This window comes from Myxine glutinosa, chromosome 1 (genome assembly GCF_964187855.1).
Source record: "Myxine glutinosa chromosome 1, kmMyxGlut1.1, whole genome shotgun sequence".
NCBI lineage: Eukaryota > Metazoa > Chordata > Myxini > Myxiniformes > Myxinidae > Myxine > Myxine glutinosa.
Window position 1 is genome coordinate 421,862,047 of NC_136261.1, and position 144,179 is coordinate 422,006,225.

Sequence of the window (144,179 nt, forward strand, 5' to 3'; positions counted from 1 at the left end):
ACCAACACATCTGGTAGATCGTGAGTAGCGAACATGACACATAAATTATCAATGGTAGCAGCAGAAGTGCTGGTAGACATGACAGAGCATTCAATCCACTTGTTAACAATCAAGTTAGGTCAGGAATTTATAATTTGTTCAGGATGCCGGCGATAGTTCGCCTTATCTTCCCGAAGGAAACCGTGGGATCTTTAAAGTCCACCAACTCATGTCTGCAGACGGTATTCCCGTTTAACGTCCATCCGAGGGACGGTGCGCACATTGATGAGTCACCCAACCTGTTGTGAAAAAACAAACAATCAGGTTCAGAGTAAAATTGATTCACTGCAGTGTTGAAACATCAAAGAGATTTTTTTAACCTGCACAGAGAAGTTCAACACGACAAGTTACATGAAGACCCTTAGTCCTGTGGCTGAGGGGGTTCTGTGTGCAAAAAAGGCCCCAAGGTTACCCACCTAATTTGGCGAGAGGACCATGTGGTACATCATATTAGCGAGGGTAGACTGTCTGAAACACGGCAATAAGGAAAAAATCATGGTTTCGTGTAAAATCCGAAAAGTCAAAAAGGCCCTGAAAATTAGGGGTAGGGCAAATTAATTATGATCTGGAGCCACATATAATCAGCATAGCATAGCAAGTTGTCCCTCAGAATGAAGCTTGTAATGTCGGTTGCAAGATGCAATATGAATGCATCTGATTGGTCGATTATTGAGGTCAACAGAGGTCAAAATATGACGTCAGGAGGGGGGGTGCCCAAGATTCACGACCTTGAGAACTAATGACCCGGTTTGGAATAGTTATAATTCAGGTTAAAAACGTTTTATTAATCATTTTTAGAAGGGTTTTATGAGCAAAGTTTTTTTTTAAAGAATTTCAGCAAAATCTTACAAATTGACCCTTTGGTGGCTGTTTGAAATTTGGACAAAAATCTCAAATATGCAAAAAATGGCATCCATGCCATGCAAAACAGAAGTTCATATCCAGTTTTTAAAAAGTGGTTTAAAATAATATGTTAAAGCACGGCGTTACGCGCGCTGCTTGCGAGCAAGGAGGAAGCGGACAAGCGGTAACTTATAAGCGTCTTTATTTCAGGAGCTCACTGTAACACTAGCGCGCTCCGGGCTGTGCGCCCCGTGTATCTCCTCAGGCCACGCCTACCCCTCGGGCGTGGCCACCGCCCACTTGGTGCGCGGAATGATGTCACCACGCCAGTGGGCTTTTGTGTCTGCCACAATGTAATGTTTTACATGAGAGAAAAATTGAATTTTAAAGGCTTTAAGCCGTTTATTAGACCTGGCTGACGGATGATAAGGTCAATTATATTACTCGGTGCAACTTGAAATGGAAGTCATGTTCTTGTTTAAATATAAAGTTTTGAGTCAAAAATAGCAATTTCCTAAACTTCTTTTCAGGCAAACCAAGTTTTTTTAGTACAACAACAGGATTTATTTTTTATTGGAATTGAAATGTATCAGGCACCGGTAATCCCCATTGGGTTTACTGATTTGGGAATCCCCCCAACAGAAGTTACATGAACAAAATTGAATGAGCCCTGTATACTGATCGATCATCATACATTTTCTCACATTTCCTGCATCAGAGAAAGAATATATCAGCTTCAGGTGAGGATATTGTACGCTAATTGTTGAAATGGTACCTATAATGGGCTACACAAAACGGAGTAGTATAAATCCATTGCATTGGCAAAGTTATTAGGAGCGTGTTGGTTTCCCAACAATACATGTATAGATCATACACACATGAGTATAGCACAATGTTTTCCTACAGTTACTACCAACCGTTACATACTTGTAGGGACCTCTCTCGCTACTCAGTCATAAACTGAAGGGCGGGGCGTGAGGAGCGGCTTTTCAGGATTGTACACAGTGCTACTACTTTAATCTAAATAAAGATAACGCTTTGACAAGATTCACATACCAGTATTATGTACATGGATGAAAGTTGTAACCAACTTAAGGCCATTCATCCTATTGTTTTTATTGCAGGGCTATGGATGCCGTCCCTTCAAAGCGTATGAGAACCTCAGTTTCATATGATACTGCAAAAGTTGTTCCTACGTTATGCATTATATGTCAGTCAACCACTGAACAGAACCCCTCCATCACTGAAAATGGGAGGAAAGGAGTTGTCGAAGCAGCCACTATAAGAAAGGACGATGTTTCTGAACGGCTAAAACTGGTAGATTATTCCTACCTGTTTGATGACGCTGATCTGATGAAAAAGCCCACCAAGAGTGACCTCTGCCATGAACTTGAGAAAAGCTTGAATGATGGGGAAAACTAGTCATTTGCCTCAATTAGTGGGAGGTAGGGAGGCAAGACAGCCTCTTTGGTTGATGTAATGGCGTGTTTGCAACGGATGAAGCTACCTCTGCAGGAACATTTGCTGACCTGTGCAGCAAATTTGTTGAGATGGTCCAACGTATGTGTCCAAATGATGAGCGGATCGACTACATATTTGATACTTACGTGCAAGGATCTTTTAAAGACAATGAAAGAGTCAGGAGATGTTGCTGTGCTCCAATTGATTGATATAAGTCATCTGAGGGAAGAGACAAAGTTACCTGTTTGTATGGATGCTTTCTGGGCGTCATCGGATAATAAAGTAGAGGTACAGAAGCTTCTAAAACAATTTATCCTGAAGAACATCGACACTGGTAGAGATATTATACTCAGTGGAACAGGTATTGAAGGCGAGACAGTTATTGAGCCCTGCATGGGTAGTTTCAACAGCAATGCTCCAGTTCCATTGCCTGATTTGGACATTGACATAGAGGAGGCTGATGTTGGACTTCTTCCACATGCTATGCATGCTGTAGGTTCTGGAGCAACCAGACTGGTTGTCCTTTCTAATGCCACTGACATTCTTGTGCTTGTATTACACTGCTGGAGAATTCTAAAATCACATGGATTACAGGAAATTTGGATGAGAGCTGGAGTATGTGACACTACTAGGTACATCCCAGTCCAAACACTTGGCAACAGGCTAGGAGCAAATCTGTGTAAAATTCTCCCAGCAGTTCATCAACTGACTGGTTGTGATAGCACGTCCAAGTTCGGAACCAAACCAGCTGGCCTGAAAGTAAATCCAGCAAAATACCTGAAGGATTTTTGGAATGACCCAGCCAACATTGACTTTGGCATGGTGGAAGAGTATCTGGTTTAGGTCTACAAACCAGGAGCGTCATTCAAAACCATGGACGATCTACGATATAATCTCGACCACCACAGCAAAAAGACCATCATCAATTTACCTCCAACAAGCCGAGCAACAAGGGGACACATTCTCAGGGCTTTCTATGGAACCTTCCTTCAACTTCATTGTCTGAATGGTCGTCAACTTGATGCAAGGAACTTTGGTTTCTATTATGAAGACGTTCTTATGAAACCATGCAAGAATCAAAAGATCCTTCCTGACGATATCCCCACTACCCGCAAATGTGCGTCCTGTGCAACAAAGCGCTGTCCTTGCCGACAAAGCGGTGACCCATGTTGTTCATACTGCAGTTGCCAGATTTATCAAAAGTGCAAAAATCCTTTTGTATGAGATGGACTAATAATTGTAAGATGTACATTGTACCCCACATAATGCTTCTATGTCTGGACTGAGAATGGAATTGGAAGACCTCGTCAGTAGTTTATCACACAAATTCTAATTAAAAACTGAACTGATAACGTGAAAACTATATTTTTACCAACTACCCAGTCTCGGAGTCTTCAACAGTTTTGAAATGCAAAAAAAACATGATTGCATTCAGCTGACCTATAACTGAGCGCTACAAGTGACTGCAAAGTCACATATCACAGCAAATCTGCAAACCTCTTCACATGTTGATGTTTTAATATGCCTTAAATAGTGTATTGGTTTAGTTTAGGCCATATCTGCAACCACGCTTTACATGTTTTAAGATGTTTAAGTATACACAAAGAATTAAGTTAAGCACCCCCCCGTTTTTTTACAACCTCGCACATTACAAGTTTGTTGTCGTCAAAACAGTGTAATATACCCATGATATTGCTATATTTTCTGGAGAAGTGATATTATGGTCACATAAAAACATAACAATCATGCCGTTTTCAATATTTTATTCTGAATAATTTAAGGTGAAATTTTTTGGGAATTTTAGGCATATTTTCACCTCAATTTAAGTATGGAGCTATAGGTCCATCACGGACAGTGTGGATGACGTTTATGTTTTCTAACGTACAGTCATTGTTCTGAGAAGACCTCGAGCGATCTTTGCGTCAATAACGTGTGTAGGACCCACGTGATCGGATCACTGACTCAACCCTACGTCTCATAGACCCTGTAAGCCGTCGTATGCGTTGCTGTGGCAGGTTGTTCCATTCCCGATGTAATGCACGTTCCAATTCATCCAGATTGGCTATTGGAGGGACCATCTTCGCAATTTGTCGTCCCAACATGTCCCAAACGCTTAACTTAATTGCTTAACTTAACTTAATTAAACAACATGCTTAACTTAATTCTTTGTGTAGGGGTGCTTAACTTAATTCTTTGTGTATATTTATGTGTAAGTGTCGTCATTTTTGCATATTTGAGATTTTTGTCCACATTTTTGCAATTTTGAAACGGAAACAGGTTTACATGATACGTCACGTGTAATACCAAAGGGTTTTGCAGTATACAACATCTTCCCTTCCCTTCAAACCGACGACGTATGGAGGAGGTTTTCAAGAAGTGACAGCACCCCCCCCCCCCCCAAATCGATCAACATGCATGAGTACATACTACCATGAATAAAATCAATCAGCATGAGTACATACTACCATCCCTGCCCATAACCATACGTGTGGTAACAAGAAGACAAAGCAATATAGAGCAACAGTTCATGCAAAACAATTTACAAATGGAGTCGTGTAGGTGCCCGGCGATCGCGTGGGCTGGGACGGAGTGGTAAGTCAAATCTCACTCGCTTCGGTGGGTCGGAAGCTGGTCTGTCCTTGCTTCCAACAGTAGATGGCTTTTGACCCTCATCATCCATATCGGAGCATTGAGGGACATACTGACGAAGGAAAAACTGGTTCCTCCAATAAACTCTGCCCGACGGCAGTTTCACATGATAGTCCCGGTGATGTCCAACACCGATGACCACACCGGTCTTATCCCAACGCCTCGTCTGTGGATTTTGTACCAACACCTCGGTGCCGACACGAAATGGCGTGAGAGGTTTGCACGATCGGTCGTAATGCGTGGTGGTTTTCGCCCGTATCTCGGCGGCTTCAGCATCACACTCAGCAGCAGCCATCTGCCACTCGGGTGCGAAAGTGCGCTGATGTCCAGGAACAGCAGTATGTGTTGGATGCCCAAAGAGAATTTGAGCTGGTGAACTTCCAAATGTGCGTGGTGTGTTTCGCCATTCGAGGAAAATGTATCATCGTCGAGATTGCCGTTGTGTGTCGTATTAGCGACCAGTGTCTTAATGGCTTTGACCGCTGCTTCTGCATGTCCATTCGAGCGTGGAAGGTGTGGTGTGAAGAAGCCATGGTTAACTCCCCAACGGTCCATTAATTTTCGGAATTCATAGTCTGCAAATTGTGGGCCGCCATCGGTTCGAAGACGAACTGGGACACCCAGATCCACAAAGAATAACCGCAGAGCTCGGATGAGGTCACGTGACGTGGGGTCACACGTGAAAAAATAGATGCATGGCCACCTAGAAGAGAATCGGTCGACAAAGACCAGATACGATTTTCCAAGCGTGGGAAAACAAATCGGCAGATACCTCCTCGAACACACACTGTGGTAGTGTATCGCTCATTAATGGTTCCTTCTGAAGGCCGGCCATTCGCTCCTAGCACACAGGACACGAGCGAGTCACGTTGGCAATATCTTTGTTGATATTTGGCCAATACACAGTCTGTGGAGCTCGGTGTTTTGTACGTTCCATGCCCTGATGTGAGTCGTGTAGTCGATTCAAAACCTCTGTACGTGCTGCATGAGGTATGACTGCGTTGACCGTAGAGTATGATGTCATCATCAATTGATGGCTGATCAAGTATCCCAAAGTAAGCCTTGAGGCAATGGTCTCACTCCCTACAGTTTGCTGAAAAGCCGGTATTTACTGCCTGAGCTAGTGAGCAGTATTCCTCATGGCGGCGTGCTTCCGCACGGTGTTTATCGAGTATAGGATCACGTAGATGATCTTGATTTCCATCATCGACGTTCGCTGCTGCCGCCAAGATGACTTGGAGTACGTGACGTTGTTGCTGATTAGGTTCATCGCCGAAATCCCCTGTACTGGAGTGTTACGGGGTCCTCCCATATCCTCTCGTCTCCGCAAACCTCCGAACCCCGAAGGAGTCCCCGGCAGAAAGATGTGTTGTCCTTGGTTGAAAACAAGCCAATCAATAACGAGTCCACACCAAGGGTTACGAACAAACCACCATATATTATAAATCCCACACAGGAATCACGACCCAATTAATACAGCACTTCACAATATAATTCCCATCTACAGGTGGTGCCAACTTACCGAGCCCCTTAACCCCAAAACTCATGGCCCTTGCCCCAATGTCTCTGTACGCCTCCAAGGCGACGTCGATTCGCTCCAGCGATCGTGGAATCAATTTCCGATTCCAATCTGGGGAAGTGGAGTCGATCGAACCAACCGCAGGCCACGTGGTCCAATCTCCAGCACGGTGGCGGTAGAATGGGAAACCTCCCCAAAGACGATTTCGGGTAGGTACCCGGTTGCGGTTCAATCCGTGAGTCTCCTCAATAACCCTCCCCCAGCCACTGACTTGTACTGCCGTCCCCGGCAGCCCGCCGGAGAGTAACGCCAGGTTGACGCGCCACAAAAACCCGGTCACTGCCGGTGATGCGCGTGGCGAAGATGGCCGTCGGCTTTCTCTTCCACCTGGGTTGGGAGGTGGGGATACTCGGCAACCTCCCCGAGGATACCCGACTACGCAGGTGCCGCAGCAATTCGGCGATCTCCTATCATGCGGACGTCTTTTCAAAGAGGCAAAGTTCCCTTGTCCTGCATGTTCGACTGCTCGGTCTGGAGCTGCAATCAGAACACGTCTCCTCACGATCTTCCCTGCTTCTCCTCCTCCCCTCCCCCTCTCTTCCGGGTCACGAACCGATTTCCGGCCACCTTTTACCCCGGAGCGCTTTTAACCCTTTTAACCACAATAAGCATTATCAACATCCGCATCATCAATCAGGAAGAAGCATCAACCCTGATATCAAGAACCACCATTATTAGGGCCGGTATCCGTAACACTTCCCCCCCCCTCAAGAAAGAAAGTTTGAACATAGGGAAAACTTTAGTTATCGGCAAAATTCTTTACACAAACAAAAGTAAGCTCACCCCCAAATCATCAAGTCCTGTGAGCAACAACAATCCATAGTTTCCAAAAATAAAGCAACAATATTCTAGACAACCGACAGAGATTTCCAAAGTTAATTCCCTCTGGACAAAGCATCAGCCACGACATTGTCACTGCCCTTTGCGTGCTCAATTTCCCAGTTGAACTCCTGCAAAGCCAACTCCATCTCATCAACCTCGGATTTTTGTTTTTCATTTTTTGAATGAAGGTTAAGGGGTTGATCAAACATCCCACATTAAGCAACTCGATAGCACTTTTTCCGGGAGGCCAAGCCGAGTATTCACTACATGGACGCCTTTAGGAATGTGGAGTTCACAGTTAGTCCAGGGAGGAAAGTTCACTACATGGATGCCTTCAGGAACGTGGCATTCACGGTTAGTCCGTGTAGGAATCTGGGCTCGGCGGCTCTGCCGTATTCAGTGCTTCAACTTCTCCGGACTCCTAATAATTACGGTGGGACCACTTGTCACAGTAGTCACCTGACTGGCGGTGTCCTTCTCGGCCAGTGCTCTGATAATCCTTCTTTCGGGAGATGCCGTAACTCTGGGAGCCTCCATAGTAATATCGGCTGTGGCCACCACCAAAACTACCACCAAGTTGTCCTCTCCTATAGACCTCTCGACGCCTACAAAATGCCTTCCCGACTGTTATGGTCCGACCCTCCAAATCCTTGCCATTCCAATTCTTCTCTGCCTCTCTGGCGTCTTTTGTGCTTGCAAACGTGACAAAGCCAAACCATCTTGACTGTTGTGTTTCCCTGTCTTTTACCAACCGCACTTCCACAAGTGGCCCATATCTTTTGAAGACAGAAGACAGAGGTCAGAACTTCTTCCTCTGTTTTGAAGTTCAGTCCCCCTACAAATAACTTGGTACTTTTGTCACCATCCCGAGCTGGTGTGGTGTTATTTTCCCTGTTGGGCTCTTTAGCTGGGCGGCTTAGCTAAAAAATTCGGATCGATTGTGCCTTTTCCCTTAAAAGCATGAAACTTGGCACATGGCTAGAATACCCCAAAAGAAAGATTTTTAGTCCAGGGGGCATCCCCAATTTCACCCCATATGGCGGCCATCTTGAAATCCAAGATGGCCGTCATACAAGATCTGTTTTGATGAATATCTCCATAATTAGAACAGATATCAAAATGGTTGAAGTGCCTATACCTACATTTTTAGGGTCTAGGAATCCAATGGCAACATAAAATATTCAATAGTATATGGCAGCCATCTTGAAATCCAAGATGGCCGCCATATCAGACCTGTTTTGACGAATATCTCCATAATTAGAACAGCTATCTAAATGGTTGCAGTGCCTACACCTACATTTTTAGGGTCTAGGAATCCAATGGTAACATAAAATATTGTTACGGATCGCGGTTTAGATGTTACTTTGGGCCGAGCGGATGGTCCAACCGCGACCGTTACAGGATCCCCAATTGGCCCGACTCCCCCAACGTTGACCAGATCGCACCACAGATATTCAATCGGGAAACCTATAAAGCGACCGAAAGAGAAGGAAAAGAGAAGAAGACAGAGTACGGAGGAAGAACAGATTTATTATACACACACAAGCAAAAAGAAGGAGCGACCAAAATTATTTACAAGCAATGGATGGAAGAAGCAGTCACACAGTGAATCGTTAACTTATACTATTCAATTTACTTAACCCCAGGACAACGATTAGGACAGACGACATTCACACTTACACGGGGGAAATTGCAGGCAGGATTGGCGGAGGTGGGTTGCTGGAGAGGGAGGCAGGGTCGGAGGTAGCAGCTCTCAATTCTTCGCGTTTTTGGCGGGAAAAACCCTCGGTCGCGTATCCGCTGCCGATGCTGTAGACGTCACGCGCTGGCTCGGTCACCCCTGCTCCTCTCCTTCTGGTGGAGCCGTCTCCCTCCTCTCAGCGCGTCTCTTCAAACCTTGTTTCCTCCCCAAGTATCTCTCCTTTGTGGTTTGGAGCGTCTCTCAGCTCACAGCTCACAGCTCACAGCTCATCTCTCAGGTCCTCTCTCATGTCATCTCCCGAAGCAGTCCCTTCCAGTCGCTTTTATTACTCTGGGCGGAATCAAGCCGCCGGTTGCGAGGGCACGCCTACCGGGTCGCTAACCGCGGTGCTGGTTGGCTGTTAGGGCTGTCCGATTGCTCCTCTGATCATGACGACGTGCCACGCCTGTGAGTTGGTGGCTCCTACCCCCCTCTTCTCCGAGATGAGCACATGGGCAATGGCGGCTTGCGGGATTGAACACCACTCGCACCGCTTTTGAAAGGAACTTTGGAGAGCGGAGATGATTGGGGAAATTGAAAGGGGCCTACACTTATTTCGTTTGATACAATGCAGTCAATCTAGTGGGAAACACATATTTAGCCTACAGAGAATAAGGAAATAAACTATTTAAAAAGATATATCGTGGCCTGTGTGTAAGTTTCATGGAATTAACTAGGAGGATGGCTGCGACCATTATTTACATTACGAGGGTGTTACACACAACAAAACCATACTTTTCACATTCGTTACACTTCCTCCAAAATTGTTACACTTCTCAAAAACCGTTACACTTCTCAAATTCGTTACACTTCTCAAAACCGTTACAATATTAAGCAGTATGTGGCGGCCATATGAAAATATTAATTTTGCATAGTATCATGCAAACTGGGAAAGCACATAAATACTCTTACCAGGTTGGCATTCTTCTGTGATTTAAAGCGTCTATGAAAGTAATTATTTTTTTAACGCTGATGCCAATTTTCTGGGTCAATGATCAAATGAAAACGTAGAATATTGGTTAATGTGTGGCATCACAAGATGGCCACCATCTAGGGACCATTTTTATTCACGTCGTATTATGTAATGCATCAGAGTATTGTAAGATATTCAGGCCTAGGTTTTGGTTCAGTGTTCAAGAAATCTCTGAAGCTGCACTTTCGTGACCAAATGCAATTTGTATTTATATTGTTAAGCTAATTTCAGATGCCCTTTGATGAACCTATTTTTGTTTTCTTTTTCTCTCATTTCAGGACAATCATCTGCTTCTGAGGTAACCGTTAGAAGTCATCACCGTGTCCGCCGTTGTGGATGTCAAAGCGGATGAAACTCGTAGACCCTTCACAGCCGCTTGCTGAACGGCATCGGGAGACTCAATGGGAACTGTGCATTTTGTGCCAGGAGTCAACAGCTGAGGATGTTCAGCATCCAAAAAAACGAAAAGGGGAAAAGGGTGAAACAGTGCTTGCTGGTTACAAAACAATGACTGCAAACCTCCGTGAGTTTAATAAAATCGGTCTACTACCAAGGACAATAAACATTCATGCGTTAGATGAAGGTGACGGTATTGAGGCAGCCCTTATTGCACATAATGGCTGTTGGCATAGGTCCTGCAGACTGAAGTATAACAATACGGAACTGGAACGTGCAAGGAAACGTTCTAAAGATAGACCTGCATTGGCTGATGATGCAGGCGAGGGTCCATCTGGTGTTTCTAAGCGCACTCGTCAGTCGACTTCTGCATTGTCAATTTGTGAAGATCTCTGCTTTTTCTGCCAGAAGTCATCTGGAAAAGACCAGCTTCATGATGTTTCCACATTCAAGACTGACAGACGTGTTCGGGAGTGTGCTGCACTTGTAGAAGACGATGACTTGCTAAGACATCTCAGCGGTGGAGATATGATTGCACTGGAATCAAAATACCATGCGAAGTGCCTAGCATCTCTATGTTATCGTGCATCCACCATTCAAACAGAGCAAGCACCAGCAGACTATCGCGATAACATGCGCCACAGCACTGCATTTGCAGAACTTGTGACATTCATTGAAGAGAGCCGCTTTGAGGACCCCGCCACTGCTCCAGTATTTAAACTAGCTGACCTTTCAACTCTATATTCTTCACGGCTGGAACAACTTGGTATCAAGCATGAAAGCCACGTAAATTCTACAAAGCTCAAGCAGAGAATTCTTTCCCGTTTTCCTGATATGAGAGCGACTAAAAAGGGCAGAGATGTTTTGTTAGTCTTTGATGAGGACATCGGGCATACCTCAGCGAAGGTGTGTAAACAGGACAGCGATAGTGATGCAATCCACCTTGCTTGGGTAGCTGAAATCGTCCGCCGACAGCCATTTGATGGTTCATTTAGTGAAACATGTCAGGAGGAATCTGTGCCTGATTTGCTGGTATCGCTAGTCAACATGATTCTAGAGGGTCCAAGTATCAAGGACCAGGCATTCCAACCTTCCAGTCCAGCTGCACTAAGCTTAGCACAGCTTCTTAAGTTCAATGCTGTAAAGCATGTCCGCAAGCAAAAGGATAAATCCACCTATGTAAGACACAGTCAGGAACGGGAAGCCCCAGTGCCAATTTATGTTGGGTTGAAGTTGCATGCAGAAACTAGGAAAAGAGAGTTGGTCGAAAAGCTATCCCAACTTGGTGTCAGCATTTCGTATGATAGGGTTCTTCAGATATCTACCGAAATGGGGAATAGTGTTTGCCGGCTATACAGATTGGAACAGGTCGTGTGTCCACCTAAACTTAAGGGGAACCTGTTCACTACATCTGCCGTTGACAACATAGATGTCAATAAGAGCTCGACAACAGCAAAAGACCATTTCCATGGAACTGGCATCTCATTATTCCAGCATCCAAAGGAACATGATGAGGGTACTGATCGTGGAAGAGCCATACTTGGTGGTGCTGTCGGCATGAAGAAACTTGAACCTTTGCCAAATTACTACACGAACGTACCACCTATTCAGACGAGTGTAAAAGGATCTGTAGTTCCAGACATAGGTCTGAAGACCCTTGCATGGGAGAAACCGGATGAGAATGAGGACAAATGGCTCCAGAACGTAAGAGAACACATTGAAAACGACACTTCAACCGCCCGTGCAGAGAACATTTCCTGGGCTGCATACCATGCTCACAACCTGTCTCAGTCAACTCGACCAACATCTGTAACGGCTCTAATGCCGCTGTTTCATGAAAGTGCACACACTGTGGCCATGATAAAACACTCCATGGATGTCATTGGGAGTGCCGTGCAACATCTAAATCCAGGACAGACTCCTGTCATTGCCCTTGATCAACCATTATTTGCAATTGCAAAACAGATTCAATGGAAATGGCATGAGCAATATGGAGAGGACAGATTTGTTCTGCTATTCGGAGGATTGCACTTTGAAATGACTGCACTGAAGACATCGGGTGACTGGTTATCTGGAAGCGGCTGGGTAGAAGCATTGGTGCAAGCCAATATTGCCTCAGCGGGAAGTGCAGATTCTTTCCTGCGAGCTGCACATGTTTCACGCTCGTGCAATGCCCATCAGGTGACAGCTGCAGCCTTGCACATACTGCAGCATCGGGCATACAATGACTATGCAATAGAAGCTGAGACGAAACTTTCATTTACTGATTGGTGTGGCAAAATGACTAAGGAACACCCACAGTTTCAATACTGGAGTCTCATGATGGCATTGGAGAACAGCATCCTGACCTTTGTGCGCTCATTGAGGGAGGCTGACTTTGAAATGTACTTAGATGCTTTATGGGAGCTTCTTCCATGGTTCTTTGCTCTTGACCATATGCACTATGCAAGATGGGTCACAGTCCATTTGCGTGATATGATGGACTTGCACAAGACACACCCTAAAGTTCTGGATAATTTCCGAGCTGGCATGTTCACGGTACAAACGACCCAACGCAAATTTTCTTCAATTGCTACAGATCATGCACATGAACAGAACAACGCACGTATCAAGGGAGATGGAGGAGCTGTGGGTCTGCTGGACAATGCCCATGCTCTGCAAAGATGGATGGTTGCAAGTCCAGAGGTCTCAAGGGTGATTGATGAGTTTGAGACTGCACAGGAGCAACATGAAAGCAAAGCGCCATCACTGCATCATGATCAGAATAAAAGCACCCAGATGACCTTTGACAAACATGTCAGATCACTTGTATCAGTTATCGAGGAGCTAGGTAATCCATTTCTTGAAGAAATCGCTGACCTTAAAAAGTCCGTGCAAAAAAGTTACCTCTGTTTGGCAGCTCATCAGTAACAGACCAGCTGACAGATAAACACAAGGTAGCCTCATTGAAGAGTGATGTTCAACTGTTTTCTCGCCTCTATATTGCCTGTCAAACCCGCGAGGGAGACCTGGATGAATTTTTCCGTCATGAAAATCAATCTTTCCCTCCATCTCTGTCCAAGGATGGGAAGCTTCGACCTGGTACAAAGAGCGACCTTTTTGGACTGCTTAGAGGAACTTTCACCATCAAGCACACAGATGCCAGAGGTGACATGTGTCATACTTGACGGGGCAGTAATTGTTCAAAAGCTAAAGCCAGATGTTGGCACAGTCAAAACATTTGGCGAATATGCCGAAAAGGTCTTCATCCCATTTGTTTTCTCACAGTATAAATCTGCAACCCGACTTGATCTGGTGTGGGACCGTTACCTACCCGACAGCCTTAAGAGCATGACCCGTGAAAAGCGTGGCAAGGGGGTTCGCCGACGAGTAGATACCTCATTTGCAATTCCTGGACAGTGGCAGAACTTTCTTCGAGTTGATGAAAACAAGCGTGAACTCTTCAGCTTCCTTTCCAATGAAACAATTAAATCGTTTGAAGACCAGCGCAAGGAGCTAGTTGTCACACTTGATACAGAGGTTCTTACTGCTCCACCACGCATTGATCTAGAATCACTCTCCCTGTGAACTCAGGAAGAGGCAGATGGTCGGATGTTCCTACATGCTGCTGATGCAACACAGAGAGGGCATAGTAAGGTCCTCATACAAACTGTGGACACAGATGTTGTCGTGCTTGCAGTTACAGCATCCCAGAAGCTTTCAGTGATGATATTGTTGCGGATATGGCATTTGGCCTCCATCCATATCCGCTTGTAAATATTCCCCTATTTCCCCAATACTCCCCAACTATCCCCAATCCCCCATTCCCTAGTCCCATTGTCTGTAAACAACACTCTGTAGCCCAGACCTTCCCCTTTTTCCCCCATTAAATGTCGTGCCCAGGTTCACCGCATCTCACGTAGACAACTATAGGACATCTTGCTAGTTATTCTTAGTCTATGTCAGTTAAGGACTCGTTTCCATTAATTCTGACTCTTCGTTGCACCAGAATGTGATTGTATGGCACCAGTAGTAAGTTTAGGACCTCCCAATACCTCCCCGCATCTCTTCCTCATGAAACAACAACACCAACAACAACAACAGCGGCGCGGGGAGTGCGCGTCCTCACTCCGGCTTGGTTAGCCGCCATTGACCATGTGCTCCGACGGGGTTACCACTCAGGGGCTCACTGTCAGCTCCTCGTCAAGGGCGGAGCCCGGTAACCCCCCGCACCCAATAAGAAGCCGAGGGCGTGTCACTCCGCGCTGGATATGCGCAGGAAGACGGAGGTGACGTCAGATGCGCCTCAGCTATGAAGAAGAAAGGACGCCACCTCCTAGCGCTGAGAGATACCTCCCGCATCTCTGGGTCGGACTGGGTCGATTCTGCCCCTGAGCCAAGGTGCACCTTGAGCCATCGATTCTGCCCTTCCTTGCCATCAATCCCTGTGTGAGTCAGTCTTGTCCCGTTTGTCTGTGGTCTGTCGGGACTAAGATAAGACCGTGTATAAGTGCCCACCTTTCTGTGCTGTACCTCTTGTGCCGTGTAATCTAAACGTTCTGCATATCCCATATTATATCCTCTTCCGGAGGTCTTGAGAACTGTACCCCTGGTGTCGTGTCATTTAACCCAGCCGTTGTGTCCTTTCCTTCATTGATCTAGCGTAGCGCGATTCGGCCAACGTTCGAGTATAATCGGGTAACTTGTGCGAACATGGCGGCCATTCCGCTCGGCCCAGCATAACATCTTAATAAGTCGTGTCCGTAACAATTGGTTGTCAGGAGTTGGATTCGGACCTGGGACTAAATTTGTTAGGCCCAAATTTTGGAACACCAATTGTACTATTAGAGTAACAATTGGTGTCGAGGAGTGAGATTGGACCCGGAGCGCGTTTCACGCGCTCGAAATTATAACGGCGAAATTTGATTGTGTTTTACAAAAATAAAAACCCGAATTTTGAAAGTCGCGCTATGGCAGATCAAGACGGCTGGGTTCCGGTAGAGGAGAGTGGGGTAGAATCGACGCAGGACCCCAGGGAAGAAGTGGGGAAAATGGTGGAGGAGAGTAAAGAAGGTGTGGTTGAGGAGGTATCAGGTGCACAAAATGGCGCTCTCGCGCACGTGGTTACAGCGGCACCAAATTTTGCCGCGCCCTTTGTACCAACGGTGGAAGACATGCAATTATTTATGGCTGAAATGGAAGCCCTTTTGAACCGGAACAGTGAGCGATTGTTAAACAAAATTGAAGCAACAACGAACGGAATGAGGGCCGATAGAGAGGCAAGGGAGCAGAGGGACAGAGACCGCAAGTTGGGCGAAAGGGTCCCAGGGGTGCACGAGGAGGTAAAGCGGGTCGAAAAGCGCTGGTTGAGCGAAGCGGAGGAAAGCACGGGTACAATGACGGGGGTAGAAATCGCGACACGGGGTTTGGAAAAGCCGGCGACCGATGAGGTAGAGGGTGTTTTATTAAAGCCAACGGTCGTCGAGGTGAACAAATAAATTATGGGTATAGTTGAAATTGGAGCCACCGGGGACTTAAAGTTAAAAGAGCAACAATCGGAGGAAGGAATGGAAATTGCTCAAAGTCTAAATGCACATCCTGATGCTGTACTCGCTAATCCAAATGGAAGTTTGCAGGTTTTGGTGCAGGGAGGAAGAAGAACCCCGAAGGTGAGACGTGCTGTTGTGTATTGTGCTGGGAGATTTTGTAAGAGGATGTTTGGCGACAAAAGAATTTTCGCGCGCTTGGGATCGAGGAGGCATCCGGGCGTTGGTGAAGGGTCCCGTGTGAGTGGAAATGGCACGCGTGGGAGGAAAAAGTGTGCGTCGGCGAGTGGGTGTGTTATAAAGTGTGGGAGTGAAACCGAGTGCGAGCGAGAATGCACGTCGGTGTGTATGGGGTGTGACACAGGGAGTGAGAGCAATACGGAGTGCACGCCCATGGTGAGTGTTACGGAGGACGTAACGGAGGAGAGGTGTGGACCGAAGTGTGCGCAAGAGTGTGCGCGAGAGGTGTGGTGTGTAACAGAGAGAGCGTTGGTGGAATGTATGGACGGCGTTGGAACGCCAGGTTTTGTGAGGGTGAAAGGGGTAGCGTATGCTTGTGAGCATGCAAGTAAAGCATCGACGGTAACCGGGGTAGTGGTTAGGGCGACGGATAGCCGATGCGAGCACTCGGGGCGCGGTGTGATTTGTTGGATGCAGGGCCCGGCGCGGATCGATGCTGCATCGCTTCTCTTCGAAGCGTCGTTGCCGATTCGGGCTTGGCCCCGCCCCGCACGGTCGAGTCCGGGCTTTGTCGGGCGAGGCGACCGGTCCGGTTCGAGGGCGAGTGGGAGGAAGCGGACCGGTGCCCCCTCATGGGGACGGGGTTCCGACCGAGGGAGATTGAGCCATCGGGCCCGGGACCGCAAGGTGCCGCGCCGAGATGGTGCGTGGAGCCTCGGTCCAACCAAACCACCTCCCTTGAACCGAAAGCCGGACGGATTCAACCTGCAGGCAACCAAACCACCCGAATTCATTGCTCGGCTTTACGAACCGAGTTTAATGATGTCACGGCGCACCGAGAGGATCTAATGAGTAGACGGGTGATGAGGATAGTGTTTTGGCCCCGAAATTAGAAAAAAACAAAATTTGATGATTGGCAAAGGATTGGCAGTAATGATTGGCAGATGATGAGTAGTGATTGGCAAATTTTTGATTTGTTGAAATTTGATGTGCAAAATTGGTAGTGGGAGATGCCCGATGTGGTGGGATGGCAACTCTGTCATCCCTCACAAAGGTGGGGGCAAAGGAGCTATAGATTATGGGGTTTATGGCAGTGAAAACTAGCCCGGGTGGGTTAGGATATTGATAGGGCCCTAGAAGATGACATTAGGTGACGTTAAGGTTAGTTAGTGATTGATACCTGTAGTTGGGACGCAGGTAGATTAGTGTGGATGATAATGACGAGGGAGCGCAATAGTTTAAAGGGACGACTGGGAAGCGCGAGTTTCAGAGGGGAGTAGTTAGATGAGATGATGCCGTGTGGTTGAGAATTGAACAGGTGTGATTGCACAGGTGTGCAACTGGACAGGTGTGTGGAGCAGTGTATGAGTAGTGAGTGTGTGGATCAGCACGAATGTGCTTGGGGAGAGAAGGGTGCAGGCGGCACCAAGTATGAGAGCACAGGTGTGCAAGTACAGGTGTGTGGAGAGAGTTGGAGTAAGTGGTATGGAGTGGTGTGCATGGTGCGAAGGTGTGAATGGGGGAAGAGTGGACCCCCATCACGGATACCCGGGGCAGGTAGTGTAAGTGTTAGGTAGAGGGTATAGGTAAATTGTGGTTGGATATTGGCATTTGTGGTGCGGTTGCAGAATGGTATTGCGGATGGGTGCATTAGTGTTGTGGAAATGGCTGGGCGTGTAGCCTGTTAGTGTGTGTAGTTGGTTTGGGCACTCCACCACTGTGAGGATGTCGGCCAGGTGAGGCCGCAGGTGGGCTCTGGGAGCCGTTAGTGTCAGTGGGTGTCTGAGGATCCCGGGTGTGGATCGGGCAGCCCAGTGCCAGAGAGGGCACCGAGTGGGGAGAGCGCCAGAGGGCCTTCCCCCAGGTAGTTAGGTTAGGGTAAGGAGCAGGTAAGCTCGGAGGCAACTGCAGTGGTGGAGGTGTGCAGGTGGGTAGACCTTCTGGGAGAGCTACACGTCACAGCCCAGAAATTGTGCGAAGGCACCGGGAGATGAATCGGGGGAGTGAGACCCCAAATTGAGAGGCACCACAGTTTGGTCAATGGGAATTGGTTTTTAGAACCCATAGAGTAAGTTGGCCAATGGATTGGCAGGGAAAGACCCCGGGTAGTGTAAAGTGTGTTAATGTCATTTAGAGGATAGTTAGGATTGAAGTCTCCTCGCACCATCTACATGCACTCACCTGAGATGACATACCTCCACACCATGCCATGTTTTGTTATTTTATTGTGCAGATGTTTGGAATGTGAGACGCATCATGACGTGGGTGTGACATTGTGTTTTGTTGTTCCATCTCTTCCTCCTTATGAGGATTGATGATGAATTTGGTGATGGCAAATTTTGGATAGAGGGATTGTGGAGACGAATTTGGTATAGGGGAAATATGGGGAAGACGTGACAGCAGTGACAAATTTGTAAATGTGTAGATTTTTGTACATATGGGGTAAGGGCAAGGGTAGGGTAGGTGACAGGGGGGTGACATACGGTAGGGACGAGCTTTCTCACTTCGCCCTCCGTACGCATTTCGCCTTGCATTGCCTTATTGATGTGTACCCTTGTGACCTTACCCCTCGCTCATTGTCTTTCCCCTTTTGTCTCCCACATGACCTGTGCGCCATTGGGTGCCGAGGGGAGCGTGCGTGAGTCGCCATTGTGCGCCCGGCACTCTCAGAACCAGGTGTCTGCATTGATGCACCACATTATGGACCACATGCCTATGGCCGAGCACCACTGATGGACCCCATGGGTTGGGGCATGGCCCCTCTGCTGGAACCGGCCATGAGGGCCCGAAATCTTGCTGGTGGACCTTGGCCACAGGGCACCGATGCCCCACAGGTGAACCACACGTAGTCGGCCCTGTGGGCCATAAATAAAGAAAATAAAAAGGACACATGGGGCACACTTTATTGCAAATAGTCCGCCAGTAAGAAAATGAAAGAAAGACAACAACTGGAAGACAATAATAATAACCAGCAGAGGGAGCCGAAGAGCAAGAGACACCTGCAGGGTTAGGGGTTGTTGTTTTTATTTTCATGAACAATGGTGACTGCACCGATTGGTGCTTGAGGGTGCTTTGGTGCGTTTTTGGGTGCTTTAATGGTGCATTGATGCAGAGCAGACTGTCTCCCCCCCAGAAAGAACAATCACAGGTCCTGGGTTAGTCTTGTAAATAAAGTAGCGTCAATTGTAAATAATGCTCCCTACCGGCTGTATGTTTAGTTTGAGGATTCTTTCCGCGATTCGGTTATCCTGTGGGTGTGTTTCTGTGAGGAGAAGGGTGCAACGTCGCAGGGGGACATATTTACTCATTTGTGAACATCTGTAAAACTGTCGCACTCAGGGTAGAGTTAATAGTAGAGGGAACTACATCTGAGTGCCACACTAAAGTAGGTAAAAATTTATCGGGTCGGGACGCCCCGAGGTAGAGAAGGGTGCAATGTTGCGGATATGGGATTTGGCCTCCATCCATATCCACTTGTAAATATTCCCCTATTTCCCCAATACTCCCCAACTATCCCCAATCCCCCATTCCCTAGTCCCATTGTCTGTAAACAACACTCTGTAGCCCCGACCTTCCCCTTTTTCCCCCATTAAATGTCGTGCCCAGGTTCACCGCATCTCACGTAGACAACTATAGGACATCTTGCTAGTTATTCTTAGTCTATGTCAGTTAAGGACTCGTTTCCATTAATTCTGACTCTTCGTTGCACCAGAATGTGATTGTATGGCACCAGTAGTAAGTTTAGGACCTCCCAATACCTCCCCGCATCTCTTCCTCATGAAACAACAACACCAACAACAACAACAGCGGCGCGGGGAGTGCGCGTCCTCACTCCGGCTTGGTTAGCCGCCATTGACCATGTGCTCCGACGGGGTTACCACTCAGGGGCTCACTGTCAGCTCCTCGTCAAGTGCGGAGCCCGGTAACCCCCCACACCCAATAAGAAGCGGCGGACCGATTCCATCTGGGGTGGAGCTAACGAGCCGAGGGCGTGTCACTCCCCGCTGGATATGTGCAGGAAGACGGAGGTGACGTCAGATGCGCCTCAGCTACGAAGAAGAAAGGACGCCACCTCCTAGCGCTGAGAGATACCTCCCGCATCTCTGGACCGGACCGGGTCGATTCTGCCCCTGAGCCAAGGTGCACCGTGAGCCATCGATTCTGCCCTTCCTTGCCATCAATCCCTGTGTGAGTCAGTCTTGTCCCGTTTGTCTGTGGTCTGTCGGGACTAAGATAAGACTGTGTATAAGTGCCCACCTTTCTGTGCTGTACCTCTTGTGCCGTTTAATCTAAACGTTCTGCATATCCCATATTATATCCTCCTCCGGAGGTCTTGAGAACTGTACCCCTGGTGTCGTGTCATTTAACCCAGCCGTTGTGTCCTTTCCTTCATTGATCTAGCGTAGCGCGATTCGGCCAACGTTCGAGTATAATCGGGTAACTTGTGCGAACATGGCGGCCATTCCGCTCGGCCCAGCATAACATCTTAATAAGTCGTGTCCGTAACAATATGGTTACAATTTGGGACAGGCAAGAACATGCGATTTATCTCTGCACATGATATAGCCACAGCTCTTGGCCCTGAGAAATCTAAAGCCCTCCCCATGTTTCATGCACTAACAGGGTGTGACACTTCTTCAGCATTTAATGGGCGTGGGAAGGTAACTGCATGGAATGTGTGGGAATCATTCCCTGAGCTCACAGAGGTACTAGCAGAAATTTGCCACCAGAGCACAGAGATAACTGAAACCTGCATGAACGTCATTGAGAGATTTGTTATTCTGTTGTATGATCGCACAAGTACTGCTACTGACATTAACATTGTACGAAAGAAACTGTTTGCAAAGAAGGGCAGACCTGTGGAATCAATTCCACCAACACATGATAGACCTGTGGAATCAATTCCACCAACACATGATGCCCTTGTGCAGCACGTAAAGTGGGCAGTATACCAAGGCGCACTATGCTGGGGACAAGCATTGCATGCTAAGCCTGATCTACCAAGCCCCACTGAATGGGTTTGGCAAAAAACGTCTGCTGGCCAGTTCAAACCAATATGGACAACACTTCCAGAGGCTGCAAAGATCTGCAATGAACTTGTTAAGTGTGGGTGCAAAAAAGGATGTACTGGTCGTTGCTGGTGTAAGAAAACTGCACTTCCCTGTACTTCTCTCTGCGCATGTGATGGAGAATGCAGCAAATACTAGAAAACCACAAGATGGCACAGTTACATTCTGCGATGTCATAGACACTTTTAATCACTGAAGAATGCCAACCTGTTAAGAGTATTTATATGCATTCCCAGTATGCATGATACTATGCAAAATTAATATTTTCATTTGACTGCTTAATATTTTATGTTACCATTGGATTCCTAGACCCTAAAAATGTAGGTGTAGGCACTGCAACCATTTAGATAGCTGTTCTAATTATGGAGATATTCATCAAAACAGGTCTTGTATGATGGCCATCTTGAATTTCAAGATGGCCGCCATATGGGGTGAAATTGGAGATGCCCCCTGGACTAAAAAAGTTTCTTTTGGGGTATTCTAGCCATGTGCCAAGTTTCATGCTTTTAAGGGAAAAGGCACAATTCATCAGTTAAGCAGCCCCACTATATACCAACCCTCGGGTTACCATAAACTTGACCCCCGGCCAAATCATTCCCGATAACCACAGATACTCCCTCTATAGGAAGCGTGGCTTGTAAACCGACCGTGACCGGTCCTGACACCAAATCGGACTCCAAATGGATGACATGAAGTGGAGCACTAACACAGCCACCAATCCCCTGTAAACGAACACTATCCCCCATTGCCGTCTCCTCGGACCATGGCAAGATGCCTTCAAGCATTAAAGATTGATGTGCTCCTGTGTCCCTCAATATCCTAACCGGTCTCTGGTTAGTCGAGGCTCCATCCAGTGACACAAACCCCTCGGAAATAAATGGTCGGTAACCCTTTTGAGGGCGATTTCTCACAATGGCCATCGCATTTGGAGTCGTACTAGTCAAACTCCGCTCCTGATTTTCCTCTCCCAGAGCATGACAGTTGGACCTCCAGTGTCCAGGTTTATGGCAAAAAGTGCAAGTCGGCCCGGAGGAGAACCTCGTGGTCTGCCAAGGCATGGGGGCGGCGGTCTGCCTCGAGTCCCCCGGACGATAGGTCTGTCTTGGAACCGCAGTCTTCTGATTTCTCGAAGTCGGGGTGTCAAAGTGGACCTTCTTTTCATCCCGAGGCCGCCCCCATGGATTCTCATTCTCCGCCCCTGGTGTACCATAGCTCCCGTGGCTAGGCCTTGGCGAGAAGTTCGGTTTGTGGAACCCCATCCTGTGTGTTAAGGCATAGTCATCTGCCATGGTGGCTGCCTCATACAACTTTGGCACTTTCCTTTCCTCCAGATGAACTTTAATGTCCTCATGGACACACTGTTGGAATTCCTCCACCAGGATCAATTGTCACAATAGTTCAAAGTCTTTCCCAACTCCTTTTGAATCACACCACCTGTCAAACATGGTTTCCTTCACTCTGGCTAATTCCACATGGGTCTCACTCTCCCTCCTCCTGGCATTCTGGAATTTTTGCCGGTAAGCTTCCGAGACCAATTCATAAGCTATGAGAATGTGTTTCTTCAATACCTCGTAATCTGCACATTGGGCAATCGGTAAAGCCGAATAAATCTCTTGAGCTTTACCCACCAGAACACTTTGCACTAGTATGGACCAGTACTCCTCAGGCCAGTTTAACTGTCGAGCCACTTCTCAAAGTGTGGAAAAAACTTGGCTACCTCCTTTTCATTGAAGGGTGGGACCAGCCTCATATGGCTGCCAACATCCCAGGTGTTCTGACTAGGTGTCGAACCAGTCAGCAGGGATGGTACCTCTCCCCGTTCTCTCATTAACTCCAGCTCCTTGACTTTAATTTCCTGCTGACATGCCAATTCACGGTCCTTTAACTCCCTTTCAGCTCTTCTCTCCTCTGCTTCGAGTTCTCTTGCCGCTCTCCTTTCCTCTGTTTTTTTTGTCTTCTAACCTTTCCTGGAGTTCTCTTTCCTGTACTTTTAACCTTTCCTGGAGTTCTCTTTCCACTCTCCTTTCCTCTGTTTTTTTCTCTTCTAACTTTTCCTGGAGTTCTCTTTCCACTCTCCTTTCCTCTGTTTTCTTCTCTTCTAACCTTTCCTGGAGTTCTCTTTCCACTCTCCTTTCCTCTGTTTTCTTCTCTTCTAACCTTTCCTGGAGTTCTCTCTCCACTCTCCTTTCCTCTGCTTGTTTCTCTTCTCTCCTCTCTTCTGCTTTCCTTTCCTCTGCTTTTAACCTCTCCTGGAGTTCTCTTTCCTGTTCTGCTCTTTCCTTTTCTGCTTTCCTTTCCTCTGCTTTTTCCCTTTCCTGGCTCTGTAATTGCATCTCCAGTTTCCGGAGCTCCACATTTTCTTGTTCTTCTGGTAACCAATCCCAGGCTGCCTCTTCCCATGTTCCTAATCCCACCATACATTGTATCACCACTGTCTGCAACTCTGCCTTCTTCATATTAGTTCGGACCTCTATGTTAAAACGTTTGGCCAATTTCAAGAGGTCCGATTTTACTAACGCTCTGAACTGTGCTTCACTAGGGGTCACTGTAAATTTCCCTGCGTCAAACTCCATGGTGACTACTGTTAACACCTGTTAACCTTCACAGGAAAATCAAAAAAAAATTATTAATAAATTAATTATTAAAATTAAATTATTAAAAATTAATACTTTTTTCTTTTTTTACTTGGGGAATTCTGGGAATGTTAGGGAATTATTTCCCGGACTAAATTTAGGAATTTTCAGATCCCGGACGCAGACCCAATTGCGAGCCCACGAATATCGTATCAATTGGACGAGCCCCCAATTTCTGTTACGGGGTCCTCCCCTATCCTCTGGTCTCCGCAAACCTCCGAACCCCGAGGGAGTCCACAGCAGAAAGATGTGTTGTCCTTGGTTGAAAACAAGCCAATCAATAACGAGTCCACACCAAGGGTTACGAACAAACCACCATCTCTATATATAAAGGAGGAGTGTCTGTGTGTCTGTCTGGATGTCCGCTTATAACTCAAGAACTACACATCGGAGAAAAGTTTTAGACACAGATTCGGAATCAGCATAAAATCCCGGTGGTTATAGGCTACTTTTTATTTTAATATCAATGGTTTAAAAAACCGGCCCAGCTGCAATACCATGGTGTAGTTTGTGGCGGCGCTATTGCCCCTTTCCGATCCCATGACGCATTGCGGTTCCGATTCGCGATAAGGTCTATGCGCTATCACAGACACTTTTCCACCTTTTCCATACCTTTTAATCAGATTTACCTTATCGTCCATCATAATCACATTACGCTTGGAAACACTAGCATTATCCTTCTTCGGACCCATGGCTAACACAGACACAGTAAAGGAATACTGTACGTTGCCTCTGTTTTGAATGAGAATCAGCGGTTGCGTGTACATACAGTATACTGTACGTACATACTCATATATTTTAATGTGCTTTTTATTGTATTTTAAATTGTTTTTTTAGCTTCTTTTATTGTTAATTTATAAAAAACCACCTTTAGAGGCCATTTTTCCCCGCAAGCGGGGGTTGGCCTTTTTCGGGAACTGTGGTTGTTGTTGTTTTTCGGTCCCCTTTTTGAAGCAATGTTTTACGGCCGGATGCCCTTCCTGACGCCAACCCTTTTTGCCGCCTTTAACGACAAGCAGGGAATTACCAGTGAACCGGTACTCAATTTGCCGACTTCGGAAGGATGAGCAGGCTGAGTCAACCCCCCTGGCGTTAATTCAGCGATTGACCGGGATTCAAACCCAGGATCCTAAGATCCTAAGCCGGCACCCTAGCCGCTAGCCCAACACCAGGGATCTGTTAATTTATGTACTATTTTATTTATTTTCAATATATTTTTAAGGAAAACAAATGTTTTCACGTCCGTAGGAGTGACGTAAAGTCACACATAATGACAAAATGCGCGCCATTTTTTCGCGCCAAGAACGAATAAACGTTTTTTTTTTTTAGTTGAGATTTTATTCGAATTCAAATTTCATTAAATTTCAACTGTTGGAAACAATAATTATTTCAACTGTTGGAAATATTTTTTTGGTTTGTTTTTGGAGTTGAGATTTAAAACAACAACGTTTTAAAAGAATGAAGTTAACAAAACGTCACGTGACGTATGAATGTGGATAAAACATAGGCGTGGATGAAATTACTGATCCACGTGATCAACGTGGATTGGATGATTTCAACTGTTGGAATATATTTTTCGCGCCATTTTTTCGCGCCAAGAACGAATAAACGGTTTCCAACGGGGCACAAGAGCAGATCAAGTCAAGGCCTGTATCAAGTCTTCTTATCTCCTCTGGCCATATGTGCAAAGACTTACCCTGAATACCAACATGAGAGTCCACCTTCTTGGTGACAACACTGCAGGGGCGTTCTCAAGCCAGCTTTTGAAAGTTGGCAATGGCCTACACCCTCAAGATGCATCAGAACAAATAATTCTACCATTTGGACAGTTTGTTGAAACAAAAGATGACTTGATCAAAAAGGTCTTTCCCAATTTGGAGACACAGTTCCAGGACTCATCATGGCTTGCCGAAAGAGCCATTTTGGCCCCCAAGAACAATGCTGTTCAAGAGATCAACAATTTGCTCCTCCACCAACTTCCCGGTCATGAAAGAAATTATGATTCTCTTGACAAAGTGACAGATGAAGATCAGGCAGTAAACTTCCCAACTGAGTTTCTCAACAGTCTTCAGCCTCAAGGACTCCCAACACACAGGTTGATTCTCAAGGTGGGAACACCAATCATGCTTCTTAGGAATCTTGATCCACCAAAGCTGTGTAATGGAACACGATTGACAATCCAGCAAATGATGCCACATGTCCTAGAGGCAACCATCCTCTCAGGACAATACAGAGGAGAGAAAGTATTCATTCCAAGGATACCACTTATTCCACCTGACCTTCCGTTCTCCTTCAAGAGGATTCCATTCCCCATCAGGCTATGTTTTGCTATGTCCATCAACAAGGCGCAGGGGCAATCAATGAAGGTTGTAGGCCTGAACTTCACAGAACAAGTGTTTGCCCATGGCCAGCTGTACGTGGGCTGCACGAGGGTTGGAAAACCAAGCAATATTTATGTCTTGGCACCAAGTAAGAAAACCAGAAATGTTGTATACCAAGAGGTTTTGAGAAATTGAAAATTGACAAAACGTCATGTAGGAAATGTACTGTGATATATATAAAAACATAACCACCTTTAGAGGCCATTTTCCCCGCAAAGCGGGGGTTGGCCTTTTTCGGGCACCGTTGGTTGTTGTTGTTTTTGTTGGTCCCTTTTGAAGCAATGTTTTACGGCCGGATGCCCTTCCTGCCGCCAACCCTGTTTGTCGCCTTTTACGACAAACAGGGATTTACCAGTGAACTGGTACTCAATTAGCCGACCTCGGAAGGATGACAGGCTGAGTCAACCCCCCTGGTTTACGTTAATTCAACGATCGACCGGGATTCGAATCCAGGATCCTAGGATCCTCAGCTGGATCCTAAGCTGGATCCTAACTGTGATTTTGCTCTAAAATATACATGTTCTTTTCACCATATATTTGTCTTATTCTTATTCAACCCGGGCGAAGCCGGGTACCTCAGCTAGTATATTATAAATCCCACACAGGAATCACGACCCAATTAATACAGCACTTCACAATATAATTCCCATCTACAGGTGGCGCCACCTTACCGAGCCCCTTAACCCCAAAACTCACGGCCCTTGCCCCAATGTCTCTGTATGCCTCCAAGGCGACGTCGATTCGCTCCAGCGATCGTGGAATCAATTGCCGATTCCAATCTGGGGAAGCGGAGTCGATCGATCCAACCCGCAGGCCACGTGGTCCAATCTCCAGCACGATGGCAGTAGAATGGGAAACCTCCCCAAAGACGATTTCGGGTACGTACCCGGTTGCGGTTCAATCCTCGAGTCTCCTCAATAACCCTCCCCCAGCCACTGACTTGTACAGCCGTCCCCGGCAGCCCGCCGGAGAGTAACGCCTGGTCGACACGCCACAAAAACCCGGTCACTGCCGGTGATGCGCGTGGCGAAGATGGCGGTCGGCTTTCTCTTCCACCTGGGCTGGGAGGTGAGGATACTCGGCAACCTCCCCGAGGATACCCGACTACGCACGTGCCGCAGCAATTCGGCGATCTCCTATCGTGCGGACGTCTTTTCAAAGAGGCAAAGTTCCCTTGTTCTGCACGTTCAACTGCTCGGTCTGGAGTTGCAATCAGAACACGTCTCCTCGCGATCTTCCCCGCTTCTCCTCCTCCTCTCCCCCTCTCTTCCGGGTCACGATCCGATTTCTGGCCACCTTTTACCCGGAGCGCTTTTAACCCTTTTAACCACAATAAGCATTATCAACATCCGCATCATCAATAAGCAAGAAGCATCAACCCTGATAACAAGAACCACCATTATTAGGGCCGGTATCCGTAACAATCTCCTGTACAGGAGTTTGTTGAAGACACAGAATGTGAGTCATCATCGGATCGACTGACCGTGTTATGTTGTACAGGCTGTGTTTTCCTGTTTGACTGTTCGAATGGTCTGCCACAATTGCACCACGTCAAGTCGTTCAACAAATAAAATACCAGACAAGGTGTTCGGACCACATCGCACACGTATACAGTCTCACAAACAGTTTTACCTCCATGACGGATACCAACGTGAAGAGTGCCCATGCACTTCATTGAAGCACCATCAACGTTCACCACTCGGAGGTCATCACCATCATCCACGTTATCTGGATGCATGCCAAGTTGCTGCAGGTGTCCAGGACCAAGGATAGTTGCCTCAGCTCCTGTGTCCAGGAGCGCCTCCAGGGTACCAATATAATCACCCTCGAAGTCGTCGACATCGACACGCATCCGTGTTGAATGTTGCTTCCACTGCAATGTGCGAAACACCTCAGCGACGCAGACAATCCGCCGAACAGCTGGGGGTTGATTGTTGTCATTGTGCTGTCTCGCTCTCCATACAGGCTTGTCTCCCCCTTCGATTTTCGACATACACTTGCAAAGTGGCCCATGGTGTCGCACTTCTGGCACTTCCTATCACGAGCCGGGCAGCTCTTCGAGTTATTGTGGGCATCGCCCCTGCAATTTCCACAATTGGTGGTCTCGGGTCGGGACTGACTGCGATGATAAAATGGTCGACGAGAGTTTTTAGCAATGACAGCCCGTGACTGACATCCGGCCATCATATCAGCAGCCCTCCTGCTGCCGTCCTCGCTACGGCACATGTCCAGAGTACGTTGTAGTGTGAGATCTATCTCAGCCATAAGCTTACAATGCACCTCTGAATCAGATATGCCAGTGATGATCCGAATAACAAACTGTTGTTCAACAGTCATGGTTGAGAGATCACAATTGGCAGAATCTCCTTCAGTGCACAATAAAATGAGTCGAAGGTCTCTCCATCCCCTTGGTGCCGCTCATGAAAATCGACCAGATCGTGGATGATGTGCCGCTGTCCTCGTAGATGTGCTTCGATGCTGGCAAGGACATCCCTGACAGAAAGTCTGTCCGATGTGAAATCGATATCGATGGCATTCTTGAGGACTAATCTCATGCCCAATGTCAGACAGTTCTGGAGAGTTGCTACCTGCTCACAAGCTTACATGCGATTGAGACGGGTGATGAGGTAGTAATCATTCCATTGTTCTCTCCATGCCTTGAAATCCAGCAAGGTCGTAGACTCGGATAACACTGGTGGTTGTTTAACCGAGAATTTCGGAGCAACAACGATCTCAGGGGTGTTTGATGATGCCTCAAGGGGTGTTTGATGATGCCTCGGGGGTGTTTGATAATGCCTCAGGGGTGTTTTGACGATCTGGAATACCATCGTCACCGACGTCACCAGAACCAGTGGGCGGGCGGCCTGCTATTGCCTCACATAGCAGTTTCATTTCCTGCATGTGTGCCTGCTGTTGATCGGCCACAGCCTGTTGTTGGTTCAACATAGCACGTTGATGCATAGCCATCATGTCCTTCATAATAACCACCAACGAGGTCACATCCTGAGAGTGCTCCGTAGGTTTTTCTTTGGGAGGTATGTCTGTGTGTTAAATGTACTATTATGAATTTGGGGTAGGGGGAATACCTAGATTTAGGTAGATCTGCATAGGTAGGTGTCCGGCTGTCGTGATAGAAAACCTCACCTGTAATAAGTTCTGTGTTTAGCCCGTTTTGTCAGATCAAGTGTGTACCTGTGGTCATTCAAGGGTGACTGTGTGATAAATAGTTGTTGGGACTAAGATAATTCCCCTGTGTGTCAGACCTGGTGATCATACCTGTGTCCCTTATGGCAACGCACTCTTGTAGACATTAGATAGGCCCATTAGTGCACTACATTGATTAAATCCCCCCCCTTAAAATGACTGGCCATAATAACTGACCGGAGAAACAGGCAGGAAGTGGCCGCATACGACACCATGGCTTTCGAACATCGTACAAGGCAGCCTGGGGCCATGCCCACTGCAGGATGGATGGACACTGAGGGTTTGGTCGGTGGGTCGCACGACTGGTGGGAGGTGATCGGAAGATTCGACAAGAGGCCCGGATGACATCAAAGCACGCCAGACAAGTGACTTGGAGCGGCGAACATTTTGTGACTTTGGTCTGGACTTTGCTGGTGAATGTTGGTGTGCCAACATTGTCCCCTCTCGTTCTTGGACTGTTCCTGCCCGGATGTCTCTCTTACTTTGGCCCTCTTGCTCTGGACTGTCTGATTGAGCCCTCCCCTTTGCTCTTCTCCTGTTGGCTGCCTTCCTGTTTGGACCTCTCATCTGCCCTTGCTTTTCAATCCCGTTTTGAAGTTTTGCTTCGAAAAACGTTGGAGCGCCGACGATGCTCTTCCCCAGGGTTCACGTACGAGCTGCAGCAGCTGGGAGAACATTACACACTCGCTCGCTTGGTGTGAGAGGCTTGGTGAACAGGGAGACTGGCGTCGGACGACGGTGCTCAAGCCCGACAATTGCTGATGGACGCTACACACCACAGATAAGCCATCACCATCGCAAACACAACGATTCTTTTATTTACTTATTTCCCTTGCCTTGTATGTGAAGTGAGGTGTGCGGGTTCCCGATTTAGGATATTTAGTTACCGGCGCATTCTTTTCCTGTTCCGATATTTATTAAATAAACTTTTGTATTATTTTCCCAACCAACTTTCATTCCGTATCATGTTAGTTTAATAATTTGCAGGGAGAAGACATCGTTGGGGCCGAAAAGGTAAGCATTTCCCCCGGCCCGTGTATCGAACCGCCATCAATTGGATTGCATAAACGCCTCCAAGTAAGCTCAAGTCCATCCGCGATCCCCTGGTCTTAACCGAGGGGCAATCGCGCGATAGTACTCACTGAGAAGTGAAACAGACATGAATGTGAGAAATCCCTTTCCCGCGAACGATGGCGACGGACGGAAATCGAAAGTCAATCCGCTGCCATCCACCATTATCAGCTTTGATTGGAACCGATGATCACACCCAGAGCTGCGCAGAATGTTCCTTTTGCCGACTACGCCATGATAAAAGTTCAAGGAGGCAGAGATAAACATCTGAGTTTATTCAAACAACACAGTGACGGAACACGCAAGCCTTCGGCTGCAGGGCATCATGGAGAAACTGACACCGCCTCCCCGGAAACGGAAACTGGTTTACATAATACGTCATGTGTAATACCAAAGGGTTTTGCAGTATCCAACACATCCCACGGGTAAATATGTCCCCCTCTTCAACACCCCTCCCCCCCCAAAAAAAAACTCGCCCCACCACCCCCATACCTTCCTATTAACGAGTGTTAATCGTGAAAATGAGAGTGGGTTTGCTTCGCATCACAGGTAGAATGTGGAACCATGGATTGAATTAACAGATCGTTTATCAGGTATCTCTATCCCCACTGTTGAAAACATGACCAGGTGACCTTTTGGATGTTACAAGCCGTTTTTCTCCAATGAAGGGTTCACACCCGGAAGCTCAGGTTCTCATTGTTTCACACGGCGGTTTTAATCTCTTAAACCTTCGTGGAAATCTCTTCCATCCAATCCAAACACAGCGATCCATGTGGAAAAAATCACTTTAAAGAGTCTTGTGACGAGGAACAAGCGGGCGATAAAATGAGCATTTAACAACCGGCGTGATGACGTCACTATAAGTTGACGTTGAGTTGGAACCTTATACTCTGATAATGATGTTTATGAAGTTCGTGTAACATTCACTTTTTAAATAAACAAGAAGAAAAAGACATAAAATGTCATAGCACCTGCCGTGGTTTCAGTACTTTGGCTGTATTTTGTTCAAGGCTGTCAGTGTCAGTCGGCCATCTTTGGTCAAATGACTAAACGAAATCTTCTGCAAATGTAAAACTCATGTATTGTCTTTGTGCCACGTTTGAACAAAATCGGTCCATTCATGGGCGAGGAAAGGATGGGGACACGTTCAAGTAACAGAATTGCTGCCAGTCGGCCATCTTGGATCTGATCTCTTTTTTAAATGATTTGCACATGTAAGTCATCATTCATTATCTGTCTGCCAAGTTTGAACAAGATCGGTAAATGCATGTCCGAGATATGGTTATGGACGGACGGACAAAAAAAAGAGACCCCAATCCCCAAAAAACCCGTTTCGGACTAAGCCCAAGTGCGGGATAAAGGGGGTAAAGGGGCAAGGGGGTGGACTAATGAATCACATGTAGTGAATCTGTCCCGGTGAAGCAAGACGGGACTCAAATTGAGAAAAGGGATCCTATGGGATGAACAAATCATACTTACTTGGTGGGTGACACGCAGTGATCAATTTGAGAGCGGTGTGTACCTGGTTAGGATAGGTGAGGTCGGGGATCATCTATGGTGAATGGTCCAGTTATATGACCACGTGTTCTGACCCTTTGGTCAGATTTGTGTGTGTGATTGACCATGTGATTTCAGCCTTTTGGTCGACGGGCATGTTTGTCCATGGGACAGTCCTGTTGGGTTGTGTACACGTGGCATCTCACCTGTACACGTGGCATTTCACCTGCACACGTTTCATCTCACCTACACACGTGGCATTTCACCTGCACGCGTCGCATTTCACCTGCACGTGTCGCATTTCACCTGCACCAATTACCTGTAAAAAGGGAACAATTAATGGTAATTACTTTATTTTCATTCTGAGTGCTTCGTCACACTAATTGGATCATTATTAACAGGAATTGATGGAATGTTGAAGCAAAACGGTCAAAAATCTAATTGAGGAATTCCAAACCCGTCATCTATTTATTACGTACACGCAGGAGATGTTTGGAAGGGTGTGGGATGTTGGTGTGTTGTAATGTGGAAATGATAGTTAATATTTCCTAAAGATATGTGGGAGGGAATGGGGAAGGTTAACGAAGGTGGGGAGGTCAGGAGAAGAAGGTAGATTGGGACGAGACAGGAGATGGAAGGAGAGGAATGGAAATCGACGGACGTCGTGGGATGGGTGTGGTCAATAAATGGAGTGGGCGTGATCATGTAATGGAGTGGGCGTGGTCATTAAATGTAGTGGGTGTGGTCAATAAATGCAGTGGGCCTCTTTAATTTATTGGAATCTTTGTGATGATGTCGAAGCACGATGTCTGCAGCTCTCACACCGCAGACCGGTCGGTGGTCATTCGGTTTTCTCCCGTCTATTCTCCAACATGGCTCCCTCTGCTCTCGTAATCCTCCGATTCTCCACATCAACTCCAGGATGCACGTGTTCTTCCAGCAAGCCCCTCTTGATTAATCTCCCAAAATCCTGGCTGGCTGCACACCTCACCTCTTTTTTCTTCACTTCTCCCATCTCTGGAAACTCCATCCAGAGGCTGTTCCATCTCTCTCACTCTCTTCCCCTCCAGGTGTTCAAGCTCGCAATGCACCTCCATCTATTATGATCACAAATTCTCACCCATGATATTTATTACTCCCATTAAACCTTTCCTGTGTCATTCAGATTTCACCTGATTTCCCAGTTACACCTGATTTCCTGTGTCACATAATGATCTCCCATTGATGAACACAATCTCCCTGTAAATGGTGTAAACAAACCCACCCTGAGTGCGTGAGAGTCCTGGTATCACAACCCAAACTGGAAATATCACAACACACCACAGGTTCTGTGTTCATCTCTTCATTATCCACCTCTTGTCTTTCTTCAACCTCAAAATTCACACCTGCACTTTCAGATTGATCAGCAAAGGGATCAGAAGGGTACTTTGTAAATCTTATTATATTTTTTTTTTTTATTGTAAAAGAGCAAATGGATATGGTTATGTCGTTATGTATGTCGATATGTTTGTTTGCCACGTTAACGTCTTCTTCTTCTTCAAATAAAATTAACACCCTCTTAATTAACCCTCTTAATTACGTGAAGACTGCTGAGACCCCTCACACCATTGACGACCCTTTAAATCCCCAAGACCCTTCAGACCACCAAGACCCCTGAAGACCCAAAACACCCCGAAGACCCAAAACACCCCGGAGACCCAAAACATCCCGCAGACCCAAAACACCCCGAAGACCCAAAACACCCCGAAGACCCAAACCACCCCTAAAGGCCCAGAGGATCTAAACGACCCTGAAGACCCAAATGGCGTTGAAGACCTAGAAGACCCCAAATACCCCAAAGACCGAATAGACCTCAAAGACCCAAAAATACCCAAAGACCCTTAAAGACTCAGAGGAAGCAAAATACCCTTAAGACCCAAAATCCCCTGATGACACCAAAGACACCAAAGACCCAAAAGACCCAAAAGACCACAAAGACCCAAAGACCCAAAGACCCAAAAGACCCGAAGACCCAAATATCCCGAAGGCCCCGAAGACCCAAAATACACCAAAGACCCAAAACACACCAAAGACCCAAAACACACAGAAGACACAAAACACCCCGAAGACCCAAAACACCCTGAAGACCCAAAAATACCCTGAAGCCCCAAAAATACGACGAAGACGCAAAACACCCCGAAGACCCAAAATACCCAAAAGACCCCGGAGACCCACTAGACCCAGAACACCCAAAATACCCCAAAGACCCAAATACCCTTAAAGGCCCAGAGGATCCAAAACACCATGAAGACACAAAAGACCCAAAAGGCACCGAAATGGTCAAAGATGGCTATCCCTCTGAAACGACGTGTGCTGAGGCGTAAGGAGCACGCCGAGTCACGCTAGTTTTAACAATAACAAAGTTGAAGTCCTGTGGTCTGAATGACTTTTCAGAGCGAGCTGAAGGTTAGATTTATAAAAGATAAAGAATGCTCACGTGATATTTTTGTAATGATAATAATTTATACATCATTGTTGCAATGTGAAGTGAAGAAGTTATAAAAGTGTTGCGGACTTTCCAGAAATGAGGTGGAACCAAAAGATGGTGATATTGTCACGAGATGTGAAATCAGTAACAAGGTCCATTTGGCACAGCAAGTCGATAACGTCATTACATTCCTGTGTGATGTGATGAAAGTGACACACCTGTATTATGCTTCCTTGAAGGATCTAACAATCGTTCAGTTTGAAATCAGCTTCATCAGGAGAGGTAACGTAAATGTGATTTTTACTGGGTTGTGGAATAACAGATTATTATATGATTTTATCACAAGGATTGTCATCTTTAGAATAACAAAGGTAATTATGAAATTCATGTGGTTGTTATATATAGTTCCCACTTGTTTTTGGTTCCGATGTGTTTGTGTACCTGTGTTTGATTTGTACCTTATTTTGCAATAAGTTTTACACTTACCTGTTTTATACCTGTTTTCCCAACTTCGTGACCTGTACATACACATGAGGGCGAGTCAAAAAGTTTTTCCTTTTACAACAAGTTTTAGAGCCACACCCGTGACTTCTATTCAAGGCTTTTTTTTTTTTTTTGTATACAATATCGAGGCTCGTGAAAGACCGAACATTAATCACACAGAAAGACAAACAGACACATAAAACAAATAACATCGGGAGCGGTAGACAAGATGGGGAGAGAGGGGGAAGGACACAAACACAACATTTGAGAGCAGGGACCGAGAGACATGGAGACATCGAGAGATATGTGGGAGGGAGAGGGCTTTGGGGGGGAGGCATGTGAAGGGGGGGAGGCATGTGAAGGGGGGGGGGGGTGGGAGAGGTATAAACATATGGACACTGACAGGATTTCCAGGAAAGAAGTTGGAATTTCAAACAAGGTGGATCTGGGGTGAATTAGTGGGGGTAGAAAAGATCAAGGTTATGGATGGGGGAAGATAAGAGATGGTGGTGAACAGCTGTTTTAAAGACCTGGAGGGAGGAGAGGGATTGAAGGGAGTGTGGGAGTTTGTTCCACAGGCGGGAGAAAAGAGGAATGAAAGAGTGAAGGTGAGCAGAGAGCCGAGATTTCAGCAGTTTAACCATCAGAGGGTTGCTGGCAGATCTTGTGCGACCTGTAGGAATATTTGGGGGACAGAGCACAGAGAGAGCTGGGGGAGCAAGGCCGGAGAGGAGTCGGTAGAAGACAGAAAGGCCACCTACCTGCCTGCGGTGAGTGAGTGAAAGGCCCTCAGAGATAGCTTCATCGCGGGAGATTCCAATGATTTTGAAAGCTTTGGATTCAACAGCATGAAGCCGAGCCAGGTTTGAGGCAGGAGCACCAGCCCATAGGGGAGAACAGTATTCCATTGAGCTGCGGATGAAAGCCTTGTATGTGGTGAGGAGCTCAGGTGTGCCGAGGAAGGACTTCGCACGACGGAGGATGCCCAGTCGGCGACTGGCTTTGGAGGCCAGCTTGGAAATGTGGTTTTCCCAAGAAAGATCATGGCAGATAGTGAGACCCAAAAGCTTGAGTGACAGAACTTCTTGGAGAGGATTGTTGAGAAAGTAGATGGGAGGGTTGTCCAGTCGATCTTTTCGGAGAGACATAGTAAGAGAGTGAGATTTGTCAGGATTGAAAGACATGTTCCACTTGTTTGACCAGTCTGTGATTTTGTCCAGGTCTTCAGAGAGTGAGGAGGCTGCAGACTGCCGATCTGAGATAAGAGGAATGGAGCGGCAGAGAGTGGAGTCATCAGCAAAGAGATAGAGAGGATTTTCCAGAGAGTCAGAGAGATCATTGATAAAGACCAGAAAAAGCACAGGGCCCAGCACACTTCCTTGGGGAACTCCAGCCTGAACAGGAAGGGGAGATGAGAGAAATCCATTCAGGGCCACACGTTGACTACGACCAGAGAGGAAGTCCTCAAGCCATGCATGGAGATTTCCATGGATACCATTGGAGGAGAGTTTGGTGAGCAGAGCTGGGTGCCAGACCGTATCAAAGGCCCTTGATATGTCAAGGGAGACAGCTCTGATTTCCTGTTTGGCATTGAGGACCTCCATCCATTGTTGAGACAGCAGAAGCAGCATGTCCAGAGTGGAGTGACCTGGTCTGAAACCAAATTGATGATCAGAGAGAATCTTTCAGAGAGAATCAGAGAGAAGAGAGAAGCTTCAAGAGAATCATCCAGTTCTGGGAATAACGTGACATGTTTAGAAACTGTACAGAAAATGATGAACATCCGTGTCGAGTTTCTTGGTGTTGGCTCGTTATTTATGGTTAAGGGGTTGCGGTGAGGGGGGTAAATGTATTGACTACGTTCGACGTACAATGTCGAATATCCTATAATGGCCATTCCAACTTTTCCCACCATTGGGCCAACATTAGTTAGTGTGCTTCCTGGAGAGTATTTTTTATTGTTAAAGAAACAAACTACAAGGAAGTACCTCAAGTGTAACAAATACCATAAGTTTCTTATTTTCATCAATCTGTTCATGTTGTCCTCCCTTTAAAGTTTAAACCAACGATGTGCGCGTAAGAAAGTAAAGTGAAACACCTGATTTATATGGTTTTCCTTGTTCTTGTTTATTTCTATCACCCATTTCATTCTGGTTCATGTTGAATGCAAATTCATTCCTTTCTACTTCACAGGTCATGGAAATATTTTTTCTATAAAAGAAAATGTTCAGTAAAATGTTTTTTCAAAACAGAGTTTTTTTTTTACAGCGTAATTTGCACAGTTATGAAATACAAAACCAAAATTGACCTCACTTGGCCCCAAAAACATATTTCACTCAATTATGTAATACTGATACAAGATTGACCCCACTTGGCCCCAAAAACATATTTCACTCAATTATGAAATACTGATCCAAAATTGACCCCACTTCGCTCCAAAAACATCTTTCACTCAATTATGTGATACAGACCCAAGATTGACCCCACTTGGCCCCAAAAACATATTTCACTCAATTATGTAATACAGATCCAAGATTGTCCCCACTTCGCTCCAAAAACATCTTTCACTCAATTATGTGATACAGACCCAAGATTGACCCCACTTGGCCCCAAAAACATATTTCACTCAATTATGTGATACAGATCCAAGATTGACCCCACTTGGCCCCAAAAACATCTTTCACTCAATTATGTGATACAGATCCAAGATTGACCCCACTTGGCCCCAAAAACATCTTTCACTCAATTATGTGATACAGACCCAGGATTGACCCCACTTGGCCCCAAAAACATCTTTCACTCAATTATGTGATACAGATCCAAGATTGACCCCACATGCATGACAGGGGCTTGAAACTATAGGGGCATGATAGGACCTTGCAATCTTAAGCCAGCCACCTTAACCGTTTAGCCAACATCTGGTTTTACTCTTCCATGAACCTCAATCTTATATACAAAAACAATTAGTTAACCCAGAGCTAGAGAACACTAGAGTTCGGGGAATTTAAAAATAGCTGCCATGTTGCTACTCAAGTGTTGACGTGCGGTGTGGCGTTTATTTTTTTAATTTTTTTTGTATACTGAATCGAGGCTTGTGAAAGAGCTGACATTTATTTCACAAACAAATCAACCAGACAAACAAAATATACAAAAAGACGGAGCGGAAGACAAGACGGGGAGAGAAGGGGAAGCACACAACCACAACATTTGAGAGCAGGGAGAAGTGTGGGAGGGAGAGGGCTTGGGAGGAGGAGGCGTGGGAAGGGGGGTGGGGGGGGGGGAGAGGTATAAACCACAAGGGGACCGAAATTAGCAGGGGTAGAAAAGATTAAGGTTTTGGATGGGGGAGGATAAGAGATGGTGGTGAACAGCTGTTTTAAAGACCTGGAGGGTGGAGTGGGATTGAAGAGAGTGAGGGAGTTTGTTCCAGAGGTGGGAGAAAAGAGGAATGAAGGAGTGAAGGTGAGCAGAAAGTCTTGATTTTGGCAGTTTAACCATAAGAGGGTTGCAGGCAGATCTTGTGCGACCTGTAGGAATATTTGGGGGACAGAGCCCAGAGAGAGCTGGGGGGGGGGGGGGCAAGGCCAGAGAGGAGTCGGTAGAAGATGGAAAGACCACCAATCTGCCTGCGGTGAGTGAGTGAAAGGCCCTTGGAGTTAGCTTCATCACGGGAGATTCCAACGATTCTGAATGCTTTGGTTTCAACAGCGTGAAGCCAAGCTAGGTGTGAGGCAGGAGCACCAGACCAGAGGGGAGAGCAGTATTCCATAGAGCTGCAGATGAAAGCCTTGTATGTGGTGAGGTGCTCAGGTGTGCCAAGGAAGGACTTCGCACGACGGAGGATGCCCAGTCGGCGACTGGCTTTGGAGGCCAGATATGAAATGTGGTTTTCCCAGGAAAGATCATGGCAAATATTGAGACCCAAAAGCTTGAGTGACAGAACTTCTTGGAGAGGATTATTCAGAATGTGGATGGGAGGGTTGTCCAGTCGGTCTTTTCGGAGAGACATCGTAAGAGTGTGAGATTTATCAGGATTGAAAGACATGTTCCATTTGTTTGCCCAGTCTGTGATTTTGTCCAGGTCTGCATAGAGTGAGGAGGCTGCAGACTGACGATCTGAGGGATGAGGAATGGAGCGACAGAGAGTAGAGTCGTCAGCAAAGAGATAGAGAGGATTTTCAAGAGAGTCAGAGAGATCATTGATGAAGACCAGAAAAAGCACAGGGCCCAGAACACTACCTTGGGGAAATCCAGCCTGAACAGGAAGAGGAGATGAGAGAAACCCATTCAGGGCCACAAGTTGACTACGACCAGAGAGGAAGTCCGCCAGCCATGCGTGGAGATTTCCATGGATACCAAAGGAGGAGAGTTTGGTGAGCAGAGCAGGGTGCCAGACAGTATCGAAGGCATGTGAAATGTCATGGGAGACAGCTTTAATTTCCTGTTTGGCATTGAGGACCTCCATCCATTGTTGAGAAAGCAGAAGCAGCATGTCCAGAGTAGAGTGACCAGGTCTGAAACCAAATTGATGATCAGAGATCAAGCCATTGGAGAAGAGGAAAGATTTCATATCTGAAGCAATGATGAATTCCATGACTTTGCTGATAATTGGGAGAAGGCTGATTGGTCTCTAGTTGCTAGGATCTGTTTTTGCACCTTTTTTGTGCAAAGCGGTGATGTTGGCTGATTTCCAAGCAGATGGCAGATGACCTTGAGCAAAAGAGATGGTGAAGATAACAGAAAGAGGGAGTGAAAGAGCGGAAGAACATGATTTTAGGACCCGTGGGCTGATGCCGTCAGTACCAGTTGCAGAATCAGAGTCAAGGGTTGACATAATCTTTTCCACCTTGTCAGGAGGAAAGGACACAGAGTCCAGGAGCAGCTGGGTACGACTGGATACGGTGGGTACAGAGAGGGATGGGTTTGGGACACAAGATTTAGAGGCAAACACAGAGTTGAGGCATTCAGCTTATATTGGAAATTGGACAAATTACCTTATATTGGAACGTACCTTTGAGACATTTTCACCTTTTAAATCCCGTATACCTTTCAGACCATTACAGACCTTTTACCTTCGACTCTTTAAACCCTCAGACCCCTTCAGCCCTTTAGACCTCAAAGACCTTAACAAACCTTTGGCTTTAGACCCTTCAGACCCTTCAAACCCTAAACATCTGAGAGCTTTAACTTTTGTTCCTGAAGTCTCTTTGGACAAATTAACCCCTCAAGACAGTTAAGACCCTCAAGACCCAATTAGACCCTCAAGATCATTTCGCCTTCAACTACTTTGGTTCTGCTGTTCGTGTTTCTACCCTCTCTCTGCTGTTCCTTTTGTCCTGTCACTTTCTGATCCATTCATTGTTCGAGTACGAGCTCCCGATCTCCCACGAGCCTCGACGATGTATACAAAAAAAACTGCATTTCTCACTGAACCCTGATCTTCATTACTCCATTTGACAATAATCTTCATCGAAATTTAATTACTGCCAGCATTTCAACTGTTACCCACAATCCCTCTGTTTTGTGATTCTCTCTTCCCATCAAAAGTAAGTGTTTCATGCTGAAAATCCAAAATGGCAACCAACACATTATATCCATATCAGTGATCCTCAAACCTTTTCAATCACATACTCCTTCGTTTTAACTGTTTAACTTACACGACAAACACACACACACACACACACACTTTAATACCCTGAATCTGAATGATAATTATTCCTCACATAATTGTCACCTCCATCACTTAAGGTAGACAGAGTATCGATATGTTTTCACCCCTGTCTGTCGGTCTGTCTGTTAGCAGGATATCTCAAACCGTTATGGACGGATCCAAACGACATTTGGTGGACTGGTTGGTTGTCTGACCAGGACAAGTTGATTCGATTTTGGTGAAGATCTGGATCCGGATATAAGAATTCTTCAAAGTAATTCTTCACCATTTAGATAGAGGGCCAAAAACAATATATAGCACGATATTTCAAAAAGTTTCAGAAAAAACATGGTGGATGAGTTGGGTCTGTGACAATGGAATAGTGATTAGATTTTGGAGAAGATCTGAATCCGGATCCGCATCCGGCTTCGAGAATATGGTTACCTTTTTTTTAGGTACTCTTCACCATTGAGAGAGGGGTCCAAAAACGATATATATCATTATATCTCAAAATGTTGTGGACGAGATATGAGAAAACTTGGTGGATGAGTTTGGTAGGTGACAACAACAAGCCAATTAGATTTTGGTTTAGGTCCGGAGACAATTCCAGCCTATCAGTGGACTACAAAACTTATAAACTTTTCAGCCTGGTGGAGGTATGCGTTCTAACGAGGTATGCGGAGGTATGTGTTCGAATGAAACCATGCTTCTAGTTATCTATCTATAATGCCAGTAATCTCTGTGTGTATGTTTGTATGTTTGTTTGTCTGTGACCGCTGTTTCTCGACAACCACGGGTCCGATATACTTGAAACTTGCCAGGTATATTGCTGGGGACCCGAGGATGTGCCTTTTCAAGGTTTCATATTAATCGGAGAAGTACTTACCGAGCTATGTCCAAAAAACGCTTCAACCAATCAGAGAGCAGCGAGCTATCGCGTGTGCCGAACGTGGCGAACACACTCTGCCTCGGACGGCACATTTGACAGCGTATTCATTTATTTCACGTTGGAAAACGATGTTGCCGCTATGTTGGCGTTAAACTATGTTTTAAAACTAATGAAAACCATTTCATGTAAATAGAGGGGGGGGGGGGGGGATTGTCACTGTACTCGCAAGCCGTTCGCCGTTCGCTTTGGCGTTGCGAATGAACCAAAACATTTCATGAACCAAACCATTTCATGTAAAGCGTTCGCCGTTCGCTTTGGCGTTGCGAATGGACCAAAACATTTCATGAACCAAACCATTTCATGTAAATAGAGGGGGGGGGGGGATTGTCACCGTACTCGCACCCACGTACCCACGTACCCACGTACGGGCATTGCACCCACGTACAGGCATGCCCTAGTTTATTTAAATGTAATTATAGTTTAAAAAGCTTAACTTTTTCTTCTTTTCAATCTCCATTTGCAGGTTTTAATTCAACTCTGCTTCACACTCTTCTCTGACCCCAAGGAGATGGCTTCTTCTTCCTCTGATATGGGAGATAATTTGGATGCACTCACCTGCTCAGTGTGCCTTGCGGTCTATGAGGAGCCTGTTGGTTTGCCATGCGGCCACTCGTTTTGTCGTGTGTGTATAGAGACATACTGGGAGAGGAAGGAAGAAGACACAGCCTGTGTTTGTCCAAATTGCCGTGAGGTTTTTGCACATAAACCAAAACTCAAGAAGAATGTGACCATTGCCTACTTAATGGAAAATATTGTGAATGTGAAGAAGGGAGGCACTGGCGGCACTGAGAGTCGTTGTGAGGTTTGTAATGGAGAGGCAGCGAGGAGGTGTGTACCTTGTGAGATCCTCTGCTGTGTGAAACACCTGAAGCCTCATCAACAGAAAGGGCACAAACTGGTGGATCCTGGAGTGAAGATTGAGGAACTAAGATGTACAAAACATGGAAAGCCAATCCTACTCTATTGTAAGGATGATGAGAGCTTGATGTGCGTCACGTGCATGGGTGGAGAACATGAGGACCACAAAGTTGTTTCTGTGGAGATTGCTCATTCTGAACTAAAGGTGAGTAAATCAATGAAAGTGGTTATTGTTTGTGTTATATCCAAAATGTTTTTTTAATGTATTGGGCTTGAGGTTACACCTGAATTTTTTTTTACTTTCGGATTATCAATTATCGATTTCTGATCATCTTGTTACATCATGTTAGTGGAATATTCCTAACAAATGTGACATTTCTGAGAATGAGTGTCTCATTAGAATTGTTTATCATGTGGTGTTGTTGATCATTCACCTGTACAAGCCGTAACGAGGAATGAATAAGCTTTTCATGTGACCAACTGATAAAAAGGTTAAATTGTTGATTTTACATTAACATGATGAAGTTTCAGAAGCCACCACAAGAAACTCAGTTTGTTTTGGAATAAGGAAGAATATTCATGGCCCAGAGCAACTTTCAATCTTCCAACTTAAACATTAAAAAAGGCAGTGACGTCATATAATCTCAGTTCAGCTACCTGCCACAAAATTAAATAATTAATTTAATGTAGAGTGATGTAATCATGAAAGTTTCAGTGCTTCACCAAACATCGACCTTGAATACAGTTGAGAAACAGTTTTTGTCGTTAATGTCGTTCTGCGACTTTTCCTTGTGCAGCTGTAGATTTAAAAAAAAGAGATTATTTAGAAAATTTAATGAAGGGCAATCGTCTTCACTGTGATTTTCTCACAAATGTATATAATGTGCAGTATTTATCTATTTATGTGCAGGATGTTCCTTTTTAATCCACCACAGAAGTTCACGATTCTTCACTTCTGTTGTTTCTTTATTCTGTTCAGGGTGTTTTGGCTGCAAAGTATCCTCACGTGTCACAGTCAATGGAGAGCGTTGCATCCCAACTACAGCAGGTTCAGGAAGAGAAAGAGCAAACAGAGGTGGGAATCACCAAGGAATGGGTGTTCTTGGAAACTTAGCAAAGGTCATGTCCACCACCCCGTTCCCCATTTAAAAACTGAATGCACTCGAGGGAGGTGTTCGGTCATTATGTTTCTCTTCTAATAAGTCGTGGTTGTTTTGTGATGTGATGTACGATAACAAAAGATTCAGAAGAGAAATACCGATGCAAACAGCATGAAGCAAACAACAATTAATCCAACAATTGTACGTATGTCTGCATGTTTGTATGTGTATGTGTGAGCTAACAACTTAGCCAATGTGTTACTGGCACATGTTTTTCAAACGTTCTCAGGTTACTCATGAGAGGTCAGGTGCGAGAAAATAATTCCCCCATTCTCCCAATCCATGCCCAACCTTACCCCCTCAACCCAACACCCCAAGGAGAGGATCAGCAGACAACACCAAAGCTCGGGGTTATATAATTATCATCAGTTTAGATTTGATTTAGATTTGTGGGAATCTTTGTCAATTTGATCACTCCTATGTAGAAACAAAATACATCCTGTAATAATGATAATTGTTCGTGATAAATCATGAGATTAAAATAAATAAAAATACACCAAACAATTACATATTGTGATGGAAGTCACTGGTTACCGATCCTGACACCAAGTGACTGCCAATGGCTCCCGAAGTGTGACGGATGTCGCCTCCAGATAACTCCAAGAGGATGGCGTTTCTCCAAGAAAACCCTTTAGTAGAACCCTTTGGAATTACCCTTTAGAATAACCCTTTTAAACCCGTTATAATTGCCGTTTAAATCCCTTTATAATTACCATTTAAAACCCATGAGAATTACCCTTTAGAATTACCGTTAAAATCCGTTTAGAATTACCCTTTGGAAGTACCGGTTAAAACCCATGATAATTACACTTTAGAATTACCGTTAAACACCCTTTATAATTAACGTTAAACACCCTTTATAATTACCGTTTAAAACCCATAAGAATTGCCCTTTAGAATACCGTTTAAAACCCATGACAATTACCCCTTAGAATTACCTTTTAAAACCCATGAGAATTGCCCTTTGGAATTACCGTTTAAAACCCATGAGAATTACCCTTTAGAATTACCGTTTAAAACCCATGAGAATTACCCGTTGGAATTACCGTTTAAAACCCATGAGAATTACCCTTTAGAATTACCGTTTAAAACCCATGAGAATTACCCTTTAGAAGTACCGTTAAACACCCTTTATAATTACCGTTTAAAACCCATGAGAATTGCCCTTTGGAATTACCGTTTAAAACCCATGAGAATTACCCTTTAGAATTACCGTTTAAAACCCATGAGAATTACCCTTTAGAATTACCGTTTAAAACCCATGAGAATTACCCTTTAGAATTACCGTTTAAAACCCATGAGAATTACCCTTTGGAATTACCGTTTAAAACCCATGAGAATTGCCCTTTGGAATTACCGTTTAAAACCCATGAGAATTACCCTTTAGAATTACCGTTTAAAACCCATGAGAATTACCCTTTAGAATTACCGTTTAAAACCCATGAGAATTACCCTTTAGAAGTACCGTTAAACACCCTTTATAATTACCGTTTAAAACCCATGAGAATTACCCTTTAGAATTACCTTTTAAAACCCGTGAGAATTACCCTTTTGAATTATCGTTTAAAACCCTTTAGAATTACCCTTTATAATTACCCTTTCGAACACATTAGCATTGAACACGGTGGATTAGAAAGGTTCGTCTTCTTCATTTTTTGATTGACGGACAAAACCAAATGTGGAAACGGCTTCACCGCTTAAAAATTGAAATAATTAAATGTTAATTTAGACTTATTAGAGGTTGAAATCTCCGATTGGTTCCTGGACTCAATCATCTTTGTAGATAAGAGTGCCCACTTCATTTTACCTTCAAAACCCACACATGGTACCAGTGATCTGATCCCATCAGCCATAATCCATTGTTCCTTTTGTTAGTTTCTACATTTTCTCTAAGAGTTTCTTCCTGATTTTTCAATAATTCAAACAATGATTCTTCCCAGAACTCCAGCAGAGATGCTGAGCACAGTTTGGAGGAGAAGCGGAGGTTGGTGTGCCAATTTGTGAATGAATCTGTGGATCCGATGAAGAGTGAAATCAACAAGAGGAAAATGGAGAAACTTTCTCTTCTTGGGAAGCAGAGGGAGAAACTGAAGCAGCAGATGGCATCTCTACGTCAAGGAAAATCCACAATGGACACAGCACTCCAGAAACTGGAGGCTGTTTCTTTTCTACAGGTGTGCTTTATCGTAAACTAGCAGGCGTTTACCCCCAGCGTTGCCTGGTGATGTTCTAATCCTGTTGGCATTTTGAAGAAATCAATTTGGTTTTTTCTCTATTTTTGTGAGTGTCTAAAACACTTGCCTGCACCCACTAAGGAAAATTGATATTTAATATTTATTTAACTAGTACACCCACTCACCATGTGAGCAGCAGAGAGTCATGTTATTATCCCTATTATTGTAACGTTTGTGGGGGTAGATGGGGGAATCCCATCATAAAGGCAGCACTGTATAGTTGTAGCATGGGCCATGGACGGGTAGGAGACATCTCAATGTGTTTAAGTCGAGAAAACTGTGAGCTTAAGATTGTGTACATCTCACCACACGGTGGGTGGTTTTGTGTTAACTAGGTAGGGTCTAAGGCTAGTTTCTCCCAGTATGTGATTACCCCCTGTGGCCTTTCCCCTACGTTTGTACATTTACAAGGCCAGCCATGCAACCACCCCCATTAAACAACGATGGCTGTCCACGGCATGCGGACAGAACCCGTACATTCCTGAGCGAATTAAACCCCGCCTCCAAGGAATCGTAACCGGTGGGCCATGCCCCCGAGGTTCTTCATTGGTGGACGACATGGGGTGTTTTGATGGAGCTCGACCATTGGTCGGGGTGACGTCATGCAGAAGGTGCGGGTAGAAACGACGGTTGGGAAAAGAGTCAGGCTCGAGGTCAGATAGTTTTGGCATGGAGGAAGATGAGCATGTCTCTCTTTTGGCTCTTGTGCTTGGTGAAGGAGCTGGTTTTTCTCTGTGTGCGCTTTGAAGAGGAAAACTGAGAAAGAGTGGTTTGGACAACTTTTATCGTGAGGAGGAGGGATTGGTGGTGGTGGTGCTCTTTGGGGGAGCTGGGGGCCGCTTTGTGCTTGCTGGCCTGGAATTGAGAGGACGTTTAGCTGCCTGCATCACAGCTCAGTGCGCTCACGTGGCTGACAGCGCAATTTTGGGGCACTTCGACACGCAGTCCTTTCGTCGACCAACCTTCCCAGTTCACGACCACAAAGCGTCTAAAAGTCCTGGTTGAGACAAGAGCTGAGTGCCGGCCGACTATAAGCAAACATTTATTTTATTTTCTATTCTCCTTGTGTGTTTTTGTGACTGAATGAAGACGTCTCAAATTCGGATTTAGTTTTACCTCACCTTTCATTTGCACCTCTTTTGTTTATTCTTATTAAATTAATCATGTGGCATTTTTCATTTATTGTGTTCGTTTGTTCGTCGTGGGTTCCGGAATAAACCCATATGTTTCGTGTAGATAAACGTCTCGCAGCCTTTCATCTCACACGTTCCAGAACCACCAATAATTTGGGAGTTCGCCTCGGGAGTAAACACGATCGGCCATTCGTCACCCAGTGGCCTAAACCACTGTCTTAAACATGACATTATTATTGCTAATTATTATTACTATTACTTATGTTAGATCAGGTCATTGAAAATATCAGACCGTGCCTCATCATTCTAAATTCTATAAAATAAAATTAACTTCCGTAAGGGTGTCGGGTGGGAGGGTTGGGGGTCAATATCGCAAGTCAAAAAACCCCTTGTGGAGTGGGGTTGTAACATCATTAATATGATGTCATTGCCGTAAGTGTTATTATTACTTTTGAATGAGAAGCGGCCTTGGAAAAATGCCACAAAAATCTCCTTGGCAGAACTCCATATTAGTGGCAAGAAGGGTCGTGTTATTAACCGTTGTGGGGTATATAAACTATAGTGGATCTACGATCAGATGTGTTCGGCTGCTTTTCGAATTATCACGTCATAATGGAGGCACCTATGACATCATCATTCACTTACTTTATTCTACATGGAGAGTTTTTTTTACAATGAGCCATGTCTCAATCTTTTCCACACAGCACTTTTGAAGATATCGAGGTGCAAAGATTTTCGTTTTTTCCAAGATCCCGCCCGTACCACATGATCTATGACGTCATAATTGCCATTTTAATATTTTACAGGCCGAGGCATTCCTATGGTAAAAATGTCCTGTCAATCCCTCCAACGACTGCAGAGAAAATGATTTTTAAAGGAAGTAAATCTGAAAAATGGCAGTGGCACAATCATTGACATGGCATGAGATGCAGAATTCTAGAGTTTCTTCTTCTTCCAATAATAACTTCTGGCTTCCAGACCATACAAGCAATCATGTTGAAGTTTTCAACACTTAATCCTCTTGATGTCAGCGTCATTACATTAATGTTTCAGGTCAATTAATGGAGCAGTTCAAGAGATAGAAGGTGTTAAAGATTTTCATTCAATTAAATATTGCTGTCAAACCATGTGACTTAACACAAATTTCAAAAGACCATTTGAGCTTCCCGACATGGGGAACATATGTGTAAAGTTTCCACTCGATATCTTCAAAAATTATGGAGGAGATAGGTTTTAAGGTTTATGCTTCAAAACGTCATAACCCCTAAACCTGCGTTGCGCAACCTTTTTAGCTCAGGACCCAATAAAAAACCCAGGCATCCAGTCGCGACCCATCGAACCCCCCCCCCCCCCCCAACACACACACACACACACACACACACACACACACACACACACACACACACACAAACCGTCACTGAAATATCGATTGCTTATGACGTTACTATCTTGGTAAGGGTTCGTTTCCTCATCTTTGTACAGTAGTACAATTCGTAGCTGAACAATAAAGCAAAGTGACGACAATCATACCAAACACTGTCCTTATTTTGTTGTTATTTTGTATGGATCTCCACGACCATGAGAGAGAGAGAGAGAGAGAGAGAGAGAGAGAGAGAGAGAGAGAGAGAGAGAGAGAGAGAGAGAGAGAGAGAGAGAGAGAGAGAGAGAGACTTTTTAGACTTTTTATTACAAAAATATAAAAATACAAGCCAGTCGGTGAAGATACTATTCAATACAGGCACAATAATCAAAAATACAGAAAAGAAAAAGAGATAATGACAGGAAATCAAAACAGTCCAATGAACTAGAAAAGAAAAACAACAACAGAAAAACCAACCACACACTGATTCAATCCCAACAAACCTACAAATATATCAATAATTCATTCTCCTGCACCATGCAGATCCCATCAAAACACCAGATGTTCATAAACTCATCAATACATTTCTTTCTTCCAGAATCACAAAATTCAAGCTTGAGTCTTGCAGATATCAAGGCATTAAAAAATAACAAGACATCACATTGCCCAATCGGCTTTCCTTTCAGTTTTTCCTTCCTCGATAAATAAATTGCCATTTTCGCCGTGGCCACTAAAAACAAAAACAACATATGTACATGTTCTTTCATATCATTGAAACCAAAAATAAATGATCGCAAAGAAAAAGTGATCTTCATTTTTCCGGCCATGTAATTCAGCCATTGAAATAAAGGCACAAGCCTTGCACAATCAACGTATGCATGGAACACATCCTCTGTGTAAACACAGAACGGGCAACACGTAGATATGGGCGCGAAATGACTCACCAATTTATTAGATGGAATGATCCAGTGTATCATTCGCCACTGGAGATCACCTGTCCTTTTGCTTACCAGCTTACTGTATACTGATTCCCATGCAGGCTCAGATGGGAGTCCTTCCGGCATTAGCCCTTTCCACCTGGCCACTCCATTTAACGGTGAGTTCCCAAGCAGAACTGCAGTGCATAACCGATACAGGTCTTTACTACTGCATTTCTGAAAAATGTTTTGTCCCTCACTAATTGGGGGCACGTCTCCGTGACTAGGCTGTACCAATAAACCAGGAAAATGCCAGTCATTGGATGTCACCCAAACTTCCTGGGTCCATCTTAGTCCAAGTTGGAAGCTTTTCTTTACTATTCCCTTTAGTATTCTTCCGATTATTCTGTTTGACCATATTCCAGTCATATCGGCTATCTCTTGCACCGTCTTCCACCCCCAACCAGAATCATGGTGGAGGTCCAACACTTTGATTATGCCCGCTGTAATAAAGTGTTGATAAAAGTCTCGGCTTCTTGGAATTGCAGGAAACAGTAGGTTGTAAAAAAGGGGTTCTTACACGAACATGCTTGTAGCATAGGTTTCTTGCTGGCGACTAATCGAAAGGCTTTGCCAGGCATTCAGAAGGCTCTGATAGAATGATGGTAGATGAGATGTGTCGACATGTTGGAGTTGGACTAAGAAAAGTTCAAGGCCATATCCGAGCCCGCTTGCTTTTCGCAGCACGTGATAGGCCAGAAGTCGGCTTGGCAGTCGTTCCTTGTACAGCAACTGCTGTATGGTACACAGCCGAAAAGCCATGATACGACTTTTTATGTCGATCAGTCCCTGGCCACCTTCAGACAAGGGGCTACATATGACATTTGGTAGTAACCAATGGTGACCACTCCAAAAAAAATCCACGAGTAGCCTCTGCACTGCCTTTAGCAGTGCCTCTGGCGGCTGAAGGCAGATAAACCTATGCCACAGGGAAGAAGCCACCAAATTATTCACCACTAGAACCCTGCCTTTGTAGGAAAGGTGGGGCAGAGCTCGTTTCCACAGTCCCAGTCTTTTTTTGACATGCTCAACAATCCCGTCCCAATTTTTGAGGACGTAATGTGGAGATCCCAGGAAAACCCCAAGGTATTTGACTCCGTCTTCCACCCATTTTAACTTTGTTGGTAGATGCACAGGTGGTACCAGCACTCTTCCAGGTGGAGTGTTCTTGAGACAGGGAATCCATAAGGCCTTACTCTTGTCCCAGTTACACTTCAAAGAAGAAGCGAGGCAAAAAAGATTTCAACATTCAACAAGTGCTGGGATATCACTCTCCTTCTTAACAACCACACAGACATCTGCATAAGCCGATACAACTACTGAAGGACTCCCAGTGGATACAGTCACTCCTGAAATATTTTTCCTAAATAAAATTAGGAGTGATTCCATTACCAAGGAAAATAATAACCCAGAAACCGGGCATCCTTGTCTCACCCCTCTTTGAACCTGTACCGGAGAGCTGAGTTCGTTATTTATTTTAAATAAACTAAATATATTGTTGTACAACAAAGTCACGTAGGCCCTAAAATTGACACCAAAGCCACATGCTTCTAGCACCCGATACAAAAAAACATGATCCACACTGTCAAAAGCCCTTTCCAGATCCAGGAATATTATCCCAAAATCTTTTTCCAAGCAATCACATTCCATTAAATCTCTAATCAAAAAAAATATTATCATAAATAGATCTGTTTGGGATGCAGTAACTCTGATCATGGTGGACTAGATCACCGATTACCGTCTTCAACCGACTGGCCAACACTTTTGACAATATTTTATAGTCTGTACATACTAACGAGACCGGCCGCCAATTCTTTATCTGTCGTAGATCCCCAGTCTTTGGAATCAGCGACACCACTGCTCTTCTGAAGCTTAGTGGGAGTTCTCCAAGCACCAAGGATGATTCCAGGACATTCAATAATTCAGGGCCCAAAAGGTCCCAAAAAGCCAAGAAAAATTCTGCCGGTAGGCCGTCAATCCCAGGAGCTTTCCCCGAGTCCATTTCACTTAGGGCCTGCATTAGCTCAGGCAAAGTAATTGTTGAATCCAGGCCCAGGCACTGAGGCTCAGTTAGGGATGAAAGGTGAGAAGTTAAAAATTCCATGGTTTGCTCACAAACATTTTGTTTTGCATAAACTTTTGAAAAAAACTCTCTAATGCACACCCTTACATCTCCAGGGTTGGCAACCATGTTTCCCCTAAAGTCTTGTACAGAGAAAAGGGTTTTGGGTGACTTGTTTACAAAATCCATTTGGAAGAAAGATTTACTCGGGGTGTCTGATACCTTTAAATTGTTTATTCTTAATCTAATTAACAGGCCTGCTGCTTTCTCCTGAATCAGCTCTCTCAGTTGAGCCTTCTTTTCAACCAATAACCTGTGGTCTCTTCTGATATTATCTTTAGCCAGTTTACACTCTAACCGTATAATATCAGCTTCTAAACAAGCCATTGTTATATTTTTTACGTCAGTATCATTTGAAACAAACTGCTGACAAAACACTCTAATCTGAGCTTTTGTGTTATCCCACCATAATGCTAAAGAAGAGAAAGAGGGCTTTCTTGAAAGTTGGATGACCCAAAAAGCACGGAAGGCGTCTTTAAACAAAGCATCTTCGAGAAGACTGGTATTGAATTTCCAGTATGCACTTTTGCGTAAGGGTTGAGGGAAAAAGAGGCCCATGGTAACTAGATGATGATCAGAAAACAAAGATGGAAAATGATTTGGAGAGATAACCGCATTCCTGAACTGTGAGTTTATGTACCAACGGTCAAGTCTAGCGAAAGTCATTCTCCCATTGGCACATCGTCCCCAAGTATACTCAGATTTGTTGGGGTAATGCAGTCTCCATGCATCTAGCACACCCACTGCCGAAAAATAATTTAACAAATCAGTACTACCTTCGGGATGAGGTTCTGCTGTATTTCGGTCTATACTGGGTTTAAAGGTGCAATTAAAGTCACCCCCCATGCAGATACAATTATTGAGATCTATCGACTGCATGTGTCGAAATAAAGATGAAAAGAAAGCTCTTCGGTCCACACTCTCACTTGGTGCATAAACGTTGAATAGTGTAAACCGAAAATTATTAATGACCAGTTCCAATGAAATAAACCGGCCTTTAATCACCTCCTGGAAGAGGCATGACTCAGGTACTAGGCCTGGTCTAAGTAAAAAGGCTACACCAGCAGAAGAAGAAGACATGTTACTAAAAAAACATTGTCCTTTAAAGAGGCGACACCAGTCGTACTCCCCATTTTGAATTATATGGGTTTCCTGGAGTAAGAGTACATCAATTTTCTTGCACTCAAATAAACTTTTCACCTGAACCTGGCGGTTTTGGCTTGCACCTCCGCCATTCATATTTAAGGTTCCAAAGGTGATTTTTTTCATGGATTATCAAAAGGCATGAGCGGTTGTTGGGAAATCTCACTCCCTGCTTTTGTAACAGCCTTTCTAAGCCGATGAAACAGCGACCTTGTTAAATGAAATTCCTCCGGCCTCCTAATTATGTCCTTTGCAGCCTGGATGAATGAAATTAAATCAGGAAAATGATCTTTTATAATCACATTTCGGTGTCGGTAGGTGTCATTCAGAAAAGAAATAACGAGTTGAGGGGCTATGGATGACTGATCTGATGAAGATTGAGACAACTCAGTCATCTCAACTTCATCCTCTGAATCTGACAAATCAGAAACAGCTCCACCCGGGTCACATATATCAGTCTGCCCAGTCCCCATTTTGATGCCAGCCAAGTCCGAAGGTTTGCTGGAATGTTCTATGGTAGAGTCATCCTCACTCTGGTACCCGGGACATTCAGCAGGAGCTGAAATCTCGGCTTCACCCTCCTGCAGGGAGATGTTCACTGGCTCAGTTGACGAGCCAGTGTCATGATTTAGATCTTTTTTTTTTTTTTTTTTTTTTTTTTTTGTATACTGAACCGAGGCTCGTGAAAGAGCTAACATTTATTTCACAAACAAATCAAACAGACAAACAAAATATATAAAAAGAGGGAGCGGAAGACAAGATGGGGAGAGAAGGGGAAGCACACAAACACAACATTTGAGAGCAGGGAGATGTGTGGAAGGGAGAGGGCTTCGGGGGAGGAGGCGTGGGAAGGGGGCGGGGGGGGGGAGGAGGCGTGGGAAGGGGGCGGGGGGTGGGAGAAGTATAAAACACAAGGACACCAAGGACCTCCAGGACAGAAGTTGGTATTTCAAAAAAGTGGATTTGGGGTGAAATTAGCGGGGGTAGAATAGATCAAGGTTTTGGATGGGGGAAGATAAGAGATGGTGGTGAACAGCTGTTTTAAAGACCTGGAGGGAGGAGTGGGATTGAAGAGAGTGAGGGACTTTGTTCCAGAGGCGGGAGAAAAGAGGAATGAAGGAGTGAAGGTGAGCAGAGAGTAATGATGTTACTCTCTGATGTGATGATGATTGATGATTTGAATGATGATGATTTGATGATTTAATGATGCTGTTTGGAATGAAAATAGAGATAGTGAAAGAAAATAGAGAAAATAGGTGGTGGTTTTTGACACTTGGTTCTACCGAAACATTTTGAGAAATGCAAAGTTGCTGGCATGGGGATGATTGCAGCAACTACACCAGCAACAGAGAATAATCAAGGTGTCCCAGGTGTTGCTTTAACAGCAGAAGAGATATCAGCAATTGGTACCATGAACATAGTGCCTTTCATGCCGACATTCAATGTGAGACAATCTCTTATGAAAGTCTTGTGAAAAGCTACGTAACGTCGAGAAGGAGGACGCAACATCAATCATTGATGATCTGTGTAAGCGGTTACCAAGGATAGCCTAATATAAGATGATGCAGATGATTCACACCAGAGACCAACCATGACAGTCGTCAGTGTGGTTCTTGCCAATGAACACATGGATCCTGGTAACATGACATGTACTAGGGCATTGCCCGTACGTGGGTGCCCGTTCCTTGCCAAAAAAAAAAAAAACGCTACCCGTACGCTCTACCCCGCCCGTACGCCCGTAAACAAAAAAAACAACGCTCTTCGCTTCCGCCCTTCGCTCTGACTGAATTGGGAGAAATAATGCGCATAAGAAATCGAGAAATTATTATTTTCTCCGGAAGAAATCGAATTACGAACCGTAATGGGCTAATGGCGCACACGCTAGGCTCGGCTCGCTCTCACATCGGCCACGCCTACGCAACAAAGCGTTCTGTGATTGGCTGCCGGAAGTGAAGTCTTCACTGTCCGGAAGTTCGCAAATCGCAGTTCCGATGAATCGTTTTAATTTAATCGCAGTTTGAATTCGTTTTAAAACATAGTTTAACGGCAACATAGTTTTCCAACGTGAAATAAATGAACACGCCCTCAAATGTGCCGTCCGAGGCAGAGTCCCATCGCCACGCTCGGCACACGTGACAGCTCGCCGCTCTCCGACTGGTCGAAGCGTTTCTTGGACATAGCTCGGCAAGCACTTCTCGGACCAATACGAAACCTTGAAAAGGCACATCCCCGGGCCCCCAGCAATACACCTGGCAAGTTCAAAGCATATCGGACCCGGTCTTGCAGCGGTAAAGAGGAGCTTAGGGCTGAGACATTCCCAATCCACTCGGTCTCAGCAGGTAGTGAAGGTGGCGGCTCACTAATGGGCTCACCATCATCTTTAGTCTCACCATCTACTTTTTCTCCCAGGTTTTCGGTGCTGCCCGATAATGTTTCAGAATTAATTAATTCCTGTTCCTTCTCCCTGGTGTCAACACAGCTTGTGGACACCTGAGAAAGACGTTCCAGGGCGTCTGCACCCACACTGTCTTTATCCAACACTACCTTTTTCAAAGTAATGTTGGAGTTACAAGCACCAGGTGCTCTTCGTTTCTTTGTCACCACAATGGGATTTTCTTCCATCTCCTCACTGCACGTAGCATCTGCCACCACAGGTGGGTTATCTGGGGTTATTTCATTATTTACCGAATCAGCGGTGTTGTCGTTTTCACTAAGACGAACAGGAGTATTATCCCTACTCCTCGAGTGCGACGGAGCATCGGTAGGAACCGTTCGGGTATTTCGGTTTACGTTGTTTCGCATGTTAGAGACCGGGGTGTTATCTCTTTTACAATCAGCGTCACTATGACCTGCTTCACCACACCTTACACACGATACCTTCGGACAAAATTTTTTCACATGGCCAAAAGCTCCGCACTGAAAACATGTTAATGAGGCCGATGACGCATACATCTGGTACTCATGGTTGTTCACCTTTACCTTGAACGTGATGTTTAACCCCGTGTCATCGCCTCGATCCGGAAGCACCATATGCACCTGCCATCTGAAGCTCATCACATGTTTAACACGTTCATCCTGAGACCGGAGCGGAATCATTGTGATTTTAGACACAACTGTTCCGTATCGGGACAAAACGGACATCAGCTGGTTGCAGATTATAAATGGGGGTACGTTAGATATGACGACCCTCATCGACGGAGTGTCCATAGGCGACGCCAAGACAAAGAGACCTGTCTCTGTGGTTAAACCCGCACTTACAACATCGTGAACGAATTTCTCATCGGACACAAATACAACAACTTTTTGATTCATTCTCGACGCTGCTCGTACATTTTCACAACCGATTATTTTCCCCACCGACAAAACAATGTCCTCAGTGGAAGTTCCTTCGGGTGGAACACACACAAATGCATGCTTCCTTGTTAAGTTGTCGAACGCCTCTAACCGAGAGCGTGCATTCGCCATCCCAGCGAATTAACACCCCCCCACTTGTCCGAACCGGACAAGTAGGTACCAAAACGAAATAAATCAAACTAGAATAAATAATAAACGTGCAGTATAAGCACAAACAGGCTTACAAAGCGTCGTCGAAGCCGGTAGGCCGCACCCAAAATGGGTCCGCTCTCAAACCTCTCTCTCTTGAAGACAAAGGTATAGGAAGGATGAAAACAAAATGCCAAAGTACACAGGATGGAAAGGAGAGGGAGGGGGGGGGGGCAGGGGAGGGCAGGAGAGGAGGAAAACTCACAAAGAACTCACTACAACACAGAGCAGTTGCTCACAGCCGCCATGACGCCACACCCACCACAAATGGCCTGCAGGGGGCGCGAGAGAGAGAGAGAGAGAGGGAGAGAGAGAGAGAGAGAGAGAGAGAGACTTTTGAAGTCCTTTTATTATCAAAATAGTACAAAAATGTATTTATATCTTCACACCAATCAAAATTGCAAGAAAAAGCAATGAAATGAAAAGAAAAGGTAACAGAGGCATCACGGCACACAATTTGCCAAAATAAACCATTAACTTTAAGCAACCTACAAAAACATTACCAGTTGGTTCTCACGAACCTCGCACAACCCTTCATGACACCAAGTATTGGCGAATTCATCAAGATCGTTTGCATCTTTATAGAAAAAAAAACTCTAGTTTAAGTCTTGCTGACACAAGGGCATTGAAAAACAACATTACATTGCATTCCCCGGCAGGTTTTCCATTCAATTTCTCCCTTCTTGAGAGGTATATTGCCAGCTTGGCTGTTGCGACCAGAAACCTCATTAACATATTCTCCTTGCTTGGCTTGGCATCAAAGCCGAAAATAAAAGAACGCAACGAGAAACCAACCCTCATTCTATGTGCCACAAGACTAAGGCACCGAAACAAAGGAACCAATCTCACACAATTAATGAAGGCGTGGAACACGTCCTCCGTGCATATGCAGAATGGGCAACATGTGGATGTAGGAGAGAAATGGCTGATTAACTTATTAGAGGGGACTATCCAGTGGATCAGTCTCCATTGGAGATCACCAGATCTTTTACTTATGAGCTTGCTATACATGGAGTTCCATACAGGTTCAGAGGGGGGTCCCACAGGCAACAGTTTCTTCCACCGGATTACTCCATTTAGCGGCGTATCCCCCAGCAGTAACTTGACACACGATTTGTATAGCTCTTTACTGCTGGTTTCTTGAAAGGGGCTTATCCCCATGCTAACCGGGGGTAAGTCTTCCAACTTGAAGTGCACCAGTAACCCAGGAAAAATCCACTCGTCGTGCAATGGTTCGAGCTCGTGGGACCAGCATACTCTCAGCCGTACCCCTATTCGTATCACCTCTCTCACCACTTTTGCAGTCACTCTTTCAGACCGAATTCCTGCTAGCTCGGCTACTTCTCGAGCTGATTTCCACCCGCAACCTGAAACTTGCCGGAGGTGCCATACTTTTGTGATGCCGGCAGTTATGAAATGCTGGCAGAGGTCCCTACTTTTGGGTATGTTTGGGAAAAGCCGATTGCAGAACAAAGGCTCTTGTGCAAACATATGAATATCGTAGATGTCTTCTTGACGGCACACAGTGAGGTTCTGCCAAGCATTCAACACACTCTGATAAAAAACAGGAAGAGGAGATGTGTCGACTTGTTGAAGCAGGACCAAGAAACATTCGCGGCCATATCCCAGCCCACCAGCTTGCCGCAAAATGTGGGTGGCCAAAACATGGTTTGGTAGTTGTTCTTTCACCAAAAGTTTTTGCACAGTGCATAGCCGAAAGGCCATTATGCGGCTCCTGATGTCGACCATACTCTGGCCACCCTCGGCCAATGGACGGCATACAACGTTTGGCCGTAACCAGTGATGCCCTCCCCAAAAGAACTCCAACAGTTGTCTTTGCACTTCCTTCACCAAGCCTTCTGGTGGTTGCAGGCAGATGAATCTGTGCCACAGGAAGGAGGCGACGAGGTTCTTGACTACCAAAACTCGGCCCTTATACGAAAGGTGAGGCAGGGCTCTCCTCCATCTACTCAATCTCTTCTTTACGCGTTCAGCGACACCTTCCCAGTTTTTCTGGCTATACTGTGGGGATCCAAGGAACACTCCAAGATAGCGAACACCTCCATCCACCCACTTTAAACTTGCAGGAAGGTGTATTGGCGGGTCTTGCGCCATTCCAGATGCGCTGTCCCTGACAGAGGGAACCCATAGCGCTTTGCTCTTTTCCCAGTTGCACTTCAACGAGGAAGCTAAACCAAACAAATGTAGGCACTTAGCCAGAGCTGCAATGTCGTTATTGTTTTTAACAATGATTGCAACATCATCAGCATACGCCGATACAACAACTGGAGGATGATCAGGAGATATACTCATTCCAGAAACGTTATTCCTTAGTGACACGAGAAGTGATTCCATTACAAGGGTGAACAGTAAGCCGGAGACGGGGCAACCTTGCCTTACCCCCCTTTGAACCTGTATGGGAGAACAAAGCTCATTGTTCACCTTAACTAAACTGAATATATTGTTGTACAATAAAGCAATATAAGTTCTGAAATTATCTCCAAATCCACAGGCTTCAAGCACATGATTTAAAAAGACATGATCGATGCTATCAAAAGCCTTTTCTAAATCAAGAAAAATTATACCAAAATCATTCTGCACACAGTTGCCATCTATGAGATCTCTAATGAAAAATATGTTATCATACATAGATCTACCTGGAATACAATAACTCTGATCAGGGTGAACCAAATCGCCAATTACCCTTTTAGCTCGATTCGCCAGAACTTTTGAAAGGATTTTATAATCAGTGCATAGTAGAGAAACAGGTCTCCAATTCTTCATTTGTCGCAGATCACCAGCCTTTGGAAGAAGGGACATCACCGCTCTTCTCATACTTAAAGGCAATTCTCCATGAGTCAGTGATGATTCAAGAACATGCATCAGTTCTGGACCTAATAGTTCCCAAAATTCCTCATAAAATTCAGCCGGCAGACCATCGATTCCAGGGGCTCTTCCCGAGTCCATTCCAGCCAGGGCTTGCGTTAGCTCCTTGAGCGTAATTGGCGAGTCCATATCCAGCCGCTGGGACTCCGTTAACGAGGATAGGTGAGCGGTTAAAAGTCTCATTGTTTCCTCACAAACGACCTGTTTTGAAAACAGTTTGGAAAAGAAGTCCTGAACACATAACCGTCTGTCTCTGGGATTAACAACGACAGTTCCGCCAGGATCAATTACCGAAAGGATGTTCTTGGGTGCTTTACTGACAGAGTCCAGACGAAAAAAAGCTTTGCTAGGGGTATCTAAAACCTTTAAGTTCTTAACCCTTAGTCTGAGCAACAACCCTGCTGCTTTCTCCTGGATTAACTCTCTCAACTGAGTCTTCTTTTCTAGTAATAATTGGAAGTTCCTTGCATTATTATTTTTAGCCAGTTTACCTTCGAGCTGTACAATGTCAGCCTCCAAACAAGTCATTGTTATATTCTTCACATTTGTAATGTTAGCTCTGAACTGTTGACAAAACACCCGAATCTGGGCTTTCGTATTGTCCCACCAAAGATTAACAGAAGAAAAAGAGGGCTTTCTTTGGATTTGATTAGCCCAGAAAACTTGGAAGGCTTCTTTAAATAGACCATCTTCTAGAAGACTAGTATTAAATTTCCAGTATGCACTTTTATTTATTGACTGAGGAAAAAGAAACCCCATGGTTACTAGATGATGGTCTGAAAATATTGACGGAAAATAATCTGGAGAGACTATAGCGTTTCTAAAGGGTGAGTTTATATACCATCGGTCGAGTCTCGCGAAGGACACTCTTCCTCTGGTGATGCGGCTCCAGGTGAACTGAGGTTCATTGGGGAAAAGTACCCTCCATACATCTAGCAAACCCACCCGAGAGAGGAAAAGGGATAAATCAATACATGATTCGGGATGAGGTTCTGCCGAGTTCCTGTCCATTACAGGTTCAAAGGTACAGTTAAAATCACCCCCGATACACGTACATTGGTTTAGGTCAACTGTCTGCAGGTGATTAATCACAGACGCAAAGAAAGCTTTCCGTTCTGTGCTCTCACTTGGTGCATACACATTGAATAATGTGAAATGGAAGTTATTAACCTCCAGTTCAAGAGAGCTGAATCGGCCTTTAATGATCTCCTGGAAGAGGATTGACTCAGGTACTAGCCCTGGTCGAAGTACGAACGCAACACCTGCCGAAAGGGAAGACAGATTGCTAAAAAAGCACTGTCCCCCAAAAACGCGACACCAATCATATTCTACATTTTGGGTGATGTGCGTTTCCTGCAGTAAAAGTACATCGACGTTTTTGCGCCGAAACAAACTTTGCACTTGCGCTTGGCGGTTTGGGTTTGCACCTCCACCATTAATGTTCAAGGTGCCAAAGGTAATTTGCTTCATTCCTTATCAAAGGGTTTGATTGGGTGTTGCGAAATCTCAAGACTGGCTTTTGTAATAAATTTCCTGAGTCGGTGAAATTGTGACCTTGTTAGTGGAAAATCCTTGCCCTTTCTTGTTATTTCCTTTGCTGATTGAATAAATGAACCTAAATCGGGAAATGTATCCCTGATAACTACATTTCGCTGTCTATAGGTTTCATTCAAAAAGGAGAGTACGAGTTGAGGAGATATCATTGGCTGACTCAACTGAGACTGAGACAACTCAGGCACCTCCTCATCCTCATCAGATTCCGACAAGTCTGACAAGGTCCCTCCAGGATCGAGGATGTCGGCCTCCGTGGTCACTATGGGAATTGTCAGTATCTCTGGGGATTCGCTGGAGAGCTCCACTGTGCAATCCACGATGCCCTGGTGATATTTGTGCTCGTCAGAAGTTGAAGCCTCAGTTTCATCCTCTTGTGGAGCACAATCTACCGAATCGATGAACGACTCGGTAACACAGTTTTGAATCTGCATCGGTAGAGCAGCACTGCAGAGGGATGAGTCAGTCACTGTCTGCTCGTTCACAGTGACTGATGTCAATGATCGTAATGGTTCGTTCGAGGGTTTATCAACGTGTTCAGCATTGAAACTTATTTCACCCCTATAGCAATTTGCATCCACAGAGTTTGTACACGAACCTTCAGACATATTATCCTCAGTTGCAGCACCGGATTCACCATCCCTTTTTTCAAACCCGATGGAAGCATTAGGAACACATTGAGGTGTGTGTTCAGCTACACTGGCCTTCTCCAATACCACCTTTTTAGGATTACTGGTAGAAAAATTATCAACCGACGCCCTTCGTTTTTTAGAACCAATAATAGGGTCCTCCTCCATTCCTTCACTACATGAGGGAATCGCAGCAAAGGTTGTGCGAGTTGGGGTCGCTTCGGTTTCCGTGACAGGAAGTGAAGTGCGATCGTTTTTTGGACTCGGGATATGCGCATCGATGCTGCTATTGTTCGTCTCACTGCAGGAGGGAACAGCAGGAACCGGCACACTCACAGGATTAACTCCAATCGGTTGAATAGAAACACGAGTATTATCCTTTTTACAATCGGTGTATGCGTGGCCATTTTCCCCACACTTTGAACACGAAACCTTGGGACAAAAGCGTTTAACGTGACCAAAGGCTCCACAGTGAAAACACGTTAGTGAGGCTGACGAGGCATACATTTGATACTCCCGATCGTCGGATTTTACTTTAAATGAAATATTTAACCCTGTATCATCACCACGATCGGGAAGTACCATGTAAACTTGGCGACGGAAACTCATTACGTGTTTTATCCTCTCGTCTCGGCTCTTCAGAGGGATCATGGACATTCTTGACACAGCTGTTCCATAGCGAGAAAGGACTGACATTAGTTTGTCGTTTGGTATAAAAGGTGGTACGTTTGATACAACGATTTTCATCGCTGGAGTATCCATGGGGGACGCTAACATAAACACACCACCTTCTGTGGCTAAACCTGCACTCACGACGTCATGAACAAAGTTTTCTTCGGACAGGAAGATAACAACTTTTTGATTCATTTGTGAGGCAGCTCGGACATGCTCGCACCCGATTATTTTCCCCACTGCGAGTACCACATCCTCAGTGAGGACTCCTTCTGGTGGAACACACACAAATGCATGCTTCCTCGTTAGGCTATCGAACGCCTCTAACCGAGAGCGTGCATTCGCCATACCAGCGAATTCAACACCCCCACTTGTCCGAACCGGACAAGAAGGTAACAAACCAAAATAATCAAACTAAAGTAAGTAATAAACGTGCATTATAAGCACAAAAAAGGCTTACAAAGCGTCGTCGAAGCCAGTAGGCCGCACCCAAAATGGGCTCGCTCTCAATCCTCTCTCTCTCGAAGACAAGGGTACAGAACGGATGAAAACACGATGCCGAAGCACACAGGATGGAAAAGGAGAGGGAGGGGGGGCAGGGGAGGGCAGGAGAGGAGAAAAACTCACAAAGAACTCACTACACCACAGAGCAGTTGCTCACAGCCGCCATGACGCCACACCCACCACAAACGGCCAGCAGGGGGCGCGAGAGAGAGAGAGAGAGAGAGAGAGAGAGAGAGAGACTTTGACTTTATATCCTTTTATTACAAAAATATCAAAAAGTATATTTTGTAAAACGTATAAATACAACCATTTCACAAAGCATTTCACAAATCAGAGGTAAAAAAAACAAGCAAAAACATTTTAAAGGGAACATTTACATGAAGACCATTAGTACATCAAGAAAGGCAACAGGAAAAAAAATAATAAAGTGTTTTGCTCCTCACAAAGAAATCATATCATGCTCGAGGAGTGATCAATCTGTGATCAGCGCACCATTTTGCACAGAGCAAAGCGCATTATTCAATGCCCATATACTTTTGAAGATCAATACTTTATCCATATATGTATAGAAACAAAATTCTGTTTTAATCCGGGCAAAAACAAGTCCTTTAAAACAGGCCGGGAGGTTATCTGTACATCTGTAGGATTTTCAATTTGCATTTTCCTCATGTGATATATTGCTTTCTTTGCCATGGCAACGAGAAAGTTCGCTAGGGCCACTTCTATTTGGTGTGTGTTTGAGGCAAAGCAAAAAATGAAAGAATTCAAAGTAAAGTTTAAAGAAAGCTTCATGCACATTTCATGCAGCAAACCAAATAAAGGAATCAAGCGTGCACATTCAACATAAGCATGTGACACGGTCTCAAGAGCACCACAGAAGGGACAATGGTCAGATATTTCAGAAGAAAAAACATGCAAGAGCTTATTGGTGGGTAATACCCAATGTGCCAACCTCCACGACAGGTCGGCAGTTTTCTTTGGAATAAGTATGTGATAATAGGCTTTCCAGTTAGGTTGGAAGGGGTATTCTGTAGGCAAGCAATTGTGCCACTTCCTTGACTGCCAAGTTCCTAAGGAGGGCCGGATTGCTTTGACGCAGGCCTGGTATATTGCACAATTTTCCAGACCTGCAGATCCAAAACGTATTTTTGGTAAATATTTTATTATTGTACCAGAATTCATTACAGTGGGGGTGACTTCTAAATTTGGGAAACAGAGGCTTGGCTCACAAACAATTGGGCCATCACCAGTGCGAGGAGATTGCTCCCAGTGCACCTTAACTTTGCGGTATACGCTAAGTATTTCGCATAGCACAGCAGATATTATGCGGTTTGACCGCATGCCAACTTTATTTGCAAGTGCTGCAGCACTTAACCATGTCCTTGTCTCAATCATTAGATCAGCAACGTGATGGACACCATTCTGGACAAAATAATCAATAAAAGAGCGTTCCGTTCTTATTCTTTTGAAGAGAGAGTTGTAGAAAAGAGGCTCTCTGAAAAACATCTCTTGGGTGTAGGAAACATAATCACGGTCGACCATGAAAACACGCCAAGCATTCAAAATTATATTGTAAAATGGTGGAAGCAAGGACAGATCAATACATTTCATGTTCATTAGGAATAGACCAAATGAATAGTCTAGCATGCCGGCTTGACAGAGGAGGAGGAGAGCAGTGGACCTCAAGGCTAGGTCTGATGGACCATAGAGAAGCCGCCAGATTGAGGCGATGCCAAATGCCATAGCCCTGCATACGATGTCCACAAGACCATGCCCGCCTTCCTCTAAGGGAAGATTCAAGATCTCTGGACGAAGCCAATGTTTTCCACTCCAGAAGAAGTTTATTATTGTCTTCTGTATATTCAGCAGAAAGCGTTCAGGAGGTGGAATGGCTTTGATTCTGTGCCACAGTATAGATGCTGCTTGGTTGTTTATGACCAGGACTCGTCCCCGGTATGAAAGCAAAGCCAGCAAACCTTTCCATTTCCGCAGCTTTTGTTCGAGAGAGTCAGCGAGACCCTCCCAATTTTTCGCTTGTGTTGCTTCATCACCGATGTAAACACCAAGGTACTTCATTCCATTGAGGGACCAGGTGAGGTGTTTCGGGAGGACAGGCATAGGGCGCTGGCATGGGCCCATCCACATCGCCTGGCACTTGTTCCAGTTTACCAAAGCTGAAGAAGCTGAACCATAATAGTCCAAGCAATCCACCAGTTTCTTTATCTCATCACTATTATGTACGATGGCGCAAATATCGTCAGCATATGCAGAGACTTTCACAGGCCTTGTGAGCAAATTTTTGCATCCGGTTAAGATGCTGCGGACTTTGATTAGAAGAGGCTCAATGGTTAAAGAGTACAGAATACCAGATAAAGGACATCCCTGACGGATACCCCTTCCAACCTTTACAGGTGAAGTTAGCTCAGAGTTTACTCTGAGTATTGAGGAAATGCCATTATAGAGCAGTTTTACCATGGAAAGAAAAACAGGAGCAAGTCCAAAACACTCTAGCACCTTGAAAAGATATACATGACTTACACGGTCAAAAGCCTTCTCTTGGTCAAGCACAATCAAACCAAGATTGTCATTTTTTATTTTACACACATCCCAAAGATCTCTTAATAAAAAAATGTTATCGTGTATCTGTCGGTTAGGGATACAGAAAGACTGATCACTTTGAATCAACGACTCTAGGAGTGGGGCGATGCGTCGAGCTAGAACTTTAGAAAATATTTTATAATCTGAAGTTAGAAGAGAAATTGGACGCCAATTATCAATGAGCTTAGGGTCTCCTTTCTTGGGTAATAGACTAATGACTGCTCTACGGCAGCTCATCGGCAAGTCACCACAACGTAATGAACTATTAAAGACTTCCAATAGTTCTGGGCCTAATAAGGGCCAAAAGGATTTATAAAACTCTATTGGGAGGCCGTCCAACCCAGGAGATTTACCCGTAGGTAAAGAAGCAAGGGAAAGTGTAAGCTCTTCCAAGGAAAGTAAGGAGCCAAGCTGATCCTTTTGAGCAGCACTTAGCATGGGTAAGTCAGATGTGAAGTAACTTATTGAGCCATCGTCAACATCATTTGCCATAAACAGGTCTGAAAAGAAGTTATAGACCTCCCTCTTTATATTATCTTGTGACGTCACAGTGTTACCAGTTGAGAGCTTTAAGGTTTCAATTTGCCTTTGATTGGTAGTCTTTTTATCAAAATGGAAAAAAAATTTGGTCGGTGCATCTAAATTATATAGCTGATCCATCCGTAGACGGACCATTGCACCTTTTGCTTGGTATTCGACTAGGCTGTTTAGTAGAGTCTTCTTTTCCATAAGCAAATGATTATTTGTTCTATTGGGGCTATTTGCCACATCAGTTTGCAACTTCATTATTTCCTTTTCTAGTGTGAACCTCTCCCTTTTTACACTGAAAGAAGAGAAGTAATTAAACTGTTGGCAAAAGACAGCGATCTGTGCCTTTGCGTAGTCCCACCACAATATCGGGTTATCAAAATTATTCTTTCTTTCTTTGAGGCTAATCCAAAACACTTTGAAAGCTTCACAAAAAGCAGCATTTTCCAGCAACATGACATTGAACTTCCAAAATGGGCTGCCATGTTGCTGCAGAGCAAGCATAAAGGACAAGGTTACAGCCAGGTGATCAGAAAAAAGAGAAGGCACGATATCAGATTTCAATATCTTGTCAAGCATTACAGTATTGACATAAATTCTGTCTAACCTGGCTAGTGTGTGCATCTGAGACGTACATCTAGACCAAGTAAACTGCCGTTGCATAGGGTGCTGAATACGCCAGACATCTATTAATCCCGTCGTCTTGATGATTTTCTCCAAAGGTTTGGCAGATCTAGGATGTGGCTCCGCACTGTTTCTATCTAACGCAGGGTCAAGAGTGCAGTTGAAGTCGCCACTCATTATAAAAGAGCAATTTAAGTCAATTGTACTCAGAAGATCCTCTAGCTTAAGAAAGAAGTTTTGCCTTTCAGCATTCTTACAGGGAGCATATATGTTTACAAAAACAAAGATTTGATTATTGGCAGTGAATTGAAGACAAGCCAGATGTCCAGGAATTATTTCATTATATTGAACTTGTGTGAGTGTTAATGAGGAGGAGACAAAGAAAGCAATTCCAGCAGTGAGACAATTGATATCACTGAAAAACCACTGGCCCTCCATTAGCCTTCTCCATTGGGCTTGGCCATTCAGATCTCCATGCGTTTCTTGCAGTAACAAGACATCCAGGTGCAAATGCCGGGTCAGATCTTTTACCTGAACTTTGCGTTCTAAACTAACACCACAGTTAATGTTTAGACTGCCAAAACTAACACTCATTCTTTCGGAAAAAGAAAGAAGATAAATAACTAAATAGATCAAAAAACCCATAGGGACCTCATTTACGAAGCTCCTGCCAAGCTTTCTGGATCATTTTTCTTAGCCGGTGCTTCTGAGCATCAGTGAAATTTGGAGTGTCAGGGTTATGCACAATTTCCTTCAATTTAAAAATCAACACCTGCAGATCAGGGAAATGATCTTTCAGTTCAATGTTCCTTTTCCGATAGGAATCTCTCAAAAAGTCCCGAAGCTCGTCATCCGAAGGGCTGTTTACAGCCTTTAGAATCTGAGAGGACTCCTCTTGACCCTCATCATCAGATTCCTCATATGGGGAATCAATTGGTGTTTCAGCTTCCTGGCGCGCATCACATGATTGCTCAGTTTCAATAAAGTAAACTTCTTCAGAAACGTTTTGTGCCGGAGTAACATTTGAAGCTTCTTCGGGATGCGAGGTGGGGGGCTCCAAGCATGTTTGTGACATGACCGCCATGCTCGATTCATGAATGTCACTCTCCTCCAGTGGATTTAAATTATCCTCTTTTATTCTCTCTGTGCCCTTATTTTCCTCATTTATTCCTTTTTTAGGGGGAGATTTTAAGTGCTTTTCCTCCTCTTGCGATTGACAGGAGGAAGCTGCACAACGAACGTCCTCGTGTGAGATGACACTGTCTGAAGGATCAGCGACACTCACTGGGATTGGAAAGTTAGAATCCACTTTTTCCTTGATGATGTTTGTACTAGTGGAGGTGTCCTTTTCCTCCAATAAGGCAAACCTGTTTTCACATTGAAATCCAGTGATGGAGTTTTCACCGATTTGCCTTTTCCCAGAAGGTGACGCACTTCTTACAGCCGATTTACGTTTTTTTACTTTGGAAACGGTGACAAACCCCTCATTTGCGCTGTCCATTGGTTCAACGGGAGGGGGCGTGTCCACTTGTTTACCTGGTTTATCCTGCACATTTGTCGAGCAGGAAACGTTAACATTAATCTGCGAGTCATTGTTTCCCGTTTCGACCATGTTAGGCTGTTCCTTCTGATTGCGGCAAAACCGTTTCATATGTCCCACTGCACCACAACCAAAGCACTTTAGGGTGTCGGTGGTGATGTATACTTGATAATCGCGGCCATTTGTGTGAATTTTAAAGCAACATTCAAGGAGGGATATTCCTTTTTGAGAACCATAAAGACCTGCCTACGGAAACTCATCACGTGACTGACACGTTCATCCTTACAGCCCAAAGGGAGCATTATTAATGGGGACACACATTGCCCATATCGCTGCAGCGCTGTAAGGATTGTATCGGTATCGAGAAATGGTGGTGCATTTGAAATAACCACTTTCTGAGCAGGAGTATCCAAGGGATAAACCATAACAAAGTGTCCGGAGTCGAGGGACAAACCTTGTTGTACGATGAGAGCAATGTGCTCTACATCGGACACGAACACGATAACCCGTTTGTTCATACGCGATGCGGCACGTACCTTATCAAACCCGATCATGTTCCCGATCGCGAGAACAATAGCTTCGACTGTAATACCCTCGGGTGGAGAACACGCAATGCCATGCTCACGTGATAATTGCTCAAACGCTGCATATCGCTCCGAATTAGCAGCCGCCATGTTTGAACACACGAGGCCCGACCTCGTCCTCCCAGCTCGGGAAGAAGAAGTTAGTAATGCACTCCGACTTTCCCAGCTTAGGGAAAGGGAGCGTTAAAAAAACAAACTAAGGAAATATAAGCAAGAAAAAAAGGTTTGAAGTGAAGAAAATAAGTCAGGTGAAAAAACAACAGGGAACCGCCCAAAAACGGCGATTTCCTTAACCTGCACGATAAGTGTGCTCTACGGCTCTCTCTCTCGTCTCAACATAGAAGGGGAAACACAGGGAAGCTTTATAAATAGAAACAAGCACACGAAGGAGCGAAATGGGGGGTGGGGTGGGGGTGGAACAAACAGCCAAGACAGAGCACTCACGACACGAAGCGAGCAGACGCCATGACACCGCACCCAGCGCACCGACAGCCGATAGGTGGAGAGAGAGAGAGAGAGAGAGAGAGAGAGAGACAGAGAGACAGAGAGACAGAGAGACAGAGAGAGAGAGAGAGAGAGAGAGAGAGAGAGAGACTTTTGTGCCCTTTTATTATAAAAATACAAGCAATTCCACAAAGCGGTTGTAAGCAAAGCAACCAGTTTAAAGAAACATTTCGTAAGGATCATGAATTCACCAAAAGGAGCAAAGGATATTTAAAGGAAACCAGCAAGTATAAAAATTTTACAAACCAAAGGTGAAGACACAAACAAAACCACAAACAATTTCAAAGGAAATGCTCATGCAAGAGCTATGACCACATCAAGAGCAAAATTAAGCGTTTAATTAAATTAAGCGAAACATTGAGAGAGGGAGAGAGAGGGAGAAAGGGAGAGAGAGAGAGGGAGAGAGAGAGAGAGAGAGACAGAGAGATTTCATTCCTTTTTTTGAAAGAAAAAACCTTTTCCACCAATGCAGACAGGCAAAACAAAAAATATTTACAGGTCATGAGAGCATTTCTACAAATACAGACAGTGAGAAAAAGAAAACCATGGTTACAAATCAAAACAGACAGCAAATAAAGTTGATATATACAGTCATAAAAAGGTACCATTTCGAAGCATTTCACATTACACCAAATAAGAGAGCAATGCTATATTACAAGTTTAATGTAAGGACTCCGTCAGTTAAACTGCACAAGGAACGCCGAACACACCATCGTTTCTGGAAGTCCCCACAGTTATCAAAAGACAATTCCAGGTTCAGCCGAGACGACACCAATGACCTAAGAAAGACTACAGCGTCATCCACTGGAACAACACTGTTCCGGATTTTCCTTTTCCTGGACACATATATAGCAAGTTTTGCCTCAGAAATTAAAAAGTTGGCTAAAAAACATTCGTGCCTACATCTGGGTTTAATAATAAAACCAAATATAAAAACACAGTGTGTAAAAACCAACCCCAACCCTTGAATGACATGCGATAAAACAGTAAAAAGTGGTGTCAATCTTGGGCATCCAACAAAGGCATGAAAAAGAGTTTCCTGGGCATCACAAAAAGGGCACTTTTCAAGGACATGTGGACACATTCGGTGTATCAAAACGTTTGAGGGTAAAATGTGATGTGCCAATCGCCACTGCAAGTCTCCGGAGCGTTTGGCAATGGGTACCTTGTACATAAAAAGCCAGTTTATCGAAGTAGAATGAGTAGTCTGGAGCATTCTCCTCCAGTGCGCTTGTGGCTCTGCAGGTCTATCAGAAACAAGGGCTTTGACACACATGCCATAAACAGAGGATTTTTCCATCAACTTAAAGGAGGTGAAACCTTGAAAAAGAAGCAAAAGCTCTGGAAAGGGGTGTTGGGATGAGAGAGGGCCAGCTTCCACCTGTGGAGCCCATTTTAGCTTGGTTTGCTTGAAAAAGTGCAGAATCACAGAGAATATCCTCCCAATGACCCGAATGGACCTAACTCCAGTGGCAACAGCGACGTCAGCAGCTGGTTTCCACTTGTAAGGAGGAGGGGTTCTAAAATCTTTAACCTTGGTGCATCCAGCATCAATAAACTTTTGCATAAAAGTACGATCACTGCAGACACCTTCAAAAATGGGGTTTAAAAAAATTGGCTCGTTTAAGAACATTTCAAGAGAATAATTACTGTTATCACGGCGAACGGTAACCGCCTGCCATGCCTCCAGCACACTCCTGTAGAACAGGGGGACTGATGCCATATCGACTTTCTTGCTGCCAATAAGGAACAGCTCCTGATCGTAGCCGAGTCTCCCTGCCTGCCGAAGCAGGCAGTGAGCCAATGCCTTCCACGGGACGTCTGTGTACAGCAGTCGACGAAGCGACAGGAGGCGAAAAGCCATAACTTTACTGGTAATGGCAATCAGACCCTGTCCTCCTTCAGCAACGGGTAGGTTTAACACACCAGGTTTGAGCCAGTGCTTCCCCCCCCAAAAGAAGTCAATAAAAATAGATTGCAGTTTTTTAAGAATAAATTCCGGGGGCTGCAGTGCCATAAAAACGTGCCAAAGCATTGATGCTGCAAGGTTATTTATAATGAGGGTTCGGCCCCGATAGGAGAGTTGGCAGAGTAAGCCCTTCCATTTTAGCAGCCGCCTCTCAGTTTTAATTATGAGAGATTCCCAGTTTCTCAAAATGAAGTTTTCGGTACCAAGAAAGACACCAAGGTAAAGAACGCCATCCCATGCCCATTCGAGTTGCTCCGGCAGAGTCGGAGGAGTGGCGCCATTTTGCGGACCAAGGTAGAGAGCTCTGCTCTTTTTCCAATTCACTTTTGCCGAACTTGCCAAACTGAATTCATGGACGCATTGGACCAAGGCCAAGACGTCCTCATCCGAGTGAACGATTGCACAAAGATCGTCTGCATAAGCAATCACCTTGAACGGGTTCGCAGTTGGTTGAGGAACGAAACCGGGAAGACGTGCGCGCAAACGAACGAGCAAAGGCTCAATCGCGAGGGAGTACAGGAGGCCGGAAAGAGGGCAACCTTGACGAATGCCTCTACTAGCCGGGAAAGGCTGACATAAAATGTTGTTAACTTTTGCTAAACTAAAAATGTTATTATACAGTAGCTGTACGTGAGAGATAAAAAATTCACCAAAACCAAACCCCCGTAAAACAGAGAAAAGATAAAAGTGATCGATGGCATCGAAGGCCTTTTCTTGATCGAGGAACACCAGACCAACATTTCTTTGTTCGAGAGAGCAGATATCAATCATGTCACGTACAATAAAGATACTGTCGTGAATTGACCTTTTAGGGACACAGTAAGATTGATCTGGGTGTATGATCTCCCCAATCACGACTCTGAGCCGGTTGGTGAGAGCCTTGGAAAAGATTTTATAATCCACGCATAGCAAGGATATCGGACGCCAATTTTCCACCCGATGCAGATCTCCCTTCTTGGGTATTAGGGCAAGCACCGCTCTACGGCAGCTGAGTGGCAGTTGGTTGAGTCGTAAACTGTCAGAAAATATTTCCAACAGTTCCGTCCCAAAGAGATCCCAGAAAGCTTTGTAGAACTCTACGGGGAGTCCATCCAAGCCAGAGGCTTTTCCATTTGGCAAGGCTTGTAGTGCAACAAACAGTTCCTCCATAGTTATCTTTCTGTCCAGCTCTTGACGTGCAGTAGCTGACAAGGTGGGCAAGGACGCGGTTAAAGAATGCACCATTTCGTCATCAATGTCTTTCCTACAATACAGATCAGAGAAGTAATCTTTAACCAGGGTTCTAATGCCCTTGTGATCCTTTATCATATTGCCCTGCACAGTCCGTAACAAGGTGAGCTGCTCGCTACCCTTTGAAGTGTGTTCAAGTCGAAAGAAGAAACTAGAAGGCACGTCCAGATGACGCAAATTCTCCACACGGAGACGAACCATGGCACCTCTAGCTTGTTTTACACATAGCCTGTTGAGAATAGCTTTCTTTTTGGCCAATGAAAGATTCGTTTCCATTGTGTTGGAAGGTGACAGATGGCTTTGCAAAGCTAAAATTTCTTTTTCAATAACACTTTTAAAGAGAGACTCATCTTTTGTACAAAAGAATCTATACTGCTGACAAAAGGTTTTAATTTGCACCTTGGCATTATCCCACCATTGATTGAGGGAAGAAAAAGAAGGTTTCCGCAAAAGCAGTGTACCCCAGAAAACCCGGAAGGCTTTAAGGAAAGCTTGATCCTCTAAAAGGTCCACATTAAAAATCCAATGTGCAGCTCCATAGTTCCGTATCGGAGAGAGAAGAGAAAAGGTGACCATGTGATGATCGGAGAAACCGATTGGTAAAATTTGCACATTGCCCATCATGTTAAGAAAGTTACTATTTATGTAAACACGATCTAGCCGGGCGAAGGAAAGCTGACCGTCAAGACAGCGACACCATGTATACTGGCGTATGAGGGGGTTGTGAAGTCTCCACACATCAACGAAAGAGAATTTAGATAAAACCCTTGCCAGTGGGATGGTACTAGCTAGATGAGGTTCTTTACCGTTCCGGTCCATGGCAGAGTCTAGAGTACAATTAAAATCCCCACTCAAGCAAACAAGATTATTAAAATCTGCATGAGTGAGTGATGTTTCTAACTGTGTGTAGAAGGTGACCCTGTCAGTGCTGTCACTGGGTGAGTAGACATTAAAAAGTGTGTGCCTGTAACCATTGAAGGTGAAAGACACAGAAATTAGATACCCCTTAATTATGTCTTCAAAAACAATGTCAGTTTGGAGGAAAAAAGAAGATGAGAAGAATATAGCTACCCCGGCTCTAGGGCAAGCCAAGCTACTGAAAAACCATTGGCCGTTCATCAACCTTCGCCATTGGCTTTCGCACGAAGGACGGCATCTCGTCTCCTGTAAAAGCATGACATCAATATGCTTTTCCTCACTGAGTAATTTCACCTGGGTCTTGCGCAATGGGGACCGCCCCCCATTGATATTCAAGGTAGCTACAGAAAAGGTCATGTGAAGAAGAAGGGGAAGGGGTTATATAGCGGAAGGTTGGTCTACTTGTAGCTCTTCCTTCGCTTTGACGATGTACTTCTTGAGGCGGAATACTTCTCGTTCCCCAACTCCGAACTGGCTGGACTTCAGGACGAGATATTTCGCGGATGTTATGAAGATTTTTAGGTCTGGAAAGAAATCTTTCACCTTTACTCGCCTCTTCCGAAAAGTGTCTTTCAGGAATTTTAGAATTTCTGCAGGTGTGATGCCCGGGTCACCCTCCGGCCCATGAGACAACAACACTTCGTTCCAAGCCTCGATGCTGATGCCAGACGTGAGGGATGAGGCTCCATCGGAGTCATAGTCCAATTGATCAGCGTGAGTCTCACACTCTAACGATAAAGCAGGTGCCGGTGCAGCAGATGCTGTGTGTGCCATCCCCTGAATGTCTGCAGGTTTTGGACACGTCTGCAAATCAGACAATGATGCAACAGGTGTTGCGAGATTCACCTCTTCATGACCCGCTATGGTCATGCCACGCTCCGGAATTATATGAGGCGTTTCAACGACAGAACTTGTATATGTCTTGAGGGCACAGCCTGGGACATCCTGAGGCACAACCTCCTCAGGTGCGTCATGCCCAGCTGATACAGAAACTGCGCATTCCATGTCTGCGCAGCCCGGGACATTCTGAGGCACGACCTCCTCAGGTGCCTCACGCCCCGCACGGACAGAAACTGTACATTCCGCACAGCCCTGGACATTCTGAGGCACGACCTCCTCAGGTGCCTCACGCCCCGCACAGACAGAGACTGTACATTCTATGTCAGCACAGCCCGGGGCATTCTGAGGCACGACCTCTGCAGGTGCCTCATGCCCCGCACAGACAGAAACTGTGCATTCCATGTCCGCACAGCCCAGGCCATTCTGAGGCACGACCTCCTCAGGTTCCTCACGCCCCGCAGAGGCGGAGGCTAAAATGGGCTCTGTAGGTCCATTATTGTCATCACAAGCAGCTCTTTCACTCTGATTCATTAATTCTTTATCATCATCAGGAGTTAGAGATGCAAATCTATTGTGTAAGGCTATGCCGGTAACACAAGGAGCCACCTCAGTGAGGGGTCCATTGTCGCTTCCAGTCAACACAATCTTTTTTGAATCCCTCGTTGCTGCTTCGTCATTAACGTTCGGTCGTTTGTGCTTCTTCCGAGCAGTAACAACAGTAAAACCTTCATCATTCACGGAGGAATCCCTCACTGCTGCTGTCGATGTCGACGGCTGATTGTCCACAGCATTACCAGGTGCCGCCTGTTTAGGCGTGCCCACGGGGACAGTTACCTTCGTACAGGTATCTCTCGCTGCTGCCGCCGATGTGGACGGCTGATCGTCCACAGCATTACCAGGTGCCGCCTGTTTAGGCGTGCCCACGGGGACAGTTACCTTCGTGCAGGCACCTTTAACATGTCCGTGTTGCCCGCAAATGAAACAGGTCGTCGTTTCGGTCGACACATATATTTGATAGTTATGACCATTGAGCGACAACGTCATGGTCGCATTAAGCGTCTGAGCGTTGTCTTTGAGGATAATATAACAATGACGCCGGAAGGTCATGACGTGTCGGAGCGAGGCGTCTGCTCGAAGTCGCAGGGGGATCATGGATATCCGGGACACGACGGTGCCGAAACGATTAAGCGAAGAGACAATGTGCTCGCTCTTTATAAACGGCGGTAAGTTCGACAAAATGATTCGGACCGCCGGTGTGTCCATCGGACTAACACTTAAATAAATGCCCTGGGATAAGGACAAACCGTGTTCCACCACCTCATTAACGAGGTGTTCCTTTGATACAAAAACCACAATTCTGTGGTTCATCCTGGAGGCAGCGAGGACATTATCCAGGCCGACAATGTTACCAATACTGGTTACCACGTCCTCGACGCTCACTCCGTCAGGCGGGCAAGCAATAAGCCCGTGTTTGCGAGTCAATGACTCGTACCTGCTATTGTGCAAACGAACGTTCGCCATAGCTATAAATAAATGAAACTAAAGAAACGGTTTCGAAATAAAATAAAGAGAACCTGTCGCGAGCAAAACCTGCAGGCGAAGGTAAAATGAAAAGAAATAGAATAAGGGAGCCGATAAACGACGATGATGAAGAACACGGCAAACAGAGCACAGGCCCGAAGAACACAAGGTTCTTTAGGACTCGCACCAAACTCACCGTGTGCGCTCTCTTTCTCTCTCTTGTCTCAACAAAGAAGGAAAACACGGGGAAAACTTCACAAGCACGTACAAGGACACAGAGGGAGTGAAATGGGGGATGGGAAAGGCAAACAACACAACACAGTACTCACAGCTCCTCACACACAGCAGCCATGATTGTCACACCCACGCACGACTCACCAACGACCAGCAGGGGGCGCGAGAGAGAGAGAGAGAGAGAGAGAGAGAGAGAGAGACTTTTATTACAAAAATATAAAATACAAGCCAGTCGGTGAAGATACTATTCAATACAGGCACAATAATCAAAAATACAGAAAAGAAAAAGAGATAATGACAGGAAATCAAAACAGTCCAATGAACTAGAAAAGAAAAACAACAACAGAAAAACCGACCACACACTGATTCAATCCCAACAAACCTACAAATATATCAATAATTCATTCTCCTGCACCATGCAGATCCCATCAAAACACCAGATGTTCATAAACTCATCAATACATTTCTTTCTTCCAGAATCACAAAATTCAAGTTTGAGTCTTGCAGATATCAAGGCATTAAAAAAGAACAAGACATCACATTGCCCAATCGGCTTTCCTTTCAGTTTTTCCTTCCTCGATAAATAAATTGCCATTTTCGCCGTGGCCACTAAAAACAAAAACAACATATGTACATGTTCTTTCATATCATTGAAACCAAAAATAAATGATCGCAGAGAAAAAGTGATCTTCATTTTTCCAGCCATGTAGTTCAGCCATTGAAATAAAGGCACAAGCCTTGCACAATCAACGTATGCATGGAACACATCCTCTGTGTAAACACAGAACGGGCAACACGTAGATATGGGCGCGAAATGACTCACTAATTTATTAGATGGAATGATCCAGTGTATCATTCGCCACTGGAGATCACCTGTCCTTTTGCTTACCAGCTTACTGTATACTGATTCCCATGCAGGCTCAGATGGGAGTCCTTCCGGCATTAGCCCTTTCCACCTGGCCACTCCATTTAACGGTGAGTTCCCAAGCAGAACTGCAGTGCATAACCGATACAGGTCTTTACTACTGCATTTCTGAAAAATGTTTTGTCCCTCACTAATTGGGGGCAAGTCTCCGTGACTAGGCTGTACCAATAAACCAGGAAAATGCCAGTCATTGGATGTCACCAAAACTTCCTGGGTCCATCTTAGTCCAAGTTGGAAGCTTTTCTTTACTATTCCCTTTAGTATTCTTCCGATTATTCTGTTTGACCATATTCCAGTCATATCGGCTATCTCTTGCACCGACTTCCACCCCCAACCAGAATCATGGCGGAGGTCCAACACTTTGATTATGCCCGCTGTAATAAAGTGTTGATAAAAGTCTCGGCTTCTTGGAATTGCAGGAAACAGTAGGTTGTAAAAAAGGGGTTCTTCCACAAACATGCTTGTCGCATAGGTTTCTTGCTGGCGACTAGTCGAAAGGCTTTGCCAGGCATTCAGAAGGCTCTGATAGAATGATGGTAGATGAGATGTGTCGACATGTTGGAGTTGGACTAAGAAAAGTTCAAGGCCATATCCGAGCCCGCTTGCTTTTCGCAGCACGTGATAGGCCAGAAGTCGGCTTGGCAGTCGTTCCTTGTACAGCAACTGCTGTATGGTACACAGCCGAAAAGCCATGATACGACTTTTTATGTCGATCAGTCCCTGGCCACCTTCAGACAAGGGGCTACATATGACATTTGGTAGTAACCAATGGTGACCACTCCAAAAAAAATCCACGAGTAGCCTCTGCACTGCCTTTAGTAGTGCCTCTGGCGGCTGAAGGCAGATAAACCTATGCCACAGGGAAGAAGCCACCAAATTATTCACCACTAGAACCCTGCCTTTGTAGGAAAGGTGGGGCAGAGCTCGTTTCCACAGTCCCAGTCTTTTTTTGACATGCTCAACAATCCCGTCCCAATTTTTGAGGACGTAATGTGGAGATCCCAGGAAAACCCCAAGGTATTTGACTCCGTCTTCCACCCATTTTAACTTTGTTGGTAGATGCACAGGTGGTACCAGCACTCTTCCAGGTGGAATGTTCTTGAGACAGGGAATCCATAAGGCCTTACTCTTGTCCCAGTTACACTTCAAAGAAGAAGCGAGGCAAAAAAGATTTAAACATTCAACAAGTGCTGGGATATCACTCTCCTTCTTAACAACCACACAGACATCATCTGCATAAGCCGATACAACTACTGAAGGACTCCCAGGGGATACAGTCACTCCTGAAATATTTTTCCTAAATAAAATTAGGAGTGATTCCATTACCAAGGAAAATAATAACCCAGAAACCGGGCATCCTTGTCTCACCCCTCTTTGAACCTGTACCGGAGAGCTGAGTTCGTTATTTATTTTAAATAAACTAAATATATTGTTGTACAACAAAGTCACGTAGGCCCTAAAATTGACACCAAAGCCACATGCTTCTAGCACCCGATACAAAAAAACATGATCCACACTGTCAAAAGCCCTTTCCAAATCCAGGAATATTATCCCAAAATCTTTTTCCAAGCAATCACATTCCATTAAGTCTCTAATCAAAAAAATATTATCATAAATAGATCTGTTTGGGATGCAGTAACTCTGATCATGGTGGAATAGATCACCGATTACCGTCTTCAACCGACTGGCCAACACTTTTGACAATATTTTATAGTCCGTACATAATAACGAGACCGGCCGCCAATTCTTTATCTGTCGTAGATCCCCAGTCTTTGGAATCAGCGACACCACTGCTCTTCTGAAGCTTAGTGGGAGTTCTCCAAGCACCAAGGATGATTCCAGGACATTCAATAATTCAGGGCCCAAAAGGTCCCAAAAAGCCAAGAAAAATTCTGCCGGTAGGCCGTCAATCCCAGGAGCTTTCCCCGAGTCCATTTCACTTAGGGCCTGCGTTAGCTCAGGCAAAGTAATTGTTGAATCCAGGCCCAGGCACTGAGGCTCAGTTAGGGATGAAAGGTGAGAAGTTAAAAATTCCATGGTTTGCTCACAAACATTTTGTTTTGCATAGACTTTTGAAAAAAACTCTCTAATGCACAACCTTACATCTCCAGGGTTGGCAACCATGTTTCCCCTAAAGTCTTGTACAGAGAAAAGGGTTTTGGGTGACTTATTGACAAAATCCATTTGGAAAAAAGATTTACTCGGGGTGTCTGATACCTTTAAATTGTTTATTCTTAATCTAATTAACAGGCCTGCTGCTTTCTCCTGAATCAGCTCTCTCAGTTGAGCCTTCTTTTCAACCAATAACCTGTGGTCTCTTCTGATATTATCTTTAGCCAGTTTACACTCTAACCGTATAATATCAGCTTCTAAACACGCCATTGTTATATTTTTTATGTCAGTTCCATTTGAAACAAACTGCTGACAAAACACTCTAATCTGAGCTTTTGTATTATCCCACCATAATGCTAAAGAAGAGAAAGAGGGCTTTCTTGAAAGTTGGATGACCCAAAAAGCACGGAAGGCGTCTTTAAACAAAGCATCTTCGAGAAGACTGGTATTGAATTTCCAGTATGCACTTTTGCGTAAGGGTTGAGGGAAAAAGAGGCCCATGGTAACTAAATGATGATCAGAAAACAAAGATGGAAAATGATTTGGAGAGATAACCGCATTCCTGAACTGTGAGTTTATGTACCAATGGTCAAGTCTAGCGAAGGTCATTCTCCCATTGGCACATCGTCCCCAAGTATACTCAGATTTGTTGGGGTAATGCAGTCTCCATGCATCTAGCACACCCACTGCCGAAAAATAATTTAACAAATCAGTACTACCTTCGGGATGAGGTTCTGCTGTATTTCGGTCTATACTGGGTTTAAAGGTGCAATTAAAGTCACCCCCCATGCAAATACAATTATTGAGATCTATCGACTGCATGTGTCGAATTAAAGATGAAAAGAAAGCTCTTCGTTCCACACTCTCACTTGGTGCATAAACGTTGAATAGTGTAAACCGAAAATTATTAATGACCAGTTCCAATGAAATAAACCGGCCTTTAATCACCTCCTGGAAGAGGCATGACTCAGGTACCAGGCCTGGTCTGAGTAAAAAGGCTACACCAGCAGAAGAAGAAGACATGTTACTAAAAAAGCATTGTCCTTTAAAGAGGCGACACCAGTCGTACTCCCCATTTTGAATTATATGGGTTTCCTGGAGTAAGAGCACATCAATTTTCTTGCGCTCAAATAAACTTTTCACCTGAACCTGGCGGTTTTGGCTTGCACCTCCGCCATTCATATTTAAGGTTCCAAAGGTGATTTTTTTCATGGATTATCAAAAGGCGTGAGCGGTTGCTGGGAAATCTCGCTCCCTGCTTTTGTAACAGCCTTTCTAAGCCGATGAAACAGCGACCTTGTTAAATGAAATTCATCCGGCCTCCTAATTATGTCCTTTGCAGTCTGGATGAATGAAATTAAATCAGGAAAATGATCTTTTACAATCACATTTCGGTGTCGGTAGGTGTCATTCAGAAAAGAAATAACGAGTTGAGGGGCTATGGATGACTGATCAGATGAAGATTGAGACAACTCAGTCATCTCAACTTCATCCTCTGAATCTGACAAATCAGAAACAGCTCCACCCGGGTCACATATATCAGTCTGCCCAGTCCCCATTTTGATTCCAGCCAAGTCCGAAGATTTGCTGGAATGTTCTATGGTAGAGTCATCCTCACTCTGGTACCCGGGACATTCAGCAGGAGCTGAAATCTCGGCTTCACCCTCCTGCAGGGAGATGTTCACTTGCTCAGTTGACGAACCAGTGTCATGATTTAGATCTTGCAGGGGTAAAGAGGAGCTTGGGGCTGAGACATTCCCAATCCGCTCGGTCTCAGCAGGTAGTAAAGGTGGCGGCTCACTAATGGGCTCACCATCATCTTTAGTCTCACCATCTACTTTTTCTCCCAGGTTTTCGGTGCTGCCCGATAATGTTTCAGAATTAATTAATTCATGTTCCTTCTCCCTGGTGTCAACACAGCTTGTGGACACCTGAGAAAGACGTTCCAGGGCGTCTGCACCCACACTGTCTTTATCCAACACTACCTTTTTCAAAGTAATGTTGGAGTTACAAGCACCAGGTGCTCTTCGTTTCTTTGTCACCACAATGGGATTTTCTTCCATCTCCTCACTGCACGTAACATCTGCCACCACAGGTGGGTTATCTGGGGTTATTTCATTATTTACCGAATCAGCGGTGTTGTCGTTTACACTAAGACGAACAGGAGTATTATCCCTACTCCTCGAGTGCGAGGGAGCGTCGGTAGGAACCGTTCGGGTATTTCGGTTTACGTTGTTTCGTACGTTAGAGACCGGGGTGTTATCTCTTTTACAATCAGCGTCACTATGACCTGCTTCATCGCACCTGACACACGATACCTTCGGACAAAACCTTTTCACATGGCCAAAAGCTCCGCACTGAAAACATGTTAATGAGGCCGATGACGCATACATCTGATACTCATGGTTGTTCACCTTTACCTTGAACGTGATGTTTAACCCCGTGTCATCGCCTCGATCCGGAAGCACCATATACACCTGCCGTCTGAAGCTCATCACGTGTTTAACACGTTCATCCTGAGACCGGAGCGGAATCATTGTGATTTTTGACACAGCTGTTCCGTATCGGGACAAAACGGACATCAGCTGGTTGCAGGTTATAAATGGGGGTACGTTAGATATGACGACCCTCATCGACGGAGTGTCCATAGGCGACGCCAAGACAAAGAGACCTGTCTCTGTGGTTAAACCCGCACTTACAACATCGTGAACGAATTTTTCATCGGACAAAAATACAACAACTTTTCGATTCATTCTCGACGCTGCTCGTACATTTTCACAACCGATTCTTTTCCCCACCGACAAAACAATGTCCTCAGTGGAAGTTCCTTCGGGTGGAACACACACAAATGCATGCTTCCTTGTTAAGTTGTCGAACGCCTCTAACCGAGAGCGTGCATTCGCCATCCCAGCGAATTAACACCCCCCCCACTTGTCCGAACCGGACAAGTAGGTACCAAAACGAAATAAATCAAACTAGAATAAATAATAAACGTGCAGTATAAGCACAAAAAGGCTTACAAAGCGTCGTCGAAGCCAGTAGGCCGCACCCAAAATGGGTCCGCTCTCAAACCTCTCTCTCTTGAAGACAAAGCTATAGGAAGGATGAAAAACAAAATGCCAAAGTACACAGGATGGAAAGGAGAGGGAGGGGGGGGGCAGGGGAGGGCAGGAGAGGAGGAAAACTCACAAAGAACTCGCTACACCACAGAGCAGTTGCTCACAGCCGCCATGACGCCACGCCCAACACACGAACGGCCAGCAGGGGGCGAGAGAGAGAGAGAGAGAGAGAGAGAGAGAGAGAGAGAGAGAGAGAGAGAGAGAGAGAGAGAGAGAGAGAGAGAGAGAGAGAGAGAGAGAGAGAGAGAGACTGTTTCTTCCTTTTATTACAAGAGTACAAAAAATCAGTTATGTTCAGTCACAAAGAAACAAAACACAATAAAATGGTCTCAAGGAAAGGTTATTTTCAAATCATCATCATCAAGTGTGCATATGACATCATTAAAAACCCACTTTTCTTTAAAACATGTTAAATTCTTGTTCATTTTAAAAAACCGGTACTCTAGCTTTAGTCTTGCATTTACAAGAGCCTTAAGGGTGAGCAGTACATCACATGAGGAGTCAGAAGCGTTTCCCATTTTTTTCTTCCTGGATTTATAAATTGCAAACTTGGCCTGGCCAATTAAAAAATTCATTAAAACCACATTCCTAAGGGAAGACGGTCCTAAAACACCATAAATAAAAACATTGTGATTGAAGAGGGAACCAAGCTTCACAAAGCGTTCCTGAAGGAATGTAAAAAGAGGTTACAATCGTTCACACTCCAGGTATATATGCGGTAGGGTTTCAATGGATGCACAGAAAGGGCATAGATTAGAGTTAGCAGTAGAAAACCGGTTCAGTAAAACATTATAAGGTAAAATCCAGTGTACAAGTTTCCATTGAATATCTCCAACATACTTTGGAGTAGGAAAGAGATAAAAACTTCGCCAATTGGGGCAATTGGGTGGTATTGGGGGTAAAACATCCCGCCATCGAAGCCTCGGGTGCTCAGAAAATGTTTTTGCATATAAAATTTTAACGTACGCGTTGTACAGAGTTTTCTTTGGAAAGGCGGGAAGGGATAATGCAGTATCATCAGGACTGTTCAGGCCAGGGGACAGATTAAGTGGCGGGCTGAAGACTAGGAGTTGGGGAAGTCACCCGCTGTTTCCTCGGGGGAAGGGCCACGTTCCTCGCAGGTATTACGATACGTTGTGGATATCCCTTGAAGGAACCGAGAGATGATCCTGACAGATTTTATTCCGGTTTTTTGTGCCACAGCGGCAGCACTCAGCCGGCAGCTCCCAGACTCTGTCATGAGGTCTTTCACTCGCAGCAGCTTGGCATCAACAAAACGTTGAACGAGTCCCCTATTATTCAAGCTGTTTTCCAGGAAGGGGTTGTAGCATAGGGGCTCGTTCAACAACATTTCCATGTTGTATGTTGCCATTTCACGGGAAAAGGACAGGGCTTGCCAGGCGTTCATCACCCCTTGGTAAAAGGTGGGCAGCAAGGATGAATCGATTTGATGAGGGTTCATCAAGAAAAGTTCTCGGTCATAACCCAGCTTGCATGTAAGCTGTAATATGCAGTTAGCCAGAGGCCTCCAGAGTAGGGCTTCATCTCCATATACAAGTTGGCGCACGATATGAAGCCGGAAGACCATAATCCGGCTGCGGATATCAATAAGACCTTGGCCACCTTCAGCGAGTGGCAAGTATGCCACGGGGGGTTGGAGCCAGTGTTTCCCGCTCCAGAAAAAGTCGACAATGCTCTTTTGCAGTGTAATAAGAAGGCTCCCGGGCGGTTGTAGGCATATCATCTTATGCCATAGCATAGAGGCGACAAGATTGTTAATGACGAGAGTTCTTCCGCGGTACGAAAGTTGAAAAAGAAGTCCTTTCCAGCGGGCCAGTTTTGCCATTACCTTGTCTGGTAATCCCACCCAGTTCTGCTGCTCAAAGGTGTTGTCTCCGAGGAAAATACCGAGGTATTTAATGCCACTTTTCTGCCAGTTCACTCCTCCTGGTAGGACAATTGGCGGGCAATCTCCAGGTCCTATCCAAAGGGCTTCACTCTTCTTCCAGTTTACCTGGCCTGAACAAGCCTGACAATATGTTTTTAGTGCCTGAGCCACCGCAGTGACGTCAGTACTATTTTTTATATAAATACAGACATCATCTGCATAGGCAGAGACTTTTAGCGGTGTGGTAAGAATTGATCCAGTGAAGCCAGAAATGTGCGTACGTAATTGGAGCAGAAGAGGTTCGATGGCAAGAGAGTATAAAAGTCCAGATAGCGGGCAACCTTGCCGTACTCCCCGTTGTACAGCAATGGGGCTACACAATACTTGATTAATTTTAAGAACACTGGATATATTACAATACAAAAGTTTAACGTACAAGATAAAAATAGGTCCAAACCCAAAATTCTCTAAAACTCTAAAAAGGTACATGTGGTCAATACAGTCAAAGGCTTTTCCTTGGTCAATAAAAAACAGACCAACATTCATATTAAAATTGTTACAAAACCGAATGGTATCACGGATAAGAAAGATATTATTAAAAATAGTACGTCCAGGAATACAAAAGGATTGATGTTCTCCTATTAGTACATTCATAAAAGGTTTCATTCGATTAGACAAGGCTTTGGCTAAAATTTTATAATCCGTACATAAAACAGAAATAGGACGCCAGTTCTCTATAAGTTGAGTGTCCGCTTTCTTAGGAATTAAGGTGGTGACTGCTCTCCGGCAACTCCACGGCAGTTGTCCATCCTCTAAACATTCATTCAATACCCGCAGTAGGTGAGGTCCAATGGTGTCCCAAAAAAACTGGAAAAATTCACTTGTCAGCCCATCCAGTCCAGGGGCTTTATCAGGTTCCAAGGCCTTCAAGGCAGCGGTGAGCTCAGGTAACCTAAGAGGATCCTCCAACTGCTGCTTCTGATCCTCCGCCAATGTTGGAAGGTTAGAAACAAGTTCCGATATTGCATCCTGGTTAATGTCATGCCGCATAAACCGTTGTTTAAAATGTTTCCGGGCACATTCCCTGATTCTGCCATCTTCATAAAGGAGTTCCCCATCATGGAGCAAGCGTGTAATCATTGACGAAGAGGCCCCCCTTTTAAGGCTGAAGAAGAATTTGGTTGGAGCATCAAGGTCGTGTATGTACCTCATCTTCAGGCGCAATAAAGCATTTTGTGCTCGCCTTTCGGATATGGAATTCAGTAAGGCCGTTTTTCCATGGATTTGTTGCCTCATTCCCTGGTAGCTCACACTTGCAGTTCCCTGAAGCTGTTCCTGTAATTCCAGGATTTCATCTTCAAGTAAGGTTGTGGTTTTTCTTTCCTCTTGAACACCATACGCACGATATTGTTGGCAGAACAGTCTGATGTGCGTTTTGGCATTATCCCACCATTGTCTGAGGTTTGAGAAATTCCCTTGGGAGGCAACCAGAATATTCCAAATTTCCGGAAAAATGTCCTTAAAGGTACTATCATCAAGTAAGTTGTTATTAAATTTCCAAAAAGCACTCTTGTGTTTCGGGCAGGGGGCAGAAATTTTGAGAAATGTTGCGCTGTGGTCCGAGAATCCTGATGGGTAAATTTTGGATGACAGAACGAGGCGTTCAAGTGGAGGATTAATATAAAACTTGTCCAAGCGAGCAAGTATAATATTACCCTGAATGCATCGACACCATGTGTAATGCCTGATTGATGGGTGCTGTACCCGCCATACATCTGTCAAATTCATTTGTTTTAAAAATTTGGTGAGAGGGATTGTGGAGGCAGGATGGGGCTCTGCACTGTTCCTGTCTAGTTGGGGTTGGAGGGTGCAGTTAAAATCTCCACCAATACAAACATGATTGTCTTGGTTTTTTAGGGCGTTTTGGCTGTCGAGGGACGTTAGGTGTGTCCCAAGGTCATTAAAAAAACCTCGCCGAGCTACAGGCATACTTGGGGCATAGATATTAAAAATAGTATAGAATTTTCCACAGTAGTGGAATTCTAGGGATGCTAGGGATCCCTTGTGTATTTCGTCGAATTTAAGCGACGAAGGCGAGAAGGAGGGGCTAAGAATTATTGCGACACCGCCTTTGCGGGAGTCACCGTTACTAAAGAGGGACAGGCCGGGGAAGAGCCTACACCACTCTGCGACACAGCAGTCGTTGGCATGGGTCTCTTGTAAGAGGGCAATGTCAACTTTCTTCTGTAATAAAAAATCCCTTACTTGAACTTTACGGACAGAGCTACATCCTCCGTTAATATTCAAGCTACAAATGGAAAAACTCATTACAGCTATAAGGAGGAGTGACCACCACTCAATTTTTTGATAGCAGTTCATTCTTAGCTTTTTGCAACCACTTCTTTAAACGGTGACGTTGGGAGGAATTGAAATTAAAAACGTGGGGCCGTTTTACCATCAGTCTAGCGGAATGTATAAAATCAGGTAGCTCCGGAAAAAAGGTTTCTATTACAACATTCCTTTTTCGGAATGTGTCCTTAAGAAACCTTTTTATCTCGGAGGGAGGGATTGGAGGGGTTTCTTCTTCCTTAAGGCTACCACATTCACTAACAGAGTCATCTATATCAGATGGCTCAGATGGTGTGTCACACTGGTTTTCATCATTTATCTCCTCACCGTCATCACATCCCTCTACGTTATCGGATGGGGCATAGTCCATAGAGGGAGGGGACGGGGAGGGAGAGAAATGAGCCATCTTCAGGGGAGGGGGGGGGGAGGTACTAATTTTTGCGGTTCAACCATATCAGTTTCTAGGTCAGTAGACAAGGGCGAGGATTCATCCACATCTATGTCCTCCAATACAGAGAAACGATTTTCTGTGACGAGGGACAAATCTAGGCCAGAGAGGAGGGGCTGTCGGTTTTCAGTTGTAGGTTTTTTAAAGAGATGACCGTTTTCATCTGTTGTTTGCAGATGTCTTTTTCCTTTTGGGCAGACTAATTGAAACTCGTCCTGGTTAGTGGGAAGAGATTGCAAGGGTTTGGGGGGAGGACGTGATCATCGGGAGGGGATTCCCATCGGCTACCACGGCGGGAGAGGTAGGATCAGTTATAGCAGGCAACAAGCTGTGATTGGACGATGTCGCCTGGGGGGTGAGATCTATCGTTAACAGGAGATGGCTGCAATTAGATCCTTCAGTAGAGGGAGGGGCCCCTGTTTCAAGGGGAGGGGAAGGGGGTACGGCGGGGGGGTTTGGATTGGTGGTAAGAGGGCTTGGGTCGGTGGTGGACAGATTGGGATCAGTGGTGGTAAGGCTTGGGTCGATGGTGGGAAGGTTCGGGTCGGTGGTGGGAGGGCTTGGTTCGGTGGCAGGAGGGCTTGGTTCGGTGGTGGGAAGGTTTGGTTTGGTGGTGGGAAGGCTTGGGTCAGTGGTGGAAGGGTTTGGACCGGTGGTGGGAAGGTGGGGGGGTTGCTTATTCCCGGTTCGGAGGGGAGGTTGCACTTGTGGAGAATTCTCTTTTCGGGGGCAGTCATGCTTAACATGCCCAAATTGTCCGCAGCCAAAACATTTTAGAACGTTGGTGGACACGTACACTGTATATTCGTTCTGTTGATGTTTTAATTTTATTATAAGGTTTAAATCCTTCTGGGAATTTTTTAAAATCATAAACACTTGCCGCCGGAATGAAACCACGTGCCTTAAATCGTTGTTTCGTGACCCGAAGGGAATCATGGAGATACGAGACACGATGGTACAGTATCGGGACAACTCTTTAATTAGTACATCGTCGGATACAAATGGGGGGCAATTTGATATCACGACTTTTATCGCTGGGCTATCTAGTGGGGAAATCATTACAAATAAATCTGGATCGATTGTCAAACCCTGTTCGACAATTTGTGGGACACAATCCACGTCGGACAAAAAAATAACGATCCGCTTGTTCATCCGCGAAGCGGCAACAACATTGTCGATCCCGACAACACGACCGGTTGCGAGGACAACGTCCTCGACACTAACCTCACGTTCCGGAGGTACACAAAAGAACCCGTGCTTACGGGTCAGGCTCTGAAAGGCCGTAAATCGAGATAGTGCAGCTGCCATGCTGGAACAGCTGCACTTACAACCCCTCCCCAACTCGGGGAGGGTGAATATATAATACAATCTTCCCTACCCGAACTCCGGGAATGGGAAGCAATCAGACCTCTCCGATTTCCCTAACTTCGGAAAAGGGAGGCAACAAAACAAACTGAAGGAAGGATAAACGAAAGGAAAAAAAAGGAAATAGAGGTTTAAGATGAAGGAGCAAACACCGATCGGGCGACGCCCAAAAACGGCGAACCCTTACCAGCGATCACCCTGTGCTCTCCGGCTCTCTCTCCCGTCTCAACGTATATGGGAATCACCAGGAAGACTCCACGAACAGGTACAAGGACACAGAGGGGGGAAAACAGGGGGGGGGGGGAATGGAGCAACAACACAGAGCACTCACAGGCCTCCACAAGCAGACGCCATGACAGTACAACCAGCATGCAAACGACCAGCAGGGGGCGCGAGAGAGAGAGAGAGAGAGAGAGAGAGAGAGAGAGAGAGAGAGAGAGAGAGAGACTTTTTTCTTTTTTTTCTTTTTTTAGACTTTTGACGTCCTTTTATTCCAAAAATTATAAAGTGCATGGATGTACAGTGTATAAAATCAACAAAGCCAAAAACAAGAGAAAACGATGAAGCGAGGAAACAATACAGATATATGCGTTGATCAGTTCAACTTTTACCGAAAACAAGTGCAATCTTCTGCAGCACTATTATGAATTGTAGAAATTATGAACAATCATGAGAAAAATAATACCAACTCGTTTTGGCGGACTTCACAGACACTTTTCAAACACCATTATTCCACAAATCCATCAATTTCGCCCATGCTCGTGGAAAATTCAAGCTCATGTTTTAGCCTTGCAGCACACAGTGCGTTGAAAAACGTCATGACCTTGCACTGATGAATGGGCTTACCATTCCGCTTCTCCTTTCTGGACAGGTAAGTGGCAAGCTTTGCTGTAGCTACAAAAAAGCACAACAGTTCATAGTCCTTGTTGTGTTGCCGTCTCTTTTTGAGCCCAAAAATAAAGGATCGAAAAGTAAATCTGAAATTCATTTTGAACGACACAAAGTCTAACCATTCAAATAAAGGAAAAAGTCTTTCACAGCCAATGAAAAAATGAAAAACATCCTCATTTACAGAACAAAAGGGGCAACATGCAGATATTGGGGCAAAATTCCATACATATGTATTACATGGGATGATCCCGTGGGCAAGGCGCCACTGAAGATCACCTGTTCTTTTGTTGATCAGCTTGCTATACATTGATTCCCATACAGGTTCATTGGGGGGCCCGGCAGGGAGTAGCCTCTTCCATCGTGCTACTCCATTTAGCGGAGGAATACCAAGAACTTGAGATAACCACCACCTATACAGGCTCTTGCTGCTCTCAGCATGCAATACACTTGTCCCTGTGCTTACAGGTGGAAGTTCGTTGGGAAAGCAGGCAAAAATCAGTTTCGGAAACGGGGACTCGTTGGGGTGTCCAAAAATATTCCAAGTCCAAAGTTTCTGTAGCTGATGACGTTTTTGAACAACTTTCCTCAAAATCGTTCCAATTGTCCTCTTGGACCGAATCGCCGTCAAGGTTGAAATTTCCTCCACATTCCTCCACCCGACACCGGAGTTTGGCCGAAGGTGCCATACTTTGTTTATGCCTGCCTCAATAAAGCGTTGGCACAAATGACGACTCTTGAGAACATCAGGGAAGAGAGGATTGAAGAACAGGGGTTCAACCTCGAACATCCCTGGGGAGTAGGTGTCTGCTTTACGGCTCACGGAAAGTCTTTCCCAGGCACTGAGAAGGCTGTGGTAAAATATGGGGAGCGTTGATGTATTCACGTACTTGAGGTGAGTCAGGAATACTTCGAGACCATAGCCGAGTCTACCCGCCTGCTGTAAAATATGGCAAGCCAAGGCATGGTTTGGCAGGTTTTCACCAAATAGGAGGCGTTGAATGGAGCACAGGCGAAAAGCCATGAGACGGGATCTCACGTGAACAAGGCTCTGACCACCTTCCGATGAAGTAAGGCATATTACACTTGGCCGCAGCCAATGATGGCCTCCCCAAAAAAAGTCCACAAGTTTGGCCTGTATCCTGTCCAGCAACACTTCTGGTGGTTGCAGGCAAATAAAGCGATGCCACAGCGTTGCAGCAACCAAGTTGTTTGCCACTAAGACTCGGCCCTTAAATGAGAGGTGCGGTAGGGCTCTTTTCCACAGGTTCAGCCTCCTGTCTATTTCTCCGGTCACACCTTCCCAATTCCTTTTCTCAAATTGTGTAGAGCCCAGGGACACACCAAGGTAATCAACACCATCTGTTTTCCACTCCAAGTTTTCTGGAAGAGCAGGCAGATGTGTTGAGACAGGTAGGCAGCTATTAAGGTATGGCACCCAAAGAGCTTTGCTTTTCGTCCAATTAACCTTCAGAGATGAAGCCATGAAAAAGGTTCTTAAGGACTTTACAAGAGCAACAATGTCTTGGTGGTTTTTTATAATGACGCAAACATCGTCTGCATAGGCCGATATAGTCATTGGTGGGCTTCCAGGAAAACAGGTCAGGCCAGAGATATTCTTTCTCAGTGTGCAAAGAAATGGCTCCATTGCTAGCGCAAAAAGCAAACCTGAGACTGGGCAACCCTGCCGTACCCCCCTCTGAACCTTTATGGGGGGAACCAGTTCATTGTTCACCTTAATTACACTGGAGATGTCAGTGTACAATAAAGTTATAAAGGCCCTGAAAATTACCCCAAACCCACATGATTCAAGAACATGGCACAAGAAAACATGGTCAATGCTGTCAAAGGCTTTTTCAAAGTCTAGAAAACATATTCCAAAATCATTTTGGTCATGGCAAGCATACATTAAATCCCGCACGAAAAAAATGTTGTCGTAAATCGAACGACTGGGGATGCAGAATGTCTGATCAGGTAAAACCAGATCACCAATGACTTTTTTTAAGCGATTTGCCATTGCTTTCGAAAACAGTTTATAGTCGGTACACATTATTGAAACCGGTCTCCAATTCTCCATCCGCCAGAGGTCTCCTGACTTTGGGAGAAGACTCACCACTGCTCTCCTTAGGCTTAGTGGCATTACATCTTTTCGCAAGGATTCTTGGATTACAATCAATAGTTCTGGGCCCAAGATGTCCCAAAATTCCATGTAAAGCTCAGCTGGCAGGCCATCAATTCCAGGAGCCTTTCCAGATTCCATTCCAACCAGGGCACGCTGTAATTCATCAAGGCTTAAGGGCACATCCAGCTCCAGGCGTTGAGTCTCAGTTAGGGTTGGGAGATGGGAGGTAAAACATTTTATTTTATCCTCATTTATATCTTTTTTAGCAAATAGTTCAGAATAATACTTTCTAATAGTGATTTTTACCCCCATCAGAACTTGTAATTTCATTCCCACTGGGGTCCTTAACTGATGAAATAAGCTGGGGAGGCTTCGTTTCAGCTTCTAAGTGAAAGAAGGCTTTGCTAGGACTATCCGATACTTTGATGCTTTTTACTCTCAGTCTAACTAGCAGTCCTGCAGCCTTCTCCTGTAATAGTTCCCGGAGTTGGGTCCTTTTTTCAAGGAGCAATTTATAATTTGCCTCATTTTCCTGCTCTGCCATTTTGTTTTGCAGTTTTAGAATTTCGGTTTCCAACCGTGCCAATGTGATTTGATTTTCATGGGTGATGTGGGAATTAAACTGTTGACAAAACAGTCGTATATGAGTTTTCATATTATCCCACCAAAGGTTAGTGGAAGCAAAGAGGGGCTTTTTTCCAAATATTGCTATCCATAGGATGCGAAAGGCTTCCTTAAACAGGGTATCATCCAAAAGGCTTGTATTGAATTTCCAATAGGCGCTCCTCCGTTTGAATTGTGGGAAAGATAGGCCCATCGTGACCATGTGGTGGTCAGAGAGGATGGAAGGGGTTATAGTTGAGGAGGTTGCTATATTCCTTAATCGTGGGGTGATGTACCAGCGGTCAAGCCTCGCTAAGGATACTTGGCCATTGGAGCATCGACACCATGTAAACTGCCGGTCATTTGGGTGCATCAATCGCCATACATCCAAAAAAACCCCACCTGAAAGGAACTGGGAGAGGTCACCGTGGGACTCAGGATGTGGTTCCGGTGAATTTCTGTCTATTTTGGGCTCTAGCGTACAATTGAAATCTCCCCCCATGCATATGCACTGATTTGGGTCAAACAAATTTAAATGGTTTATCACTTCAGTAAAGAAGGCTTTACGGTCAGTACTCTCGCTTGGTGCATATACATTAAAAATAATAAGCTTCAGGCTATTGATCACCAATTCTAGGGAGGCAAAACGTCCCCGAATCACCTCCTGAAAGAGGCAAGATTCAGGTACAAGTCCTGGTTTTAGCAAAAACCCCACTCCAGCAGATACAGATGACATATTACTGAAGAAACATTTATCTTTGAACATGCTGCTCCAGTCATGTTCAACCTTCTCAGTAATATGAGTTTCTTGCAGTAATATTACATCGACTTGTTTCCTTTTGAATAAACTATTCACTTGGATCTGGCGGATGTGACTGGCCCCACCGCCATTTATATTGAGTGTTGCAAGATTAAGCGTCTTCATCACTCATTAGTAAATTTTGTCTGACCCTGTGAGTACTCACTCTTTGCCTTTGTTATGATTTTCTTTAGTCGATGAAACTGCGATTTTGTTAGGTTTAGTTCCTCAGATTTTTTTATGACTAGTTTTGCAGCCTGAATAAAGGGAGCCAAATCAGGGAAATGATCCCCAATGATGACATTTCGCTGTCTATACGTTTCATTGAGGAATGAGAGAACAATATGGGGAGGGGTTGGGGGTTGATCTGGCATTACTTGTGATAATGCTGTTACCTCCACCTCCTCTTCCGATTCTGATAAATCAAAAAGTGGTCCAATGGGGTCTGGGTCAATACCGTTTTCTTCTCCTGCTATGCAACCTAGCCTTCCCTTGTCTGGGGGGTCCACGCAGTGCTGTGTTTGGGAAACATCAGCACATTGATTACTGATTTCCTCAATTGGCATGAAATTATTATTCCCACATTCCTGTGGATTTATGTTTCCGCCCTTTGCTGCTATATTGGCAGATTTATTATGGGTGTCAGCCTGTTCGGCGACATTCGCTTGGATCAATGATGCGCCATTCACGGTATCATGGCCTGAATTATTTACATCATTAACGTCGTCTGTGTGAGTAATGGAAGCGCGTTGTTTTAGCGGCTGAACCCTGATGCTCTTTTCTGGGTTTTCCTCTTTATTTATTTGGTCCGCGCTTTGCAGAGAGATTCCAGGTGCATCCTGAAGAGTTTTTTCACTAACAGCCTGAAAATCGAGCACAACCTTTTTACCTGCTCCAGATGAGTCACTATCATCCGGAGCCCTTCGTTTACTCGTCCCCACCTTGCTATCAGTGTCCATTTCAACATTTTGCTGAGGAAGAATAAATACGTTCACGCTTGGAACACTGGATTCACCCTCATTAGGAATTTTAGGCGGTGGCAATGCGATAGCCTCCCCCCCACTGGGAATCTCAATTAGTGGAGCAACGTTAACCTCCCTCCCACTGGGAGTATTCATTAGTGGAGCAGCGTTTACCTCCCTCCCCCTGGGCGTATTCATTAGCAGAGCAACCTCCTCCTTACAAACTATGGCAGTGTGACCCGTCTTGCCACACCTGACACACGAGGCTTTGGGACAAGAACGTTTTAAATGTCCATACGCTCCACACTGAAAGCATGTTAAGGTGGTGGACGATGCGTATAGCTGGAAATTTGCCTCTTCAAAATTAATTTTGAAAGTGATATTGAGGCCTGTGTCGTCCCCACGGTCTGGAAGGACCATATATACCTGTCTGCGGAAGCTCATTATGTGCTTAACACATTCATTCCGACACCCAAGAGGGATTGTTGAAATCCTCGATACCATTTTACCGTACCGTGATAGCACGGTCATTAACTTGTCATTTGGGATAAATGGAGGTACGTTGGAAATAACCACTCTCGTCGCGGGAGTTAATAGCGGCGATGCCATCATAAAGTGACCGCTTTCCGTGGTTATTCCCGCGCTTACCACGTCATGGACGAGTTCCTCGTCCGAAACGAACACACCACTTTCTGGTTCATACGCGAAGCTGCACGTATATTTTCATCCCCAACAATGCTGCCCACAGCGAGGATGATGTCCTCGACAGGGACTCCATCCGGAGGCACGCACACGAACGCGTGCTTCCTGGTTAAGCCTTCAAAGTCATCGCGACAAGAGCGTGCATTCGCCATTCCGGCGAAAATACACCCCCCCCCTCCCCCCGCTTGTCCGAGCCGGACAAGAGGGTATCAAACCTAAATAAACGAACTAAAGTAAAAAATAAACGTGCATTATAAGCACAGAAATGGCTTACAACGCGCCGTCAACGCCAGTAGGCCGCGCCCAAAATGGGCCCGCTCTCAATCCTCTCTCTCTCGAAGGCAAAGGTGTAGAACAGATGGAAACAAATGCCAAAGCACACAGGATGGAAAAGGAGAGGGAGGGGGGCAGGGGAGGGCAGGAGAGGGGGGAAACCTCACGACGGACTCACCAAAACACAGAGCAGTTGCTCACAGCCGCCATGACGCTACACCCAACGCACCGACGGCCGATAGGTGGCGCCAGAGAGAGAGAGAGAGAGAGAGACTACGCCCGCTTGAGAATGAGCAGCGACTTCGATCACAGACACCGCCCACTTGATATCATTGTCAGCAAATCAGGCGTAAACTCCCTGCCTTGTTAGCAGCTTCGGAAGAGATGAATCCGCCCCTACGATGAATCCAGATGAAGATTTAATGAAGAAGATGAAGATGAAGATGATGATGAAGATGATGAAGATGAAGATGAAGATGAAGATGAATCTCACAACATTCATTGGCGGTGTATCTATTGTGAAATAGAATAAAACTTTAATTATTAAAGTGTGTTACGGATACCGGCCCTAATAATGGTGGTTCTTGTTATCATGGTTGATGCTTGCTTAGTGATGATGCTGATGTTGATTATGCTTATTGTGGTTAAAAGGGTTAAAAGCGCTCCGGGTAAAATGTGGCCGGAAATCGGATCGTGACCCGGAAGATATAGGGAGAGGAAGAAGAGAAGCGGGGAAGATCGTGAGGAGACGTGTTCGGATTGCAGCTCCAGACCGAGGAGTCGAACGTGCAGGACAAGGGAACTTTGCCTCTTTGAAAAGAAGTCCGCACGATAGGAGACCGCCGAATTGCTGCGGTGCCCGCGTAGTCGGGTATCCTCGTTGAGGTTGCCGAGTATCCTCACCTCCCAATCCAGGTGCAAGAGAAAGCCGACCACCATCTTCACCACGCGCATCACCGGCAGTGACCAGGTTTTTTCGGCGTGTTGACCAGGCGTTAATCTACGGCGGGCTGCCGGGGACGGCTGTACAAGTCAGTGGCTGTGGGAGGGTTATTGAGGAGACTCGCAGATTGAACCGCAACCGGGTACATACCCGAAATCGTCTTTGGGGAGGTTTCCCATTCTACCACCATCATGCTGGAGATTGGACCACGTGGCCTGCGAGTTGGTTCGATTGACTCCGCTTCCCCAGATTGGAATCGGAAATTGAGTCCACGATCGCTGGAGCGAATCGACATCACCTTGGAGGCATACAGAGACATTGGGGCAAGGACCGTGAATTGGCGCGTCAGCAGGAAATTAAATTTAAGGAGCTGGAGTTAATGAGAGAACGGGGAGGGGTACCATCCCTGCTGACTGGTTCGACACCTAGTCAGAACACCTGGGATGTTGGCAGACATGTGAGGCTGGTCCCACCCTTCAATGAAAAGGAGGTAGCCAAGTTTTTTCCACACTTTCAGAAAGTGGCTCGACAGTTAAACTGGCCTGAGGAGTACTGGTCAATACTTGTGCAAAGTGTTCTGGTGGGTAAAGCTCAAGATATTTATTCGGCTTTACCAATTGTCCAATGTGCAGATTACGAGGTATTGAAGAAACACATTCTCAAAGCTTATGAATTGGTCACGGAAGCTTACCAGCAAAAATTCCGGAATGCCAGGAGGAGGGAGAGGGAGACCCATGTGGAATTTGCCAGAGTGAAGGAAACCATGTTTGATAGGTGGTGTGATTCAAAAGAAGTGGGGAAAGACTTCGAACTATTGCGACAATTGATCCTGGTGGAGGAATTCCAACAGTGTGTCCAGGAGGACATTAAAATACATCTGGAGGAAAGGAAAGTACCAAAGTTGTATGAGGCAGCCACCATGGCAGATGACTATGCCTTAACACACAGGATGGGGTTCCTCAACCCGAACTTCTCGCCCAGGCCTAGCCAGGGGAGCTATTGTATATCAGGGGCGGAGAGTGAGAATCCATGGGGGCGGCCCCGGGATAAAAATGAGGTCCACTTTGACACCCCGACTTCTAGAAATGAGAAGACTGTGGTTCCAAGACAGACCTGTCGTCCAGGGGACTCGAGGCGGACCGCCGCCCCCATGCCTTGTCAGACCTTGAGGTTCTCCTCCGGTCCGACTTGCACCTTTTGCCATAAACCTGGACACTGGAGGTCCAACTGTCATGCTCTGGGAGAGGAAAATCAGGAGCGGAGTTCGACTAGTATGACTCCAAATGCGATGGCCATTGTGAGAAATCGCCCTCAAAAGGGTTACCGACCATTTATTTCCGAGGGGTTTGTGTCACTGGATGGAGCCTCGACTAACCGGAGACCGGTTAGGATATTGAGGGACACAGGAGCACATCAGTCTTTAATGCTTGAAGGCATCTTGCCATGGTCCGAGGAGACGGCAACGGGGGGTAGTGTTCGTATACAGGGGATTGGTGGCTGTGTTAGTGCTCCACTTCATGTCATCCATTTGGAGTCCGATTTGGTGTCAGGACCGGTCACCGTCGGTTTACAAGCCACGCTTCCTGTAGAGGGAGTATCTGTGGTTATCGGGAATGATTTAGCCGGTGGTCAAGTTTATGGTAATGAGCCCAGCAGGGAAAATAACCACACCAGTTCGGGATGGTGACAAAAGTGCCAAGTTATTTGTAGGGGGACTGAACTTCAAAACAAGGAAGAAGTTCTGACCTCTGTCTTCAACAGATATGGGCCGCTTGTGGAAGTGCGGTTGGTAAAAGACAGGGAAACGCAACAGTCAAGAGGGTTCGGCTTTGTCAGGTTTGCAAGCACAAAAGACGACAGAGAGGCAGAGAAGAATTGGAATGGCAAGGATTTGGAGGGTCGGAACATAACAGTAGGGAAGGCATTTCGTAGGTGTCGAGAGGTCGACAGAAGAGGACAACTTGGTGGTAGTTTTGGGGGTGGCCGCAGCCGATATTACTATGGAGGCTCCCAGAGTTACGGCATCTCCCGAAAGAAGGATTATCAGAGCACTGGCCGAGAAGGACACCGCCAGTCAGGTGACTACTGTGACAAGTGGTCCCACCGTAATTATTAGGAGTCCGGAGAAGTTGAAGCACTGAATACGACGGAGCCGCCAAGCCCAGATTCCTACATGGACTAACCGTGAATGCCACGTTCCTGAAGGCGTCCATGTAGTGAACTTTCCTCCCCAGACTAACCGTGAAATCCACATTCCTAAAGGCGTCCATGTAGTGAATACTCGGCTTGGCCTCCCGGAAAAAGTGCTGTCGAGTTGCTTAACGTTGGATTTTTGATCAACCCCTTAACTTTCATTCAAAAAATGAAAAAACAAAAATCCGAGGTTGATGAGATGGAATTGGCTTTGCAGGAGTTCAACTGGGAAATTGAGCACGTAAAGGGCAGGGACAATGTCGTTGCTGATGCTTTGTCCAGAGGGAATTAACTTTGGAAATCTCTGTGGGTTGTGTAGAATATTATTGCTTTATTTTTGGGAACTATGGATTGTTGTTGCTCACAGGACTTGATGATCAGGGGGTGAGCTTACTTTTGTTTGTGTAAAGAATTTTGCCTACAATGAAAGTTTTCGCTATGTTCAAACTTTCTTTCTTGAGGGGGGGAAGTGTTATAGATACCGGCCCTAATAATGGTGGTTCTTGTTATCATGGTTGATGCTTCTTGCTTAGTGATGATGCTGATGTTGATAATGCTTATCTATCTATAATTCCAGTAATCTCTGTGTGTATGTATGTATGTATGTATGTATGTATGTATGTATGTTCCCCTTATTGAGCGCAGATTTTAATGTGATTAATTCACCTTCATTAGACATCAGATATGAAGCTTGTGGACCATCCACCGCCAGTGGCCCGACCCCCACGTCGGGGCCGCCCTCCTGCGGGCGGACCCCCGGCACCGCCCAGCCCCGCCGCCACGGCGCCCCCCGGTCCTGCACCCATCCCAGGGGCAGCCAGGGGCATCCCACCTGGTATCCCTGCACCCCGGACGCCGCCGATCGCCAGGGGGCGCTTCGGCCAGGTCATTCGTCTGCCCCGCAAACTGGCCCTCCAGGTGCGCGGGAATTCTGGGGGGGCGCGTGTGGCGGACACAAAAGCCCACTGGCGTGGTGACATCATTCCACGCACCAAGTGGGCGGTGGCCACGCCCGAGGGGTAGGCGTGGCCTCATGGATACACCGGGCGACCAGCCCGGAGGAGTTCAGTGTTACAGTGTAGTCTTACAATAAAGACGTTTATATGTTACCGCTTGTCCGCTTCCTCCTTGCTCACAAGCAGCGCGCGTAACGCCGCGCTTTAATACTATTAAAATTGAAGTAAACACTGCGTGGAATATCATGTTCTATGAACTCTGAAGTTTTTCAAGTAATGACTTTCAGTGATGGAGGATATACCGTCTGCAGCTTGATTTGGAGGCCATTTTGATTTGCTTTTGCTCTTTGGCCCACCCATAATCTCGTTTTAATTAAATCCTTTCCTTTCGGTTGGAATTCCAGCAACCAGCATGGATTCAGGAAATCAAAGTATTATGATTGGAAAAATCGGTGATGACGTGAATGAGGAAGTAAAATATTGTTGTGCGACTCCCTCTTGGTTAATACCGAGCAAATCACGGATAGCCAAAGCCAGATATGACTCCGAAGGCGATGCCCAGGCGCAAATGCGGATTTCACTGTATATGCGGGGGGGGGGGGGGGGGGGGGGAAGAAGAAGACGAAGCCTTTTACCTGACGTGATCTCGCCGGGCAGTCTTCTTCAAAGCCTGCAGGAAATGAACTCACACAAAAACGGATTTAGAATATACAGTAAAAATAATATTGTAGCGGCTACCGCTGGGTTTTCACAATCGCCTTGCACCTATCAAGGACACGGAGCGATCACCATGCCGGGCTCGTCCAGGACGCCCGGGCAGGCTCGCCCTCAACTTGCCAGGCCGCAGCCAGGATGCTGGGCCACGCCCCCTCTCGTTTTTCCTGGGCAAACGCTCCGGGATAATATGTATATATATATTGCTGCCCGATAAACGGGCTTTTCAGAGTGCCTGAGTGTTTGGTTTGATTAAAGCAACTCAGATGAATTCCAGCTTTTTGTCGCGTCCATTCTTCCGATAGACGTGGGAGCCCCAGCTCCTTCAATATAAGGATTTATTTACAACGGAATGCCAGGAATACAAAATAACATGCACGATAATAGATAATGTCCGAAGTTGGGATGTCCCCACAGCAGACTTAAACACAGACACAGGACAGATAAATAAAAATAACAGGGTGTGTGTGTGCTGGCTTAGCTCAACCAGTCGGGGTCTCGTCGGATTTCGTCGGCTCATCCGGTGCGTTGGCGGGAACCGCCCGGTCGTTGGCGGGAAGTAGGCCTCAGTCCGCCTTGTTCGCGCACTGCCAGGCCTCACTGGACGTCTCTCTCACCCCTGCCTCATCATGCTCCAGTGGCAAGCCGCCCGTGCACACGCATCACTCGCACAGAGAACCCAGCTCTTCATCCGTGCTCTTCCTCCTCACGTCCAAACAAACAGGGGAATGAGGAGACGATGCCGGCACACAACCGCTTGCTCCGAGGTCCAGAAAGTCAAGCAGGCACAAGCGTGAGAAGTCCGAAGCAAGAGAGGGTCCAACGCAAGAGAGGGTCCAACGCAAGAGAGGGTCCAACGCAAGAGAGAGCGGGGAGAGAGAAAAATGTCGGTTTCTCTTCACCTTTTGAAAATCTCCCCTTAGCCAATCAGCTGGCTCCTTCTTGCCTCTGGGCTTCAGCTGCATGCCGATTAGCCCTCCCTACATTGATGTAATCTCCCCATCAAACCTCTCGACCAATCCGTCGTGTGGTGGGCATGGCCTCAGCCGGCCTGAGCAATGTTTTATCGCCATGTTGGCGCAATGCGTGGGCGCTTACTGCCTGCACTTACGGTGAGTTTTATTGTGGGGGGAATTCAATCAGTATGTGTGGTGCTAATGGGCCTGCCTAGTGTCTATTGGTGTAGTGCCATAAGGGACAATGGATAAATCACATGGTCTCACACACAGGGGAATTAGCATAATCCCTACGATAAGTAGCACAAGGCCATCCTCGTATGACCACAAATATACAAGCTTAATCCGATATCCAGGCTAAACAGGTCCCTGACGTATGTACATCAAAATGGTTCTTCCTACCCTGATCATCAGAACATCTACCTGTACAGATCTACCTGAATCTATATATTACTACCCCAAAATTCATAACAATATGTTCTACTCCGGAAATATAAATTTCCAGGAAATAACTTTCTTACATTCCATGTATTCCCTCTGCTTATGAAGGTGGATGGAGGTTATATTTTCACCCTTGTCTATGTGTCTGTCTCTGTCTCTGTCTTGTATGTTTGACTGTTTGTTTGTCTGTGAGCAGGATATCTCAAAAAGTTGTGGATGGACTACGACGGAATCTTGTGGATAGGTTGGGTGTGTGACAAGGACGAATTCATATGATTTGGTGAAGATCCGAAACCAGATCTGGAACAGAGAATTTTTAACTGATTCCACATCATTGAGAGTTGGGGCCAAAAACGATATACTGTATACCACGATATTTAAAAATGTTGTGAATGAGTTATGACAAAACTTGGTGAATGAGTTGGTTGGGTGACAACAACAAGCCGATTCGACTTTGGTTCAGGTCTGGATCCAGATCCGGTCTTTCAGTGGATACAAAACATAAACTGTTCAGCCTGGTGGAGGTATGTGCTCTACCAGATGCCGTTCTAGTTAATTTTGTTATGACAAAGACACATTATGGACCAGAAATACAAGACTAACATAATTTAAATCATTTTTCATAAATTATAAAATTCATAACATGAAATCCACAAAGTTGTGACCTGGGATGGAGGGGGATCGGCCCATGAGGGAGAGAAATCTTCTTTTGTGCCGAAAACAAACATTTTACAGATGAATGAGGTCATGAGTTGAGATTGTGAGGAATCAGGACATGAACTTCGTGTTTGTGCAAAACTTAACATCCAAGTCGATGTTACTGATCATTCATTCATTGTTTTATTCTTCTCATGAACTGTAATTGTAAAGGTTTGTAAAAGTGGAGAATCTTTGTATAAAAGTTGTTAAAATGAATTTTGTACAGTGAAGGGTTCACGGAACATCACAAACGAAGCAGAAACTTTTGGTTAATATTTCCGGGTGTTGTACATAAAACACACACACACTGATTACACAGTGATGCGTCACGTGGAAACATGTCAGATGAATGAGTTGTTCTCACTTTCATCTTCAAATAATTTATTCATTGTTATGATAAAAACAACTGATCAATGAACATTATGAAAGGCTGGCCAAAATAATTCTGTCATTTCCATTTTGGATCGATCAACCATTGGGTCAATCCAGGGAAACTAAAAAAAAAAAAAAAAAAAAAGGACCGCGGGTCCTGAAGCTCACCTGGATCAGGAGCAACAGTAACTCAACCCCCCACGGACCCTCTCAGACCCTGATATTTTTAATGCTGTGAACAAACTTTGGTACATCATGGGTGATGAAGGTGTGATCAGGTTTTTCAAAATTGTGTGTGTAGTTTCGGAGAAGAGATCAAATACCTATTTTGTGGGGGTCAAAACCCCCATAGTTCCCCTTATTGAGCGCAGATTTTGATGTGATTAATTCACATTCATTAGACATCAGATATGAAGCTTATGTCCAAGTTTCATCAAAATCATGTGTTTGGTTTAAGCGATAATGACTGAAGTGTTTGCAGACCCAATCCCTCTCTCACTCCCTCACTCCTTCACTCCCTCACTCCCTCACTCACTTACCTATGGACAATGCTCGATCGCATAAGCTCACCGAACTAAAATCCAGGTGAGCTAAAAATACTGAGTTGGTAAAGGGAATTTTCAAATGTAATTTTTTCACAGTTGCAATGACCTATCACGGAGCGATCAACAGATTAATTTCACCAAGAACGATCTCACATCAACAAAAATCATTCACATGTTCCTAAAATCATTCACATGCATATTGAATTATATAAATGTACCTTGAATCATTCACATGCACCTTGAATTAATTCACATGTACCTTGAATCATTCACATGTACCTTGAAACAATTACATGCACATTGAATAATTCACATGTACCTTGAATAATTCACATGTACCTTGAATCATTCACATGCACCTTGAATAATTCACATGTTCCTTGAATCATTCACATGCACCTTGAATAATTCACATGTACCTTGAATCATTCACATGTACCTTGAATCAATTACATGCACATTGAATAATTCACATGTTCCTTGAATCAATTACATGCACATTCAATCATTCACATGTACCTTGAATCATTCACATGCACATTGAATCAATTACATGCACATTGAATAATTCACATGTACCTTGAATCATTTACATGCACATTGAATCAATTACATGCACATTCAATCATTCACATGTACCTTGAATCATTTACATGCACATTGAATCAATTACATGCACATTCAATCATTCACATGTACCTTGAATTATTCACATGTTCCTGGAATGATGTGATGTTCAATTCCAGTGAAGTACGAAAGACTCATTCTATCTTGTGGAGAAAACGAATTTGCGATCACTCATTTTAGAACATTACAGGGAAATGTAAGAACAATGAGGTCAAATTTCCTTCATGAATCGATGAAAATTATGTTTTATTTTCATACAAAATGGAGGTTCCATTTCTCTTCCCCCATGTTTGTTATATTTCGATTTTTGGTTCAAATATATATTTTTTAAATCTTAAAAAACATAAAAACAAGAAAATTTCACATCTTGTAATTTTTGTTAATCTTTAGTCAATTCCACAGAAGGACCGGTGGAGCATCCGGAGAAGGTTGATCTGGATCAGAACAACTTGAGAAGACTTTGTAAGTGAATGGAAATGGGAGGGGGTTCTTCTTCTTCCCTCCATATACAGATTATTTAAAATTCCATATTTTCCTCTTTTCATTCTTTCTTTTTTCTTGTTTTATTTCCCTATTTATATTTTCCTTCACTCTATTCCACTTAGTTATTTTCCAACTCGATTTTCCCTCTTGTCAAGTGTCACAAGACCCAAAGTTTGTTCCAACCAGGAGGAGGGGATAGTCCAAACTTGTGTTTGCTGCCTTTCTTAATCCCTATCTTCTCCTCCTTCCTCTCTCATCCCCCTCTCTCTCTCTTCCCCTCCCTCTCTCTTCCCCTCTCTCTCTCTCCCCCTCCCTCTCTTTTCCCCTCTCTCTCTCTCCCCATCCCTCTCGCCGAATATCCCATCCACCTCCCTCTCTCTCCACCCTCTCTCTCTCTGCCTCTCTCGCACCCTCCCTTCTCTTTCTCCCACACTACTCCATCCCCCTCTCTCTTCCCCACTACCCCATACCCTCTCTCTCTTCCCCACTACCCCATCCCCTCTCTCTCTCTCTCTCTTCCCCACTACCCCATCCTCCTCTCTGTGTCCCACTACCCCATCCTCCTCTCTCTCTCTCTTCCCCACTACCCCATCCACGTCTCTCTCTTCCCCACTACCCCATCCCTTCTCTCCCTTCTCCACTACCCCATCCCCCCTCTCTCCCCACCACTACCCCATCCTCCTCTCTCTCTTCCACACTACCCCATCCCCGTCTTTCTCTTTCCCACTACCCCATCCCCCTCTCTCTCTCCACCTCTCTCTTCCCCACTAGCCCATCCTCCTCTCTCTCTTTCCCACAACCCCATCCCCCCCTCTCTCTCTTCCCCACTACCCCATCCCCCCTCTCTCTATCTTCCCCACAACCCCATCCCCCCCTCTCTCTCTTTCCCACAACCCCATCCCCACCTCTCTCTCTTCCCCACTACCCCATCCCCCCTCTCTCTATCTTCCCCACAACCCCATCCCCCCCTCTCTCTCTTTCCCACAACCCCATCCCCCCCTCTCTCTCTTCCCCACTACCCCATCCCCCCTCTCTCTCTTCCCCACTACCCATCCCCCCTCTTTCTCTTCCCCACTACCCCATTCCCCTCTTTCTCTCGTCCTCCCCTCTCACCAACGATGGAATCAGAACAAGATCTTTCTTGACAAATCCTGGTTCGTTCTGTAACATAATCCGGTATAAATTGCTCGTTCATCCCAGATAAAATTTACAATCCTGAAGGAATTTGTAAGATATTTCCCAATGACTCACACAAACATCTTACATAAACAAACATTGTGGAATCATCTATCTATCATAATAAAAACGTGTGTGTGTGTGTGTGTGTGTGTGTGTGTGCGCGTGCATGCGTGTGTGTGTCCATCCGTCTCCTCCATAACTCCAAAACCATGAAACGTAGCACCCCCAAACTTTGCATACATACTTCTCCACCTCGAAGGGATTACATAAATGAAAACTGGGTGTTTGTGTGTTTAAGATAATTTACACTAACAGGCTTATCTTTGGTCAGCCTGCGTTCAGATCACTTAGCTTGGGGTCTTAATTTCCCCCATTTTTTCCACTCAACTCAAGTATGCCCTGCATCAGAACAGGTCGGTTTCTGTGCAATAAAGCTTGCTCGAGTGCTTGAGCTGCTTGGCGAGCGCTCTCCAAGCAGCTTGCTAATGGATGGAACACCCCTGCTCCCTCCTCAGATTGAGTCTATTTTATTTAGTTCCTTCATTTAAAGTGTGAAAATATGGGCAACACACCTGGTGCTCACCTGGTAGAATAACCAGTATACTGCACTGACTAAAGGTATTTAAAACCAATTTTAATTGTTTCCAGAAGACAGGGCAGCAGGGAGAATCAAACGAACATAATCATGAGACTTCAAACAAAGAATAACATACCTATTTTGGGGTCCACTCCCCCCCACCCAGTTTACCTTCTTTTGTAATGCCTTGAACAAACCTTTGTCCATCACGGGTGGTGAAGGCTGTGGGGAAGTTTCATCGAAATAGTGTGTGTAGTTTCAGAGGGGAAAAGCAAATACCTATTTTGGGGTCAAACGTGGCTCCACTTTGACCCTCTGAGACCTCAACTTATTTTTATTGCCCTGAACAAACTTTAGACAGAACACAACAAATACAATTTGTGCCAAATTTGGTCAAAATCTCATCAGCGGTTTCACAGAATAAGTTGCAAGCGTTTCAGGACAGACGACGCGCCATCGCAAAAGCTCACCTGAACTTTGTTCCAGGTGAGATAAAAAGTATGTATAATCAACGAACGAAGCAGCCCCCCTTCCCCCCGTGCCTCGCCTTTGTTGTGCTATTTTATTTTCCCCCTTTTGTCCGATCTGCTTTCATTATACGACGGGTCACTTCCACATAAATAGATACATCGATACAAATAAACACCATTGTCTATCCGCCATTGCTCCTTATCCACGGCGACATCTTATAAGTTACAAACTCCAGACTCAGGGTACAAACACACCTTTAGGAAGGGGGAGAGGGTAACATCGGGAATGTGCCCACAGCATCACGTGGGGGCATGGGGGACGGGGGGGGGAGAAGGTAACATCGGTAATGTGCCCACAGCATCACGTGGGGGCATGGGGGGACGGGGGGAGAAGGTAACATCGGTAATGTGCCCACAGCATCATGTGAGGGCATGGGGGGACGAGGGGAGAGGGTAACATCTGCAATGTGCACAAATAAATAAAACAATTGTTGTAATAAAAGATTTTTTGTGATAAAGTGATTAATGTTTGTTTTTGTCCGTTTGTCTAACAATGTCCGCGACCCCATGTCTTGTCCGCAGATGTACGGAGCCCTAGTCTGGACCCAAACTCTGCACATCGACGGATCAAGATCTCCCGGGATCTCAGGATGGCGACTCGAACCAGGACCGAGAATCAGTACCCGGAACATCCTGATCGGTTTGATGTTCATGAACAAGTTGTTTCCTGTGATTGTTTCTCCTCCGGTCGTCATTACTGGGAGGTCGATGTGGGGTCGGGTCTTTGGTGGGGAATCGGAATCTGTTTAAACTCCATGAGCAGAAAAGGGCTTGCGTGCGGGTTGGGAGGGAATCCCGAGTCTTGGTGTTTATGTAAATGTAATAACAAATTCTTCACGCTTCACAACAATCGATGTACCTCCCTGTCCATCCCGGGGTTCCTGAACGGTTTGGGTTCTTCTTGGATTGCGAGGCGGGAGAGTTGACGTGTTTCGGGGAATCGCGGGTCCTGCACTTGTTCAGGGGGAACTTCATGGACCCGTTAAACCCGCTATTAGGGATTGGGATGATGGTGGTTCCGTTCATTTTGTACATTTAGTGAAATAAACTTTCATCACGAACGAACTGATCCGGTTAATTTGGTTCAAATCAATCAAATAATTTACCTGTTCATGACGATGTGATTACTGATTAATGTTTATATTATAATAAGTTTATATAATTTAATAAGTTCATTGTTTATCTTTTTAATGTGAAATGAACTTTAACATGAACTCTTCACTCTCCTCACGATACAATACAGATTCTTCTTCTTCAAACGTGTGTTTAAATGGGATGTTTGAGTGAAGAAAGTCCATCCAGGTAGATGAAACCCTTTGTGTTTACCTGGAATGGAGCACCGGCGTTAATCGTGAAGGTGACAGTGGGTTTGGATTGGATCACAGGTAGAATGTGGATCCCTGGATGGAAATAACAGAACGTTCATCAGGTATCGCGAATCACACCGTAGGAAACATGGCCAGGTGACCTTTTGGGTGTTACTCTCTCTTTTGGTCCGATGAAAGGTTCACACCCGAAACGTCAGGTTCTCATTGTTTGCCACGGAGGTTTTAATCTTAATCTTTGTGGAAATCTCTTCCATCCAATCAAAACACAGCAATAAAATCATTTGATAACCAGTGTAGTGACGTCACAAAGGTAAGTTTGCGTCGTCACGCGAATATAAATTCAAGAGAAGGCGTCACATCATGTACTTTTTCTTTTCTTTTTTTTTTGTATACAGTCGATTTATCAAACAAACAAGCAAACAAAGTATATAAAAAGGGGAGCGGTCGACAGGATGGGGAGAGAAGGGGAGGAGGCACACAAACACAACATTTGAGAGCAGGGACATCGGGAGATGTGTGGGAGGGAGAGCGCCTGGGGGGAGGCAGGATAGGTATAAAACGCAAGGACACCAAGGACTTCCAGGAAAGAAGTCAAAAGTCACCTCAAAAAAGTGGTTTTGGGGTGAAATTAGCGGGAGTAGAAAAGATCAAGGTTTTGGATTGGGGAAGATAAGAGATGGTGGTGAACAGCCGTTTTAAAGACCTGGAGGGAGGAGTGGGATTGAAGAGAGTGAGGGAGTTTGTTCCAGAGGGGGGAGAAAAGAGGAATGAAGGAGTGAAGGTGAGCAGAGAGTCTTGATTTTGGCAGTTTAACCATGAGAGGGTTGCAGGCAGATCTTGTGCGACCTGCAGTAATATTTGGGGGACAGAGCCCAGAGAGAGCTGGGGGAGCAAGGCCGGAGAGGAGTCGGTAGAAGACGGAAAGACCACCAACCTGCCTGCGGTGATTAACTGAAAGGCCCTCGGAGATAGCGACATCGCGGGAGATTCCAATGATTCTGAACGCTTTGGTTTCAACAGCGTGAAGACGAGCTAGGTGTGAGGCAGGAGCACCAGCCCAGAGGGGAGAGCAGTACTCCATTGAGCTGCGGATGAAAGCCTTGTATGTGGTGAGGAGCTCAGGTGTGCCGAGGAAGGACTTCGCACGACGGAGGATGCGCAGTCGGCGACTGGCTTTGGAGGCCAGCTTGGAAATGTGTTTTCCCAGGAAAGATCATGGCAGATAGTGAGACCCAAAAGCTTGAGTGACAGAACTTCCTGGAGAGGATTATTCAGAAAGTGGATGGGAGGGTTGTCCAGTCGGTCTTTTCGGAGAGACATCGTAAGAGTGTGAGATTTGTCAGGATTGAAAGACATGTTCCACTTGTTTGCCCAGTCTTAATCACTGTGATTTACAATTCATATTCACCTGGCGGGAGGTAAACCGTGATCATACAGGTGCTGCCCTCAGGGCGATAATGCACTCTGGGAGGGGCAGGTTGGGGTTCACCCTCGAATTTCTCCAAAAGGGGAAACTCGACCCTCCAACTTTTGGTAGTGGGGACTTCGATCTCGCTATGCCTGGATATTTAAAAAAAGGACAGGTAAACACCTTCATGTTAAACATTCACTCATCATGGTGTTTCACAGGTAGGATGATCCATCAATGCGCGGTATGGGGCTCATCATGGCGTTTCACAGGTAGGATGATCCATCAATGCGCGGTATGGGGCTCATCATGGTGTTTCACAGGTAGGGTGATCCATCAATGCGCGGTAGGGGGCTCATCATGGTGTTTCACAGGTAGGATGATCCATCAATGCGCAGTATGGGGCTCATCACGGTGTTTCACAGGTAGGGTGATCCATCAATGCACGGTATGGGGCTCATCACGGTGTTTCACAGGTAGGGTGATCCATCAATGCGCGGTATGGGGCTCATCACGGTGTTTCACAGGTGGGATGATCCATCAATGCGCGGTATGGGGCTCATCACGGTGTTTCACAGGTAGGATGATCCCTCAATGCGCGGTATGGGGCTCATCATGGTGTTTCACAAGTAGGATGATCCATCAATGCACGGTATGGGGCTCATCATGGTGTTTCACAAGTAGGATGATCCATCAATGCACGGTATGGGGCTCATCCCGGTGTTTCACAGGTAGGATGATCCATCAATGCGCGGTATGGGGCTCATCATGATGTTTCACAGGTAGGGTGATCCATCAATGCGCGGTAGGGGGCTCATCATGGTGTTTCACAGGTAGGATGATCCATCAATGCGCAGTATGGGGCTCATCACGGTGTTTCACAGGTAGGGTGATCCATCAATGCGCGGTATGGGGCTCATCATGGTGTTTCACAAGTAGGATGATCCATCAATGCACGGTATGGGGCTCATCCCGGTGTTTCACAGGTGGGATGATCCATCAATGCGCGGTATGGGGCTCATCACGGTGTTTCACAGGTAGGATGATCCCTCAATGCGCGGTATGGGGCTCATCATGGTGTTTCATAAGTAGGATGATCCATCAATGCACGGTATGGGGCTCATCATGGTGTTTCACAAGTAGGATGATCCATCAATGCACGGTATGGGGCTCATCCCGGTGTTTCACAGGTAGGATGATCCATCAATGTGCGGTATGGGGATCATCATGGAGTTTCACAGGTGGGATGATCCATCAAAGCGAGTACCGCCCCTCGGATGAACGTTAAACGGGAATCCCGTCCACCGACATTAGTTGGTGAACGTTGAAGATCCCAAGGTGTCCTTCGTGAAGAGCAGGTGAGCTATCGCCGGCATCCTGATCAAATTACAGAACAAATCCACATTAACCTACACAGGGTATTGGTCATCAACGTCACCTCCTTGCACTCAGTCAATGACGCTACCCGGACACCTTGTGCCGCATTGAAAAGAAGAAGAAGAATCCATAATTAAACACCATACCTGGTTCTGTTCTGAAGCCTCGTCAGTCCAAACACCATTGAACTTACCGCTAGTTTCACTCAGTGAAATCTACCTGTGGAATTCTGTACCTGTATCTGGTGGTGGATGCTTCTTCATCACCATCAGGTATTGTGGGATACCTGCCACGTGTTTACTGTGTCCAGTAGATATCAGGTGTGGCAGCATGTTTATACCCCAACAAGGTGCTGTTCCCACCTGCCAGCTCTTTCAGCTTCAACACACCTTTTTAGCACGAGGACCATTTTTATGGACACAAGACACCTTGGTCGCTCTTGGTTCTTGTACAAGTTTCCGGCCGGACAAGGAACGACTTTGCTGGCGATCTCTCCAGGTTAGACCACTCACCTTAGACTGGAAGTGCTGAATTCCTGCCCATGGAGCTCTCCAGGTGTTTTAGTTAATGGTCCTGATGTAACAGCTTTCAACACCTCATCATCGTTACCTGAATATTGGTAGATGTTGTGGGTAGTGCCACGGGTTGTTGTACCTTCCAGTGTGTGTTCATGGAAGTCCAGGTTACCAATGGCACTTTGAGTGAATTTTCCACCTTTCAGGTGTGTGGGAATCAAGAGCTCACCTTGATCCTGGTCCTCCTCACTAGTCCCGAACATGGAAGCGATACATCTCTGGCTATTTGATACCTGATGATATTGATAAAACAGTTCAATATTTTAACTACTTCTTTACTCCTGGTTTGTTTAAGGTGTGAAATGCTAGTGGGGATACCTGCTACAGTTGCACAAATACCTTGATCCATATTACGGACTTTTTCCCGATTTCACTCACTCAGTTCCACATTTAAGTCTGACTCATTCATCTCTGGAGTTGCATCATTCACCATCCTGGTCACGTGATTGTAGAGTGACACAGGTACACATTCAGGTGCAGAATCACAGCGACGAATAAACAGCAATGGATCACCTTCTGGATTCTTCTTATTCTCAGTTTCTCACAGCTGTCCTTCACATCATTACGGAATGATTTAGCAGAATGGTGGAAGATAACGTTATTTTCAGGATCAGCACCTGTGGTTATGGATTCATCATCACTTTTCTCTGTACTTTTCTTCAAGCAGGTAACCTTTGAGACAAGATAACCTATTGACATATCTGATGAACAAATTATAGAAGATTTACCTTTTTGTGACGTCCCCGAACGAGGCACAGTTCCAGGCGTTAAAAAGATCGGAACTTAGGACGTTGGTCAAATACTGCAACTTGGAGGTTCGAGTTAATATGAAGAAGGCAGAGATTCAGACTTTGGTGGTGGAATATTTCGTGGGAGAGAGAAAATGGGAAGAGGTAGCATTGGATTGGGTACCAGAGGGAAAAGGAAATATGGAGCTCCGGAAAATGGAGATGCAACTGCAGAGCCAGGAACGATTAAAAGAGTTGGAATGGAAAGCAGAAAAGGAACAAGAGGAAAGGAAAGCTGAAAGGGACTTAAAGGAACGGGACATGGAGTATCAAAGGGACTTAAAGGAACGGGCCATGGAGTATCAAAGGGATTTAAAGGAACGGGACATGGAGTATCAAAGGGATTTAAAGGAACGGGACATGAAGTATCAAAGGGATTTAAAGGAATGGGACATGGAGTATCAAAGGGATTTAAAGGAACGGGACATGGAGTATCAAAGGGATTTAAAGGAATGGGACATGGAGTATCAAAGGGATTTAAAGGAACGGGACATGGAGTATCAAAGGGATTTAAAGGAACGGGACATGGAGTATCAAAGGGATTTAAAGGAACGGGACATGGAGTATCAAAGGGATTTAAAGGAACGGGACATGGAGTATCAAAGGGACTTAAAGGAACGGGACATGGAGTATCAAAGGGACTTAAAAGGAACGGGACATGGAGTATCAGAAGGAAATTGTACTCAAGGAGTTTGAAATTCCTGGAGGACGGAGAGAAATCTTATCCGTGCCGGATAGTTCGACAACAAGTCAGAACTCTTGGGATGTTGGTAGACATGTAAGACTGGTTCCACCCTTTATAGTCCTGGCCCTAGCATAGAAACCTGTATACATCTCAGAAGGCATAGACTTTGACAGTTGTTTTGAGAATGGGATACTCCGAGCTTCAATAATCTACTTGGTGGAATTCCTGAATTTGTAGCATAAGCTGGAAAATGGCCATTTTCCAAAATGGCCGCCACGGGGCCAGTGCCAAACAAGGATTGCCTACAAGTTTTGATAGGAACATAGTAGATGGATGATTTTGGTGTATAGTATGGGGTTTTCAGGTATGCCGGACACAGTGGTGCTGTTAAAAAATATTTTAGACATTGCCTAGTTCCCCAAATCCAAGATGGCCACCACCAGAAGTCTGTCAATCAAGAAAACGTGTATAAATTTTAATACAAATGTAGTAGAGTGATGATTTTGGTGTCTATTTTGGGGGTTTCAGGTATGCCTGACATAGTGGTGCTATCAATAAACATTTTAGATTTTGTCTAGTCATTAAAATCCAAGATGGCCTCCACATGAAGTCCGTCAATCATGAAAATATGTACAACTTTGATAGAAACGTTGATGGATTACGATTTAAGTGTCTATTGTGTAGGTTTATAGTATTTCATACCTATTAATATTGGCTATAGGGAAACTAGTGCCTGTCATTTTCTGTTTTAAGAAAGGGCATTTTCTATTTCATCAATTCTCAAACTGTTAATTTCACTTCAGCCTTGCAATTCAAAATGTATTAACATGTAAGATATAGAACATAAAGTACAAATTTCATTTCAGAATAGTACCAAATTCTGGTATTTTAACCGTTTTGCTGCTTTGAAATGGAAAATGACATTCCCTCGGTAAACAGTAACATTTAGATATTAGCTAGTTTTGGACAAAAAATTTTAATAACAAGAAATAGAGAAAAAAAAACATTGCAGAATAATATTACACAGCACAGAGGGAATGATCGCCAGTCATGGTATGAATATGATTTCAATCACAGAGAGTGGTAAGATATGATAATCCAATTAATTATCATGTTCCACCCCGACACTGTTTAAACAGCCATGATTTAATGCACTGTCTTATCTGCATTACTCAAGATGTCACTGGCTGACTACTTATTTTGACACACTGATTCTTGTTGCTTGTGGCAAAAGATCACACAATTTTGACCTGCCTTTTTGCTTGGGCGCCGCTTTGTGTCGCACTTTCCCATGCATTGACAGATGACAAGCTTCTCGTGGGGTAGTGGTTTGAGACATTTTGCAGGCAAGAGATTATCATTATCAATCGCCCAGCAATAGTTTGTTGGATCTGGAGTTGAGTGGGAGTCATCGAGAAGGCACAGGGCATTACGCACAGCAATAAAAGCTCTCTGTATATGGCCGCGAATGACACTTGATGTAGGGGGTCGGTATTGTAGGGGCTTTAGCGTCGTAGCTCGGATATGGCACTCCACTCGAAGCTGGTCGAAGGTCAGATTCTGACTTGGACTTTGCACCAGCCCACACATGAACGAGGTACTCCTCAGCTTTCGTCACATCCTCTTCCGTCAACTGATTTGACTCAGCAAAATCGGCCAGAAACTTCTGTGGCTCACATGAGAGAGATTTGTGTTTTGTGCCAATCTTGCTGAGTGTATCATCGCCAGTGAGGACATGAGCCTTCACTATGACTCTGCACAGTCCCACTCCCAACTTAACTGCGAGAACATGAAGTGGAAGATGACGCCTGCACTCACCAGAGCCAAACTCTTCCCACAACTCTTTAAGACCCCTCTTTCGCAATTGAGGGATAAAGCGAAGTAAACGCACTATTGTGACTGTGTCATTGGAGATCACAAGCAGCCGACAACTCCCACGATCCACCTCCCATGCACAGTGAAGAACTAGGCGATCATCAGCTTCCTCCAAATGACATGTCAACGCTTCGATATATATATTTTTTTAATACATAATCGAGGCTCATGAAAGAGCTAACATTTATCACACAAACAAATCAAACAGACAAACAAACAAAGTATAAAAAAAGGGGAGCGGTAGACAGGATGGGGAGAGAAGGGGAAGCACATAAACACAACATTGTGAGAGCAGGGACATCGGGAATGTGTTGGTGGGAGAGGGCTTGGGGGGAGGTGGCGTGGGAAAGGGGGGGGGGCAGGAGAAATATAAGCACAAGGCCACCAAGGACTTCCAGGAAAGAAGTTGGTATTTCAAAAAAAGTGGATTTGGGGTGAAATTCGTGGGGGTAGAAAAGATCAAGGTTTTGGATGGGGGAAGATAAGAGATGGTGGCGAACAGCTGTTATAAAGACCTGGAGGGAGGAGTGGGATTGAAGGGAGTGAGGGAGTTTGTTCCAGAGGCGGGAGAAAAGAGGAATGAAGGAGTGAAGGTGAGCAGAGAGTCTTGATTTTGGCAGTTTAACCATGAGAGGGTTGCAGGCAGATCTTGTGCGACCTGTAGGAATATTTGTGGGACAGAGCCCAGAGAGAGCTGGAGGAGCAAGGCTGGAGAGGAGTCGGTAGGAGACAGAAAGACCACCAACCTGCCTGTGGTGAGTAAGTAAAAGGCCCTCGGAGGTAGCTTCATCACGGGAGATTCCAATGATTCTGAACGCTTTGGTTTCAACAGCGTGAAGACGAGCTAGGTGTGAAGCAGGAGCACCAGCCCAGAGGGGAAAGCAGTATTCCATGGAGCTGCGGATGAAAGCCTTGTATGTGTTGAAGAGCTCAGGTTTGCCAAGGAAGGACTTCGTATGACGGAGGATGCTCATTCGGCGACTGGCTTTGGAGGCCAGATTTGAAATGTAGTTTTCCCAGGAAAGATCATGGCAGATAGTGAGACCCAAAAGCTTGAGTGACAGAACTTCTTGGAGAGGATTATTCAGAAAGTGGATGGGAGGGTTGTCCAGTCGGTCTTTTCGGAGAGACATCGTAAGAGTGTGAGATTTGTCAGGATTGAAAGACATGTTCCACATGTTTGCCCAGTCAGTGATTTTGTCCAGGTCTGCAGAGAGTGAGGAGGCTGCAGACTTCCGATTTGAAGGATGAGGAATGGAGCGGCAGGGAGTGGAGTCATCAGCAAAGAGATAGAGAGGATTTTCAAGAGAGTCGGAGAGATCATTGATGAAGACCAGAAAAAGCACAGGGCCCAGAACACTGCCTTGGGCAACTCCAGCCTGAACAGGAAGAGGAGATGAGAGAAACCCATTCAGGGCCACATGTTGACTATGACTAGAGAGTAAGTCTGCAATCCATGCATGCTGATTTCCATGGATATCAACAGAGGAGAGTTTGGTGAGCAGAGCTGGGTGCCAGACCGTATCGAAGGCACGTGATATGTCAAGGGAGACAGCTCTAATTTCTTGTTTGGCATTAAGGACCTCCATCCATTTTTGAGACAGCAGAAGCAGCATGTCCAGAGTAGAGTGACCTGGTCTAAAACCAAATTGATGATCTGAGACCAAGCCATTTGATAAGTGGAAAGATTTGATATCCAAAGCAATGATGGATTCCATGACTTTGCTGATAATTTGGAGATGGCTGATTAGTCTGTAGTTGCAAGGATCTGTTTTTGCACCTTTTTGTGTAAAGCAGTGATGTTGGCTGATTTCCAAGCTGATGGCAGATGACCTTGAGCAAAAGAGAGGGTGAAGAGAACAGAGAGAGGGAGTGAAAGAGCGGCAGAGCAGGATTTTAGGACCCGTGGGCTGATGCCATCAGGTCCAGTTGCAGAATCAGTCAAGGGTTGACAGAAACTTTTCTACCTTGTCAGGAGGAAAGGACACAGAGTCCAGGAGCAGCTGGGTATGACTGGGTACGGTGAGAGTGGGATGCTCTCAAGAGTGGGATGGGTTTGGGACACAAGATTTAGAGGCAAACACAGAGTTGAGGCATTCAGCTTTTTCACATGCAGAGTCAGCTGTGTAGCCGTTTGAGGTAAGGGAAGGGGATGTAGGGGCAACGAACACCAGAAACGGATTTGATCAGGATTACTTCCTGATCCATATCCATGAGGATATGGACAACTCCAAACTCTCCCCTCACTGATAAATTGATCAGAATGTGCCATTACATATTCACAATATTAACACAGACAGTGAGTGTTTTTGTGCTTTGAGGACCTCTCTTTATTGTGAAACTCTTCACAAATTCAATTTTCATGAAAACATAGGCAGCAGTCTTCTTCTGTTGTACAATTTTACAACAAGGGTGTTCTCTCCATCTCACACATGACAATGAAACATGGACTACAGCAAATATTGAGGAAAAATTGATGTTCAAACTGCCATGGAAAGATGCCATCTGAGCATAACCAAATAGGGACAAGAAAAACAACTGAATTAGATGGAAAACAAAATTCCTAAACACTGGTAACAATCAAAAAACTTAAATGGAACTTGGCTGGATACATGGCAAGGACAGAGACAAGAATTACAAACTGGCAAACGAAGGCAGACCCTGAAAGAAGCATGATGAGATCCAAGATCAAATTGAGAGATTACATTCTGTTACCATTTGAGTTTTTGGCAACAATTTTTCAACAGTTCTCCATTATGAGAATATAGAAAACCAAATTAATAAAATTTACATTAAAAAAAAGATGTTATTTTCTTTAAGCTTCGTTTTAGGCTTGGCAGATGGGGTTGGAATTTTGAGATTCTTGTTGTCTTCTGACACCAGTTAAAAGTCATTGTTGTGGACATTCTGGTGACAGCCAGCCATATGGCTTTCATCAAGGGGTTCAAGGGGTTCAGGGTGCTGGCTGGTTGTCAGGGGTTACAGATGGTACTCTGAGAAGTTGTGCTAACAAGGTATATGCTCAAAGGGATGTATTCTTTCATGATGGCTTTCTCCTTAGTGGTTAACTGAATACCTTGCCCACTGCGGAGGATCGCTGACAAGGAGGGTACGTACAACCCTGCATGGGTAAAGCCATGTGAATTTAACAAACCTTTATCAGCAATACTTTTCCCACAGTCAGAGCACCTTTTATGCGAGAACTCCAGCGTGGGTTGCACTATGGAAGTTCAAGCTCCATTTAGAAATAAAATCCTTGTGACAAATATAATATTTGTAAGGACGCTCTCGTTGGTTGTTATCTCCATAGGTGAGTATTACGAGGTGGGAGGAAAGTTCTCCCAGAACTCAAAATCTCCACCTCCTTTTTCATTAAAGGATCATTATTCATGAACCAGTTTGTGAAACTTCATTAGCATAGCTTTGTTCTGAGGGCTCATTTTAGAATCCTCACTGAACCTCTGACAGCCTCCACCTGTAGCTTGTTTGTCATAATAATTAATGGAATGCTTTTTAAGTTTACCTCTGCATGGTATCAAAGCTAAAGTATTTTCCAATTCGTGCCTTTGCCAAATTTCCACTCGTTATTTTATTGTGTATGTGTTAGTGTGTGTTTCTAGTTTGTGTTGGTTAGCAATTCGTGCAAACTTGTGAATAATTAATGATTTTATGTTCGGCACGGCCTGGTAACTTGAGGCTTCCCTCCCCCCCATCGGTGTTTTGTGAATTCAAGTTATTTCCTTCGCTGTATTGCTTATTTCTTAGATTTTCTCTTCTCCCCCTAACCTCCCTGAACATCTACCCTTTGTCTAACGTTTTAAATAAACACACCCAAAAATTTCCTTCCATCTTTGAGGGCACATGCGCTTGTTGTCTCGCCCCACCCGTTTATCTCCTTTTCTTCCACTTCTTCCTTCCATCTCCAGCTGAAACTCGCCTTTCCAATTCTAGTTTCCTCCATCTCCTTTAACCCTTTCTCCTTTCTCTGATCCACGCCCTCACTTCAGGGACTTTTCCCAGATCGTTTTTCACGGTTTTGTTTAAATATTGTCGTGCGATTCCCATTGGTTGATAACGGTGGAATCAAGGATATCCAATAGCGAGCCGAAGGCAATGCCCAAATGCAGATTTTATATATGCGGGGAAAGAAAGGGGAAGAGGAGGCTGAAACTTTTACATGAGCGATCCCGCCGGGCAGTCTTCAACCTGCGGAAAATAACTAACACGAAAACGGATTTAAAATGTACGGAAAATAACGAAAGGATTAATTAAATAAAATGGTGGTAACAAGAAAAACGCGATGGTAAAACTAAATTCCTACAGGATCCTTCACACCAGACTGATAACACGGACAAATGGGGAATAAAATAGCAGGAAAAATAAAGGTTGTGTGTTTATCGTGCACATAGCTCTGATCAGCTTGGGGAGGGGGGGGGCGTGTCCCGTCAGGAATCCAAGGTTCCGGAGGTACGGCCGGCTAGTGCGCGCAACACGCGCACATTGGCACGAAACAGGCCTCGCTGCGTACCCGTTTGCGTTGCAGCACTCGCATGTGGTCTTGTCATGCTTTACGCTGTCCAGCCCCGCGTTGTTTCCGCCGACAAAAATCACCATGTCTCCCGGGGGCGTCTGAACACGGCCGGTCCAAGCACAATTTCCCGAGGGAGAAGAACAAGGGAACTGGAGGAGAGCAAGAACAGCACAAGATCGGAGGGTCAGAGAGCAAGAGTCCAGGGTAAGAGTGGAGGGCAAGAAGACAGAAATATCTGTCCTCAGCACACCAATCAGCGTGCCGCTTCTTGTTCGACTCTGACGTCCTCGGTGGCCTTTGCCAATGGCCACTCGGCTTCCTCCTCGGCCTTTCTTCCCCTAATCAGCGGGTAGCTTCTTGCCCCGCCCTGGCCAATCACGAGTCCCCATGGCATGTCTTCGGCCTGTCCAAGGTATGTAAGGTGATGTAGATATTGGTGTCCATCGGCAGTGTTCAGAACTGGCTTCCAGTTGGTTTTATTGTTGTTATTTAGTGCAATTAATGGGCCTTTCTCACTAGTGTCTATGGTGCAGTGCCAAAAGAGCCAAAGGATAGATCACATAAGGGGTGTTGTAAAACATTTTACCTTTTTTTCGCCCGAGAACTCGTTACGGTTGTGCATCAAAGGAAGCATGCCTCGGGGGAAAAAAAGGTAAAATGTTTTGCAACACCCATTTGGGTAAGACTTACAAGGGACAATTTATTCTTACGCCCTAAGTGAGTTAACATTCCCCACCCCCTCGTGAAAGGGACGAAAATACACCTTACTCCGACATTCGTCTAAACAGAACTTATTACAGGTGATGGTTCTTACCCGACATCCGGAGCACCGACCTATACAAATCTAGCTGACTCAACATATCACTACCCCCACAAACATAACATGTTTAAACGTTCCCCTACAGTGTTTTATTCAGTGGTTTCTTATAACATGCTGTTTTTCTCTCCTATTTAAAAGGCTTTTCTCAATTTCCTCATCAAATCATTCCATTTCAAAAAAATATTCAATCTCTTACAGTCATTCCTTTCTACATTCTCTAAATTCACCTTCATTCCACTACTCTTCTTTCGTTTTCAAACGGATATCTGACTTGAAAATCACAATAAACCCTGTTTGTTACAAATGTTTGTTTTTCATTAATCATCCACGTTCTACACTCCCCCTCAGCCCTCCCTTTCAATTCTCCCCCCTCCCCCTTCCCCTCCTAAACTCCCCCCTCACATCTAAATCTCCCCCCTCACCGCTTCCCTTCAAATCACCCCCATCACCTCCCCTTCAAATCCCCCCTGATGATTTTTCTCCAATTCTCCCCCCTCCCCCTCCTCCTCCTCCTCCTCCTCAAAGCTGCTGCCTCCCCACTTCCTCTCCCTTCCATCACATACCCCCACCTCCTCCAACCATTCAATTTGCTCTGCCCCCCCCCCCCTCAAACAACACCTCACTGTGCCTCTTCCCATCAACATCAAACCATTTGTCCTCTCCCCACCTCCCACTCTCACCCCTCATCTTACCCTGCCCCTCCCCTCCCCTGTCCTGTACCCTATGCTCCCCCTCCCTCTTCCTTAATGGTATGGACCTCAAATATCCGGGGCCTTCGCTCAAACCTGATTGATCTCTCCATAAAGGTTGCTTCTGACAAACCAGATGTAATCTGCTTAACAGAAACTTTCCTCCTTCAAGATGTCTCTGATTCCTTAATATCTCTTCCTGGTTACTCCCTCCTCCGGTATGATAGACTTGAGCCTCGTACTGGTGGCTGGGTTGCTATCTTTATCAAAAACTCTCTTCCTCACTCTCCTTGCACTGCCCTCTCTCCACCCCACCCCAAGGGGTACCTCTGGCGAAGGCTTCCCCTCCACTCCCACCTTTTGTTCATACAGTATGTGCTCAGTGCCGTCCTCCAAACAGTGATGACTCCATTTACATCTCCCTGTCTGACAACATGGCCCAACTTCTATCCACTCATCCCAACTCTCTCTTCCTCATATGTGGCGACTTCAACTGTCATCATGCCAGCTGGCTGGCTGTGGGTTCCTCTCCCACCAGCCATGGCACCTCAGCAAAGGACTTCTGTGACTCACTGGGACTGACAAATTCTGTCAAATTCCCGAACCAGATCTTAGTCAATGGAGTATCTTCTCTTCTCGACTTGGTTATGACTAACTTCCCTGCAAATGTCTGCTGCTCTTCTTCTGTTCCAATTCGTTTCTTCTGATCATTTCATTGTTAAAGTGGACATCGCTCTGGCCATTCTCAAAGAGCCTCCTCGGCATAGACAAGTCTGGCATTTCACTCAGGCTGACTGGCACGGTCTTCATACAGCCACAAATCATGTGGACTGATCTCCAATCTCTACTGCCTATTACATCAATGCTTCCTGTGAATTCTTCCAAAGTAAACTGCTCTCTCTCTCTCATGCACAGATTTATCCCATCTCATCTTCAGTTGTCGTACCCTTCCTCCCATCCGTGGTACACTGAAGCTTGTGGTGAGGCAGTTGCCATGAAGCAACTTGCCTTCACCTCATGGAAGGCTAATTCAACTGAAGGTAATCTCAGTTCCTTTCACGAAGCTCGGAACAAATGTGTGTCTACTCTCAGGAGAGCCAGGAAACAATATCTCTCTACTCTCATTTGTGAACTCTCAAACCTGTCTCCCTCCTCCAAATCCTGGTGGCGTCTGGTCAAATCTGTTTCTGGTGTTTGTTCCCCTTCCATCCCCTCCCTTATCTCAAATGGCTACACAGCTGACACTGCACGGGAACAAGCCAAATGCCTCAAAATATTGTGTCCCGAACACATCTCTCTCTGTACCCACATTTCCCAGTCAAACCCAGCTGCTCCTGGACTATGTGTCTTTCTCTCCTGACAAGGTGGAGAAGTTTTTGTCAAACCTCGTTTGATTCTGCAACTGAACCAGATGGCATCAGCCCATGGGTCCTAAAATCCTGCCCTGCCGCTCTATCCCATCCTCTCTCTGTTCTCTTCACCCTTTCTTTTGCTCAAGGTCATCTGCCACCTGCTTGGAAATCAGCCAACATTACAGCTAAACACAAAAAGGTGCAAAAAATAGATACTTGCAATTACAGACCAATCAGCCTGCTCCCAATAATCAGCAAGGTCATGGAATCAATAATCGCTCCAATCAATCATCGCATGGGTCATGGGATTAAATCCTTCCTCTTCTCCAATGGTTTGATCTCGGATCATCAATTGGGATTCAGACCAGATCATTCTACTCTGGACATGCTGCTTCTGTTGTCACAACAATGGATGGAGGTCCTTATTGCCAAACAGGAAATCAGAGCTGTCTCACTTGACATATCACATGCCTTCGATACGGTCTAGCACCATGCTCTGCTCACCAAACTCTCCTCCTATGGTATCCATGGAAATCTCCACGCATGGCTTGCGGACTTCCTCTCTGGTCGTAGTCAAAGTGTGGCCCTGAATGGTTTTATCTCATCTCCCCTTCCGGTTAAGGCTGGAGTTCCCCAAGGAAGTGTTCTGGGACCTGTGCTTTTTCTGTTCTTCATCAATGATCTCTCTGACTCTCTGGAAAATCCTCTCTATCTTTTTGCTGACTCCACTCTCTACCACTCCACATCTCATCCCTCAGAACGGCAGTCTGCAGCCTCCTCCCTCTCTGCAGACCGGAACAACATCACAGACTGGTCAAACAAGTGGAACATGTCTTTCAATCCTGACAAATCTAACACTCTTAATGTGTCTCTCCGAAAAGATCGACGGATAAACCTTGCATCTACTTTTGCAACAATCCTCTCCAAGAAGATCTGTCACTCAAGCTTTTGGGTCTCACTATCTGCCATGACCTTTCCTGGGAAAACCACATTTCAAATCTGGCTTCCAAAGCCAGTCGCCAACTGGGCATCCTCCGTCGTGCGAAGTCCTTCCTTGGCACACCTGAGCTCCTCAACACATTCAAGGCTTTCATCCGCAGCTCAATGGAATACTGTTCTACCCTCTGGGCCGGTGCTCCTGCCTCACACCTAGCACAGCTTCACGCTGTTGAAACCAAAGCTTTCAGAATAATTGGAATCTCCTGCGATGAAGCTAACTCCGAGGGCCTTTCACTTACTCACCGCAGGCAGGTTGGTGGTCTTTCTGTCTTCTACCGACTCCTCTCCAGCCTTACTCCCCCAGCTTTCTCTGGGCTCTGTCCCCCAAATATTCCTACCGGTCGCACAAGATCAGCCTGCAACCCTCTTATGGTTAAACTGCCAAAATCAAGACTCTCTGCTCACCTTCACTCCTTCATTCTTCTTTTCTCCTGCCTCTGGAACAAACTCCCCCACTCTCTTCAATCTCACTCCTCCCTCCAGGTCTTTAAAACAGCTGTTCACCACCATCTCTTATCTTCCCCCATCCAAAACCTTGATATTTTCTACACCCGCTAATTTCACCCCAGATCCACTTTTTTGAAATACCAACTTCTTTCCTGGAAGTCCATGCAGTGTCCATGTGTTTTTTTTTTTTACCTCTCCTCCCCCCCTTCCCATGCCTGCTCCAGCCAAGCCCTCTCCCTCCCAGTGTCCCTGCTCTTTATCTTGTCTCCCGCTCCCTTTATCATGTTTTATGTGTCAGTTTATCTTTTTGTGATCAATGTTAATTCTTGCAGGAGCCTCGATCTTGGATACAAAAAAAAACAAAAAACAAAAAACCTACTCAGTTTGGGTTTTCTTGATCACCCGGATTCGCTGTTGCCCCGACTATCACTGGTACAATTTCATGTTTCTTCAATTTCGAAATCCTGTCAACCTCATTTGTCATAACCTGTTATTTAAGATTTCATTTCTCATGTATGGATCTTCATATGCTTTTGCAAATTGACTTTTTGAGAGAAACCTTTATCACATATCGAGCATTTGTGAGGGCGTTCTCCTGTATGGATCCTCATGTGTGATTTCAAATGGCCTTTTTGAGAGAAACCTTTGTCACATATCGAGCATTTGTGGGGTCGCTCTCCTGTGTGGATCCTCATGTGCAATTTCAAATTGCCTTTATGAGAAAATCCTTTGGCACATGTCGAGCATTTGTAAGGTTGCTCTCCTGTATGGAGCCTCTTATGTAATTTCAAATCGCCTTTTCGATAGAAACTCTTATCACATATCGAGCATTTGTATGGTCGCTCTCCTGTATGAATCCTCATATGCAAGTTCAAATGGCCTTTATGAGAGAAACCTTTCTCACATATCGAGCATTTGTGTGGTCGCTCTCCTGTATGGATCCTCATATGTAATTTCAAATTGCCTTTTCGAGAGAAACCTTTCTCACATATCGAGCATTTTTGGGGTCGCTCTCCTGTATGGATCCTCATATGTAATTTCAATCTGCTGTTGTGAGAGAAACCTTTATCACATATCGAGCATTTGTGAGGTCGCTCTCCTGTATGGACTCTCATATGCTTTTTCAAATCACCTTTGTGAGAGAAACCTTTATCACATATCGAGCATTTGTGAGGTCGTTCTCCTGTATGGATTCTAATATGCAAGTTCAAATGGCCTTTATGAGAGAAACCTTTATCACATATCGAGCATTTGAGAGGATGCTCTCCTGTGTGCATCCTCATATGTGATTTCCAATGGCCTTTTTGAGAGAAACCTTTATCACATATCGAGCATTTGTGCGGTCGCTCTCCTGTATGGATCCTCATATGTAATTTCAAACTGCCTTTTTGAGAGAAACCTTTATCACATATCGAGCATTTGAGAGGATGCTCTCCTGTGTGGATCCTCATATGTGATTTCCAATGGCCTTTTTGAGAGAAACGTTTATCGCATATCGAGCATTTGTGCGGTCGCTCTCCTGTATGGATCCTCATATGTAATTTCAAGCTGGCTTTTTGAGAGAAACATTTATCACATATAGAGCATTTGTGTAGACTCCCTCCTGTATGCATCTTCATATGTTTATTCAAATTGTTTTTTGTCAAGAAACCTTTATCACAGACAGAGCACTTGTGGGGGTGCTTTCCAGTGTGGATCCTCATGTGTATTTTGATGGTACTTGAAGAAGCAAAATCCATTCTGCACACATTACACTGATGATGTATTCCCCTTTTTAGAACCCTTTTGTATTTGTTTAATTTTATATTAATCTTGGTGTTGTGAAGCCCAGACATGCACTTGTATTTTATAGGAAGTGAGTCTTGATGTCGTGATTGTTTCTTCAAAAAAGGCTTCTTCCTCACTGTCCAGCTGCGACTGGACCTTATTTGTCCCACATTACTTCTGGATTGTTCTACAGAAACAAAGAACATATTTTTTTGTGTCTAAATCAAAATGCAAGATATTTAACACTTTTACGAAAATGTTATATTTTCTCAACACAAAAGATTGTATGTTATTTTGTTACATTTCCACTCACCAGTTGCAAAACAGGCAGCACTCCCATTATTCATGTGAATATCATCTGAACCTTCCTTTGCAGAAGCACATTTTGAATCTTCTGTGACAAATGAATCGTTGTTGTGTTGTCTGCTTTCCACATTTACAGGATAGACATCACCTGTGTACAAATCAGCATCAGTCTTTTGCAAGGAAATGAGACTGAGAACCATCTTAAGAGTTCATAGAACATGTTACCTCCTGGAATGTATACTTCATTTAGAATATAAAGATAGGGGCAATACCCCTGGGTGCTCACCTGGTAGAATAAAGCAGTATAATACACTGTCGAAAGGTATTTTAAACCGTATTGTTATGTCGGTGGGGTAGGGACATATATAGATTCAGGTAGATCTGTGGTGTCATACTCCAGTTGTCATGAAGAAGAAGAACCATCTCAATGTAAATAAGTAGAGGACCTGTCTAGCCCATATGTCAGATTAATATCTGTGGTCATACAAGGATGGCTTTGTGATAAGTAGAATAGGGATTAAGCTAACTCCCTGGTGTGTCAAATCAGTGATCATCCATGTGTCCCGTTTGGAAACGCACCATAGACATTAGTTAGGCCCATTAGTAACACCACACAAACACGACTTAAATTCCCCTCCACCACAATAACAATACGACTCACCAGAAGGCAGTTCGGGGCACTGCCGATGGAGCTGCAGCCAGCTACATCATGAACTTGCATGGCAACACTCATTGCTCAGGCAGGCTGAGGCCACGCCCACCTGGCGAAGGATTGGTCGAAGGTTTGATGGGGAGATCGAGGCAGGCCGAGTAAGAAGCAGGCCGCCGATTGGCAGAGTAGGGAAGAGCTCATGATTGGTCAAGGGAGGGGTAAGAAGCTTCCCTGGGATTTGTAGAAGGAAGACAACACAGGATGAGGGCCGCCAATTGGCGGAGTGGGAGAGGACTGGTGATTGGCCAGGGGAGGAGCAAGAGGCTTCCTTCAGATTGGGGGACGTGAGGGGCGAGCAAGAAGCGATGCTCTGATTGGTCGGGAGGGCCGGTGTCGTCAGACAATGAGCTATAAAGCAACTCGCTGGCCGAAATTTTGGCCCTTCTCCTTCCTCTCCCTTTGCTTCTCGTTTTTGGCTTCCTTCCTGCCGAACCTCTTCCCTCTGCTGCCTTGTGATTCCTCTCCCTTGACCGCTTACTACTTTCACCGCCCTCGACCCTCTCTCCCTTCTGATCCAAACATTGGGTGCATCGCAGTCCCGTGCCGAACCCAGGAGGACATTGCACGGCTGAGGAGGTGGGTTGCATGCCCGGCCGCTCCCTTCACGTGGGAGGCCTTGCCAAGGCCTAATGAACGAGGGCGCATCGAGGCCTACTTTCCGCCAACACCGGAGCTGCGTCGGACGTCTGCGCTCGGAGCTTGACGATCCCTGACACATTGCAGACAGAGATGAGCCACAGCAAACACAAACACAATGCTTATTTTCATTTACCCTCCCCATTTTGTCTGTTGTTGAAGTCTGTGTGTGGGAGCGCTCATTGGGGGTTTTAGGTGTCGTCACGTTCTTTGTTATCGGGGTCCGGCAATAAAGCCGTGTCATTTTTGTACATAAATCCACCTCGGTTTGAGTTACTTTCTGCAGGGTGAAGACACCTGCGCGGGGCCCATACAGGTGAGTCGGCATTCTTTATTCCTTCTCACATATCATCCGCCATCGATTGAAGTGAACGCCTTCATTAACGCTCGCTTCCATCTGTGGCTTACTCTCAGTGTTAACTGAGAGCCAGGCCACACGACAGTATCATGGCATTTTAAGAAATCTCAATGGATGCTAGAAGACAGGGCAGCATGTACAATCAGACTCACGTAATCATAAATCTTTAAACAAACAAACAAACATAAAAACCTATTTTGGGGTCCAAACTCCCTCTCAACATCAATTTCTCCATACATTTACACAAGATGGAGGTAAGGGCAACAGGTCTATAATCATTGAGCTGCCTAGGGTGAACCTTTTTTGGCATGGAAATAATGATGGACTTTTTCCAACAAATAGAAACAGTATGAGTAGCCAAAAGTAGCTGGAACAATCGAGTAAAAACAATGGTAGTAGGAAAATGGGGGTTCTGATGCACAAAAAAAGTTGACATTGAAGTCAATGGGGGAAAAGTAAAAAAACTTATTGACTCACTGGATTTTCAACCAGATTTTACCCTCTTTTGGGACAACCTATTTACAAATATTAAATCCTCAATAGACCTAACTACTACTCATACATTCTGAAGCACACTAAAATTTAACATTGAAGTCAATGGAGAAAATTAAGGATAATTGTTGACTCACTGGATTTTCAACTAGATTTTATCCTCAAGATTTCACGATGTTCAACAGTCGCAGTCCCGTGCCCTCTATCTCTCCCCTCTATCTCTTTGCTGATGACTCTACTCTCTGTCGCTCCATTCTTCAACCCTCAGATCGGCAGTCTGCAGCCTCCTCACTCTCTGCAGACCTGGACAAAATCACAGACTGGGCAAACAAGTGGAACATGTCTTTCAATCCTGACAAATCTCACACTCTTACGATGTCTCTCCGAAAAGCCCGACTGGACAACCCTCCCATCCACTTTCTGAATAATCCTCTCCAAGAAGTTCTGTCAGTCAAGCTTTTGGGTCTCACTATCTGCCATGATCTTTCCTGGGAAAACCACATTTCAGAACTGGCCTCCAAAGCCAGTCACCGACTGGGCATCCTCCGTCGTGCGAAGTCCTTCCTTGGCACACCTGAGCTCCTCACCACATACAAGGCTTTCATCCACAGCTCAATGGAATACTGCTCTCCCCTCTGGGCTGGTGCTCCTGCCTCACACCTAGCTCGTCTTCACGCTGTTGAAACCAAAGCATTCAGAAACATTGGAATCTCCCGCGATGACACTAACTCCAAGGGCCTCTCACTCACTCACCGCAGGCAGGTTGGTGGTCTTTCCGTCTTCTACCGACTCCTCTCTGGCCTTGCCCCCCCCCGCTCTCTCTGGGCTTTGTCCCGCAAATATTCCTACAGGTCGCACAAGATCTGCCTGCAACCCTCTTATGGTTAAACTGCCAAAATCAAGACTCTCTGCTCACCTTCACTCCTTCATGCCTCTTTTCTCCCGCCTCTGGAACAAACTCCCTCACTCTCTTCAATCCCACTCCACCCTCCAGGTCTTTAAAACAGCTGTTCACCACCATCTCTTATCTTCCCCCAACCAAAACCTTGATCTTTTTTACCCCCGCTAATTTCACCCCAATTCCACTTTTTTGAAATAACAACTTCTGTCCTGTAAGTCCATGGTGTCCTTGTGTTTTATACTTCTCCCACCCCTCCCCCTTCCCACGCCTCCTCCCCCCAAGCCCGCTCCCTCCCACACATCTCCCTGCTCTCAAATGTTGTGTTTGTGTGCTTCCCCTTCTCTCCCCATCTTGTCTTCCGCTCCCTCTTTTTATATATTTTTTTGGCTGGTTGATTTGTTTGTGAAGTAAATGTTAGCTCTTTCATGAGCGTCGATTCAGTATACAAAAAAAAGACATTCGCTGATACTCATTCTCCCTCACTATGTTAGTTCAAAACACCCCATTCTCCGACTAATTGTGGTGGAAGGGAAAATTGGGAAGGGGATTGCATTTGATTATATGCACTAAGTGGACCAATGAATATTTGTTTATGTTTTATTTTAGGGAATAATTTAATTTTCTTACAACACTCATCACCATCAAGTATATTAACAAACAATATGTTGGAACTTGGTTCTTGGTACAAGTATCTTTGTTGAGCAGAGATGAAATGACTAAATCAACAAGAAAATTTGATTTCAAGCAAAGAAGCATCTATAAATATTACCTTATAAATGGAGCACTGTTATGATATGGAGAAACCCCTAACAATTACGAAGCTAAAAAAGTTTGTGAATAAACCTAAATCTATCCAGTAGGCTGTAGACCAGGGGTCGGCAACCTTTTTGACATGAAGTGCCAGTTTGAAATGTTCTTGTTAATTAGTGTGCCATATCAACATTAAGTTTAACATTAAGTTTAATTATGACACCACATCAAAAAAATACTTCCAACAGACATGGAATTTTATTCCATCCATACAGGCTACATGCATAGCAACAACATCCATACAGGCTACATGCATAGCAACAACATCCATACAGGCTACATGCATAGCAAAAACATCCATACAGGCTACATGCATAGCAACAACATCCATACAGGCTACATGCATAGCAACAACATCCATACAGGCTACATGCATAGCAACAACATCCATACAGGCTACATGCATAGCAACAACATCCATACAGGCTACATGCATAGCAACAGCATCCATACAGGCTACATGCATAGCAACAACATCCATACAGGCTACATGCATAGCAACAACATCCATACAGGCTACATGCATAGCAACAACATCCATACAGGCTACATGCATAGCAACAACATCCATACAGGCTACATGCATAGCAACAACATCCATACAGGCTACATGCATAGCAACAACATTTTAAAGAAACATTTATCTCTCATAATTAGGACATTGTAATGATCATTTTATCATTGTAAAATTTGTCCCCAATGAGGTTACAAATTATATGCACGGACCCCATTTCAAAACACTGCTTTCAGTAACTCATTTACAAAGTATTGCATTGGAAACAAATGTCAAAAAGTGAGAATAAAGTGTATCAAACAGAAATACCAGGACTATACAAGAATGCTGCCATCCTCATGAAAACATCCACATCAGAGTTGGAAGAAAAGAGATGGACAAACAGCTACATATGCAAACCCATGTGTACTACAAATAAACAGATGCCTACCAGTCAGTGTGATCCCTGGCCCTGCTTTCCTTTGCTGAGCTCCATTATCTGGGGGTTGTCGTTAGTCACTTTAAGTTGCAAACATGCTTCGGAGTGGTCGGTTGTCAAACGACTGCGGGAGGCCATTTCTTCAATGCGTCGCTCAACACTTCTAGCTGACATGGGAATATCTTTTATTCTTGATTTCATTGTCTCTTTGATGGTAAGCCTTCAAACAGAACCTCTGAGCTACAGAGAAAAGCCTCCTTAATATATTCGCCATCAGTGAATGGCTTTCCACGTTTCGCAATGCAATGAGCAATGCGATAGCTTGCTTCAGTCGCTTGGTTTTTAGCAGTGGCAAAGATTTTGAGGGTGTTGGCTTGCTTCCCATAGCTGGACACGGCACGTTTGATGGATTCTGCCTTGTCTGCCTGATCTTTGAAAGTTTTCTCGTGCTTTGTCTCAAAATGGCGCTTAACACTCAACGTTCGACAAACAACATTTTCAAAACATAAAGTACACACAGCACGGTCCTTCTGAAAAACAAAACCCCACTCTTCTGTCCATGAGGGCTGGAATGCTCGAACCTTTACTTCAGCTTTCTTAGCTAGCGGGGTTGCCATCATCTACCGAACCTGAACCGCTTCACTGCACTGTGGGAAATGTGAGCGGGAGGCCATACCGTCAATCAAACTAAATAAGACAGGCCGCGCAACAGCCAAAGGCTGTTCAATAAGTGATTTGTCATGCAACTGAGAGGGCACTGCTTTCGCCAGTGTGCCAATGATTACGCTGCCGCGTGCCAATGGTGGCACGCGTGCCTAAGGTTGCCGACCCCTGCTGTAGACCAATGTGATAGATACTTTAAAACAGCTCTAAATAACTCATTCAAGAAATCAACACCACTAACTATTAGACTTGGGTGCTCAATATCAGGTGAAAAGAGGAAACCATTTTTAAGAGCAACTCTTAGACGACTAAATAATTATGAAGAGTTTCTTGAGAGCGATCTCAAAGAAGAGCTACTCAGGATTGAGGAGGATTATAGTCCAGGAATAAGGTATATTTCTATATTCCTAACCCCCAAACAACAACATTAATTCTCCCATCCCTGTATAGTAGTGGATTGTGAAGTGTCAACCTATTGCTTTCAAGGGTACAATCTGCTTACCTGTGTCTTTTGTAATTCCTGTGAATAAAATGAACCTAAAATCTCTTCTCCTTTTAAATCATATAATTTGCAAGTCCAAGGAATTGTATTCATTACATCAACAATTTTAAAGACTTCATTAGTCCATCTCTTTGTATAACCTTTCTCTAAATGACTTTTCCATCTATATATTCTTACCATATCACCAACATGAACTTTGGCTTTCTCAGATTAATCTCCTTTTCGTATTCTAATTTTGTAAATGTTTCTGATGGTTTTGATTTAGTTGATGAATGAACTGTATTATTGTAATTATCCACAATGTCCTGAATTATAGATACCCATTGTTGAGAACCAAGTTGAGTGAATTTTTTTAAAATAAAATCTCTTTCAAAGTGCGATTAAAACACTCAATAACAACTGCCTTTTCCTTCTTTAAAGGTGCCCAATGTAAAACCATTATCTTTAAGAAATTTTATAAATGTTTTGTTATAGAACTCTGTTTCCTCATCAGTCCATAACTTCTTTGGTTTCCTATTGCTTTTACTAAATATTCCACTGAAAGTTAACATCAAAGTATTACCCCTTTTGTTTTTTAAAGGAACAACCCATGCAAATCTACTCCTCAAATCAATAACGGTTAAAGCATACATGTATCCCTTGTCATTATTTTGTTCAATTAAATCAGCGGACCAGATGTAATCAACCCTTTTGGAATAAACCTTCCATCTTTTAAACCTTGTGGTTACTGGTCTATGTAATGAATTAGCCAAAAGCTCCTCAGTCTTGATGACATCATTAGAGCTTAATAGTTTTTTTGATAACCAAGCCCAAGTCTCAATTTACCACTCAACAATTTTTTCACAATAAAGCTATCAACTTTCTCTCTCAACGTTGGATTTCATATCAGAGATAAATTATACAACATTTCACTGTCGGCTTCGTGTTTTTCATCCAATGTAGTGGTATTCCCGTAATCAATATTGTGTTTCATACATACTTCATCAACCCTATTTTTAGGTTTAGACCAATGTTTAGGATTGTTCACCTCATCTAATCTATTATCCAAGTTTGTTCCTGGTGCAGAAGTTAAAAAAAACTTCTGCAACAGGGGTAGGTGAGTTATCGCATGGCATTCAAATTCAAACTTGTCCCTGATCCTCCAAATTAATAAAATGTATTGTAATGACAATGAAATAGATTTGATGAATCTCAACACGAGAGACAAGGCCAGCGAGCCTCACATGCAGAGACAGGCCTGTGAGGTTTCAGAGCTTCGCAGCTAAGATGGAGATTGGGAAACAAAAGCAGATGTCCTCAGTCGCGCTGAGGCATATTATCTGTAAGAAGCAGTAGGCTTTGTTTATTTTGTAAGATGTTAGAAATCTCTGTGTTTCTTTATGACTTGACATTTTGTGGCTGGGAGAGTTGGAGATGAAGAAAGGAAAAAGCTGTTATCTCTTTAAACCTTGTTTGACCTACCTTTTCCCTATGATTAAGATGGCCATCTTATATACGTGTGTCCCGGTGAGTACTCACGACCCCCTTTTGGTCTCGGTCCCGCACAATGTCTCTGGGCCCCTCCTGACCAAGATGATGGTCGGCGTCGCCGCACTCGGGCGGTTGAACGAACCCCGGGTGGACGTGTTTCCACCGGGCAGGTATCGTACCCGGCACCCCGGCTACAGCCCCTCGCGGCCACGCGAAGCGGGGACGGGAAAGCAAGCCAAAAGCCCCACGCCGCTTGCCAGGCGTGTTAGGCCCCAACGGGCGACCCATACGCGTCTTTTTAGACGGTGTCGCGCACGGCGCCAAACGCTGGGTCGGTGCACGGCCACACGACAGTTTGCCGTCCACCGGGCAGGTATCCGTCCCGGTAACTCCTCTCGCCAGACAGGCTCGGGAACGCCGCTTTTCCACACGGCTCAATCAATCCCACCTTTCGTCGGTGCGGGGCGAGGAAGAAGAATAATCGTCCTTTTTTCCTCGTGTCTTTTCCCTTCCGTTTCCAGTCACTTCCGTTTCCGGCCACTTTTTCAGAAGGGCTCCTGACCCTCCAACCACAACAACTACACAACAACTTAATATACTACACACGGATAAGCAAAGACCTGAATGGTAATTCACATACATTCACATAAATATGTAACAATACACACAAACGAATTCACACGGGGGAGAAACCGTACAAGTGTTCCGTGTGTTCTGAAGATTTTCGACATTTATCACATTTAAATACACACAAACTAATTCACACGGGAGAGAAACCGTACAAGTGTTCTGTGTGTTCTGAAGATTTTCGGCATTTATCACATTTAAATACACACAAACGAATTCACACGGGGGAGAAACCGTACAAGTGTTCTGTGTGTTCTGAAGATTTTCGTCATTTATCAACTTTAAATGCACACAAACGAATTCACACGGTGAAGAAACCGTACAAGTGTTCTGTGTGTTCTGAAGATTTTCGTCATTTATCAACTTTAAATGCACACAAACGAATTCACACGGTGAAGAAACCGTACAAGTGTTCTGTGTGTTCTGAAGATTTTCGACATTTATCACATTTAAATACACACAAACTAATTCACACGGGAGAGAAACCGTACAAGTGTTCCATGTGTTCTAAGGATTTTCGACAATTATCAAATTTAAATACACACAAACGAATTCACACGGGGGAGAAACCGTACAAGTGTTCTGTGTGTTCTGAAGATTTTCGACATTTATCACATTGAAATACACACAAACTAATTCACACGGGGGAGAAACCGTACAAGTGTTCTGTGTGTTCTGAAGATTTTCGACATTTATCACATTTAAATACACACAAACGAATTCACGGTGAAGAAACCGTACAAGTGTTCTGTGTGTTCTGAAGATTTTCGACATTTATCACATTTAAATACACACAAACTAATTCACATGGGAGAGAAACCGTACAAGTTTCACTTCCGCTTTCGGTCCAGTCTGGAGAGGACGCTGGCGTTACTTGTTCGCCGCTTCTCCGACTGGGCCATTGTACATAGTTTGCTTTTCTGGTGGTCGTGGCGGATTTTTGACCGTTGGGTCTGCCCTCTGCTCGGTCCCGGCTCTGCTCCTGGCTTCGCCTGCCCGGCTCCTCCACTGTTTCCTCAGGCCCGCTCCCGTTGTTTGCGGTGGTGGCTGTTTGCCGCTGTGGTCTTGATTAGCGGCTGCAGTCGTTTGCCGCTGCGTTTGCCGCTTTGCCTCCTCGACCTTGGCCTCATACTCGTCCCTTCGCTCCTGCCTGGCATGGCTCTGAGGTACTCCGCCGCAAGGCTTCTTCTGCTCAATACCCGCTCCACCCCATCATGCATCTCTGCCATCAAATCAAATGGACTCCTCTGACGACCCAGGTACATTCACCGTGGCTCCGGTCGTAAGTTTGTTTATTTGCAATCAGGTCACTCCATCCCCGTCCTCTGGTCGGCTCAGCGCACTCTCACTCTTCGTCCCAGCGCACCTGGTCACAGCAACGCACACGATCGCACCTCCTGTTTACGAACCCTGGCTAAATCACCTGAATTCATCCCTGCTGTTCAAAACAACATCAAGCTCACCCTGTTCAACACCCGGTCCCTCAACAACAAATGCCTCATCCTGAACGAATACATCCTGGATAACAAACTGGACTTTCTCTGTCTCACCGAAACCTGGCAACAACCTCTGGACTACTACACACTTAACCTCACCACACCCAATGGATATTCCTACGTCAATAAACCACGCTCGGAGGGCCGAGGTGGTGGAATTGCCGTTATCCACCGTCAAGACATCAAGACCAACCTCATCTCCATCTCATCTGCTCCATCATTTGAACACCTGGCTTTAAAACTCTCTGGTCGCACGCAGTCAGTCATGGCTGTCGTCTACCGCCCTCCCAAACCACACCCATCATTCCTGTCTGACTTCTCCTACTTTCTGACCCAGCTATGTTCCCTCTCCCCCTCAATCCTCCTCCTTGGTGATTTCAATATCCACATGGACTCCACTGACTCCACAATAACCACTGACTTCACTGATTTACTCACCTGCTTTAACCTCACTCAACATGTCGACTTTCCTACCCATATCCGTGGTCACATTTTGGACCTTGTCTGCTCCACTGGATTAAATTTGCACCATCTCTATGGCTCTGACCTCACCCTCTCTGACCACTTAGCCATCACTCTGACCATCAACATCCCCGCCCCAACACCAAGGCATTATCGCACAATCAACTTCCGTAAGCTAAACGCTCTTTCACCTACCTCATTCTCATCCACCCTCTCTGAAAAAATGTCCACTTCTCCCTTCATTGACCTCCACACCCCTTCTGACCTCACTGACTACTACAACCACACTCTCTCCTCCTGCCTTGACCAGCTTGCGCCTGTAAAAACCAAAACAGTTTCTTTCACCCATTCTGCTCCCTGGTTTACCCCTGAACTCCACCTGATGAAAACTCGTGCTCGCCAACTTGAAAGACTCCGCAATAAAACGGGTCTCACAGTTCACTCCCAAGCCTACAAGGACCACCTACAACACTACAAAGATGCCCTCTCCCGCGCCCGCTCTGCCTACTACTCTCAAATTATCCACTCTGGCTCCGGAAACCCAAAAGCACTCTTCTCGACAATAAACAAACTCCTCCGCCCCCTGAACACCACCACCCAGTCATTCACAGTAGACAACTGCATCTCCTTCCTCTCTTTCTTCCAACGCAAAATTGACAACATCTACAACAGCTTGACCACCGCCGCACCCGCTCCCCCTCCAACCACCTGCCCCCCCTTGTCCTGCCACCCCCTGTCTCGGTTCTCCCCAATCTCCCCTACTGACCTCTCTGAACTCCTCATAGGAATGAAAACTGCCACCTGCACTCTTGACCCCATCCCCTCCAGCTTTGTCAAAGCCTCCCTCCCTGCTCTCTCTCCACTTATCATTGCAACAATAAACTCCTCCCTGTCTACAGGCATCGTCCCACCTTCCCTCAAAATTGCTGCTGTTACCCCCATTCTAAAAAAACCTGGTCTAAACCCTGACACCCGAAACAACTTCAGACCCATCTCCAACCTACCCTTTCTGTCAAAAGTTTTGGAACGCGCTGTAGCCACTCAACTCAAACATCATCTCTCTGCCAATAACCTGTATGAAACATTCCAATCCGGATTCCGGTCCAACCACAGTACTGAAACTGCTCTCCTCAAAATCACCAACGACCTTCTCCTCTCCTCTGACGCTGGCAACCTCAACATTCTCGTCCTCCTCGACCTCAGCGCTGCCTTTGACACCATCGATCACACTATCCTCCTCACCCGACTTGAATCCACCTTTAACGTTACCGGCACTGCCCTCTCTTGGATTAAATCATACCTCTATGACAGATGCCAGTTCATCTCCATCAATAACTGCAAATCCCCCACTGCTCCCCTCCCCCAAGGTGTCCCCCAAGGTTCAGTTCTTGGCCCCCTCCTCTTCATCCTTTACCTGTCCCCGCTCGGTCACTTAATCCGCCGTCATGGTCTCCAATTCCACTGCTTCGCCGATGACATCCAGCTTTTCATCTCCACCAAGTTCGTCTCCACCGACACCCACTCTATCCTGACAAACTGCATCACTGAAATAAAATCCTGGCTTCAAATCAACTTCCTCAAGCTTAACTGTGATAAATCTGAAATAATCATCATTGGCCCAAAAACGCTCACAAAATCCACCCATAACTTTGCCCTCAACATCGACGGTATCCCAGTATCCACCTCCCCTCACATCCGGAATATTGGCGTCATCTTTGACCAAACCCTTTCCTTCGACAAATACACTAAACAGATCACAAAGTCAGCCTTCTTTCACCTGAAAAACATTGCCCGTCTCCGCTCATCCCTCTCCTCCACGGCTGCAGAAACCCTCATCCACGCCTTCATCACCTCCCGTCTGGACTACTGCAATAGCCTCCTCTATGGTTCACCCTCAAAAATCACCAATAAACTCCAATACATTCAGAACTCCGCTGCCCGTCAACTCACCCATTCCCGGACCCGTGACCACATCACCCCCGTCCTTTACAAGCTTCACTGGCTCCCCATCCCCCAGAGAATCCAGTACAAAATCCTCCTCTTGACATACAAAGCCCTCCATAACCTGGCCCCATCCTACCTGGCTGACCTCCTCTCCAGACACACTCCCACCCGCAACCTCCGCTCTGCTGGTACAAACCTCCTGACCCCCTCCATCCGGACCAAATTCAGATCCTGGGGGGACAGGGCCTTCTCCATCGCTGCGCCCACCCTCTGGAACTCACTACCTCACACCATCAGAGACTCCTCCTCACTCACCACATTCAAAACATCACTAAAGACCCACCTGTTCAACACTGCATTCAACATTCAACCCACAGCATTTAACCCCTGACTATCTCTTCTCCTTCTCCCTCCTTTTGCTTTAAATATTTCCCTATTGATTCTTGTCTTTTTTGAAATTGTTGTTTTCATGTATTGTTATGCATTATGTTTGCCACTCTGTCAAAGCGCCTTTGGGCTTCTGGAAAAGCGCTATACAAAATAAATGAATTATTATTATTATTATTATTCTTTGATCTCTGACCATAAATAGCCATGCCGCAGCTTATCTCTGTCTGTAGTCAGGACTCGTCAGGCCCAGAGCTCGTTGTCCGAACACAGCTCCGGTTGGCGTGAACACCTCAGTCGTTGGCGTGAACCAGGCCCCGACATGCCCCCATTCGCATGCTGCTGGTTCAGCATACGCTGCAGTCGCAAGCCGCGCTGGTACACCCGTCACTCGCACGGAGAACCCAACTCTTCGTGCTTGCTCAACCGTCTCTCCACCAACGTCCGAAGGCAGACAATTAAGCAAGGGTCCAAACGGGAAGAGGTCCAATGCAAGAGAAGGCAAGAAGGGAAGAGAGGTCCGGGCAGGCAGAAATCCAAAGACAAGAGAGGGAAATGTCAGCCAGCGAGTAGTTTTACCCGCCGTCTCGTGTCATCAGCTCTACTCCCCTCCAAACAGTGTGTCGCTTCTAGCCTTCCCGAATGTTCTTATCTGCCCGTTGCTTCCCATTGGATGAGCGCTTTGTGCCCATGGTGTCATCCCATCGGTCGGTGGCCAATCAGTATTTCGCTCCTTCCACCTTCCTTCCACCAATCACGGGGAAGCTTTCTGCCCCCCCCCCCCCCCCGACCAATCACAAGTCCTTCCCGACTCTGCCAATCGGTGACCTGCTTCTTACTCACCCTTTGCCTTGACCAATTGCTGCCTCCCTGAGCGTGTCCATTGCCTGCCTGCTCGATGTGTGCTGCCATGCCAGCTAGCGATGCGGCTGGCTGCGGCTCCATTGGCAGTGACCGGAACTGGCTTCCTGTGAGTCGTATTGTTATTGTGGCGGAGGGGGAATTTAAGTAGTGTTTGTGTGGTGTTACTAATAGGCCTAACTAATGTCTATGGTGCATTGCCATACGGTACACAGGATTGATCAGAGGTTTGGCACACCGGGGAATTAGCATAATCCGTTCTCTACCTATCACACAATCATCCTTGTATGATCACAGATATACACTTAATCCAACAAACCACCTAAACTTATCCCTGACTTACTGTACATCGAAATGGTTCTTCTTCTTCATGCCATCAGAGCACCTACCTATGCAGATCTACCTGAATCTATATATCCCCCTACCCAAAATTCATAACAATATGTTAAACTTTAATGAAAACCAATAACAACAACATCATCAACTCCCTGAAATTGAGGTTATTTCAAGCACTCTTAAAGCTCATATTTTCATTAGACTTTTAATTTCTTTATTTTCCTCCTCAGTGCGTTGTTCGATTTATTTTCTGTAATACATCCAATCTTTTATTAATCTCACGAGTTTCCGCATTTTTATATTTTTCCTCCCTCTCCTCCCTCTCCTCCCTCTCCTCCCTCTCCTCCCTCTCCTCCCTCTCCTCCCTCACCTCCCTCTCCTCCCTCTCCTCCCTCTCCTCCCTCTCTCTTTTCTCCCTTTCCTTCCTTTCTTTCTTTTTTCTCCCTTTCCTCTCTCACTTCCTTAAACCTTCTTGGTCTTTCTTCTTCAATTCCTTCCTAATCCCTTACTACCCCTGAACCATCTCCCCATAGAATATCAAACATATATTCATCTGGATTTCTTGATATTCCTGCATCCAAAATAAAAAAAATTTACAACAGGAAACCAATAAAATTTCTTCTGAATTTCTAAAAGAGCTTTGTATTTTATTAACTTTAAAACCTTTTCATTATTTAACATTTTAATTAAATCTACATTTGTCGGTTATTAACACTAGGGCATGCCCGTACTATATATATATCTAAAATTATATCCCCCCCCCTCTATTTACATGAAATGGTTTGGTCCAAAGCGAACGGCTTGCGAGTGGTGACAATCCCCCCCCTCTATTTACATGAAATGGTTTGGTCCAAAGCGAACGGCTTCCGGAGTTTGGTAAAGAAATCGCCATCGCGTGCACAAACGCGCAGGAAAGCGAATGAATCGCAAATTCGTTTTTATTAGTTTTAAAACATAGTTTAACGCCAACATAGTTTGCAAACGTGAAATAAATGAATACGCTCTCAAATGTGCCATCCGAGGCAGAGTGTGTCCGCCACGTTCGGCACACGCGATAGTTCGCTGCTCTCTGATTGGTTGAATCGTTTTTTGGACATAGCTCGGTAAGTAATTGTCCGATTAATATGAAACCTTGAAAAGGCACATCCTCGGGTCCCCAGCAATATACCTGGCAAGTTAAAAGTATATCGGACCCGTGGTTGTCGAGAAACAGCGGTCACAGACAAACGTACAAACAGAGATTACTGGAATTATAGATAGATTAGTATAAAGCCAATCTTTTATTGAAAAACTCCCATTCTTATGTTGTATAACATATTTATTAAAATACCAAATACCCTTCCCTTGTAGGGATGCTCGAATACAGAAATGATAATTTACTTGAAGTCTTCTTGTTGTCATTTATGTATCTATATTCCTCTCTGGATTTCACAGAAAATCACAGAAATATTGTTGCGGATTTGAGAATCCTTTGTTTGTAAATATGACCCTCTAGTAGTAATCCTTGTAAATACCTCCATTAATTGTAAAGGTCAAAGGCCGTCCCCTTAGTTAATCCATGTACAAGCACGTAGGCCACCATAGAACCTCTCTATAGTTATTTCTTATTCTATGTTAGTTTAAGGCTCTGTTTCCCATTAGTTGACCCAGCATTGCATCGAATCGAATAAGATAGTTCCCTTTTCAAGTTTCCCCCAAATCACCTCTTCAAAGTGCCAGTAACATCGGCGGTTTTCTGCGGCGTTCGCCACCGTTGCATTGGGCGGTTTTCTGCGGCGTTCGCCACCGTTGCATTGGGCGTTTTTCTTCACTCAAAACTCCATTACGCACGCGGTCAGCTCGGAGAAGAAAGGCGTTTCTCCACCTCGTCATGAGAAGGAGGAGTGAGCCAGCCCCCGATCAAGCAACCAAGCATGAGGGGTTTGGCCTGAGAGGGCGGAGGAAAGAAACTTCAGGGAGGTTCAAGAAGATTCTAGGGTGTGGTTATATAACCCGCCACGCGGAGCCCCCACCTCAGTCCAGTTGAGGCGGAGCTGAGAGTCCAGTCCAGTTGGAGTCCAGATGACCGAGGAAGCCCCCACGAGCAGATGAGTGAGGAATCCACCGCAGCTGAATCCACCGCAGCTGAGACCACCACATCTGAGTTGAGTTGAGAAGGAGTTGAGCTTTAATGGCAGTTCGACCCGCGGCCGCGAAGCAACGCCGCCGTAGGAACGAGTGTGTGGAGAGTCGGCGGCTGCTTACTCCCGGCCCGGCCGTTCTCCTGCGTCCAGCTGAACCTTCCTCCCCTTCCAGCCATTCGTTCCTGCCTTCATCCATCCTTTTGTGTACGTGAGTTTGTTTTGTTTGTCTTGTCCCTGGGGTATAAGTAAGCCTGAATAGATAAGCTAGTATTGCACTGTGTCCTCTCCTTCTGTCATTATTTTCGTTTCTTTCTATCTCCTTTGGTTTCTTTGATTGTGTAAATAGTAATTGGTTAATAAATCTTGTTATTTCCTACCTTCGTCTGCTTCTTCCTTCACATGCGATCATCTTTGTGATTTTCCCATTGAATACCTGTGGCACGATTTGGCCAACGTTTAGGATCGGGTTTAGTACTGCAAATGGTTCGAGCCGCGGGCTGCTAATCCGCTCGGCAAATAACATCTTGTCCGCGGTCTCGAACGAGGTTGCCCACCTGCCTCGTGGAGGAAGCGGGGCGACTTCAGGAGCGGAGACTGCCAGTGGAAATAAAAGGGGGATTAACCACCCTCTTGCTAAGGGGAAGAGCCGTACTCCGTTTCCACAACAATTGGTGTCGGGAGCGAGATTCGGACCTGAAGTGCGCTTAGCGCACTCAAATTACGAGTGGCCAAAATTTTATTTAACACCAATAAATTTTAAAATCGTGCCATGGATAGTCAAGGAGACCGGATGCTGGTGGTGGTAGAGTTAGAGGGTTTAGAAGCGACCCAGGACCCCAGGGAGGAAATGGCGAAGGAGAGCAATGAGGAGGTGGTAGCGGAGGTTTCAGACACACAAAATGGCGGCCTCGCACACGAGGTTGGGGGTGCACAAAATGGCGGCCTCCCGTACGTGACGGCGATAGCCGGGCCATCTGTGCAAGACTGGGTAAGCATTGAACTATTGCTAATCCAGATGAATGCAAAAATGGACGCCATGATAGACAAATCAAGGGCAGAAATGAGGGAAGCGGAGAGGGACAGAGACCGCAGGTTGGGCGAGAGTGTCCCAAGGGTGCACGACGAGGTAATGTGACTCGAGGAGCACAGGTTGAGTGAGTCGGAGCAAGGCACAGGTAACTGGACCGGGGTAGACATCGCGACCCGGGCTATGGAAAAGCCGGCGACCACCGAGGTAGAAAAAGAAATTTTATTCGGACCAGCGGTCATTGAGGGAAAGAAAAAAGAAATTAAGTCTGAATCATTCGAAGCAGTAGTGGGAATTGAAATTGGAGAGACCGGGGACTTAGAAAAGCACTCACGGCAGGGAAAGATGGAAAATGTGCAAAGTCCCTGCTCACATCACGATGCTGTGCTTATTAACCCAAATGAAAGTTTGCAGGTGTTGGAGCGAAGAAGAAGAAGCACCCAGGTGAGTCGTGCTGTATATTGTGTGGGAAGATTTTGCAGGAGGATGTTTGGCGCAGAAAGAATTTTCGTGCGCTTGGGATCGAGAAAGCATCCGGGTGTTGGTGAAGGGTCCCCTGTGAGTGGTGTGAGAGGAAATGGCGTGCGTGTGAGGAAAGAGTGTGCGTCAGAGAGTGAGTTGGTGGTGGCGCAAGTGCGAGAGGGCACATCAGAGCACGAGTGTGAAACCGAGTGCGAGCGAGACTGCACGTCGGAGTGTACGGAGTGTGACACGGAGAGTGAGTTGGTGGTGGCGCAAGTGCGAGAGGGCACATCGGAGCATGAGTGTGAAACCGAGTGCGAGCGAGAATGCACGTCGGAGTGTACAGAGTGTGACACGGAGAGTGAGTTGGTGGTGGCGCAGGTGCGAGAGGGCACATCGGAGCGTGAGTGTGAAACCAAGTGCGAGCGAGAATGCATGTCGGAGTGTACGGAGTGTGACACGGAGAGTAAGTTGGTGGTGGAACGTGTGCGAGAGTGTACACCTGAGTTGGTAGTGGCGCAGGTGCGAGAGGGCACATTGAAGCGCGTGATCGGGTGTGCAAAAGAGTGCACACCCATGGTTGTCACAGAGGATGTGCCCGAGGAGCGGGTGCGAGGATGCATGCTTGGGATGAGTGTGCGAGGAAGCACACCTGAGTTGGTTGTGGCGTGGGTGTGGGAGAGCCCATTGAAGCACGTGAGTGGGTGGATGCGAGAGTGCACGCCCATCGTGAGTGTTACGGAGGACGTAACGGAGGAGAGGTGTGGAACGAAGTGTGCAAGCGATGAGTGTGCGCAAGAGGGTGCACGAGAGGTGTGGTGTGTAACAGGGAGTGCGGTGGTGGAATTGACGAAGTGCATGGGATGTATGAGCAACAAACGGAATGAGTGGTGTGAGCATGTCCGGGAGGCATCGACGTTGACCGGGGCAGCATTTAGGGTGACGGCTAGCATGCGCGGTGCGCTTTGTTTGCAGCGAGGACCAGCCGGGACCGTAAGCGCGTCGCTCTTTGGAGCGTCGTGCGCGATTCGGGCCGGGTCCCATACTGAATGGTTGGTGCCGCGTCAGAGCGGCGATTCCGGGGGAGGGGGGCCAGGTCGGACCTTCACCCCCTGGCGGGGACGGAGTTCCGGCCAGGCGAGATTGAGCCATCGGGCCGGAGACCGCAAGGATCCGTGCCGAGATGGTGCATGGAATCTCGGCCCGACCAAACCGCCTCCCCTGAACCGACTGCCGGACGGACTCAACCTGCAGGCGACCAAACCACCCGAATTCATTGCTCGGCTTTGCGAAGCCGAGTTTTAATAATGTAACGACGCACCGAGGCTCACATATAATGGACTGTGATGATAATAGTGTTTTGGATCCGAAATTGATGATTGGTAGAATGATTGGCAGTGATTGGCAAATTTTGATTTGCAGAAAATTTGATGGCAAAATTGGTAGTGAGAGATGTCCGATGTGGGGGGGGGGGGGGGGTGGCAAATCCACCATCCCTCACACATGGGGGCACATGAGCTATAGTTTTATGGGGTTTGGCAGTGAAAACTAGCCCGGGAGGGTTAGGATAAAATGATATGGATCTCGAGAAGATTGACCATAGGTAATGGTAGAGGTAAGTAGCGACATTGGACAGGTAGTCGGGGACATAGAGAGGTTAGAATGGATGATAACGACGTGGTATGTGCTTAGTTTAAAGGGAAGACGGGGAGCACCAAGTTAGAAGGAAACCAGGTAGATCAGATGATGCCGTGTGTTTGAGAATCGAAAGTGTATGGAGCAGTGTATGAGTGAGTGAGGTGATTGTGAGTTGTATTGAGCGTGGAAGTGTATGGAGCAGTGTATGAGGAACAATTGTGGTTGTGCATTGTATTGAATGATTGAAGAAGCCTTGGAGGAAGGAGGGTGCAGGTGGCACCAGGTGTGATTGCACAGATGTGCAAATGAACAGGTGTGTGGAATACATGGAGTATGGAATACATGGAGTATGGAATGGATGGTGTGGAGGGAGTATGGTGGAAACTGTGGAGTGGAGTGGATGGTGCAAAGGTATGTATGGGGGAAAAGTGGACCCCTATCACGAATACCCGGGGAGGGTATTTTAAGAGTTAGGTAGATGGAGTAGGTAAATTGTGGTTGGATATTGGCATCTGTGGTACGTGGTGGAAGAATGGTGTTTGGAGGGGTGCATTAGTGAAATGGAAATGGCTGGGCGTGTGGCCTGTTAGTGTGTGTAGTTAAATGGGCAGTCCGCCACTGTTAGGATGTCAGCCAGGTGAGGCCGCAGGTGGGCTCTGGGTGCCGGTAGAGTTGTCGTGGATAGGGCCTGAGGATCCAGAGGACGGACCCGGGTAGCCCAGTGCCAGAGAGGGCACCAAGTGGGGCAAGCACCAAGGAGGGCCTTCCCCAGGTAGATAGGTTAGGTAAGGAGCAGGTAAGCTTGGAGGCAACTGCAGTGGTGGAGGTGTGCAGGTGGGTAGACCTGCTGGGAGAGCCACACGACCCAGTCCTGAAATTGTGCAAAGGCACAGGGAGTTGAATCGGGGGAGTGAGACCCCAAATTGATGAAGCACCACAGTTTGTCAATGGGAATTTGGTTCTTAAAACTGCATAGAGTAAGACGGCCAATGGTTTGGCAGGGAAAGACCCCGGATAGTGTAAAGTGTGTAAAAGTCATTTAGGAAGTAGTTAGGATTGAAATCTCCTCGCACCATCTACATCCACTCACTTGGGGCGACGTAACTCCATGCCATGCCACGTTCTGTTTTTATTATTTACTGTGCAAAT

At 45.4% G+C, this 144,179-nt stretch overlaps 2 protein-coding genes across 5 annotated transcripts in view; one reads left to right on the plus strand and one right to left on the minus strand.

Annotated features, from left to right (window-relative positions):
- Positions 1–42,018: 42,018 nt before the first annotated feature.
- On the plus strand, positions 42,019–106,250 carry LOC137412341 (E3 ubiquitin/ISG15 ligase TRIM25-like). The gene is made up of 6 exons (XM_078786607.1): positions 42,019–42,675; positions 43,450–43,545; positions 45,571–45,816; positions 54,182–54,236; positions 102,866–102,937; positions 105,767–106,250. The coding sequence occupies exons 1-6, from the start codon at positions 42,121–42,123 to the stop codon at positions 106,168–106,170; spliced, it is 1,428 nt and encodes a 475-aa protein (XP_078642733.1). The 5' UTR covers positions 42,019–42,120; the 3' UTR covers positions 106,171–106,250.
- A 9,334-nt stretch (positions 106,251–115,584) lies between these two features.
- Positions 115,585–144,179, minus strand: part of LOC144889631 (uncharacterized) — a 756,734-nt gene continuing 728,139 nt past the window's right edge. For 2 of the 4 annotated variants that reach the window (XM_078770622.1, XM_078770621.1), the window contains exons 4-5: positions 124,199–124,339; positions 115,585–115,785 (exon numbers count right to left, since the gene is read on the minus strand). In XM_078770622.1, the coding sequence (XP_078626748.1) occupies positions 115,682–115,785; positions 124,199–124,339 (245 nt within the window). In that variant the 3' untranslated portion in view covers positions 115,585–115,681. Of the gene's footprint in view, positions 116,402–124,198; positions 124,340–144,179 lie in introns of all 4 variants that reach the window. The other 2 variants (XM_078770620.1, XM_078770619.1) reach the window with 1 other exon arrangement.

Excerpts from the sequence above, each read along its gene's own strand:
- LOC137412341 (XM_078786607.1), top strand. The coding sequence starts at position 42,121 with ATGGCTTCTTCTTCCTCTGATATGGGAGATAATTTGGATGCACTCACC. Across the intron at positions 42,676-43,449 it reads TTGCTCATTCTGAACTAAAG|GGTGTTTTGGCTGCAAAGTA; the intron begins GTGAGTAAATCA and ends TATTCTGTTCAG. Across the intron at positions 43,546-45,570 it reads AAGAGAAAGAGCAAACAGAG|AACTCCAGCAGAGATGCTGA; the intron begins GTGGGAATCACC and ends GATTCTTCCCAG.